General features: G+C 49.6%; 2 protein-coding genes and 1 long non-coding RNA gene across 5 annotated transcripts in view; 2 read left to right on the top strand and 1 right to left on the bottom strand.

The window, feature by feature from the left end:
• ANO2 (anoctamin 2) overlaps positions 1-15,320 on the top strand; it is a 333,147-nt gene extending 317,827 nt beyond the window's left edge. For all 3 annotated transcript variants that reach the window (XM_027093346.1, XM_027093345.1, XM_027093344.1), the window contains 5 exons: positions 195-347; positions 720-772; positions 2,750-2,931; positions 13,013-13,118; positions 14,388-15,320. In XM_027093346.1, coding sequence (XP_026949147.1) covers positions 195-347; positions 720-772; positions 2,750-2,931; positions 13,013-13,118; positions 14,388-14,660 — 767 coding nt within the window. In that variant the 3' untranslated portion in view covers positions 14,661-15,320. The remainder of the gene's footprint in view (positions 1-194; positions 348-719; positions 773-2,749; positions 2,932-13,012; positions 13,119-14,387) is intronic.
• A 31,937-nt stretch (positions 15,321-47,257) lies between these two features.
• NTF3 (neurotrophin 3) lies at positions 47,258-112,587 on the bottom strand. The gene is made up of 2 exons (XM_027093112.1): positions 112,362-112,587; positions 47,258-48,337 (listed from the first exon to the last, which is right to left on the bottom strand). Exons 1-2 carry the CDS (start codon positions 112,377-112,379, stop codon positions 47,558-47,560), a joined length of 798 nt encoding a protein of 265 aa, XP_026948913.1. The 5' UTR covers positions 112,380-112,587; the 3' UTR covers positions 47,258-47,557.
• On the top strand, positions 111,439-112,814 carry LOC113612870 (uncharacterized). The gene is made up of 2 exons (XR_003430002.1): positions 111,439-111,709; positions 112,403-112,814. It is a non-coding gene; the product is annotated as an uncharacterized LOC113612870 (long non-coding RNA).
• Positions 112,815-143,709: the final 30,895 nt, after the last annotated feature.

The following is a 143,709-nucleotide window of genomic DNA, read 5'->3' as shown; positions in this document are numbered from 1 at the left end:
TTGCACCTAAGTGATGGCACTGACTGCCAGGCCTGTGGGTGCTGAGAAAGAAATGCCCCTACCGTGGGGCAGGACGGAAAGGGAGCCTGAGCCCAAGGTGGACAAGAGTCCCCGGTCAGAAAAGACAGGGGCTAGAGCTGCAAGGCAAACATATGTCTAAATCCTTCTGCCTCTTGTGCTCTTCTTTCTCTTAGTCATCCAGTTTGGTTTTGTCACCCTCTTTGTGGCCTCCTTTCCTCTGGCGCCGGTGTTCGCCCTCCTCAACAACGTCATTGAAGTGCGGCTGGATGCGAAGAAGTTCGTTACGGAGCTGAGGCGGCCAGATGCTGTGCGAACCAAAGATATCGGTCTGTCCCCTGCATCCCTCAGAGGCGACGCAGCCCATCCCCATCCCCTCCCTCCGACCCTCCCCCTGTCTCCCTGGCCGCCCCCCTCACACTATGTCGGGCATCCGGAGGGCTGGAGCATTCCTTATCACCCCTTCGAGCCCCTCATCCTTATCTCCTCGGTGCTGGAGGCCACGGTACCCCCACCCCCCGCTAGCCCCCTGCTTTGCAGACAGGGGTGCACCTAAGCCTCTCCAGACAAGCCTATCCCTGGGGGGCCCGGCAGAGCTCCACTGGTAACTTGCCTGCAAGGCGGCACTCTGACTGAAGCCTTGTCATCACTGGGCTGAGGGTGGGAATGAGGCAGACGCCCTTTTTTTCCCTGTCTTACAGGGATTTGGTTTGACATCCTCTCGGGCATCGGCAAGTTCTCTGTTATCATCAACGTAAGTGCTTGCATTCATGACACCCTCGCTCTGTGGGAGGGGCTTTCCAGGGGAGCTGAGTCCTCAGGGCAGGAAACCTGTCCTGTTACCTCCCAGCTTCTTCCATTTGGAGCTCTGTTTAAGACAGCGCCCGGCGCCCACCCACTCCCCAGCCCTCGTTAATATCACGTATCACGTACGCGCCTTCTAAGTCATCAGGCTGTTGCCGGAGGTGTGCAGCTTTGTCGTTCATTTCGCTAAGAGCAAGAAAGGCAATTACCCACCAGAATGTGTACCTTGGCCTTAAGAGTCCAGATCAGATCTTTCCTCGGAGCCAAGAATCATGAGGAAAGAATTGCACATATCTAGCCATCTCTTTCCTTTCTTTTTCTACCCTGGAGCTGAACAATACCTGGACCATCGCCCAGGCTGCAGTTCCTAATTACCGTTTCTCCAAGCTGTCAATGTAAAGTCTTAATTATCCCTGGCGCTGCTTGGTTAAGATAGGACATGGAAGAAGAGGGGTCCTGTCTGCTCTGACCTCCTTAACTGCCTTGCCAGATGTGTCCACGTTTCGGAGGAAATCCTGCTGGGCCCAAGCCAGCAGCTCCTTTGGCGTCTGCGTTCCATACGGATGGTGGTCAGGCAGGGCCTCCTCTTCCGTCTCCCGGGACAGTATCTACCAGCTCAGCGCACATCAAGAAAGCCACAGCCCCCTTTCCCTTGGGAGAGAAACGCTGATTCCGGCCGTGACCTGGCTACCGAATAAAAACACATGAGACGGCACGAGGTGTGCAGAGAGGCAGAGGGGATCCGCCCGTCACACGTGGGATGTTTGATGTAGGAAGTGCACGTCTCAAGGCTGAGAAATGAGGTGCAGTTTGATCAGTAGCTGCTTTGGAGTTGTGTCTTCTAGAAAAGAGCCCCTGAGTACCAAGCGCTTTTCATCTACAACAGAATGACAGGACGTTTTACTTCCTTGGCTGTTCTAAGACTTCTTAACTGTAAGAAATGGGAGAGAATAAGAGTCTCACCAAGTAGGATCAGTCTGCAAATTAAATGGGGTGATGAAAGGACGTATGGCCCGTGCTCCATTAATTACAGCTGTGATTATTAGAAGTCCGTTACTCACTCTCAAATATGGTTATGGCCATGCACACTCGTATATACATTTAGAAAACAATACCTAAACTGCATTTTTTAAAAGGGCTTTAATTGTTGGTGCCGAGGACAGTATAAACACCTGCCAAAAAGATTTAAGATTTTCTTTGCAGAAACTCCCTCCTCATCCGAACAGGCAGTCGTTCCTTTGTCGTTTGGTTTGCTCCATAGACCCTCATAGAGAACTTAGATACGCCAGGCGCTACGTCGGGTGTGTGCGTTTCATCCAGCAGGACCTCCTCCTTCCCTCTCTGTGTCTCACTTTTTCTAAGCAAAATGGATGAAAGAGCGACTTTCATTGTATGATGGGCTAAAAAGCGCTGAGAGATGATGGTCAAACTGAGGTTCACCGTGGAACCATATCCTTGGTGTTCCTGGCTTTCTCGTGTCCCTCAGGGGCAGATGTGTTCAATATGTGGCCATTTGGTATCCTTGCCTGTCACACTTCAGTGGCCGTCTCACCACTCTCAGTCATTTTCTCAGAAAATCTCCCACTCTACCTTGGCATGGCCAATGCCAGCATCAATTCAGGTATCTCAGAGATGATTCACGCCCTCCCTCACCCAATGGTCCAAACTGGCGTAGCATCCTTTGCTTCGGTGGTTGTAATTCACTCTCTTGACGGCCACTGACTTGTGGGTTTCCTTACATGTATCAAAGATGGAAAAGCCAGGTAAGTCAGTGTTGTGAGCTCAGGGGCAAGGACTCTGTATCAATCAGAGCAGTGCCCCCGGATGGAGAGCCCAGGAGGGGACAGTCTCTTGGGCAGATGGACCTGCGTCACCCGCATGGTGTCCATGCTGACGGTTCCTCAGGTGCTTGTGGTTCTATCCCCAGGCTTTTGTCATCGCGATCACCTCTGACTTCATTCCCCGCCTGGTGTATCAGTACTCCTACAGTCACAACGGGACTCTGCATGGCTTTGTCAACCACACCCTCTCCTTCTTCAACGTCAGCCAGCTGAAGGAGGGAACGCAGCCCGAGAACTCACAGTTTCACCAGGAGGTTCAGTTCTGCAGGTAAAGTAATCGGGTGCAGGAGGGCAGCGAAGGACTAGAAGCAGCAGGTCCAAGGAATTATCTGGACGACTTAGAATTACATCATTATTCTCCTTCGCTTCTGTCTCCTACCCCCAAAGCCCAGATCCCTACGAGTCAGTTTCAGTGAATTGACCAATATGTATTGAGTGCCTTTTGCTAGACACCATGGAGCAGGTAAAAGACGTATATAGGTTCGTCCTTACCGTCAAGGGAAGGTCTGGTCTATGGTCTGTTTGGGAAGAAAACAGAACTGGTAGGACACTGCAGGTTATTCAGGGAGTATGTCTAGTATGGGCCACGAGCCTTACGAGTGTTTGAAGGAGAAGGAGAACAGTGAGGGCCGGAATGGAAAGGGTAGGCTTCTTGGAGGGGCCATGAGGAGTTGTAGGGCAAAACGAGAGAGTATCCTGGGTATGGAGTCAGCCTGGGCCAGGTCATGGGGACAAATCTGAGGTGTTAAACACTTAGGGGCTAGCTGCTGGAGTTGGCAAGGAGAGTGCTTGGGAGATAATAATAGGGAATACTATAGGAAATACAATATAGAGAGCAACTCCTAGGGTAGTATAAGCCAAAGCGTTGTTGAATTTGAATCGGTAGGATGAAGTAGATAATGGGAAATCTCGAAATCTTACAGGAATTTTTTTTTTTTTTTGGCGGTACGCGGGCCTCTCACTGTGTGGCCTCTCCCGTTGCAGAGCACAGGCTCCGGACGCGCAGGCTCAGCGGCCATGGCTCACGGGCCCAGCCGCTCCGCGGCATGTGGGATCTTCCCGGACCGGGGCACGAACCCGTGTCCCCTGCATCGGCAGGCGGACTCTCAACCACTGCGCCACGAGGGAAGCTCCCTTACAGGAATTTTAATGTGATGCAATAGGAAGTTACGGACCTTTTTAGGGCCAGGGAATTATAGGCTGAAGTGTGGGCTTAGGAAAACTAATCCGGTCTCAGAGAGGAAGATGGGCTAGAATTGGGCTAACTCAAGGAGGGCAGCTGAGGTGCTGCATCATTCAGACGTGACCGGTGGTAGGCATGGACCAGAGAGGTGGAAGTAATTCAGAGGGAGGGAGAAGATGAGCTACTTAATGTCATACGTTACAAAGCTGGGTACCAGAGACACTGGAGAGAGCGTGAATCAAGGATAACTCCAAAGTCTGGGCTGAAGCCAGAGGACTGGGAAATTGTGGGTCCATTGACAGGGATGGGGAAGATGCCAAGAGAATCTAATTTATCATAAATTAGATGAATTTGATTCCGATCATGTTGCATTTAAAATGATGGTCGGAAATCTAAGGGGCAGTTTCCATCTAACACCTAGAGGGAATAGCTGGAACTCCTGAGAGGACCAACTTAGAGTCATGATGGTAATTTGTCATCACAGGGATCATTGAAGCCGAGAAACAGAAAACTCTCCACTACTTACCAGAGAAGGACAAAGAAAGAGAAAAAGAGCAGAGGGGAATAAGTTCTTTCAGACTCAGTCTGAACCACAAAAGGGAGAAAACAAATTGGTCTTCCCAACCCAGAGGACTGAGTTAAACAACCTTCCCAATGTGTGATTTAAATAGAAGGGTATTCTGGTCCCAGGAGCAATAACTTTAGGGCTTCACACTAGCCAACCAGAAAGGCTCAAAGTCAGGGACCAGATCTAAGAATAGAGAAGTCCATTTATTCACAGATACTGATTCACGTAGCCTAGATGTTTCTAGCATTTTCGCATCTGGGACTATAACAAGTCGTCACTCGAGTAGGCAGATTTGGCTACTACCCTGCGTTGCCCAGGGGCCACTGCTGGCTGGCCAGGCTGTCTGTCCATGGTGCTGGATTTGGGTCTGCAGATCCGCTGTACAGTGGGGTCTGGACCAGCTGGTGGCCTTTTCTGGTAGCATTTAGATTTGCTCCAGCAGGGTAGGTGAAGTCAGTCAGCACCTTCACATTAAACGAACGGGCACTGAAAAGTGAGGACAAAATCATTTTTGTAACTGGAAGGTACAGAAATCATCTTGTTGAAACTCTCATTCTACATAAAAAGAAACCGAGGCTTAGAAAGTTGAAGAGTTTTCCAAGATCACAGAGGTTTCTAGCAACAGACCCGGAAGCAAGACTCACGTCTCTCCAGGAACACAAGCTTCGACGCCCACGCTCGGGGGATTGCAGCACGAGTGTGACTTGTCACGTGGGGAAGCAAGGCTAACGCTGTTCCTTTAGTTGGTCTAGAAGCACAAGTCTCACCAGAGCACCAAGGGACTCTGACCTTGTCCTTGACCGTCACATCTTCCCGTGACACTATGAATGTGCTTTCCAGATATATCAGTGGCTTACCCTGGCTTAAACACAAGGGGACTTTAATGCCTCTCTGTTGAGTCGAGGGTAGTTCTAGTTGGGTAGATTTGATTCAATCTGCCCAAACCAAATCTTTCTCCATCTTCCAACCCTACTGTAGTCAGTGATGACTGTAGTTTCAAACACTGGATGACTGCCAGCAGCTCCAGGCCAGTATCATACTGTGTCCGAGTCCAGCGGGAACAAAAGCCTATACTTCTTTCCCAACAATCTCAACAAAAGTCCTGCTGCCGCTTGTTGGCTGGCATTAGTACGCACTTCCTACCCAGAGCCGATCGCTGTGGCCAGAAGAATGCGACGCTTTCCATGGTCTTTGGGGCCGTGGGGTTAGGGGTAGGAAGTGAAATTATCTCCATCTGAAGCACGTGATCTCAGACTAGTGGGTAGTTCCCTCCTCCTCTGAGATCTGAAGTCAAGATGAACGGATGCATCTCAACCAAAACAACGGGTGCCCAGGAGACCAGGTGTTATTAGCACACGTGGGTCACATCGAGCTTTGCTGTATCTACCGTCAGAGTCACTGGACTTTCCAGCCAGATGTAAAGCCCTGATAACTCTTCCCTCCATTGTTTCCAGGGAAGTAGATGGGATCGTGGCTCATCTGTGGCCTGCTAAGTGGCGGAATTAACACTGGGTGCGTGTGCAGGAAATGCATGCTGTATTTCTGTCAAGAAAAATGTACTGCAGAAAATAGATCATTCAGGAATCAAACCAAAAGCATTTCTGGCATGTCCACCGTTGTTTCTTTACTCCGTACCAGTGGGGATTGTAGGTTCATTGTGCATCTATTTTTGAGGCGTTACTATAGGCTTGGCATCGGTTATATAAGAGGGAACAAGACGCAGTGCCTCCCGCGAGGAGTCTAGCTGGACAGGCGAGACGAGCATGCGCACAGCGATGAGAACAGAGCTTCCGTACGTGCAGTCGGGCAACTGCAGGGAGCTCTCCGAGCCTTGAAGGAGGAGGCCACGCACCTGACCCAGACCTAAGTGTCCAGTGCCAGAGTGGCCAGAAGGAGAACCTGTTGAAACTGCTCACTCACGGGACCAAGCCGGCCTGGGTGGGAGGGGGCTGTCAGGTGGTGACAGAGGTCCAGGGAGAACAGGGTGTCCCAGGTAGAGGGGCTAGGTCATGCTCAGTGGTCAGAGCTGGAACGAGAGGTGTGAGCTAAGAGAGGTGAGGCGGGGAGAAACACAGAAGCCAGACCAGGAAGAGCATGTTGGTCATGGGGGTGGGGGGGTGTGGACTCACCTTAGGGCACTGGGAGCCGTGGTAGGGGTTGGAAGGGACTTCTCACTGGTATCATCTCTGACTTCGCTGTGGAGACCAGTGGGTTACATTGAAAATAAAGAGCTGCCTGGGCTTCCCTGGTGGCGCAGTGGTTGAGAATCTGCCTGCCGGTGCAGGGGACACGGGTTCGAGCCCTGGTCTGGGAGGATCCCACATGCCGCGGAGCAACTGGGCCCGTGAGCCACAACTACTGAGCCTGCGCGTCCGGAGCCTGTGCTCCGCAACGGGAGAGGTCGCGACAGTGAGAGGCCCGCGCACCGCGATGAAGAGTGGGCCCCGCTCACCGCAACTAGAGAAAGCCCTCGCACAGAAACAAAGACCCAACACAGCAAAAAGAAATAAATTAATTAATAAACTCCTACCCCCAACATCTAAAAAAACAAAAAAGCTGCCCTAGTTTGAAATGTAAGCAGATGTCTGGGGAGCGGGGTCCTCGAATCATCTAGATATGCCGTCTCAAGTGGGTATACCTTGGGGGCTACCTATCCTAGGTGGATGAGGATTGCTGATGAAAATCTCTACCTACCCCAGGTAGGTTCTCCTCACAGCATGCCGTGTGGACCTGTCTGGCTCGCCGTAGTCTCTGGAGGTTGATGAAGTGGGGGCATAAACTACGGATGTCTTTGTAAGCCAGGATTCGTCAGCAGCTGTCAGAAATAGAAGTGAAGGGGGTGGGGGATGGAGGGGGCTGGGGGGAGAGAGAGATTGATTCTGAGAAACACAGACAACGCTAGAACTAGCCCCGAAGCCCACGTCTAGAACCGCTCCCGTGATGGGAAATGCAAAGTTTGTCCTTGTTTCCTGGCAAATAGCGTTGGGAACTCGATGACCCTTCTTATTCTTAGCTCTCCGTGACCCCCGGAGATAAATGTGGTCAAATAAAACTGAGGTCTCCGGCTCCAGTCCGGCCTCGCCAGGGATAGAGGTATCTTAAAAATAGCAATAAAATTTAGGACAAGTCTCCGGCTGCCCATTTGAGATGCATTCCCAGCATTTTTGGAGCAACGTCTGCCTTAGCCATCTGACTGCCCCGGCCGGGCTGCTCCGTAAACAGCCCCGTGACGTCAGTCTGCAGGCTTGATTAGTGGTCATTTGACAGGGTCAAGGGACCACTGTATCCTACAGGCTGGATGGTGACTCGAGCTCCTGGCTCAGCGGAGTGGAGCAGAGAGGTCAGTAGGGCAGAACCTGGCCAGGGACCTGGGTCTGAGAGCTCAAGGAGCCCACCTGGGCTTGGGCAACCCAGTGGGTCTGTTTAGAGATGCTGAGCGTCCCGAAACAGCATCCTTGGATGGCTCCCGCAGGTTTTTCTGCAGGACCCAAGTTCTTCCCTATCCCAGGGTCCCGGGAGTTCCCTTCCAGGGTTTGCCTGCCTCTCATCTGTTTCTGGTCGAGACCGGAGGGAGAGCCAGCTTTCTGTGGTGGTGCCTTTCCTCACCTTTATCAACACTGCATCACCCCAGGCCTGATGAGTCCGTAATGGCCTGTGCTGTTTTCCCTTGTTCAAAGTCAATTACAGAAGACGCTTTTAAGCAGCTCAGATGGTACAGAAATATCGTATGCCATTGTGTTCAGCACTAATGTGACATTACTTTCCATTGGGAGTGTTAAATTTTGTTTTTTACATACCACTGTTTAGAGTTGAGAAATGCATCTACTAATTGATTTATAACTAAAACATGCATTTTTAACTAAAACATCATTTTTTTAAAAAAAGCCATTTCTGAATGTCAGTGACCAACCCCTCAGTTTGTTACGTTGGCACCCTTCCTGCCCTCAGTGATTCTGTTCTGTGATGAATTGTGGCCAGTTTCACTGTCGCTGGTCACCCCTGCAAGTGAGGATGGGAAGGGATGTCTGAGCCAGGAGTCTCTCTTCCCACTGTGCACCTCAGTTTCCCCATCTGTAAAAGTGGGGACTTGGAATAAATGATCTCCAAAGCTTCTTTTATACTTAGTGTAAAAATATAATCGTGGATGACACATGTAATACGTTACTTTATTCCTGCAAACATTCTAAACATTACAGGCAACCTCTCCAGCTCTGTCCCACCTCCACTCGGCCCTGCCCAGCCCTCGGCATCTTCCCAGCGGTAGCCACGGCGACGCATTTATATGAATCTTTCTCAGACATTGTTCCATGGATTAACATAAAAATGAATTTATAGAACCTTTAAGATGTTTCACGGACTCGTTCTATAATAATGACATATATTTTGAGTTAATAGGAACCTTGTTTCTTTAGGTAGTGTATAAATTCAGCTCAATGTGACTATTTCATAGGGTTAGAACAATCTAGGTAAAATACGAATGCAGTTTTAAAGCTGAGAAGATGTTGATTTTTGTACCGCTTTCACTTATCGTATGTGAGTCTGCCTGACTTAATACTATAACTTTGCTCCTGGAAGCTTAGTATATATATTGGAGTCAGCCGAATGGTACCATTAATTGCATCCTTCTTTGATGATGAACTTTTTATTATAAAAGTAATTCTATATAATGTATATATGTGTGTATATACATATAAAAGGAAAAGCCCCTCTTCTCAGCCCCTAGCCCAGTCATTCTCTCCCAGAAGAAACCATGGTGTCCATTTCTGCCACCAGAAATTACACTCACGTGTGCCGTCTTCTTTACTGCTCACTGTTTCCCTTTAACATTCAGTGCACACACACGTACACACACGCGCGTGTGCTCGTTTGCTCATGGTGGGCTGAGAGGGCTCGCGTGCGTGCACCTACCGTACACTCGGCACAGAGATGCACGTTTTGTTGCCTCCGTGTGAATTAGAACGCTGAGGTCCAGGGATGTGGAATAACTTTCTCGGCTTCCTACAGTTAGTAAGTGGCCCAGCCACTCCAGCGCAGACATGCTTTTTAGACCCTCTAGTCGTTTCTTTATTGGAAGACTCTCCTTATTACAAGACTACAGGGAACTCTCAAACTCAATGTTAAGGCTCAAAGAAAATAAAGGAAGACTGAGGGATGAGGGTGAGATCTGGGAACCATGCCTAAAATTATATCCCTGAGCTTCAGTCCCAGCCAGCAGATGCAGGAAGTGACCAGATGTGGGGTTCGCCCAGTGCTTGACCACGCAGTGGGACTTTGGGAGAGCCAGAGCTCTCAAAACCGGGGGAAAGGGTATGCTTTGGAAAGCATTGGAGCTATGGGAATGGAGCAGAAGTTCTCCTTCCCATCAGCCTGAGGCTTCCCTGCTTTGTGCCATTTACCTGGACCCGGAGCCTGAGAGAAGCCCCCTGCAGTTGGGCGTTGGCTTTCTCTTCTTTATTCATCTCAGCATCATGGGAAATTCGGAGCGTCCGAGCTTGAGTGCTCAGAAATCCTCCTGGAAAGCCAGGGGAACAGGGATGCTCCCTGGGAGCAGGGATGTGTATGCTCCATCTTCTTTTAACAGAAGACGCGTATTTCTTAAGTCACCTTCGGTTAAAGGAGGAAGAACATTTATTGAGTCCTCTGATATGTCTGGTAGTATGCTGAGTGGTCTTCGTTCCAGCTTTGTGAGATGCAAAGTCCACATTTCATGGACAAGGATCCTGGCCATCAGATCTTTGGGTAACTGTCTAGAGGATGGAGAACTGAAATAGTGGGGGTGGGATCAGGCCTTCACCTGCTGACTCCAAAGCCCACGCTTTTGCCAATGCTGTTCTCTGCTCTAGGCTTGGAAGCGAAATAGACAGACAGCTGTCACCAGGCTGGCCACAATTAAGTCCACTAGCCACCCTGTCTTTTCTGGACATTTCTAGTCTTAAAACTAATGATCTCTTTGTTTAATGAGTGTCTTCTGATTACTCAGAAACATTTGATACGCTTGACTTCTTAGGATGAATTTTTTTTTTAAATTCTGAAATCAGAGCTTATATTGGAACGTAAATAAGCCATCATTTACCTGGTGGCAGAGGCTTACTGGAATCAGTGTTTCTCAAACTATGAATTCATCAGTGAGTTAGGAAACCACTTCAGTGGGTCATGACCAGCATTTTAAAGACTAGGAGAGTAGAGGATAGCAGAGAACAAGAAACTATCCGTGCACAGCGCACAGCAAGGATGAGTATGTTTTGTGTGTGTGTGTGATTTTTATTTCTGTGATATATACGTACGTGTGCACTAATGTAAAATGCATTGCTTACTCCAGGTCACAGTTTTTTAAAAAAGTGAGCTTTGAAAAGAGAAATGTGAACAGATGTATAGTTCGTTAAATTGCGTGTTGCTGCTTTCTGGGCATAGCTTGCCCTGTAGTTACTGACAAAGCACCCTTAGGCCATTGGCACAGACGGATTGCAAGCTGAGCTTTCTGGACGTATCTGTGTGTTAATCTCTCCCCAGATCCTTGATTAGATGGGTGTGCCTGCCAGATTCAAAACATGTTGTGGACACTCGGGGAGGGCAGAGTGACGTTTCCAAAAGCTGTAGTGAGTTAGTAGCAGAAGTGGGACCAGAATTAGATTATTTATGGATTCTTTGCAGACTGGAAAAAAAAAAAGAGAGCTGAGCAATGGCTGTCATACTGAGGTCAGTGAGCAGCTGTTCCTTCATTGATGGAGCTAGAAAACAAGGGAGATGGACTCTGATTGCAGCAGCAGGGATTGGGCTAGACCTGGGGAGGGATTTCCTCACCATGAAAAGTAGGGGTGTGTGTGTATCACCCCTCCTCCAGAGGTCTTGAGAAAAGCAAGATAAATTCCCTTCTGCCGTGGGGTTTTGGGGGGACAGCAGGAGGGTGGGTGAGCCTGAGTACTTTTCCCAACCAAATGTCCTTATTCCCTTGGCCACACCCTCCCTCCTTCCCATGAGCGGGCGTGGTCTGGAGCTGGCTGTGTTTCTGTCCTCAGCCGGGGATGGCGAGGATAAGCCCCACGGTGTTCAGCTGGGTTGTAGTTAGCTTTGCATTTCATCCGGATGACAAACCAGGCCTGCAGCAGCTGCGATCAGCTGTTGGAAGAGAGGGACCGGGTGAGGAGGGGGCAGCTCCTGGCCTCTTGCCCAGCCCTAGTCCAGCGCTCAGCACCCACCTCTCCGCCTGCCTCTTTCTGCGGCTGGCTCTCCCCACTGTGATTTCTTCTGCCTTTTGCCCTGCATCTCTTCATCTTCCTGTGTTTTTTTTCTCTTCTCCCCTTTATGTCTTCTTGGGCCATCGGAAGCCACTGTGCTTCTATGTGGTAGAGCAGCGGGTTCATTCGGCACAGGGGAAGGTGCAGAGAGCCCCCACTGCTGAACCCCCTTCCCCAAACAGCAGCTAGTAGTCAGGAGCTTTTCGACAATAGGAGAAAAGCCCAGATTCAGGCAGACTTGGATTCTCACCTTGACTCCACCCCTTGCTGGCCAATCATTGAACTTCTCTGAGCCTCGGTTTCCTCCTGGGTTATTCAGGGATATCCATGCCTTCCTGAGGATCTTGTTGTGAAATGAGGAGACCTCCAGAAAAGCCCCTTGCTTGGGGATGGACGCACGCTGCGCGTTCAGTCTATGCTTGTTCTCCCCTGGGCCCCTCCTGGGACAGAGCTCCCTCCCCGCCTTCCTCGGCAGCCGTGCGCCCCGCCTGGTGGCCTGGTGCCACCCCACCTCTGCTTCAGCCCAGGGCTTGTTTGGCTTTTACTGAGCCTCGAAGATTTGTTGAATTCCATGGAGAAAACTGTTCCATGAAGGGGCATAATTCTTCTGTACCAACTCTTGTTATTTTTCCAGGCTTAGAAAAAAAGGGAGTCTGAGAAAATAAGCCGTTTTTAACATGAGTCATCCCAAGATGGGGGGAAAAGGCAACAGCTCGGACGAGCCCTAGACGTCACCACCGTCTGAGCTTACGTCAGGCACTGACATTTTATTTCTTAAACCACTTGGGCAGGTGATAAAGATGGTTAGTGAAAGGGGATATTGCCCAACCGAGACTCTGAACCACTGCCCTCCTCCCAGAATTCACTCGGCCTTCAGCTTGCTCTGAATCAGCCATCAGGCGAGGCTGGCCCCTCTCCTAGGCAACCGGCTGGGGAGGACACCCTTGACCGTCTGCTGGCACCTGCGTTTTCACTGAGCCCTGGGCTGCGGAGCAATGTACGTGGTGTCCGGGGGTCTCCCCACCCCCTCAGAGCCCACAGGCTAGTGGAGCCAGGATGGCCTCATAGTCCTGGGTTCCTCTTGTGATTCCTGGGCTCCTCTGGAAGGAGAATCCAGAGGAAGCTTCTGGGGATGTTGGAGAGAGTAAGAAAGCCACTTCTAGGCTGATGTTGGCTTTTTTGGACTCTGGCCCTTTTTTGGACGTTGTTGGCTGGGCCGTGGACTCCTCACCTCTGCCTCCTACGCCCCCGAGTCTGAGAGTCAGGGCTTTGCCTTCTGCCTTGACCTTTGAGGCTGCACCAGAGAAGTAGCTCCTTCCCTGCATTTCCTCCCAGTCTTCACATGGCCTTTCTCTCTGCACAGGTTTAAGGATTACCGGGAGCCGCCCTGGGCCCCAAACCCCTATGAGTTTTCCAAGCAGTACTGGTCCGTTCTGTCTGCCCGTCTGGCTTTTGTCATAATCTTCCAGGTGAGTTGTTCAGATAAGGCACAGCAGGTCAGGATCCGGGCTGCAGGGGTACAGGTGGCCCCGTCTCCGGGTTTTCAGGGCGCTCTGTGACTCGGGGGCCTTTGCGTGCGGCGGGCAGCCCTGAGACCCTTCCCTGGGTGAGGGCTTTCATTAACGGATGGATTTGCAGAAGGAGGATAAAGCAGAGTAAGGTTACAGGACAGATGTGGAGTAAGGTGCAGGGTGGAGACTGAGTCCCATGTACACCTAAGACCAGGAAGTGGGCAACAGCGTGGGAGAGCAGAGCCTCACCTCGGGACTCGGTTTAAAAGGCCAGCATCTGACTTGACCAAGCGGCTCCAGATCACTTATGGCAGCCTCTGGGAGCAGCCCTTGGTTCCCAAGCCTTCCCTGGGCCCTGGGAGCACGCAGGGTTCAAGGTCGAGCTGGGGGTGGGTTCAGAGCGTGGAAGACAGATGGCAGGGCTCCGACATCTCTTGGGCTGTCACTGTCCTCCAGGTCTAAGGAGAGGGGGCGTGCGAGCATAAGATGGGCAGGCAGAGGAAACTACAGCTGGAGGGTGAGGGGCAGCCCGCGGCAGGCCTGGGAGCCAGAGCGTACGGGGAGCTGCCCTTTAGCGGGCGGTGCTGGCACTGCAGAACGTATTCACCCACTTAAATAGAAACCGCTCCCAGGAAGGGAGGGTCTTATCCTACACTACGGGAGGGGAGGTGGCTTACTGGGGGGAAGGAAGGCACTTACGGATGTGCACAAAACCTCAGAACCGATGCAGGCCCTCTGAGGCAGGGCCCAGGCAGGCCGTGAGACCAGAACGTGGGGTTGGCTGAGGTCGGAAGTCAGTGCAGAACCCAAGGGTCCCCCTCCGGTTTGGGGACGGAGGGACAGCTGGGAAGCAGAGAGGGGCGGTTGGGTCAGGGAGAGCCCTGCAGGGCCGTTGGGCTCTGGAGCCCGGATCCTGGAGGCAAGAACAGGACACGTGGGGGCAGGGGGGCGGAGGGGAAGAAGCCAGTTCACACTGTCTGGCCGTGCATGGGAGGGGCGCTCTGGGAGATGGGTGCTGTCCCTACTCCACTTTCACCCGGGGACCCCAAGGGACAGTGAAGCTCGTTGGCTGAGTCGGCCGAGGAGCCAGAGGAGCCCAGAGGCCCCCTGCTCCCCCTCCCCGGGTCTGGGGTCTGTGCCCTCACCGCTGCCCAGCCCGCCTTCCCCGGGGCGGTGGAGCCCTCCCGCCCAGCCTCTCCTCTCACCACCCGCTTCCGGCTCTCCAAGAACCTGGTGATGTTCCTGAGCGTCCTTGTGGATTGGGTGATCCCTGACATCCCCACCGACATCAGTGACCAGATCAAGAGGGAGAAGAGCCTGTTTGTGGACTTCTTCCTGAAAGAGGAGCAGGAGACGCTCAGGCCGACGGAGGAGCCTGCCTGGAGGAGCCAGCGCGCCGGCCGTCGCAGTGGGGGCAGCCCGGCAGCCAGCCTGGTGCCCTCGGGCCGGAGCCAGCCGGGCAGCAGCTCGTCCCCGGGGTCCCAGCACACCAGTGTGTGAGCAGCTGAGACCAGCCCGGGGCTGCGCACCCGCATGGGTGCGGTGTCCGTCCTTCCGCAGGATCTGGCCTGAGGGGCTCTTGAAAAGGGCGTGTGTGTGCGTGTGTGTGTGCGCGCGTGTGGACAGAGGTTAGAGACAGGAGGCAGAGGATGGGCGCGGGAGGGAAGAGAATGACGCTGCTTCTCAGAAACTTCAAGCTTGGGTTTCTTTTAGGTCCTCTTTTGAGCTGTATCCTTTGGGCGATTGGTACCCCCTTTTGCATCCATTGGTGAAAGAATTGGGTCTCTCCAGCCCAGAGTCCCAGGCACCGCGAGCCCTGCCCTGTGCCCCCTCGGATACCGTCCCCGAATTTCGGTGGCCGCGGGCCATGAGAAGCACAGTCCGGGCCCTGTTTCAGCCCCATCATAAGTGATCACCACCCCCGCTTCCTACCATCACCCTGAGAAAACCCTCTGCATCACTGTCACAGCCTCAGTGGATGCAAATTAAGTTCCGTGGCTGATTGCTGTGGCCTCTGGACCTAATGGTGAGCAAAGGTCCAGACCTGGGCTTGTCTCCCGTTCATGTCATGGGGATGCTTTGAGCTGAATGCAGCTAGCCATCATTTTATGCAGGTTCAGGTTTAAAATAATAAATGGAAACATTCTTTAAAAAGATGCATCTCCTTGTCTTCGGTTCTCTCTCTCCTGCTTCCTACTGATATTTTTGGAGCCCCTGCTGGGTGCCAGGCATTGTCCTCAGACCAGAGATGCAGCAGAGGACAAAGGGCAGAATCCCACTGCGCCGAGTTATGTTCTGGGGACGGTTACATCAGACAGCTGACGAATGCACAGCATTTCAGGCGATCATAAGAAATATAAACTAGGATAAGGGAGACAGGAAATGTGAGGGCATGGGAGGAGGGGTTTGCCATTTTGTACATGAATTAATGACAAACCCAGGATGGTTCGGAGATCACCTCTTGCAAAGCTAACGTCATTGATCGGTAGCGGCCTCCCGAGCTCTGCGGGGAGATTTTCTAGTTGGAAGCAAAGGCCAGACGTCATTTATCATTGCCTTTCACACACCTCCACCCACCTGCTGACAAGAACCAGTGCACTGGCCCTTCCCTGGGGACCTGGCCCCAGTTCCCTGCAGGTCAGTCTGACTAGCGTACAACTTGGTCACAGTGGAAGCTGCCAGGAAGGCCACACCCCAGAGGAGGTGTTGGTTACTTTAAGGACATGCTGAAGTTTTAGGTGGGTTTTCCAGTTTTTGATTTTCACGCCCACCACCTTTTCTCAACATTTTCCCTCCTTGTCCAAATCCTTTATACTTTAGGAACATGCTCTTCCCGAATAATACGTTACTCTCCCCCCACCCCTCCATCCATTTATAATCTACGGTGTTTGAATCCAGCAGCTTCTAAACTCTTATGTGAATCTGTCACGGATCATCTGGAAGAGAGGTGAAGGCTCCCACCAGTCCCCTGTAACCTTACTCTCTCGAATTTCCTGTGCTGCTGAAGGCTGTACCTTTTCCTGTAGTGTGTGTTTTCTGAGATAAATTTCTTGCTGGTAAATGAGGTTGGACTGGGTTTTCTGGGATACATTTTTTGCTAGTAACTGAGGTTGGACTCGTCCATTCCTCCCCTGACAAGTACAGTTCTGCAGCTCCCAACAGCACGGCACAAATGAAGGGTATGGCTCAGTGTGGATGACTGAGCTTACCTTCCACGGATCCATTCTACTCACCTTTTGCACGGTTGGCCCTGGGCAACCGCGTCTCGGATCTCCTAAACCCCTTCAGCCCAGGTAAGCTGTGTCCACATTTCCACTCCTGCCCTGACCCACGGGGGTATCCGCTCTGCTCCGCCACAGCAGAGGGCGCCAGAGAGCAGAGCCCACCCTTCAAGGCTGAGCCACGCGTTCTGGAAAACAAAGCAGATGTTTCTTACACACGCAGCCCTGTGTGCACATCTGGCTCCCCTCCTACTCCCCTCCCTCCTCTGCCCTGTCCCCTGCACAGCAGCAGATGGCAGTGCCCGCAAAGCCACCTCCCTTCAGGACCAGCCGAGAAGACGTTCTGCCCAGGACTCTCACCCAGACACAGTGGATCCCACCGACCCTTCTGGCCTCTCCGGGGCTCCTGCAGTTTTATCTGCAGAAAGGAAGTGCAAGGCGAAAGCCAGATGGGAATTCCAAAAGACAGCTCCGCATACGAGTTCAGGAACCTTCATGTTTCATGAAGCTTCTTTCTCTCCCTTCCTCACGGAGGCCCGAGGCTTCCCAGCCAGGATGTCTTCCTCAATTAGGGGGATGAAGCCACAGGCCGTAAGGGAAAGAGGCAGAGTTTTGACACGGGTCCCACATCATAACCTGCTCTTCGTTTTCCCCCAGCACAGTGGACGCTGGTTGGCCTGTCTCAGGTTCCTCAGAGAGTATGTGTCATCTTCTATCAAGAACCACATCTGCCTGGTCTGAGTGAGGCTGCGTGTTGGGGAACAGGTGAGGCCCCTGAAATAGGCCTTGTCAGCCCTGTCCCCCGGGCCACCTTCCTGCTACGCTCTCAAGAACTTTCCTGGGGGTCTCCCTTATCAACTTCAAACTTGGTTTTCTCAGCTGTCAGCCCCAGGCTTTCCTCCACCTGCCTCTTCTGATTCTTTTCTTCTTGCTTCCATTAATGGCCCACTGTCTTTTCACGGGGCTGAGTTTTTCCATTTTATCTGTCTTCTCAGTGGCCCCTGCCTCTTTTCAGAAACCCCTCGGAAGCTCCTCTCCACGTAGCTGGGCCACATACGTGCAGTACTTTTCCATATCATTATGTCAAAAGCAGGTGGTGTTATTAACATGGGCAGATCCTGGCTTTGTGGGACCAGGAGCTTCTACAATTTTAGGGACCCTTTTTAAGAAAAAAGTACCCCAGATTATGAAAGAAACTTAGGTACAAAGGTGACTATGTATCTAGCATGAAGAGAGAAATCATTAAAAAATTATACATTTTAGGCTAACACGAGAAACACCACAAAAGGGACTTCCCTGGGAGCCCAGTGGTTGAGACTTCGCCTTCCAGTGCAGGGTGTACGGGTTGGATCCCTGGTCGGGAGCTAAGATCCCACATGCCTCGTGGCCAGAAAACCAAAACATAAAACAGAAGCAACATTGTAACAAATTCAATAAAGACTTTAAAAATGGTCCACATCAAAGAATCTTTAAAAAAAAAATCTTAAAAAAAACCCCAAACACCACAAAAGCTGTAACAAATAACTTCATTTTTTATTAATTAACCAACTCGCTCACCCTTATAATAATACTGCTCCCTCCACACCATTGGCTGCAGGTTCTTTAATTGCCTTTTCATACCAATATTTCCAATAAGGAGAAGAGAAAGGAATCCCGTCTTTTCCTCTAGCAAGTTTGATCTATATTTACTTTCTATTTTGGTTAGAAACTTAAAATTTTTTCTTTCAGTTCCACAACTCACTGTTGGTCATTTCATGTGAATTTTAAGATTACGGTCAAATTTGGGAAAGCGTCTATCAAGTTCCTTTCATCGATAAGGTCTAAGATTGAAAAAATGTTCCAGACATTTTGAAAGCAATTCACCTCTATTCTCTGTACATCCTTCTAGTGCTGGGCACCCGTGGAAGGGGCCTTGGAGCTAAAATTGCATTAGCTTTAATGTCAGTGTGCCTCTTCATCATTAGCCCTGTTTTGATAGCCACTGAAACTGAAGCCTGCAGTTCACACAGCTGTAAGGACTTCAGCACCAGGGTACAGGCTTCTGTTTCTTGGATATCATGACCACTCGCTCAGAGGCCCACTGCCCCTGGGTGCTCTCCCGGCGGCCCATGGCCTAAGGCCAGTGACAGGACCAGTACTAGTAATGATATAAGGACAGTCACCACCCACAGAGCAATTACTAGGAGCTAGTTCTTCTGCTAAGAACTGAACGCTCTTCACAGTCTTTAATCCGCACAACCTCCTGCGAAGTGTCTTTAGTGCCTGTCTTACTAAAGAGCCCTACCACCAGCTTGGATTGCAGGCCCTCCTTTTTCTGTGAATGACTGGAGCACCCACATGCTGATCAAGGAAGCTGGACCAAGATGCCATCGGCGTCTCCTTCTTGAGGCCTCCTGCCTTGGGTTCCCCCAAGTTCTCCAGGGCCTACCCATCCCAAGGGGGCTTCCAGAGACCCCCTGAGGAGACAGCGGGGGGTATTCCGTGCTCTTTGGCGAGTGTCACACGTGTGCTAGAGGGGTCATCTGCCACTGCACCTGGACACCCTCGCTGACCTGACTTGTGACCCCAGCAAAGTCGTGTGTCCCACACGTGGGCTCCACGATGATTCCCCAGGGATCTCGGCCTCACCACACAAGTACCAAATTCAGCCCCTCCTTGGAACTCCCAGATCTTTGTATCAAGCCAGTTTCCCCAGCCTGAACCCAGCTTCCAGGTGGGGACCTCCGTTCTGAGGCCTGGGGGTCTCTCCCGTCACACTGACCCACTCGCATAGATACTGATTTGGGATTATGAGCTGGGGGTCTCCGAGTGTCGAGAAGAATCGGTCCACTCCCTTCCCTCCAGACCAAGCTGAATCTAAGCGTTTGCCTCCCAAGCTGCAGAAGCTTCCGTGCTTACTCCACTCTGGGCAATCCCTCATTTACCCAGAAGGAAAGCTCTGTGTCAATCTTCCCTGAGCCCAGCGCCTCTAACCTCACTGCGCAGAGCTGGCGAGAGCAGTGGGGCAAGGGGTGCTAACACCAGCACACACAGGAACACGGGGCTCCAAGAAGCTCTGTCTCTGCTCAGCTAGGAGGAGGCTGCACCTGCCTCGCCCCCGAGCCTGTGCCTTCACCTCTCACTGGAGAAAAGGAAAGGGCACATTCCTGAGCTGTCTGTTTGGGTACAGCCTCATGGGACAGTGACCCCCACTGTTTGGACAGGAGTGTTGCTCGAGGCTGGCTGCGGCTCCCAGCTGCCCAGCACCAGCCCGACCCTTCTCCTCGCCTTCTCCTTCATTGCCACTCCGCAGTTCCCTCTTCTCAGTTCTCATGCCCAGGACTCCTCCTGCAAGCTTCCATCAGCCTGGCCCCTTGTCCCTGGGCATGCCCTTCTGTGATGCTTGTCAGGACAGAGAGGGAGACTCCTGGCCCACCGGGGTCATGCCCCCTGGGCTCAGGCTTAGAGATCTACCAGCTCCCTCCCAGTTCCCTCTTTTGTTCCGCAAGGGGAACCGCATATACATTGTGAGTCTGGGCTTGGAAGGGGTGTGGAGAGGAGGGACATGGACATGTAGGCATGTAACGGCCGCTCATGGGGACCTGTTTCAGACCAGACGCATCATCTTCGTTATTTGTGATCCTTACAATGACCTGTAACAATGAGCCCATTTCCTGTATGAAAACTTGGTGCTTTAAGATAGTCTCCAAGCTGCTCAAGGACACCTAGCAAATCCATTCACGAGCCAAAGGTGAAACCTCGCTCTGTCCCGGAGGCCATGCTGTTTCCTCTATGCCAGCCTGCCATCCATCTTCCCCCCAGCCTTTCCTCCCGTGACTAAGTTATATAAACTCTCTACTTCTCCAGACTTATTCGTTGTCATCTCTTCTGTATTCCCGTGTTCCTTTCCTGGGCTTTTGCTACATCAGGATGCTCGTTTCTGGTTTGCTACCAGAAAACCCATGGTCTTACCCTTGCCCTCTGGTTCCTGCTCAAGGCGACACACCTTGACCAGCCAGCCTTTTCTTCCTGCTGTATTTCATGGATGCAATCCTCTCTCCCACACCCAGGTCCTCACTCTTCCATCACCAAACCCCTGCAGCTCTGCTGGAGACTGGCAGACTTAATGTTTGAGGACCCACCCCACGGAAAGGTACGCACGCTCGCCCACAAGGACACACCAGCGAGGGCCAGGCCAGAGATGAAAATATTAAAATAACTTTTTTTGTTTGTTTTTTAACGAAAAAGAAACTAATATAAGTGACAGTAGCATTGCTATTTTCCAGAAAAATATCAAGGCCAAAGATATAAACAGACAACTGATAGAAAGAGACTAAAAACATACAAAGGAGTAAAGCTCACTTTTGCTGGTATTTGTAACAAACTTGAGGCATTGACACCATTTAGTTTGGCAAAATATTTTACAGTGTGGCTAAAACTGTTGTATAAACCTTTTTTTCTATGATATATCAGCTTTATTAAAATATATATATATATATATATATGTATGTATATCTGTTCTTTGCCCCCAGTTCCTGGGGAAAAAAAATTGAAGTGTAGTTGACTTACAATGTTGTGTTAGTTTCAGATATACAGCAAAGTGATTCAGTTATACATATATGTATATATATATTCTTTTTCAGATTCTTTTCCCTTATAGGTTATTACAAAATATTGAGTATAGTTCCCTGTGCTGTAATATTGAAATAACTTTGGACTCGATTATTAATAACAACTGCTCCCCCCAAGTTCCCCAGGTGTACTTTCAGGCCACCCCAGTACTTCCTCCAGGCCCCCTGGTCTTTACGGTGATCCTGGAAGTAAATAAAAGAGTGACGCTTGTCACAGCAGGGCACCTGGGGACCCTGTAATCGGTAGGCATCCAGGCTGTACCGTGTGGAAAACGTCCAAATATGTCTGCATAAAATCACCAATTCCTGAATGCCTAATCCTGGAAGTCTCTTCAGTTCCTGCTCGCCTGCCATCCTACCCACCCAGAGATTCCCCTTCAGCAGCTTAGAATCCTTGGATTTGCTCAGAGCCTCTGACTGAAGGTTGCCCTCTCTTGTCTCAAGGCTCTTAAGCCACAGCGGGCGGCCAACATAAACAAACCCAAGAGCAACTGGCTGAGTTCACACCAAAGGAGACAAGCTGGGTAGCTGCCTACCCTTGCCTTGATTCCAGGACACAATCTAGATTCAAGATGGGAAAAGCTTTGGCGTCCGTCACTTTGGCTTCTCTGTGGAAATCTCATCACAAATTTTTGGACCTTCCAGATTTCCTGACAAGTCTGTAGCAAAGGCAAAGATGTGCATGTCTCCAGTTCCCTAGGTACCCCCTTCTTCCTCCTCCCCACCTCCCCCAATCCTAGTCTCTTCCTGAAGGAGAGGTGATTATCATTTCTAATCTGATCCCGAGGGAATATATTAATCACAGCCAACCCTTTTCCACATCCCCAAAGCCCTGGAGATCCTCTGCCTTTATTATGTTCTGGTGAATATACTCTGAGCCATTTTGGGGGCCTTTCCAGTTGGCTCAGAGTGTGGGGTCTAAGACCCATCTTCACTAAGGTAGCTTATGTTTTCTCAACAACATTATGATGGGCTAAAGTACCAAGAAGCCCATGTTCATGAACACCTACTGTCTTCTCCCTGCGACACATCTTTTCCAGGAGAGAGGGAACAGTGCTCACTATTTTCCCTGCCTACATTTAATTCAAGTTCATCCCCTCTCTCCCTCCTGCTGAAAAAGGACTCCAAGATGCAAAAACGTACCAAACTCTGGTCCCGATGGTGGTGACATGACTCAGAGACACACTGATAACCCCTGTGGCTTGCGGGTCCCTCCAGAGGTCACCTCACTCATCCCACTGCCTCCAGGCCAGGAACCATATCAAACTCATCCCAGACTGTATGCCAAAGACCAAATGGGCAAATGAGCCCGGGTCCTGGAATCAGTCGGAGATGAAAGGAAACCATGTTCCGGGAAAAAGAGAGAATGGCAACTGGGGCAGTCATGCAGACCAGCCTTCCAATGCCATATTGCCCATGGTCAGAGGTGGCCACAGGCCAGTATCTTTGCAGCCTAGGTCACCATTGATTGGCGTACGGAACACGCAAGAGGGGGCAATGGATTAATTAAGGAGGAATTAAATGTGGAATTTATCTAATTCAAAGTTGCTTTTAGGGAGTGGAATTGCACAGTCACTGGGAAGGATGCCCCAGTGACCTGGGGTGGCTTTGGTGGGAATTTTGAGGAGTGAGTTCCTGGGGGTGGGGGGCAGCCCCACAGCTTCAATCTTTTCTCACCCGAGGCCTCTGTGCTTGAGGTTCCTTTGCCTGAGGTTCTCATATCATTAGTTCCCTCTCTTTGAGTCTCTGCTCAAATATTACTTCTTCAGAGTGGCCTTCCCTCACCATCTCCCAGGGGTGCCTCTGGACTTGGGGTGGGCACACCCATGTGGTGTGGTCTGCTGTTGGGAGGACAGACCCAGGAAAGGACACACCCAGCTCTGGGAATGGCCTTGGGCCACTTGGTCAGAAAACTCTGGGGTCCCAACATCTGCAAGGTGGTCTAGAGGGGGTGCTCCTCACTGAATGGGGAGGGGCGAGGCTGGGAGACCACGGAGCAGACCCAAGTCTCCTCCTGACAGATGGAGAGGATGGCATTGCTTCTCTCCTCAAGGCCACAGAGCTGCAAGATGGCCTCTGCTCCAGCCATCACTTCGTTCTAGGGCAAAAGGAGGGAGGGGAGGTAACAAAGACCCAGCAACATAGCCTCCCTGTACCTGCAGTGTGCACATTGCTGCCTGGCACTTACTCACATGCCACCCTATCTGAAGGGGAGCCTGGGAGATGTGGTTTTCTTTGCTGGCACATTGCCCACCTCCCACCAGAGTCAGGGTTCCACTGGTCATGGAAAAGAGGAAAGTATTTCTGCACAGGTTATTAGTACTCTCTGCCCCGCCCTTCCACATGCTCCTCCTGGGCCTTTGAATAAGGAAGGAGAAGGTCTAGCTTGAAGCTGAGAGTGACCCATGGACCCTCATCCGGGTCTCCCACCCCCCACCTTCCCTTCCTCTCCCCTCTCCTCCCATTTCTATGGGGTGAGGTCGGGAGGGTATGGCTGAGGATAGCTCTATGTTGACATCATCCCAATTTTGTGACCGTGGAGTCATTTTCCTGGCATTTATACATGAAAACCAGGGGAAAACTCTGGTTGGGTGACAAGCCTATCCCTGGGCCACTGCCAGCCATCATGGGCATGATTTTCTATATTAGTCAAGTCTGGTCACAGAGGGATTCAGTCTGGCCCACAGGAAGGTGGCATGTGGTCCCCAAGCGTTGCATTTCTTCCAGGTGGCCTGAGGGTCCTCATGTAAGCTTGGTTCCTGGTGGCCGTTCCTGACAGCCCCAAGTTCCACAGGCAGAGATGCACCACGGCCCTCTGCAACCCCAGCCCATGACCCCACGTGCTCAGAAATGAGATGTGCTTCATCTAGAAAATGAGGAGGTGGTTCCAGATTGACCTTTCAGGTGCCTCCTGACATTCACAATCTGTGGATTCAGGATGCTGAAATCTTGGGGAGAGTAGGTTACAATAATCCCAGGTATTAGCTTGGAATATGCTTAGTATAAAGCCCCTTGCTGGCAAGCCTGATCACTGCATCCTGGAAGCAGCTGCCCTCCAGGCTTCTCTGGATCCAGTGGTGGCAGAAAGTCGTCATCTCCATTTTATAGATGAGGTGCAGAGACTAACTTCGTTCTAGTAGGTGGGAAGTTGGCCCCCTAGACCAGCACGTCCAGTGTTTTCTCCTCTCCAGCACATGGGCTCATGCTCTTAGCCAGGTGGCTACAGCATCCAGCAAAGGGCTCTTGCTGACTAGCTAAGATCCCTGGAGAAGGGGGTCAGCCCTCTCCCCAACCTCAGAGACACCCATCCTGGGGTCAGCTGGTTTCCTCTGACACTTAAGATTGGGTGTAGCATGAGGGCTCTTTCCTCAGATCTCTCCCATTTATACACACACACACACACACACACACACACACACACACACACACACGAGCTCATGCTGTGGGGATCATAAATTCCTTCTTCCCAATGTTCTCTCTGCTCCTGTTCTTTCCTGGGTTGTACTTGTAATGACAAGAGGGAGATAAAGGGAGTGCGATGGAGATAAAATTACCTTCTAATCTTGTTGTCTGTGCTGCCTGGATGTGTCAGAAGAGTTGCACTTTTGTTGAGTTCCCTGCTGATGCAGGCATGTAGGGGATCACTGGTCCGGGGGATACTTTTTCACGAGTGTTGGAATCTCATCTTGCTAACCTATTAGTTGATAAGTCTGCACTGAGCATCTGCTCTGTGCGTGGTTTGGAAGAAAGTGTTAAGGGGGTACAGAGGCATGAAGGTACTGGAATTTAGATGGGCAGTTAGACAGATGCATTTGAGATGGCAACATTATCAGGGAGCAACACCAAGTGCTCAATTTGTGAATAAGAAAAATCTTGGTGGGCAAGGAAAGTTTAGCTCTTGAGGTGCCGTTTGAACTGAGCCAAGGAGGGCGACTGGATTCTCTACAGATGGAAAAGTGGTGGGAAGTTTCCAGCTGCCCATCCAGCTAGCTGGGCCGGGTGGGGCAGTAACTGTGGAGGCAGAGAGGGAGCTGTAGATAGACAATGAATAAGATATGAATTAGGGCTTGGTGCTTTGTAAAACTCTAGAAATCTCCGAGAAAGGGCTGTAAATCAACCAACCAATCAGTTGGCATTTACAGAGTCCCACCATGTGCTAGTTGCTGGTGGTTGAGAAATGTGTAAGACGTGATCTGGGCTCTGATATGAAAAATAGAGTCGTTGGAGAGGACATTTGGCATAATGAAGCGAATCTGGATAAATCAAATGGGAAGCTGGGAGCCTTGGTGTTGAAATGTCTGTGGTAGACCAAGCCATGCTCCCCCCTTACCCCACTTGCAGTCAGGTGAGGCTAAATAACAAATTTTCCTTAGTGGATTAACGTGAGTGACTCCCAGGTCAAGGTTTTAAAAGGAGGGTGTGCCTTCTCCACTTGGACAGAGGGCCACAAGCAGAAGGAGGCTGACTCCCCGAGTTGGAGTCCCGCTGTAACCAGGAGCGCCTTTGCTGGACTGTTACGAGACTCAGAGATATGGTTCTATTGTGTCCAGCTACTGAAGTCTTAGGGTTGATTTATTAGAGCAGCTAGTACTTTCTTAGCACTTTTCATTACGCACCACCTGCAAGGAGATCAGACAATCCCTTCGCAGCATTTTCTGGGACCCTGTTCTAGGGCTGAGGACACACAAATGGGCTGACGTGACAAGTGTGTGGAGAATCGGAGCTTAGGTTGAAATGACTGCATCTGTCTCTCAGGGCGTTCTGACTCTTCCCTGCTCCCTCCCATGTGCCCAGGGGGGAACGCACGCTCCTGCCCATTTCTTCCCCCTTAGCGCTCAGAATAACCCAGACAGATCACGTGTTCCTCCTCCTGTTTCCCACACACCTGCTCATGGGAGAGTCTGGTCGATTACAGAAGGAGAGTCTCTAATCTTTTATTTTCTGCCAGTTGACTATTAGAAGATCCTTGATTATGTATAAATTTACTCCCGGGTCATAAATACATTGAATACAGTTTCATAATTTAAGATGCTACTTGCACTATGCAGCTTTCCGAAACGATTTGCGCCATTTCCCAAAAAGGGCATAATGAATGAATTATGATGATTAATTATTACTAATTATTCATAATTAATGAACCAGAAGTAGACCACAAGGAGAAGGGAAATAAAGGATGTGAGTGAGTGAGTAGAGGGTGAGTGTGCTCAGGCTTGAAGGGCCTTCCCTACCCCACAGGCAGAGGGTCTGCGGGCCTCTCTGCGGGGCCAGCCTTGGTGGAATGGGGCAGCGTGTCTCTGGTACCCTTTCCCTTCCCCATCCCAAGCAACCCTCTGGACCATCCCTGGTCCAGCTGCTCCCCACTGCCACCCAGAGCCCACAATATCCTATTCCTGGTCCCAGGTAAGTATGCTGACGATGGTAACTGTCCCAGGCTTAAATTATTTCTTTTCTCAAGATGAAAAAAGTTGTGTATAAAAGGGCCTTGTGAATTCTGAAAAATAGGTAAGGCTCAAAAGAAGGAATTACTGTATAATTCAACAGTGTGATTTAATACAACATAAAATGGTATAACCACTTTAGAAAATTGTGCGCTGTTGGTTCAAAAGCTAAAATACACATTCCCTAGGGGTCACTCCTAAGAGTCCACTCCTCAGAATATACCCAACAGATATGCGTATATTTGTGCAACAAAAGACAGTTAAAAGAACACTCATACCAGCATGATTCATAATAACCCTGAACTGGAAACAAACCTCGTGTCCATCAACAGTACATGGATAAATAAACTGTGGTAAAGTCGCCAATGGAATACTATACAGCAAAGAAAAATACAAACTCTGATACATGCAACAACAGGGATGAATCCCTTGGGTCTGACACTGAGCAAAACAAGACAGACATGCTAGATATTTACAGTTTAATTCCATTTACAACAAGATCAAAGATGGTAAAAAAAAAAGTATTTTTATGAAAAACAAGAGTACTGGCTATTTTTGGAGGTCAGTGACTGGGAGAGCAGGAGGGATGCTTCTGAGGGCAAGAAGGTGTATTCTCGGGGCCCAGAATGTTCTATGCCCCTGACTTGGGGGGTGGTTTCATGTGCTTCAGATTAATGTACCTTATTGTATGTATGTTGCATGTACTATAATTTTTCAATGTTAAGATAAAAGAAAGCTTTGATAGTAGGGTTGCAGTCACTGTGACGGGGGCGGCTGAGGGATCTCAGGGCTGGGGGTCATCAGTGGAGCAGCAGACACTGGTCTGCACGCTGAGCTCTGGGCCCATGCAGCAGCCGGGGGCTCCATCATCCTAGTCTTCAAGGAGCTTTGGACACCACGTGAGAAGCTCTTTGCTTTACCCTCTGTTCCTTCTGTGTGAGAACTCACCACATCTCCAAAGGAACCAGATGTGTGAAGACTTGGACCACTCCATCCCGGACAGGGTGGCTGTGCTCTTTGCCTGATGTATTCTCCTGGTTCATTCACTCTCCCACTTTGCTGAGTAACTATTTTATTTTCTCTTTTTTCCCCTCAAACCTTCAGTGGCTGCTCCCTCATCCTCACCCTCCTTCACTGAGAAGGTAGGAGCCATTGGAGGACAACCTCTACCCCACTCCTGCCCCACATCCTCCAGCCCCGGGCCTCCAGCACTCTCCCAGCTGGTCACACCCCTTCATACTAGACCCCACCCTCTCTTCTGCTCAAGTGGGCAATTGCTTAGATGAAAAGCGTTTCCTTGTCTCCACCCTCAAGTGCCTTTCTCAGTCCAAAGAGTCCGTCTTTTATCCAAATGCTGGGCAAAGACTGAAAGGCCACCCACAGCCTTTCTCATCTCTGCTGATGGAAACACCATCTTCCCAGTTACTCAGATCAAAAACTTTGGCCTCGTCCTTACCTCCTCTCTTTCTTTCATGATCCACATTTGCACCATCAGCAAATACCGTCAGCTCTACTTTCCAGAACCTGCTCGCTTCTTGCCAGCTCTGCCACTTCTAAACCGCTGTCCCCTCTGCAGGATTATGACAACAGCCTCCCAGGCTCCCTGCTTTGGTGCATTCTCCCCCTCGCAGCTGGATCAGGCATTTAAACCTGGAAACTGTCCATGCCTTTCCTCTGCTCAGAACTTCCAAGGGGCCTCCCTTCTCATTCAAAGTGAAGAACAAAGTCCTTACCGCCGGATCTGGAACCTGCTTCCTCTCTGACGTTTTCTGCTGCACAGGGTGATGTTCAGAATGTTAAATAGCATAAAAGATACCACGTGGGCACTAACTAACCTGACCAGGTGCCCACCACAGGGCTGGAGGAAGGACCAGAGGCTGTCCTGCTCTGCCAGCCCCCATAGCGGCTGGATATGGGCATTCCAAGGGGGAGGGCTTTGTTTCTAAGGTCGTGGTGGGTGGTGTTTAAGAGTTTGGAAAAGCGGCCATTTAACCAACCAGTTTGGAAGGTTTTCAATATTTGAATGATCAGGACTCCTGTATATAGGTGCACGCTGGCTGAATATCAGCTTTGCGGCTCCCATTGTCTTCTCTTGGCTGTGCTCCTGCCCCGCTGGCCTCCTTCCTGCCATGTGCCAAGCATCTGTGTGTGGGATGCTCTTCTCCACGTGTGTCTCCCCTCAGTCCTGCAGACCTCTGCTCAAATTTCATCTCCCTGGTCAGTATCGTTCTCCAGGGTTTTCTCCACAACCTGATCTGCCCTCTATCTACTTGCTTATTTTTTATTTTCTGTCTTCTGCACTGGAATGTGGATTTCTGGAGAGAAGGAGCTTTGTCTTTCTGCTGCAGCTCTAGTGCCTGCTCCATAGGAGGTACTCAATAAAATTGTTGAAGAATGAATAAACGATCACTCTGTCATTAAATAAAACGAATCATCAGTACGAACTGCCCCTCTTGCTAGGTAGGCTAAAGCTCGGAACAAGGAAGAACTTCTTGAGAATCGGAGCTACCCACAGGTGGCATGAGCAGTTTCAAAGAGATGGTGTGCTTACAGTTTTGGGAATCTGTGCGTTAAGTTGGGAAATCGGGCTTCACCCATCTGGGCTTCAAGTGATGCAGCTTAAACTCTCGGGGCCTCTGTGGCCACATCTGCAAGATGGGGGAATAACCCCTGTCAAAGGGTTGCGGTGACGGGGTGTGCTAAGTCCATATCATAATGTCGCACACGTATTAGATGTATACAGTTTGTTCCTTTTCTCTTCCTTCTCCAATCCTTGCAGGGGTGTGGTGGTCCTCGGGTGGACATATCCTTGCTTCAAGGATGCGAGGGTAGGTGGGGGAAGTGGAGTCAGGCAGGGGCTGGAGACGGGGGTGGGAGCAGGGGTTGGTACCATGACTCCTGCTGGGATGGCTTCCAGGCCTGCTGAGTTGGAGGACACAGAGCCTTCTGTGATGATCTGGGAGAAGTGACAAGCACGACCTCAGATCACGCACATTCAAAGCCCGGTCTGGTTCCCTGGCACAACAGGGCAGAACAACCCAGCAGGTAACAGTTTGGGTCCTTGAGTCAAGCACAGAGTAACTGGGTCGTTTAAGTCTGAAATGATAGGGATCCCAAACACTACATCTTTTCTTTGAATTCAGGTGAACTGTCTCTAAACAAAGGGCTCTTATCCAGGGTTCCATGACTCCCAAGGTATGTTTGAATAGAACTCACCGAAGAACTTGGATGGGAAAAATACTTCTTTCTTTTACTAACCTCTAGCTGAATTGGAGCACATCCTTCTATTTTGAGTCCAGGCAACAATCCACATTACTGTTAGTGGTACTGGTGACTATGTCACCAACAGAATTCAGTTTCATGTCACACTCTAGTTGTTGCAACTGTCACAAAATATCAACATACTCATCATTACTTTGAAACAATGATAGTTTTTAGAACTGTTATTTAATGCATTACTAAAGACATTGTTTATCATATTTTTTTTTATGGTACGTGGCCCTCTCACAGTTGTGGCCTCTCCCGTTGCGGAGCACAGGCTCTGGACACGCAGGCTCAGCGGCCATGGCTCACGGGCTCAGCCGCTCCGCGGCATGTGGGATCTTCCCGGACCGGGGCACGAACCCGCGTCCCCTGCATCGGCAGGCGGACTCTCAACCACTGCACCACCAGGGAAGCCCCAGATATTGGTTTTTAAGAGACCCTGAAAAATAAAATTACATCATGTAGGCACTTGCATGTGTGCCTTGATGTATACTTACAGGAGGGAGGTTGTATTTTTAAGAAATAACTAGGCAGTGCAGAATTAGGAAGGGCAGGCCATGGGCAAGGGTGCTCCAGGGTGCAAGATAAGGGAGGGCTGGGATGCCATGGGGGAAGATGCAGGGAATTTCATCAGCCAGCTACTGCTGTGTAACAAGCAGCCCAGGAACAACCACTTAGCATCCCTCACAAGTTTGTGGGGCGATGCACTGTTCTGCTGGTCTGATCCAGGCTTGACTGATCGTGGCTGAGCTGTTGGCTGATCTAGAATGGTCTTGGCTGGCCCGCTCACACTGTGCCATGTGTCCCATCCTCCAACAGGCTAGCCTAGGGTTACCTTCATGTCAGTGACAGGGACCTAAGAAGGAGAAAGGATTGTGCAAGGCCTTTTGTAACCCGGGCTCCAGATCCACACATTGATACTTCGAGAGCATCCTTTTGACCAAAGGCACCACCAAGCCGGTCCAAATTTAAGGAGTAGGAGGCTAGGCTCCACCTCGTGAAATAGGTGTGTGAATTTACAGTACATTGCAAAGGACTTGGATACAGGATTGGGTGAACTGGGGCTGTTTTTGCAGTCAATCTACCTTGGGCGGTAACTCTGTTTTTCCTCACTTGTCAAACAGGGTCCTCATGATGTGTTGTAGCAACAGGGGATGGACTAGCCCCAGGGGACAAGCAGGGGCCTGGACACCAGGAAGAAGGCCCTCTGCTTCCTGTAATTCCTGAGGGTGCTGGGTCCTGGGGCTTCTCCTCCCTGTGTGGATGTTCCCTGGGCGTGGGCATGAGAAACTCACAGCCCTCTGGATGGACCCTGGACACCAGCCAGCAGCGTCTCCTCGCTTTACAGAAAACTGAGGCCCAGAGAAGGGAAGTGAGTTGATCAAGGTCACACAGCTACTGTTCCCTGCAGGAGAATCTAGAGATTTTTGGAGGGATGGGAAGTCCCTTCTTTTTGACTTTTTTTTGTTTTGTTTTTTTTGCTGTATGCAGGCCTCTCACTGCTGTGGCCTCTCCCGTTGCAGAGCACAGGCTCCGGACGCGCAGGCTCAGCGGCCATGGCTCACGGGCCCAGCCGCTTCGCGGCATGTGGGATCTTCCCGGACCGGGGCACGAACCCGTGTCCCCTGCATCGGCAGGCGGACTCTCAACCACTGCGCACCAGGGAAACCCTCTTTTTGACTTGTAAAATGACACCCCCTTACAAAGTGAGGAAGGAAGTCAAACTTACTAGGTTGTTGGAAAACATTTTAGAAATGAGGCACAGATTTCAGGACTGCATAGGGTACGGATGTGATTTACAAAGGGAGAGAAAACTAAGGTCACGGATGTTGGGAGCCCATCCCAATGTCCCCGAGCTGCCTGCCTGGCAGGAACCCTAATGGCATCTGATCTCAAAGTACTTATTTTTCAGCAGGTTATACTTGAAGGAAAAAAATGGCATGATTTTTCTTTCCTGATTCAGGTCCCTTCCTTAAGGCCCCACTCCACTCCACCATGTTACATTTTCTCCATCTCTTCCTCAAAGAAAATACACAGCCCAGGTCTTCAACATCATTCATTTGTTCAACATAATAAAACGTATTTATTGAACGCCTGCGATGTGCTGGACAGTCTTCGAGGTGCTGGTAATAATGCGGCCAAAAGAGCACAGTCCCTGTTCCCAAAGTGCCTGCATTGTCACCGGCAGAAAGATATCGGAAGGGGGAACAGCGGGATGGTGGCAGTGACATTGGGTGGTCAGGGAAGCCCCCAGGGGAAGGTGACCTTGAAAGGTGCAATCTGAAAGACAGGAAGGAGATGGCTCCGTGGAAATCCGAGGAGAGAGATTCCAGGTGGACAGACCAGCCAGCGCGCGCCTCCCTAACAAACCCAGGAGGGGAAGATTCCATCCGCATCTCAGCCTAACCTGTCACCTCTAACACGGAGCAGGTTTTGCTCTCCAAACAAAGAGGTGTTTTTTTTTTTTTTTCAACTTTGCCCTATATGAAAACAGACTGTCAGAATTGGCTTCGAAACCATTTGCTAGGCTCATGGGCATTAAATAGAAGGTCCCGGTGTCCTGATGGCCGTGAGTGGGGCCAGCGCCCTGGTGTGTGGGGCAAGAAAGAGTTGGGACCTGGGACCGCATCTAATTTCCCCTCCACCCCAGTAACAAGATCTCAACTACTTGACAAGCGGTCCCTCTCCCTGCCCCATCGTCCCTGCCCCATGGAATTCTTGGGCAGAACAGCTGCGCTGGGGTCTCAGTTTTCAATGAAACCATAAAATACTCCTGCGGGTCCTTAAGAGGATGGCATTTATGACTGGGGTGGGCCAGCTTCCCTGCTCAGACACCCCCTCCCCAATTCCCAGGCTCACCAGACGCCCACGTGTCCCCCAGCCTGCTCTTAAACCTCTGGGAACGGCAGCATGGGTGCCTCAGAAAGTCCGAGCCCAGAGCACGCTGGTGGAGGAAAATGACAGGCTGATCCAGGGAATAGGGGGACCTTTGCCAAGAAGCACAAGAAGCCATCCAGCAGGGCACCCGCTTTTGTCCTGCACCTCAACTAGAACGCCCACCACCTACCCCAGGCACACAGCTGCCTCGGGGAGGCTGCTCTCTGGCTTGAGGACAGGAAAGTCCTCACTGGCTCTGAGAGGGGGAGCGGGTGTGACCCATGTTCCTCTCACCCTCCCTGCCCCTGCCCTGGGCTCTTCTTTTAACGGAGCCTTCAACCTTGGCCAGGGCTGATTTACCAGGAAGCTAAGACGCTTCAAATCCCCTCACTTGCTCCAGCCCCTTCCAAAGGTTGAGAGGGGCCTTAGCAAATGATTGACGTTACATGGTTTCAAAAACCTTGTAAAAGTAAGATGAAAATTATTCGGATATTAAGAAACAAAGAGTAACAAAAAATTTCAGATCACACTAAAGTATTAATTCATTAAGAGGAAGAAATAAATTTCCAATAGAAATGATACATTTCCTATAGAAGTGATGAGTAGGCTCTTAGATTGTTATATAATCCAATTAAAGGAAAGGAATTAATTATATGTTCATATTGGAAAAAGGATTTTCCTTCTTTTGCTGATTCAACATAAACTGCTATCACTGATAAAGATAACATAATCTTACAGTAGGAACAACGATGGCAGACTGGTTAATGAGCATTCAAGATTAATCACCACATTAAAAAAAAAAAAAGAGACATCCTGACATTTTTCAGCTGCTATGTGGAAGAACCTTAAGAGAGGTTTTCCTAAATTTGGTAACAATTCTGGAAATGTACTGTTATTACCAAGGATACAACCTGAAAAGAACTTTCCTGAAATATTAATATTAAAAAACAAATTTTGATCAGTCATGTTACAGGAGAAGCTCAATTCTCTTTCTCTCTCTCTATAGAAAAGAATATTATAAAACTATTGTCAGATATGAAGAATATGCAGACAAAAAATAGGGGAAATAAAGTATTATAGACGTATTGCCAGGCAGTTAATGAAACTCTTAGTATTTGGTTTTCTATATTTTCTGATTTTTAATTGTACCTGTAAAATTTTAACATTTATAATTTCTCTGATTTATTTTTCTTCTTTAAGTACCTGTATTCATTTGCTAAGGCTGCCATAACAAAGGGCTTGACTTGGGGGCTTAATTTAGGGAATGTATTGTTTTACAATCCTGGAGGCTAGAAGCCCAAGATCAACGTGTTGACTGGGTTGGTTTCTTCTAAGGGCCATGAGGGAAGGATGAGGCCTTTCTCCTTGGCTTGCAGACGGCTGCTTTCCCCCCATGTCTTTAAATGGTTCATTCCCTCTCTCTCTCTCTCTCTTAACTTCCTCTTCTTATAAGGGTACCAGTCAGATTGGATTAGGCCCCACCCTAATAACCTCATTTTAACTAAATCACTTCTTTAAAGACCCTATGTCCAAATACAGTCTCATCCTGAAGTACAGGGTGTTAGGACTTCAACACTTGAAATAGAGGAGGGGGCACAGTTCAGTCCAGAACAGTAATCCCATCTTGTGTTATTTATTCAGGGGAATCCACATATTTTTCTAAAGTTTTAAGCACCAGAAAAATCTGGATCCAGACACATGGGTGTCTCTTTTGTTCTTAGAATCACCTCTTCTGAAGTTCATAACCTCTTGCATATGAGAAGTCTTTGCAATTCAACAGATATGAGGACCTACTGTGTGCCGAACACTGCTCACACAGTGACCTCAGCAAGGATGGCCACGCCCTGTTTCCCCAATGCCCAGGTGTGCTGAGTGCAGGAGCAGGGTCAGCTTCACAGGAGCGGGACGTGGGCGGTGACACCGGGCCCTGCATGCAGGAGGGCTCTGCACTTGGGGTTTAAGGTTTGCTGTCACCATCTTGAAATTCTTAATTATTTGCCTTTTGCATGGGTCCCTGCAAATTCTGCAGCCAATCCTGGGGCAGGAAACTTATGCAGCTTCTGGTTACAGCCAGGTTAGCTCTAGAAGGCTGGTTAGGGTTTTCCCTTGGAGATGAGCACCCTAGGAAGGAGAATCAGCGTGTGCCAAGATGTGGGCGAGAGCCAGAGAGCACTGCGTGTGTAATCTAGAATCCTCCCTCCTCGTGGGTCAGAGGAAACGAGCTGTGTGTGGAGAGCGTTCTGGTTTGAGTGCCTGCGTTCACTCTCCCCAGGGTTCAGCATCTTCCTCTGCCAAAGGGGGAAATTCACAAATCCAAGAGTCCAGGCGTCACACACACGCCTCCTCTTCTTTTCTGGCATCACTTTCGCGTCAGAGCAGGGAGAGAGCCTGTGTGTGATGAAGGTTGTGGTCAGGGAAGGATCCAGAAGGGCAGGGGAGCAGAAGTACCACGCCAGGGCGTGGAGGTGAGCAGGTCTGAGAAATAGGAATTCAATCAGTGGGGCCGCCCTCAGCGTTCCCGAGAGAGGGACGTGGCCAGAAAAGGGGTTGTGGGACACTGTCAATGACCCCAAGTACCCAGCCAGAGGGCTTGGGACTCTGAACAGTGGGGGCTCCTGGAAGCATCTGGGTGGGACCTGATGAAAGTGGCATCTGATGAAAATTCGTGTCTGGGAGAACTCCCACACAGCTCCTTTCAAGGCTGGATCACAGAGAGGAAAGCCAGCTCTGCTGAGGGCTCCTTAGGGTGGGGTGAGACCCTGCCTCATCTGCCCCTGAGCACAGGACACACCATGCAGAGGAATCCACGGGGAGCCAGGAGCCTCATGCTCCCAAGGCCACCAGAGCCGAGCTCTGTCTTCTTCCCCCTACCCTCCGGAGGAACTGCAGCCCGGCTGCCCTGGGATGAGAAGGGAAGCCGAGGTTGCCAGCCCGGAACAGGGCCTGTGGGTTCCAGAGGCTGAGCGAGGTTGCACAGCCCACCCCAAGGAGGCTGACTCCACTGTGCTGACAGTCACACTGACACACACGAAGCAGGGTTATGTCAAAAGTTCAGGAGGAAGGATGACAGGATGAGGGGGAGAGGAAGCAATGCGGACAGCACAGCTACCCCTGGACTGAGACCCAGCATCGGACTTCCAGCTGCAGGAAACCAGGAAGGGTAGTGACTAGAGCTGGCCCTCCCACCCAGCCAAGGGGACCAGGGAGTGGGCAGAGTGATGCTGAGTGATGGGTCAAGCCCAGATGAGCGATGCAGTGGCCCCACTGCGTCCTGAGTCTCTCATCTTCCTTCTCCAAACCTGCCAGGATGCCCCCACCCCACGTCTTCCCCTTCACTGTGACTCCAAGCAAGTCCATCCTCCAGAGAGGATGTAACAGAGCATCCTCGGATCTGCGGTGGGACCACCGCAGGGCTGTTCCCACTCCAGGCAGGCCTGGGTCTGCACAGATGCAGCGGGGCAGCCAGTGCCAGTGGTCCAGGGCAGCAGGGCACCAAAGCGTGGAGAGACGAAGCTTGGAGTCCTTGCTGACAGATGAGGCACATCTGTTGAAGGCCCTTCTCCTGATTTAACTCCCACAGGACACAGGTACTCCTCTTCTGTAGGACTAGGTCCAAGCTGCCATGGCTTGGCCCTTGATGTCCTCAATCTTTATATCCCAACAACACAAACCTATCAGTTGGCTTGAGGCAAAGAGTCCTTTATCTGTGCCCTAATGCCAAGCTGTCATGGAAGCTGTTGGAACCCTGATCACATTGCACCACGGCTGTATGTGTCCATCTCTCCAGGAGGCTGCGCTGCATCTGTATCCCCAGGCGGGGGTCCAATATGGAGCTGGTGCTGGGGAGGAGGGAAGGGACATAGCCCATCTGAGGCTGCGCAGTGGGACTGGGGCTCCAGGGGTCATACCCGCAGCTCCTGACGGGCATGCTGGGCTCTGCTTTTCTGCTCTCCGTCTGTCTCGCCTCTTGCTAAACTGAAAGCACCAGGCTGGGGTAGTTCCTCGCCAGCAGCTGGAGCACGGGCAGAGGAAAGGGGATGCAGCAAAGGAAGGCCTGGGACATCAGGACTCCTCCGCTTCACGACCTCCCTACCCATCCCATTGGACTGCGCTTTCAGAGCCTAGGGTATTTATTTATTTATTTTTTTTGCGGTACGCGGGCCGCTCACTGTTGTGGCCTCTCTCGTTGCGGAGCACAGGCTCCGGACGCGCAGGCTCAGCGGCCATGGCTCACGGGCCCAGCCGCTCCGCGGCATGTGGGATCTTCCCGGACCGGGGCACGAACCCGTGTCCCAAACCCGTGTCCCCTGCATCGGCAGGCGGACTCTCAGCCACTGCGCCACCAGGGAAGCCCCCTAGGGTATTTTTATAAGGCTTTAGTAAGCTTCCAGATTCGGTCTGTACTTAAAAATCAAACGTGCTAGAAGATTGACTTCGACTGCAGCGTGAGGGATTTGGGCAAGAAAAAGAGACTTTTCCCTCAAATGGGGTTGGTGGTGAGCAGCCAGGCATGTGCGTCTGTGTGTTGGGGCCAGCTGGCTGGGTCCCATCTCTCCGGGGGTTGGGACGGGGGGAGCCAGTGTCAGGGGAGCTTCCGGGATGCCACGTGGGCTGCCAAGTGCCTTTCGTGTGTGTTTGCCTTCCACCCTGATGACACCCCGTGAGGTGAGCAGAGCAGGTGTCGGGCTCAAAGGTTTTATGAAAATACCCAACAACTGCTGTGCCGGTTACTAATAACTGCGGTCCCAAGCCCCCGAGGGATCTCCCACTACCCATTCCGTTCCCTGGGGGTCTGCAGGAACTCTCTATTCTCAGACTCTCAAAGAAGGCCCAGCGGATGCCCCCACGACCCTGCTCTAGCCGATCGCTCTCCACTGGCCCACGCTGCTGGTTCCAGCTACAATTTTCACTATCACCCTGAGAGGTAGTTCCTATCATCAGCATCATTTTATAGGAAACTGGAGACTGAATGAAATCAGGACACTCGCCCACATGATGACGGGTCACATGATTATGAAGGAAGGTGGAGCAAAGGAGGATGCTCTCGACTGGATGACAGAAGATCTGGTTCTCATCCCCATTCTGCCCTACATATTAGCTGTGTGTCGTTGGCGGGCTTGCCTAACCTCTCTGAATCTAGCTGGTTTTAGTAGGTTGGGGTGGGAAGCGGTTCTAATGGCCTTTTTGGAGCTTCTCAGAGACCACTCTGCTTGCCTCTCCTTCCATACTATTTCAAAGCTGGCCCCCCTTCCACATCTATAAGGTAGGCTGGGTCTGCTCCCACGACACTGTGTAACTGATTAGGAATGTTTTTAGACCCACTTTTCAGGAAGCAAAACTGAGGGTTGTGCAGTACAAATGACTCAACTATAGTCCCAAGAAAAATCACTGTGATGGGATCTCAGGGTTAGTTTTCTTGAAGCACGTCTTAGATGAAAAGAAAGTTCTTTTAGAGTATCAGAACCAGAAATCTAGCCTTGGGGTGGGCAAACCTCCCCACCTACCCTGGTTGGGGAGCTGCCAGCAGGAGCCAGAGGCACAGGAATTCAGGGGGAGTGGCCCTGACCTTGCTGCCCACCTTGCGCCCACCTTTCAGCATCTGGAGGGCACCAGGGCAGCAGGAGGGAGGGACCAGTCTTGTTTCTCTGGAATGAAACAGGTTTGACAGGGAGAAAAGTCCCTCTGAGGGCGGGGTCGCTGGTGAAGCAACACTGCAACATGCTGGTCTCTTAGGGGAGAAGGGGGGACTGAGGTCCCGAGAGAAAGCTTCACCCTGAGAAACACAGGGATGGTTCATGGACTGGGCCCTGTTTGTGCTTCTGCTGCCAAAGCTTGACTTATGATTTTTTGTTAAAGATCCTTTGCTTTAATGAGGGCCGTTCATTGCTCAGGGTATACGAACATGTGCTTGACTTCCCTCAGGCGCACTGACATTTCACATCTTGAATGTCACAGCAGCAACCATTTTAATCATGAAAATATATAGTGTCTCACCCCCTCCCCCATCGCCCTGCCCCCAACTGCCTGTCTACCCCACGTTCCTTCTCTACCCTTTTCACTGTTTTCCATCAATGTCTGCTGAGTGGTTAGCGTTCCCTGAAATTATTTTATATGCAGATTTGCTTGTGTCTTTCTAATTGTTTTCTGTTACACCCTCTAGACAAGAAGCTGCATGAAGGTGCGAGCCTCACCTGCCGGCTTGTCACTATACTGACCGATGTCTAGGATGAGAGCGGGCACTTAGTAGGTCTCTATCGACATTGGCTGAATGAACGTGAGCTTGAATGGATGGCAAATGCTCAACCAGTACATGGTGTTCTTTATCTAAGAGGCGTAAACACAGCCCTGACTCCTGGCCTTGTGTTTCGTTTCCCTTTACTCATGTGTAAAAGCTGTTTTCTTCCAAGTCGAGTCCTCCCCCCAACAGTTCATCAGTGTAATAACGGTGTCTCGAATGTTTGCACTGAAAAGGACGTTATGATTCTGGATTGTTGAGCTTCCTGTCTCCCAGAAATACTCATCCACCTCGTCATGCCCATCCACATAACTAGAGAGCCAGGCAACCTTCCATCCTGACCCGTTCTCCCTGAGGGTGGCCCAAACCCTTCCTGTGGTAGCTCCAGTTTATTAAGGGGATTCATTCATCTGTTTGTATCACAGATACTGACTGCCTACTGAGAGCTTAGCACCCAGCATCCGGGATACGATTCTGACAAAAGCACCACGATAGCTCCCTAGGGATGTCAAAGCCAAATGGGGTGACATATCAGACAAGGACTTACACCAATACCCAGACACCTGTCATTTCAGTCGTGTTATGTGATAGAAATGTTGTGCGCCAGGACGACATAAAAGGATGGGGAAGGCTAGACTCTAATGAACTCAGGAAGAGATGTCAGGAAAGGACCCCCACGGAAAAGGGACGGATGAACTGAGGTCTGAATTTACAAACTGAGGACTTTGTAAACTGAGCAGGGGGCAGCCAGACAAAGGGAGCGGGGGACAGAGGACCAGCACCCAGGCATGTCTGGAAGCCCCGGAGCAGAGTGGGGCGTGGCTCCTTCCAGGATTCTCCGAAGAGAGAAGGATCTTTTCTTCTCCTGATGGACCAATAAGCTTTCAAGGAGCCCGCCAACAACTGGCAAAGGTCCTAGCCCGGAAAATAGAACCCCACTGGGTCCTTTTGGGTCAGAATCTTCAGAGTTTGGCTTCCCAACATCTGATTTTTCCTTTAAAATGTAACCTGACGTGTCTCCAACAGCCACATCCTAGAGCTGACCACTGAGCCACACCGCCATGGAGTGACGCTGGCGATGCGTATTATTTCAGTCTTCCGTGTCATCTCCAGTGGAGGGCTGACCGCAAATCCCTAGAGGAGTCCGGATTCCACAACCCGATTTGCTTCCACTAAGCTTAGGCTAGACCCATTTGTAACTGGAGAGGGCTCACCTGTGCTGGGGTATTTCGAGATGAGTAAGAGACGTTCTTTGATAATTTCAAGCATGCTTCTGTCTTGACAATGAGTTGCCTATTGGATATCTCTACTTTACTATCCCATGGGTACCTCAAACTCCTTACCTATCATTCCTGTCCTCAAACCCACTCGTCTTGCAGTCTTCCTGACTTTGATCTAGAATCATCACGCCTCCAGAACACAGTGGCCATCCTCCTTCTGTCTTCCCCTCTCATCTTCCACGTCCAACTGGTTACCAAATCCGATTGATGCCATCTGAAAAGTGCTCCTCTTATCCCGAGTTCCTCCCTGCTCCCTCTGCCTTATCCTAGTCTGGATCCTCCCTTTTATAATTTTTTTTTTTTTTTTTTTTTTTTTTTTGCAGTACGCGGGCCTCTTACTGTTGTGGTCTCTCCCATTGCAGAGCACAGGCTCCGGACGCACAGGCTCAGCGGCCATGGCTCATGGGCCCAGCCGCTCCACAGCATGTGGGATCTTCCTGGACCGGGGCACGAACCCGTGTCCCCTGCATCGGCAGGCGGACTCCCAACCACTGCGCCACCAGGGAAGCCCCCTCCCTTTTACAATTTATTGCTGATCTTCCAGCTCTCACTCCATCAATCTGCCTCCAGTCCATCCGTCAGTTATTCTACCACCAAAATCATCTTAAAAAATCAAGGAAAAAACCCTTGTTGATTCCTCATTACTTAATAAACTAGTGATTCTCAAAGTGCACAAAAGCATCGCCATTGTTAGAAATGCAAAATCTCAGGCCCCACCCAAACCTAATCAGTCAGAGGCTCAGGTGGTGGACCCTTCAGGTGATTCTGATGCTAAAGTCGAGGGTCCTCAAGGAATCAAATCCAAACTTTATAGCCTTTCACACATGGCCTTGAATTATTTGGTCCCAGCTTCTCTCTCCAGCTTCCTGCCGTCATAAAATTCTCCTTACCCCAAACCTTTTACTTTTTTATGCATGTGTTAGACCCCTTCACCACCCTGCACTTTTGAAGGCTGTTCCTCCATCTGGAATATCTTTCCCCTCAATCATCCCTGTCAGACTCCTACTCATCCCTAAGAGCCAGCTCAGAGTTGCCTCCTCAGGGAAGTCTTCCGCGACTGTTCCCAGCAGCATTTAGTTGCTCATTTTGTGGGTTCCTGGAGCCCTTTTGCTGACAACCTAGTTATATCTGTTTTATCTGTAGATTTGGATTCACCATAGGGAGTGGATTTCTATCAGATAATTACAGCTGTTATAAAATAGCAACAACTCCTTGTGAGCAGGTGCTTATGGAGAGGACGTCAACGTTATCAAGGGTACTCTCAGCGGTACACCCGAAGGTCGCATCTTTTCTACTCATTGTTCTTCCAGGAGGGATGACATCTCTCGTGCTGAGTCCATACAGTTGAGCTGGGTGCCAGACACCTAATAGGCATTCAACGGATTAAAGAATGTATTGAATGGATAAAAGATGGATCTCTGATTGTAAGGGAGGATGAAAAGTTCCGTCCAAATTTGAAGTTCCTGTCTTCTATCCTTTTGCAAAAGCCCCCAAAGGATATTATAGCCATGTTGATCTTTATGTTTCAGGGCAAAGCTACAAGCACCAATCCAGCTAGTACAGCAGTTGATAAGTTACTGGGTGGGGGATGGGTTTGGGGGGTTTGCGTGGGAGACCCGCTCCTCTTTCCCACCTACTGAAAGTCTCTGCTGCAGGGAGCCTCCGTGCTGGTGAGTCTGGCATCTCCCCCAGGTAGATCGATTGCTGTGAGTCCCTGCTGTGTTGACCCTTTAATTGTTCCTTGTGCCACATGCCTGCCACCCTCCTCACTCCCCCTCCTGACTGAAATTCAGGTCAAGGTCCCCTGAGGCACTCAGCATTCTCCCCATTGCTGTCTTCCTCAAAGAGTGCAGAGCATGTGCTTCCAGACCACCCAGACCTCCCAGGCTCCCATCTGGACACGTCGCCTTACCAGCTGTACCACCTTGGGTACGTTACTTAACTTTCCTTGGCCAATGTCCTCAACGGCACAAAAGAGTTAGAACTACTGGGGTGTGCGCGGAGCCTTACAGGGAAGAAGCAGCCAGGACATGATAACCGTTACTACGATCATTTATTCTTCAGTCTGACCTTACCTTTCCACCCCTAACCCCAGCACCAGCTTCCAGCATTTTCCTCCCCAGTCAGAAGGCCCACACCTTCAGCCCCTTCTGTTTTGGCTGCCGGAATCTGCCTGATGCCTTTTCTGCCTGTAAATCCTCAACCCCGACCAGCCTGTTTTCCAGCCCCTAGAGTGTTTGTGTTCCATATGCTCCCCAGCTGGCTACCAACTCAGTCTCCTAAAGGTTAAACTCGTGTTCTAGAACATTCTTTTCAAGCATGACCTTTCCTTAAAAAAAGGCAATACATCAATGGCTGGGAAATCAAAGCAGCTACACACACACACACACACACACACACACACACACACACACACGCACGACTACGTGCAAACATGCTCATGGGCGCCCACCCACCTCCCTACAACTCCGCGTGAAAAGCCATCTAACTCATTAAGCTCTGTTTCACCATTTCCCAGTAAACTTTTCTGTTTTCTTGCCACAGAGGTTTCTGTCACAGCACACGCAATGTCATTACTGACCCCTGCACCAGTTCAACTCAGCCAAACTCCTCAGCGGTAGCCCGCCTCTAGAAAATTCTCTCGATATCTTTGGGCCTTCGCTTCTCCACCTCGTGGGCCTTCCCCACCCCTGGCCCCCACCCCAGCCCTTCTCTGCTCATTTTGTCGGCCTTTCGTACAAAATACAGGTCCAGGATGGAAGGAAACAAACCCGTGGTCCTTCAGAGGGCCTGCGTCCTCGCCATGGTTCAGCTCGTCCGAGCCGGGCCACCCTCCATCTGGAACCAAACAAAAGCCCCGGGCGTCCCCGTCAACCCAGAGGCGCTTGCCTTTCAGCCTGTGGTGAAACATTTGTGCCTCGTGAGCAGCCCACTGGCCTGCTGTAACTTGAGAAGCGAGTGCAAGGAGTTTGGGAGGTCTCCTTAGATCTGGGGCTGGGAACCTGGAGGACGAGGGTTAGGCTGGAGAAGAAGGGTCCGGGTCAGACAATCAGTCCTCGGGGGCTGCGGCTCTTCCTGGGTTTGTGGAAGCAGAGCAAGGCCAGACCTCACGGGGCAGCCGGCATGGCTTTGCACGGCCGGGGCCATCTGAGTTCGAAGCCTGGGGGATGCGTCTTCCTGGTGAAGTCAGACCTATCTCCAGGTAGCTGGGAGGTGACGACACGAATTTCATTCCTGCACACATGTTCGGAGGTGATAACATACACGCATATGTTTTCTCCAAGCCCTGCTGGAGGGTTTCCACGCCGACTAAATGAACTAAAAAGCAGACGTACACACACAGACGTGCTCGTGCATGGATGGGGGAGGGGAAAACAACCAAGATCTTCAAAAATGCCAAACCCTAAACACCAACCTGGAGAAAGCATTGCTGGACGTGAGAGACAGACAGACAGAAAGATTATAATACAAGAACAAAGCTGCCCCGTAAATTTGCAAGAAGGAACAAACCCCGTAGCCACCCCCACACACACTCTTCAGAAAATCACGTGCGTTGCCAGTAGTTCTGCTGAGAAGGGTTCAAGAGATCTGTGGAAGGGAAGTGGGTGAACTGGGGACTGCCTCCCATGGGGTAGGTGATTAAGACTCTTTAATTAGGATCAATCCTCCACCGTGAAGTTGGGAAATTCCTACCGGAATTCCAGAGTGAAGGCTCCTGAAAATTTCCCCAAACCTAACCACCAGAGGTAACCCTAAAGGGGCCAGGAACTGGATATTTTCATTACATTGCAAAATGATCTTATGCAGTAGGCACTATCCTCATTTTATAGACAAGGAAACAAAGGCTCAGAGAGGTTAAGTAACTTGGTCAAGTTCACACAGCCTGTAGAGGGGAGCATCCTTATGAAAGGGCAGAGAGAAGCCCGCACCAATGGCCAACAGAGCTTCTGAACGTGGCATCCATCCAGGAAGAGAGGACTGGCAGCCTGGACACTGCCCCTCTCTGCAGTTGGAGCTCGGGATGCTGAAATGCCCACTCTGGGACAGGTGACTTAGCTAAGGTCATGCCGCCACTGGCAACAAAGTCGGGCCAGAACCTGCCTTCCCTCCAGCCAGGCTCCTTACCCGGCAACACACCTCTCTGTTTAGCGAAGGTCCAGCAAGAAGCCAGGCGACAAGGGAAGGTGATGGAGAGCAAGTACGTCTCCAGGAGCCAGACACCTGCCCTCCAGGGCCCTCCTGCCCCAGAGATGAGTCGAACTGCCAATCATCTCAATGGCAAATGTGTGCAGCAGATGCAAAAGGCCTCCTGCGGGCCTTGTGGAAGGCTCTGCCCTGGCCCGTGAGTCTAACACGTTGGCTTTGGCAGACCTTGGATGCCCTCTTATGCCAGTATAGCTGCTGAAAGGGAACTGTGTTCCCCAGCACGGGGACGGAAACAGAGCTGCCCCACAGCCTGAAGCCCGGAGCTCCTTTCAGGCCTGTTTTCATCATCCCTGGGTTCAGCTCTCCCCTGAGCTGCACTTACCCCGGAAGCAAGGTGCTCCAGACTTGCTCTCGACATGTAGGGAAACGCCTTCCATCCCAGGTGGGGTCCAGGACTCAGCCCTGCTGTTTAGGAACTATGTCTTCCCAGGCTGGACTCTGGGGTCTCCGTCACCCAAGCCCGTCTCCCCAGGCAGCCAGACCGTCCAGACAGGCCCTAAACTCATTTGGAGTAAAAGTTCCAGAAGAGGAACATGAAGGTTCCTTAAGTCCAACCTGAGAACGGGGCTTGGGTCCATCATAAGACTCCCAGTATCCTCCTGGCAGGTTTACTGTGTTCTTGACATAGGCTCATGAAGCAGGAGCTTCCAAAGGTTTCCACACAGAGAACGAAGCTTTCCATTTCCCTAGGCCTGTGTGGTTCATTCTGAAATGCGAGGCTGCAGGAAGGGGATGGGAAGGTACTAGAGAGGAGGAGACAGGACAGCGTCAGCACTCAAACGGGGATTTCCACCCTCCTTCTGCCACTTACCTGCTCAGTGGCCACGGGCAGGTTAAATCCTCAACCCTCAGTTTCGCCACCTGTAAACCGGAGATGACAATTGCTACCTCAAAGGATCTGTGACAACTTACGGTGGGTGGCAGCATTTGAAAGTGCCCAGCATGGGGTGGGTACGTGGTAAATTCCTCATTTCCTGCCCTCGTGTTTTGGGCGTGCCGAACCGAGTGCGATCTGACTATATGCTCATCGCCAAAGCCACGGCTGTTTGCTGAGCCTGTTTCGAAAGGGTCACATCCCATAAGGGACACAGACACTATTAGGCATGTGTGTCCTTTACGGGGGGCCAGATCGCGGGCACAGGCTGCTCCAGATATCGAGGGCACACACGGGCCTCGGATGGAGGCAGGGCAATCCAGAGAAGCCAACAGACAGGGTTTCAGGGCAGTAATGCAGGGTCCATAGTGATATGGTGGGTACCTCGCGTCTCCGACCAGATGGGAGATGGGAGTCCTTAGGCTCCAGACCCTGGAGGGTGAACTGCTTCCCAGGGGAAAAACACTTGGAGGGCATCACTGGGGTCTGCCTTGGCAGGACAGGTGTGGCCATCATCAAGTGACCCTTCGGCAGTGGTGGACCCCTCCTGGGATCAGTAGGCGCCCGGAAATTTCCCTCCAATTGGGGTTTTTACATCTAGGGGGATGAATCAACCAAACATGATACAGAGCTCATGTATAGTAGACTCTAAAAGAGCTGAAGCAAAGAGTAGAACTCTGGTTGCCAGGCGCTGGGGATGGGGGAAGAGGAGATGCTGTACAAAGAGTACAAATTTCAAATTTTAAGAGGAATAGGTTTGGGGGAGCTAATGTACAGCAGGGGGGCTATAGACAACAATACTGTACCGTACACTTGAAAGTTGCCTTGAGGGTAGCTTCTAAATGTTCTCATAAGAACAACAATGGCACGTGTGTGAGGTGAAGGATGTGCTAACTAACCTTATTGCGGTAAACATTTCGCAATATATATGCGTGTCAAATCATCACACTGTACACCTTGAACTTATGCAATGCTATACGTCAATTATATCTTAATAAAGCTGGGGGGCGGGAGAACAAAAAAACCCACCAAAACCCCAAAATGATACAGGGGAACACAATACCTAAGTAAGGAGAGGGAGGGAAGGGATGAGGAACTTCCATTCCTGAATGTCTACCCTCTGTTGGGACGCCTACTGCAGTAATATAGCTGAATCATGTCAACCTGTGGGGTAGGCAAGACCCATACCCACATCTGAATCTCTGACTCCAGGAAACCTGGGCTCAGGGAGCCTTCGAAACCCTGCCCACAGTCACAGGGGGTAGCTGGAATTGGAACCTAGGTCTGACTCCAAAGCACCAGCTTTTTTCAGTTCCCCCTGTAGCACCAAGAGGGACCAGCAGAGGAAGGGGAGGCGGGGCTCCAAGAGAATCTCTTAGGAGCACATTTCTCTTCTGTGTGCGGGTGACTCATGATCCGTTTCTGCTTCCGGGCACCCATACAATTATTTCTTTTTTGTTGTTGTTTTTTGCTTTTTGTTTTTGCGGTACGCGGGCCTCTCACTGTCGTGGCCTCTCCCGTTGCGGAGCACAGGCTCTGGACGCGCAGGCTCAGCGGCCGTGGCTCACGGGCCCAGCCGCTCCGCGGCATGTGGGATCTTCCCGGACCGGGGCACGAACCCGCGTCCCCTGCATCGGCAGGCGGACTCTCAACCACTGCGCCACCAGGGAAGCCCCCATACAATTATTTCTGTTAAAAATAGTTAAAAAATGTTTCCTATGTGCCTCAGAAAACCACTTACAAAAAACAAAACAAAAACCGAAGCCAAAAAAAAAAAAAAAAAAAATTCAACAAACAATCTCAAATCCCCAAACAAATGTGCTGAAAAGAAACTTCCCAAACGAAAATTGCCAGGTTCACTGTTATTGTTTCAGGACTGTAACATTGTAACTCTAATTGGCAAAACTGACAGCAGAGAAAGGCAAGTAGGTTCTGGGCAGTGAGCTTGTTGGTCAGAATGAAGGGTGCAGCTCCAAGCTGCCCAGCATCACTGCAACGGAGGCGGTAACAGTTCTTTTAGGTAATGAATCAACCATGAGGCATCCGGGAAGGGGAGATATAACTGTGTCTACACACAACTCTGACATCAGCCGATTTTAACAAGTTTACTAAAACGACAGTCATGGCCTTGACAATACTGAATGCAAAATACTGGTGTACACAGATTTTACAAGAGCCAACTTACAAGGATCAGGTTTAACAGATGGGAGAGGCCTGAGGGAAGGCAAGCACACGGATTTTATTGAGAAAAAAAGCTTATATACTGTAGGGTTGCTGAAGTTTAATAAATAAAGGTCAACTTATAATATATAAAAACAATATAAACATTTATATGCTACGTGCATATCGTATAATTTAAAGTAATAATTTATATATGGGGAGAGATGCCAATTTATGTTCTTCCGATCTTTCTCGACAAGGCACACACACAGGATGTGTCTATCCGTATCCACCGCCAGCCGACCAGCTTGTTGTTTTCTGACGTCAGTGCCCGGACGTAGGTTTGGGAGGTTTTGCACTGAGAGTTCCAGTGTTTGTCATCAATGCCTCTGCAACCGTTCTTGACAGGCCTGGCCTCTTTACATCTCGTCTCATAAAAATATTGTTTGACGGGAGAGTTGCCGGTTTTGATCTCCCCCAGCACCGTGACCTGGTGTCCCCGAATGTCGATGGCCGATGACTTGTCGGTCACCCACAGGCTCTCGCTGTCACACACGGAGTACTCCCCTCGGTGACTCTTGTGTTCCGCGTACCTCTTCCTCCGCGCCGTTCTGTTGGTCGCCACGGGGTTGCCCATGTAATCCTCCATGAGGTACAGGGGAGGGGGCTCCAAGGGGGTGCTGTCACTCAGCAGGACCCGGGGGGAGTTGTAGCGTCTCTGATGCCGCAGCAGTTCGGGGCCCATGGCCGTCATGGGCTGGAATTCCGACTTGGCAGGCTCCCGGGGGGCCTCTGCTTTGGGCAGCGTGCTCTGGTAGTTTTCCTTAACGTCCACCATCTGCTTGGAGAGCTTGTTTTTTAAAATATCTGCCTGGATCAGCTTAATAATCAGGGAATTGAGCGAGTCTTCCGGCAAACTCCTTTGATCCATGCTGTTACCTTGGATGCCACGGAGATAAGCGAGAAATATCACATAAAACAAGATGGACATCACCTTGTTCACCTGTAAGATCTGAAAAGGAAACATAGGTGTTAACAGGAGGTGGTGGCCGCTGGGTCTTTGTCATCCTGAACCAGAGGCTGAGGATCCCTGTGAGGCAAAAGAGACAGCAGGGTACCACCATCCTAGGGGAGCATCAAAACGCCCCTGTACTGGCCAGATACAGAGGCTGTCTATTTCTCTCCCCTTCCCCTGGGAAATACTGCCTTTTACGAGCCCTCCTTTCTCTCCTAGATGTCCAAGTGCCTTCACCACTACAATCTTTCCTCCAGCATCGTGGCTGTGTGAGAGGGAAAGAGGTTTGTGTGTGTGTGTGTGTGTGTGTGTGTATGTGTGTGTGTCTGTGTGTGTAAGAGAGAGAGGGCAAGATCATCTTTTTCACAAGGAAACCAAGAACATCAATGGAAGGACTACAGCCTAGAAGAGTCAGGTCTTTCCCGAAGACCCAGGTCGCAAAGAGGCAGGTGTGCTTGACTCCAGGCTTTCAACCTCCATCTCTTTCCTGGACAGATAGCACCTGTCACCTTTGCACCTGACGTCTACCATCTGCAGCCCTTCTGCTGTGTGTAGATGACGTCCTGCCACTTCTTTATTTTATTTACTTATTCAATTTCTTTTCTTGACTGTGCCATGCGGCATGTGGAATCCTAGCTCCCCAAGCAGAGATGGAACCCGTGTCCCCTGCAGTGGAAGCGTGGAGTCTTAACCACTGGACGGCCAGGGACGTCTCCAGCCACTCCTTTAAGGGTCCCTTAAGCCTGAAAAGATCACATCCCGCTCCACCTCGGCAAAATGTGAAGAAATGGAACCTGAAAATTATAAATGCGCACATACATTTTTAATTAAAAAAATATCAGCGGCAGTAGCTCTGCAATTGCCTCAAGAATCATAGCTCTCTTGCCCCCTCCACTGCAGCCCCTGAGATCTCTCAAAGGAACAGATACCCCAAGGCTGGGGGTTGGGCCAGTTGCTTCTATATCCATAGCATCAACGATGGCTCGTTCTTGGCCAGCCTGGCAGAGCCGTTCTCTTGCCCTTGTAAATGACCATGTGGGCTGCGACCTGTGCTGTGAGAGGGCCTGAGTGTCAGGTGCTCTGCCGACCTCTCCAATCGACATGCTCGCCAAGGTGCCCACCTGATCCCCAGAGACCCTCTTCACAAGACAGCAGGGCCCCCAAAGCACCACCTGTAGAAGATGGAGACACAGCTCAAAGCAATGGGCTACACTTGCCCTGAAGTGCAAGATTCCCTGTTAATTTTTCATGTTTGACTCTTTAAGTTTCCACTAGGAAACGTTCCTTTTAATGGTTCTGTTTCTAACTCTGCTGTCTCCTTGTTTCAATGGCATCTTCACCTATCAACGCTCTCATTCTGTTGCCATAGTAGAGCCTCGACCTGGGGTTTCCGCTGAGTCCTTGGGGAATTAGAGGGCTGATCCTGATATACCTTCATTGCTGGTCTCTCCCTCACTAGAGCACAGCCCTGATTTTCCGAGGGTTGGCACGGGACGGAGATTTTTCCGGTGGGGAGGGCTGGCTGCACTAATGACCCCTCCTGTGCTCCGCGCTTCCCACCACTTGCCTCGAGGTGCTCGTTCTGTAATCACCACTGAAGCCACCTTACGGTCCCCAGGCCTTTCTCGTTTCCTCTTTAAAGCTCTAAGCATGGAAAATAAAATCCTTCCCTTGGTTCACCTTTGGTATTTCGAGAAACCCAGGGGGAGAAGAGAAGGGAAATAAACAAATGCGGCACAAGACATAGAAAGTCAGCCCTGCTTACCAAGTACCCGTGTCTGAGCCTGCCCGAGCTAACTCGCTCCCGGGACTCAGAGGCATCCCTTTCCCCATCTCGGTGGACGAACTGCGCTCTTGTCCCCAAAGGCCAACAGCACTGCTGTCACTTTATTCCAACTTCCTCCTCCTGGCGCCCAGCCTGTCTCTCTGATAAGGGGACCGTCTTCCTTGCATGGGAACCACTCTCTGGACAACTGACTCCTTCAAGGTCAGGGCTGAGAGAAGGATTCTAGCTGTGCTGCCCACCTCTAGAGATTGCCTCCAGGAATTGTATTATCCTGGGAAAAATGTTCCCACAGGATAACTGATCTCCCCCCCAACTCTGCGTAAGAGTGACATTCCCTTCAATCTTGCAGGCCCAACAAAATCAACCATGAACACAAAAAGTGTGGTGTACATGCAACTAGAATTACACCCCCTTCTCCCTTCCAAAACAGAGTACAGCTGCAATAAAATAATTTGGGATGGAGAGGCTATTGGAAAACAATTTATGAAACCCCCCAAAAGCCCAGCCACTATCAACTAAGAATAAGCAGGCTACCTGCTCACAGGGAGATCAATCAAGTGTGGTGAGTGGAGAGAGGTCCCAGGTCCAGTAAGAGTCACACCTAGATTAGTAAGGTCATCGCAAGGGTGAGTCGGTAGGGAGAACGTTGATGGATTGAGCTGCTATATGGGAGGTGGCCTGTATGTGGAACCAAAGGATGGAAGAAGGAGAAGGGTATTTAATCCAAGTCCTTCATTTTATAGATGAGGAAAACCCAAACTGCAGTTTAAAGAAGAGGAGAGGCACACAAGGGCAGAGAGGGGGGCTCCACACTCCGGGTCCAGCATTCCTTTTCATCACATCATGATCGGGCTCCCACGCCCCACCCTTAAGCCCTGTTCACTGTTCGCGAACCGCTTGAATAAGCTTTACGGCCCATGTGACCCTTCACCTTGCACACTTCCATAGCCTCCTCTCCTGTTGAAATTTTGCTCATTCTTCAGTGCCTGGTTCGGAAGCTAACTTTTCCACGATGCTCCCCCGAGAGCGGCATCCCGGCCTCCTTTGCATCTCCATGGCACGCCGGCAGGTGTCACAGCCCTCATGGCACGACGTGGTTTACTCCCTAGACTCTCTCCCCCAAGGCCAGGAGCCCCTTCCTTCCTGTTTGTGTCTGCCTCTCCCCTGAGTCCACACCACAGTGAATACAAAGTGGGTGCAGGGAGTCAGAGATGGACCGAGGGTGGCTGGAATGCCTACCCTCCACGCACAGAACTGGCTTCCTAGGCTGCAGGGCCCAGGGCAAACATTTCTCACAGGCGGGATGGCGGCAGGAGGCGTGACCACGTTTGAGGCAATGCTCGGAGCCCCCAGGTGCCTGCTCCATGGTCCTATGGGACCTCACTTAGAAAACCCACAGTCAAAAATAAAATTCTTCCGAATTTCAAGATGGTAACCACAGAGCGTTACACCTTGAGTTTGAGGTCCCCTCCCTGAGCGCCAGACTCTGTGTGATGCCCCGGCTAGCAGGAACGAAGACAGTTCGTCCTGGTGAAATTGTTTGAAAGTAAGGGTGGAAAGTTATCATTGGTCAAACGGGATGTGCAAAGCCCACAGGGCGCTGCGAGGAAGGGTGCAGCGTGCAGGGCCGTGGACGGGAGCTGTGACTTTAGTGCAACCCGGCAGGGAGGGCCCGGGGTTGTGGACAATGAGAAAGGCTCCTGAGACCGCCTTCCTTGCTCCCCTGGGTAGGGTTGGGGCAGAGGTCAGGATTGTCAGAGAGGAAGGCTTCATCACTGATATTGCAAAGAATCGCCAAAGCGCAGTGATCAGATCGTACAAAGCAGACTGACTTGTAGTTGATTTATTATTGCTTTTCAATTCTCTACAGAGAAGTGTAGAGGTTGGACTGTTCCTACCCTCCCATCTACCTGTGGGAGCCCCAAGGCAAACCCCAGTAACCCCTCGGGTCCCAAGCACGCGAGTTCAGCACAGAGGCATCCGGCCAGCACTGCTGGTGGTGCGGTGGGACGAATGAACAAAATGAAGTATATCAAAATTCCCAGGGCTCCCCCAGTGGCGCGGTGGTTGGGAGTCCGCCTGCCGATGCGGGGGACGCGGGTTCGTGCCCCGGTCCGGGAAGATCCCACGTGCTGCGGAGCGGCTGGGCCCGTGAGCCATGGCCGCTGAGCCTGTGCGTCCGGAGCCTGTGCTCCGCAACGGGAGGGGTCACAGCAGTGAGAGGCCCGCGTACCGCAAAAAAAAAAAAAAAAATTCCCAAATGCCCCTTAGCCTGGGTCCTACTCATTTCTGGATCTGGATGGTTGCTTACCATCAAGTCCAAAAACTCGTCATGATACTTTGGAATAAGTCCTGGGAGTAAATCATCTGCGGGCTGGTAAGAGTTTCTCGATATCTGCAAGGCTGCGATAAAACCCAGCAGGCTTCCTGCGGACTCCACTTCGATAATCTGCTTTCAGGTTTTCCGAGCAAGCCCAAGAATGTCGCTAATAAAATTCGCCCAAACGCAGATGTTGAAGTTGGAAGGGGCCATAGGGAACCACCTCATTTTTACCACTAAGGGCACTGAGACCCGGAGCAGAGTAAAGTGATATCATTATGAAAGCACTTAGCACCGTGTCTGGCACACTGTGATCCGCTGGACGGGTTAGATGAACATGAACCTCAGTTATCTGTGGCAGCAGAAGACACTGCACGCCTGCCCTCCGTGCACACACGCCAGGTAGCAGAGGACTAGTTCCCTGGAGTGGGGTGTGGAAGAGGAAAGGCGGTACCAGGAAGGCGCATCAGTGAACGTTTCAATTTCGAGAGACTTCTATGCTCCTTCGCTGGTGGTGACTGCAGTTTATAGAGACCCCCGTTTAAGCAACGATCCTACCGAGTTAGCATTGTCTGAATGGCTCCTCCCGCACGACCAGGCCACGTCTTTCTCATCCCCCCATCTCTGACGTCCGGCACAGGGCTGCGCTGTTGTCGAGTCTCCAGGTCCGTTTACTGAATGAGCACCTACTACAAGCAAGACCGACCGAGACTCAGCTTCCTGGCCTCGGATTCTGTCTGGGTTTCTGCCAAGCCTGGTTTGGAAGCCAATCAACTCTGCCTCTTCTCCCAAAGGAAATACAGGCCTGGCTCTGAAGCAGGCCAGGGTCCCCAGGCTCTTCTCGGCTATAATTGGAAAAAGACCTGTTAAAGACCTCCGTTGGACCCCGTCCTGCACTCTCCCCAGTGCCCGCTTTCCCCGCTCAGAGTTGTCCAAGATCCTGACCAGCTTGCAGATGCTACTTTGCTCGCTTAGAAATGCTTTCCCACATATGGTGCTTTCCCAGTCCCTGGAGCAACATTCCTACAAGGTTTCACCATCCCTCAAAATACTCAAAAGAGAGCAATTTCTGATTCCTCCTTTTTGGCTCAGTGTACAATCCACACAGAGGGTTTGGGGTCTGGGAGGAACAGCTGAAATGGAAGAGAAGCCGGTGAGGACGGTGGTACAGGGTCTGAGGCCACAGCAACCAGGGTCTGTCCTGCCGCACGCAGGAGACGGGGGCCGTCACCGCTGAGTTCCACAAGTCACCTCTCTAGGACTAGCTCCCTGGCACGTGCGAGCCACCGCCTGGCCACGAACCCCCAGCCCTTTCTTCTTGCACGTGTCCCGAGTGAATTTTGTAGCCTGGGCAGAGTGGGGTCGCCAAGCACAAAAATGTTCTTGCCGGGAAATGACACACATTGCGTCTTTCATCTTGGTAACAACACCTCGAAGGTAGGTAGTTACAGTTCCCATTTCAGATGAGGAAACCAAGGCATGGGGAGGTTTAATAATTAGCTAACAAGCAGCAGAGCCCAGACTGGATGGCCGTCTGCCTCTGGAGCAGATGTCCTGTGCTGTCTCTCTGTCCCGGCTCTCACACCATCCAGAGGAAACTCAGGTTCTAAGCCTGGAGCCGGGACAGCTGAAGCCGGCCGGCTGAGCATCTCCCCAAGAAGCCTCTAGGCACCTCTCAGCAGTTTCCAGGGGCTTGAGGTCACCACTCCTGTTTCCTCCTCTCAGACCCCCCATGAAAGGAAACACAATTCCGTTTCCTCCCGTCCTTCCTGGGCCTGATGCCCTCCAAGGTCAGGCCCCTGCAGGTGCCTGTCCTACGCGTTGCTTCATACAGAGCACAGAATGTACCACCTCAGACCCTGGGTTTGGCCCCAGCGCTGGAGAATGGGGTGAATAGCACAGAGGGCGTAAAGGCTCTGTTCTAGCTTTCCTAGGGGAGGAGGTGTGAGAGCAAAGGTGGAAGCACTTTTTAATTTGCCAAGTGTTGAATATGCAAATTCTAGAGATTTCATTATGTCCAGGGCAGCCACATCCGCCGGGGGCAAGTGCACTCGAGGACACTGGCCAGTTGTAGCCATAAGGACCTAATTCTTTGGAGAATTTCTGCAGCGATGACCTGGTCTCTGATGAATGCTAAGATGTCCAAAGACCACGTCCTGCCAGATAACCCTAATATCTTGTTCAGGGAATGGAAAGAGTGAGAGGTGGGGAGGCAAAAGAGTTAAAGCAGAATGACCAAAAGGAGAGGAATGTGGTGGAAACCAAGGCCATATAAAAGGACTGGCCAGGCTTGTTCTCCTGTCTTAATTGCAAAATTAATTCAAATTGGCTTTGTTCTGAATATGGGTCCTGAGGCCTCAGAATGAGTCCGTTGGGGCCACATGAAGATGTTCTGACCCCTGACAAGGCTGGGGGCTGGGAGAGACAGGTCCCGGTGGAGCCGCCGCTGGGGACTGCTCTGGTTTTGGTTAATCTCTTTAATAATGATCCGGAAGCAGGAGAGAGGAAAAAGTGGCAGGTTAATTGAAACGCACAGATGACGCTTGAAGGGAAGGCGCTACAAACACCGATGAGGACAAACCAATTATTCCCCAGCCCCCGTGTGGGCGGGCAGCCTGGAAGAAGCAGGGTGAGATTAGACTGGAAACACGTAGGTTAACTCACTGGTGGATCCAAAACCAACAAGGGAGGGAAACGCTTGTGAAAGGATGGAGGGAAGGAGCGACTTGGCGTGTCTGGAAGGAGCGGATTAGAAATGAACTCACCAGAACTGGGCTGTGTGGGTGTTCATGGCGCCCTTCCCCCGACGGCCCTGCATGCATCCCTCAAACACACCTCACTCACTCTCATTGCACCTCTGAGGGTGGCCACTCTTCCCTGTCTTAGGCAGAACGAGAACACATACATTGAGCTTTAGAGAGGGTAAGAAATCGAGCTGAGATCAGAGAACTAGTCAACGACTGTCATCAAAGATGCCGGTGAGCATGGTCTCAATTCCCCCCCAACCAAAAAGCATCACCTCGCTGCTGTACTTGGTGAGACCTCATCTGAGACCCCTGATCCCTGGGCAGGTCTGCATCACATAGAGTCCATACAGGTGACAGCAGAGGCAGGGAGATGGATTCCTTCCCTGTTCTCTGAAAGCCCCTCATTCTGCATAGTTCCTCTTAGTGAAACTTACTTAACTCAGGGGTCTGAAACCGACTGACACAGACCGCTTGGCCCAAGATCTGAAATAGGACAAGGTCCTCGGTTTTCAGGGGATGCTGGCTTCCCAGTGAAAACAAGACAACCTATCAACAAGGAAGGTGTGTTCTAGGATGAAACAAAATGAAATAGAGACCTCAGAAGGGTGACTCACCTCCCTCAGAAAGGAACTGCTGAAACTGGTTCCTCTTGGAGGCCAGAAAATGAAGACAAGAGACCCCTGAAAAGACAAGGAGCCGGTCTCCCCAAAGCAAGCTAAACACCCTGAGCTGGAAGTAAAAAGCTGGGAGTTTCTTTTTCACAGCTGTTGGAAGAGGAATTTTACATCGTTCAAAGCATCCACTCATCGGGCCCTAAGGTAGTGAGAGACAGAAGGTACGGCACATGTCAAAACAACGTGCACCACAGCTCCCAGAAGAAGGTAGCGCAGTTATTCCCCAGGCCAGGGAACCCTCTGGCTTGGCCCCATCTTGGCAGAGAGATCTGAAAGGAGCTTGGTATGCCGACACAAGCCCCAGGAAACCCAGATTTACTTTATCCTTTACGTACTATCAACTCTCATTTCATGGCCAGAGGGTAGACAAGGAAGGATCTGCAGAGAGAATCTGAGTCAATCCAGCTACTGGCCATAACCGTGTTTATCTAGGAAATTCCGTTTTCTTTGTTCTGGGCACCGATGCTCATTCACCACTGTGCTTGAAGATGTACATGTATGGGTTTGTGGTGGGCTTGTGTGTGCGTGCGTGCACGCACACACACACCTCACACACACTGTAGCCTCCCCAAATGAGGATGGGTTACGGTCGAGTTATTTCCAAATTATTATAGCATTTAATATTCTGAGATGTCTTGATTTTGGTTTCATTTCCTGCATCTGGATTAACTCCATTTTTCCAAGTGTGGAAACACACAAGGGAAGGCTGCTTCCATTACACAGACAGTTGCGGGTATGGCTGGCGTTCAACTCTTAGCGTCAGAGAATAACCTTCCCAAGCAAATGAAACTTCTTGTCCTAGATGTACTCCTAGTGTTTGATGGGTTGATGGGTCAAGCATATGTATTACCCGTAAAGTGCTACCCAGCTGTAAGCTAACTGTATCAGAAGGCTGCTGACCTTCCATCTTTAATAATTATAATAAATAATGATGAGGACGATCAATTATCTACTTTGTCCACCCAGCCAAGGATGGCTCTCAAAATGGCAGAATAAGGAAGCTGGCTTTATCTTGAGAGCTGGGAGCGAAGGGAAATCCCAAATCAGGACTCCCATTCACTCTGCAGATGCCTCTTCCAAACCCAGACCACAGCTGGCTTGGCAACGCCCAGACCTGGGACTGCACCTCCAGGGCAGCGGCAGCGAGGCGGGGTCAACCCAAACCACTCTGGTTTGGCCCCACGAGGACTTGGCCACGGTGAATGTGGTCAGGTGGTAGCCTTTCTCCTCCAGGCTTGGCGATGGGGCCTGTGTCTCCCGCTCACTCTTCCCCCAGCCCACAGCCAGCCTCCTTCCACGAGGATGAGGGACTAGCAGATGGTCCATGGCTGCCTTTGGTCTGGACACCCTCTCCAGGAAACCATGCTGTCTGGGGACTCGGAGGGCCAAAGCCTCCTTCCACGGCTCACCCAGCCACCGTCCTTCACCTGAATCCCCTGCCACACCGGGAAAGCAAGGCAGGAGAGACGTCTGCACGGGAGATTCCTGAGCCTCTTTGCGCCCCCTTGCAAAGGGAGCCTGGAATGGACACACAGGAAGAAAATCCATCTTCCACCCGAACCCAGGTGTGTGGAAGACACTTCATAAACATTATGATCCAATCCCAAACCATCTACCGACTCTCGCTCCGGGCAGCTGGGCAAGACGAGAAACCAACCCAGAGTCTGTCCTCTGAACTTTGGCACCAACACTGTGGACCCAAAGCTGTCATTCATCACAGATACAGTCATCCTAACCGCTTGTAATAACATTGAGTATTTACTGAGCCGCACCATATGCTGAGCACTTCTCCAGACTTTCCATGGATTGTCTCAATTAATCTTCACGGATGCGATTATCATGCCCACTTGTCAGCTCAGGAAACTGAGGCTCAGAGGGATGAAGTTCTTTTGTCCGAGATCACGCATCATTTGAGAGGTGGAGCCAGGATGCAGACCCCTGTGTGGCCCCCAGGCTGTACTTTTAGCCAGTACTGCAGACCACCTCCCAACTCGTTCCAGAGAGCTGAAGGCACCTCTGACTTGCTTGTAGGGAGCGAGGCACCAAGCCCCACATTGATACGTTAATGCTTCTTTCCTTGTTCTGAGAAAAAGATCTCCAAGACAGGTGCTCTGAAGTGCAAAGGGAACATTTCCCCGTCCAAGGCTGGGCATCGCCAATTCACAGTGGCTGAGAAGCATATCTATGCAACACGGGGCTGACGGGCTCACTTATCTATGCCTTAGTTTCCCCAAATGTCACACATTCCTTTCCTCTGTCCTTATTGGATGGTAAAGAAGACCAAGAACCCAGGGATCCTTTTTGAAATTTGTTGGAATTTTGAAGGCGAGACAGATTTCTGATTCTTTGGTTTTCATAGATTTTTAGCGTATTGACAAGGAGAAATAAAATAATGCGGACTCTCGGCACATCTCCCTCTTTGATTTATGAATGAAAAGCATCTCTGCCACTGATCAGTTTTGCGGCTACGGGAGAATCACTGCTCATCCTGGGGTCTCAATTCCTAACGGGCTTTCTCCATAGGGCTGATGCTGGTATTTTGGGCAGGAGAGTTAGTTCTTCATTATTCAGTTTTGTCTCCCACACATGAAGCTCTGCCCCCAACCTACTAAATGTCAATCATGTCCCCAGTCACGGTGACGACCAAAAAAAGGCACTCACACTTTTCCAAATACCATCTGGGGAGCCCTTATCCCTCCTGGTTAAGAATCACATAACATAATGCTGGTGGACTAAAGTGGTTCTCAGCCGTTTTTGACCCTTTTTAGAATGTGATAAAAAACTAAAGAAAGTTTCCCCTAAAAAAACGCACGTGCACATATCGGAAACAGTTTGCAAAAAAATTCGAGGCAGTTCACCAGCTCCCCAAAGCCTCACCCAGAGACCCATAGATCCTCGGTGAAGAACTCTTGAACTAAACAGTTTTTCACAGCTTCTTCCCAGCTTTAATATCCTGTGCTTCTATGACCCTCTGCTAACCCTGGGCCATTTCTTCACCAGACAGATGATCCTCAATACTGGTCTCGTTTTCTGGTCCTTCCTACTTTTCTGTGTCCTATTTTTTTTTTTTTTTTTTTGCGGTCGCGGGCCTCTCACCACCGTGGCCTCTCCCGCTGCGGAGCACAGGCTCCGGACGCGCAGGCTCAGCGGCCATGGCTCACGGGCCCAGCCGCTCCGCGGCACGTGGGATCCTCCTGGAACGGGGCGCGAACCCATGTCCCCTGCATCGGCAGGCGGACTCTCAACCGCTGCACCACCAGGGAAGCCCTTCCGTGTCCTTTTGAAGCTACAGAGCCAGGCACTGGCATTCTCATCACCTAGAATTCTCAGACAATGGGAAGGTTACAGCAGGAAAGTGACCTCTGCCTCAAATGCAACAATCAATTAACGAAACAGCCAGAACCAGAAGCCGGCTCTCCAGAGGCGCAGAGCTGTGCTGCCCATCTGGAACCAACGCAGAGCCATAAATATAAGGACACCCAGAGGGAAACCTGCCCACAAGGTTGCAGAAGGGCTTCTCCGGGAGGTGCAGCGGAATCAGGACCGGCACGGCATGTGGAACGCTACGCTGTGAGAGGGCTGGAGCCCTCGCAGCCTGACTCGGCTCAAACGGTAGCCCATGAGGCAGAACCCTTCCCTTCCTTTTACAAATATTTGTGTGGCGTCAGCACCATTGTCTAGTGACATCTGCACTCCTCAAGAGCTTTGGAATGTCATGCCTTTTCTCTTCCATCTCTGGTCCTGCCACCACGCTGGATGACTCCACCTCCAACCTGATGGCTTTTCCATCCCTTTGGTTTCCCTTTCCCCAGCGTACTCAAGACCAATGCTCTCCCTTGTCTTTGAAAACCTTGCCGTTTCTGAAGAGCTTCTCTGCGTTCCAGCCGACTGGCGTGATGAGTGTGGGCGTGGCTGCACGCTGTCTCAGGAGGAGAAGCTGGAGGAGGGAGGGGTGCAGGACAGTCACAGAACATGGCCCAGGGGGACACCCCGGAAGCCTGAGAGAGGAGGTTTAAGCACCAGTAGAGGCTCTCTTTTATATCAGAGGGCAAAAGTGCCTAAGTTCATTGCTCTGGAAGAGACTGTAGCCAGAAGATACACTGGGATCAGATACTGTGCACAGGCAGGTTGCTAGTTTAAAACACGCTGATTTCTGACACGCCTCCCACGTAGTGGTGGGTCCATGTGCCCTTCTCTTGTAGGTGGGTGGCCTGTGCCCATTTTGATCAATGCAGTATAGAGGAAGTAACATTATGCGACTTCCAAGGCTAGGCTGTAAGCGGCCGTGTGGCTTCTGCCTGTTCTTGGGGCCCCAAGCTGCCATGGGAGGCACTGACATTCAAGGCCACCATGTTGGAGACCCCCCTCACCATGGCCTTCCAGCCAGTGCTGCCAAGGCACTCGTCTTGCGGGTGAACTGGCCTGGGTGACCCATGCCAGCCCGTCAGTCAACTGAAAACCACCAAGGACCTCTGTCAAGGCCACCTGACCCACCCAGCTCGACTCGATTCCCTGAGCCATGGCGTCATGAGAAATGAGAAAACAGTGGTTTTTTTTTACGCCACCAAGTTTGGGGGAGCTTGTTACACAGTGAAAGATGGACAAACACCCAGAGCTGGAAAAAGTACAGAGGATGAGAGGGGTCACCTTTCAGTGCCAGTGATGACGTCTCACTAAGTTTGCTCGAAGAGTCTGAGTACATTCCCGGAGGATGGTCTAAAATGGACCTCGGGAACCACGAAGAATAGGACCGTCCCCACGGAAGAGGCGAGCCATCAGGCACCTGAGGGCCTGCAGCCGAGGGTCTGACTACAAAGGGGCGACACAGAGCCACCTCTGCTCCTGGGGACCTCAGGGCAAGTGATTGTGGGGGGTGGGGAGGAGGAGGGAGGGAGGGAGACACAGAGAGAAAGAGAGGACGGAGGGAGGAAGGCAGACAAGGCTTTTTTTTTTTTTTTTTTTTTGCGGTACGCGGGCCTCTCACTGCTGTGGCCTCTCCCGTTGCGGAGCACAGGCTCCGGACGCGCAGGCTCAGCGGCCATGGCTCACGGGCTCAGCTGCTCAGATCCTCCCGGAACAGGGCACGAACCCGTGTCCCCTACATCAGCAGGCGGACTCTCAACCACTGCACCACCAGGGAAGCCCTGACAAGGCTTTCTTGAACAGGGTTTCAGCTGAGTCCAAGGCCCCTGCATGGTGGCTTTTGGAAAAACGGCTAGGGAAAAACGGGGGAGGAGAGACTGTCCCCCCAAACCACCATGACTGCCGCCCAGAGGGTGTCTGCATCTAGATCCACCCGTGTTAGGAGCCACTCCACCGCGCCAGCAGCCAGAGCTGGCTAACCCCACCCCAGCTGACATTTTCTTCCTAGCAGCCAGGGACACGGACACAAGAACGGGGGTGTGAGCACTCAGGGTCAAAGAGGGCTTCCTGGTGGTGACACAGAATAGGCCACGCCCCTGCGGCCACTGGGACCGTGTCGCAGAGTGGGCGGGGCAGTGCCTACGGCTCTCTGCCATCCGAGCAGAGCAGAAGGAGGAGGAATTCCAACCTGGACACGAGCTGCTGGGAAACAGGCCAGCAGAGCGTGTGAGTGTGAGGATGTCTGTGAGTGTGCCTGTGTGTGTGTCCGTGTGAGCATGTGTGTACGTGTGCATGTATGTCTGTGTCTGAGTGTGTGTGTGTGAGAGTATAACGTGTTTATTTGTGTGTGTGTTGTGTGTGTGAATATCTGTGAATGTGCCTGTGTGTGAATGTGTATGTCTGTGTGTGAATGAGTATATTTCTGTGTCTGTATGTATGTCTGTGTGTGCAAGTGTATATAGCTGTGTCTGTGTGTATATGTATGTCTGTGTATGACTGTGTGTGTCTGTGTGTGTGTATGTCTGGGTCTGTATGTCTGTGTCTGAGTGTGTGTCTATGCGTGTGTCCATGTTTATCTGTGTGTGTGTGTCTGTATGTATGTATGTCTGAGTGCGTGTGTGTGTCTGAGTGCGTCTTAGTGTGTGTGTCTGTGCGTGTGTCTATGTGTATCTGTGTGTGTATGTGAGTGTGTACGTCTGAGTGTGTGTGTGTGTATGTCTGTGTGTCTGCGTCTTAGTGTGTGTGTCTGTATCTATGTGTATCTGTGTGTGTGTCTATATGTGTGTATGTCTGAGTGTGTGTGTGTATGTCTGCATCTTAGTGTGTGTGTCTGTGCGTGTATCTATGTGTATCTGTGTGTGTCTGTATGTATGTCTGAGTGTGTATGTGTATGTCTGTGTGTCTGCATCTTAGTGTGTGTGTCTGTGTGTGTCTGTGCGTGTATCTATGTGTATCTGTGTGTGTGCCTGTGTGTATGTCTGAGTGTGTGTATGTCTGTGTGTCTGCGTCTTAGTGTGTGTGTCTGTGCGTGTGTCCATGTTTATCTGTGTGTGTCTGTATGTGTGTATGTCTGAGTGTGTGTGTGTATGTCTGTGTGCCTGCATCTTAGTGTGTGTGTCTGTGTGTGTCCATGTTTATCTGTGTGTGTGTCTGTATGTGATTGTGTATGTCTGAGTGTGTGTGTATGTCTGTGTGTCTGCATCTTACTGTGTGTGTCTGTGCGTGTGTCCATGTTTATCTGTGTGTGTGTCTGTATGTGAGTGTGTATGTCTGAGTGTGTGTCTGCGTCTTAGTGTGTGTGTCTGTGTATCTGTGTGTGTGTATCTGTGTGCACGTGTGTGCAGTGTGTTGGGAGAGGGGTGCCGAGGAGGGGAGGTAGCCCTAGGGTTGGAGGAGCGCAGGCTGGGTGCGCCTTGCAGCTTTCCCGGTCAGTCTCCACGGGACCTCGGACAAGCCTTGTTTCTACCTCCCAGGCATCAGTTTGCTCTTCTACAAAGTGAGGGAATCCGGGTAAATCATCCTAAGATCTTCGCAGTGTCTGCAGTCTGCCTACCCACAGAGGGGCAGAGACAAGGCTCTGGGCTCCCTGCTCTCTCTCTCTCTCTGGTCCCCAGGGACAAGGGGGGTGGGGTGGGAGCCGGCTCTGGGGTCCTGCTGACCCCGTTCCCATCCCCCGCCAGCTCTGCCCATGTAAGGAGGGAGGCACATGGCCCCAGTGGCCCTCTCGGGTCCCCAGGAATTGGAAACATGTAAGGACAGGCCGGGGAGAAGCCCGGGAGATAGAAAGAGAAACTCTGGGTCAAGTTTGCATTTCTCATTATTCCTCCAACCCTTCTCAAATTCCTTTTGTTTAGAAACCTCCTTGGGTTTCTGAAGGCTGTCCCCTCCCCCATCCCACCCCTGGAAAAGTCTAGGAGCTCCTCCAGCCTGTAACCCTTCCGGATAACATGTTCCATATGTCGGTCACTCTCTGCATGCGATGTGAGCACTCCCTTTCCTGGTCACCTCCTCTGTGGTCTCCCCACAAGCCTCCCTAGAACAAGAGGTAGCGAGGGTTTCCAGCAGGTCGGAGCCCGCTGAACCTGGGGATTCCTGCAGCTTTGCCTCCAAGTGCCTGGAGGGGGCCTGCCTTGGCCCCAGCCTGCCCACCACCGCTGACAGCTGCACCAGACCCTCCTTTAAGCTCTGGGGCCAACTGAGCAGCGCTGACCCAGCTTGCCACGTTACTTGGTGAGAGCGCGCTTCTGCAGCAAAGCACACAGCCCTCTATTGTTTTCCTTTCCCACCCAGCTCCCCCTCTCCCGTGGCTACCCACCGTGGTAAATAAAAGCTGAGGATTTTTCCAACACAACTTCCAATGCTTTTTGGGGGGGATGCGAGCACACCCTCCATACCTCCTCCCCTGACCTCTACCCCGCACCCCCCGGCCCCTCTGATGCATCTTTTGGTGATTGAGTTTGACTCTTGAAAAATGCAATGCATGGCTTCACACTAGTCCTGGTGGATTTCCCAAAAGACAGAAGAAGGTGGGTCTTCACCCCTCTGGAGGGGTTGAGTTGGAAAGGCTGAAGATGACCTCAAATAAGCACCAGGGAGCCTGAGAACCGTGTGGAGCTCCTCTTCCTCAAAAGTACAATTGTACTTAAAGGCTCCAGGCCCCCATGGGTGTCCTGGAGAGCAAGCAGCGGCTACCTTGAGACAGGCAGTGAGGCAACCCTTTAATCTAACAAACACAGCCAGGAGAAGTGGGCAAAGCATCCAACAAGAGGCTCGAAGCTTTCACAGACACAGGGCGCGGGCAGAAAACATCTGGGGACATGGCAGAACCCCCTGATCTCTTAATGGAAGGAAGGATGCTACACTAAGCACCTACTATATGCCAAGGACTGCAACTTAAAACTTGCATCCTACTGTCTTTAGCTTTTTGAGTGGACATGAAGTTAGGAAAATTATAGAGAGAGGGTATTGCTATTTTAAAGCTGAGAAATATAGGGCATAGCGTGAGTGATGGGCTCAAAGCTGTCACAGCCAGAACCAGAACCGTGCTTCCTGACTCCTGATCCAGCACTCTTCCTAAAAGATAACCTCTCTATTCTCAAAGCCCTGAAGGGCTTCCCTGGTGGCGCGGAGCGGCTGGGCCCGTGAGCCATGGCTGCTGAGCATGCGCGTCCGGAGCCTGTGCTCCGCAACGGGAGAGGCCACAACAGTGAGAGGCCTGCGTACCGCAAAAAAAAAAAAAAAAAAAGCCCTGAAGAATCCAGAGGACAGACCATATGCCTGGGACTGCCCAGGACGTACAGATCCCCCAGCTCTCTGTGAATTTTGGGAGAGTCCCTACAGCTCCAAAATGCAGACGGCACTTTTCTCCAGGCCCACTGCCTCTCTGATGCGCCAATGTATACAAGTGGACCGTTTCCAAAGGTGGGCCACCTCTGGCTGTGCAGGGAGACGGGTGGGGCCCGTCCTCGGCTCAGGTTCTGCACCTGCTTCTTTCTAAGCCTCCCCCCGTCGCCCCTCCCCCATTCCTGGCTCTATTTCGTCTGAAGATTTATTGTATTCTGCAGATCAAACAACCGGTTAAGCAAAAGCCTGTGTTCAAAACAATCTTTCTCAACAATACCTGTTTTAAGAAAACGACAACAATCGTGAAGGAAAATGTGTTTGATGACGGGCATGAGACTAAAGAGACAACTGAACTAATATAATTGGGGGATCTCACTTCAGAAGCTCCAATTACGCTTGAAGGGCTTTGGCAAGGAACCCTGCAATTGGGTGCTAATGAATGCATTAACATAGAGGGTAAGTTGGAACCCAAGAATGTGCAGGAATGTGTCCTGACACTGTGCTGGGCACGCAGTAGGAGGGCCACCGAGGACCTGATGAGCTGAAGTGGAAAAGGGTTGGAGACCTTAGGACAGGCCGTCATTTCTAGCCAAAAGACCAGCTCTTCTGCCTCTGGACCAATTTGCAGAGTTTGAGCCGTCTACTTCAGGGAGATCTATCTTGGTTTACTAGAAAGAAGGCTCTGGTGAGTTTCCAGGCATGCCGTCGAAATGGCCAGATTCACTGGATTGAATAGAGAGGATTGCAAAACAGTTCTTTCCAGACCTGAGGCTCTGTGATTCTATGTAAAGGCGAAACGTTCCACCATGGGGACGTTGATGGGGCCATAGCGATGTGTGGGAACAGTCAATGACCTCCACCCTGAAGTGGATGAGTCACATGGTGGAGAGGAGGGGATGGCTGCAGACTGTAGTCAAACTGAAGGGTCTGGAAATATACTGGCATTGATTCAGAATGTGGAACTTTTGATCCTATAACATTTTACGTTTTAATTCCCCTTGGTGATGTTAATAACGCAGTTGGCTAGTGCCACACTGACAGAATTTATGAGGCAAAACTCATCCAAGAACAGGAAGGAATGACCTCAGTTTATGCCCTACTTATGCCTCTGAAAACGTTGAGTGCAAATCACATTTCTGTGAATTGATTTGTGTTTTAAAGATACTAGGAGGGTTTGCAACAAAAAATCTTACTGTGAATTCCTATGGAAAGCAGTAAATAACCACTCTTCCATTGAAATATATATATATCAGACTAGTTTTAGCTTAAAGCAAAGTACATCTTTCAATGTAGAGCAACGATGCTGTGAATGTAGCACGATTCCACAATGAACACATGTGCTTTGACATTAAATGCTTCACCAAGAGGATAAGACTTAATCCTTTGATGAGCTCTTCAACTATCTGGGTGCCCTGTTAACACGCATTATTCCTTATGGCTTATTCTTCAGGAAACTAGGAACTGGGAAGAAGGAAGGAGGCAGGAGAATTTTCTGCTGGAAGTTCCCATTTTTTCCACTCCCGTGTCCTAAACAATGTCAACCTAAGTGCCCATAAAAAATGACACGTCTGTCTTCTTCTCAAAGATGCCAATAAGGAAAGGAACGGAAGGAAGAGAAAGCAAGCAGAAATCAAGCATTCTGTACGTAGCGAAGGCTCAAGAATAATTATGATATCAATCATGATGATAGCATTTGCTCCTGCCTGGAACTTCGCTAAGATTTAATTCGGCAACAACCCTCTGAGGCAGGTCCCACAGTCGACAGTCACTTATCTGAAACCCTGTGTATTACTGTACATTACCTGACACTCTCCATGGGTCTGGAGCAGCTCCCGTGATTACACAAGGTAATATTTCTACTGCAAAATTATAAATACTCACTTAAGAGAGATAAAGATTATGCCAATTCAGGTCATATTTTGTGGCCAAATAAATCTGCTGAAACTTTAAGAAGGGACTCTGGGTTTTCAGAGCTTTGTGGGTTTTGGAATTGTACAGAAGAGACTGCGGGAGTGCGTTATTCTCTCTACTTCGTAAATAAAGAAATAGGGCCCCAGAGGAAACAACTTGCCTCAGATCACACCACTGCTATGCTAGAGCTGGGGTTCAAACCCAGGTGTGTCTGACACCAAAACTCATTTCTCAAACACCATGCTATCTGGGTGATGCTGCCCATCTAAGAGATCAAGAGAATACGGATTAACCCGTGGTTGCATACACCCTTTTTATGTTTAAAGAATTTTAAATAAATTTCTCTAGAGATTCTTCTTCCGTGTTATAAAAGTAATAAGAGCATATTGGAGAGCATTCTAAAAATACAAAAATACATAAAGAAATCTATCAACTCCCACAGTACCCAGCCTTTTCTAAACACATGCAAAGTTTTTCTATGCATTACAAAGTTGAGATTGTTGAATACACATCCTTCTTCGACGGACTTACTTAATCTTATAATCTGAGCATTCTCCCATCATATTAAAATTGTACATAAACAAAGTTTTGATGGCTACATAATTAATATTCCATCCCAGAAAGTGCCGTAATTTACTGGATTATACCCCCTTTGTAGGAAATGTATTATTTCCAATTCTCCATTCTCATAAATAATGCTGCAATAGACATCTTCCTGTGCAGAGGTGACTGTAGGTCTGAGTTGTTCCCACGGTCCTTTGCTTCAGCCCTTCTTCTACCCCACCCACCCCCGCCCTGGTCACAGCTGCCCTGCACCTCCCCAGCCTCAGGTCAATCAAGCACCCATTTCTCTGGCTGATACTCGGGCTGTGGAGACGGGGAAGGGCGGCATGGGCACTGTTAGGTGCCAAGCAAATCTATGTTCTCAAGTTTGTCTCAGCCCTTGCTGTCGATCAAGTTTTTGCTATTCTTCCTATGTCAGGTCTTTCTTCTGTTCCTCACAACAGCTCTCTCAAAACCACATTTATCTCCTGAAGTCTCAGAGCACAGAAAGCTTGCCTCCTACTTCAGAGAAAAAAAAAAGAGAGGGTCCCCCAGGTAAGAACTCCTCACTCTGTACACACATCTCCTTGAATCCACACAGCTGAAGTGGCCAGATGCTTTATCACCCTAACCAGTAAACTTGTGAAAGTGAAAGGGGGTGCTATTGATCATTTGGTTGGGGTAATGGTTACACAGCAGGCCTGCCCTGGATCAACCAGGACTCCACACTCACACTGAGTCCAGCCATAATTTCCTCTGAGTGTCTGGGTTGTCCTGGTCACATCGTCTCTCCAATAGCATCTACAGTGACACGCTGGCCCCACCGCCTCCCATTCACTCAGAAGCCTCCTTCCATCAGGACCTCCATCCCAATCCTGTCTTTAACCTGCCCCTCTCTGCAGGTTTCCTTTCCTCAGTAGACACAGGCAGAACTCAGAGATTGCTTGCCCTGCGGGTCCAATTCCAGACCACTTGCAATAAAGCAAATACCATGATAAAACAAGTCACATGATTCTTTTGCCTTCCCAGTACATATAAAATCTACGTGTACACTATACTGTAGCCCATGAAATACGCAGTAGCATTGTGTCTAAAAAAAATGTACATGCTTTAATTAGAAAATACCTTCTTGCTAAAAAATGCTAAGCATCATCTGAGCCTTCAGCGAGTTGTAATCTTTTTGCAATCGTCAAATCAAACATCACTGATCACAGATCTCCATCACAAATAATAATGAGAAAGTTTGAAATACTACCAGAATTACCCACATGTGACACAGAGACGTGAACAAACGTGGATAGAAAAATGGCACCGATGGACTTGCTCCAGGCCGGGTTGCCACAAACCTTCAAATGTAAAAAAGGCAATGTCTGGGAAGTGCGATAAAGCGAAGCCCGATAAAACGAGGTGTGCCCGTAATGTTCGCATGTTACCAACCCTAAACAAGGAAAAGAAAATAGTTCTCCCCTAAGGACGACTAGCTGGTCCCAGTCCAGCTTCATATAAAAGCACCTGCACTGGTTACTTCCCCTTCCTCCACCCCCTCGAAAAGGGCAGAATTCCGTCCATCCATCCTCACCACCAGCACCGGGCCCTCCCGAAGCAACCCTCCCAGAAGAGCCCTGGGTCCCTCATTTGAAAATCAGGTAGATGCCTTGCAGCCCTTCCTTCCTTAGCCTCCTGGCCCGCCTCCTTCAGCTTCTGTGGCTCTCCCACAATTTTCGTCTAGCCGTTACTACATGGGATCTTAGCTCCCAGACCAGGGATTGAACCTGTGCCCCCTGCAGTGGAAGCACGGAGTCTTAACCACTGGACCACCAGGGAAGTCCCATTAAATTCCAGTTGATTCTGTCTCCTACTTCTCACAATGAACGCCCCTTTTCCCTACGGCCCGTACTACCTCTCCTGCCGGGATTACTCCTGGGGACCCTTAGGTGGTCTCTGAGACCCCACTTTCACCCTCTCCCAGACTCCCTCTCATTTCCTCTCCACACGGGAACGGAAGGATCTTCTAAAGTGGAGCCTAACTTCATCGCTCCCCAGCTGGAGAAATTTCTGTTCTTTTCTAAAACCTTCGAGGTGAAGCCCAAATTCCTCAGCCTGGCATGAGGCCCTTCCCAGTCTGGTCCTGGGTGCGTGTCTCACCAGGAAGGGCTGCAGTTCTGCAAACCCGCCAAGTGCTCTCACCTCTTCAAGGATCTCTGATGACCCCCTTTGCCGGCAGTATCCCTCCCACCCCCGCCCTTTACCTGGTTGATTCCTGCGTGTCCCTCCGACCCTGCTCCTACACCACCTTCCTAAAGACACTGCCTTTCAGCACATTCTTTTATAACTCTCCTCTTCCTTGTCTTTCTCCCGCACCGGACTGTAAGCTCTCCTTCTAAGTCTGATGTCCTGAGTATCTATAATGGTGCCAGGCTCACAGTCGGTGTTCAGTAAAAGATTCCAAGAAACATAGTCAGTGGATCAAAGGGATGGACCTTTTAAGAAGTGTGATCGTTGATGATTTTGTCCCGGTATAATTATTATTAGTTCTCCCTTTCATGCTCACTTGTCTCCAAAGGCCCTTAACATGGACTAATTGCATCCTCTAAAGATACTTATTGAGTCAAGAGCAACAGAGTGGCCAGTACGACTCAGCTGAGGATGCTGTGAGGGTAGTGAGAAGGAGTTCCTGGGCGTCCTGGGAGCTGACGACACGGGTGATCTCTCACACTACCTGTGTGCCAGCCGCTGCAAAGGAAGGATTCGGATGCCGAAGAGGAAAATCAGTTTCATTTCCAGCAGTCCCGGCCCCCTGCCCGGAAGCAGCACTGCAGCCTCTCTTTAGGAAGGAGAGGTGAGCAGGAAGGTACAGAGAAGGGCTCCTGCACCGAGACGGGAAGGGACGCAAGTCCGAAGCCCCTCTGGACCTGCGTCTCCTCTCTCACACTCCACCTACATTTCTGGCAGGATCAGGATTAGATCGGGAATTCCCGGGGCTTGGAGAGAATGCACGAGACTGGAGAACCTGCAAATAAAAACACGTGGGAACCAGCACCCAACAGGACTCACGAAGGTGAGACTAGGGCTGGCCCCAAGTGCCCCTAGGCTGCTGCCACGGAGGCCAAGTCCCGGCTGGGGCAAGGCTCTGGGAGGCCCCCGTGGGGCTCTGCATGACCACTGGCTTGCACTGTGCCGGAGGGCAGGGCCCACCTCATTCAGCTCTGCAGCTCCACCCCTAACACAGTGCCTGGAACAATGGGGGCTACAGGATGCCATGCGTGGATCAGAAAGAACTTACTCCCAAAAGACACATAAGGATCTGGGGAGAGCTGGCCAAGCAAAAGGGAAAGAGGAAGCAGGCTTGACTCCGTCACGGTGACAAAAAGAAGGTTCAGGGTCATGTCTTTAGCAAGAGCTCTGAGGGGAGGGGAGACCGTTTTTGAACTAAGCAGGACAGGAACTCTGCTGGACCCTCCCAGGAATACATACACCTGATAAGTGAACCTCAGAGAGGGTGCTCTCACCGCCCAGAGAAAAACAAGGCTGGAGAACTTTTGTTTTAAGTTCACTGAATAACAGCTCCGGGGGTAAATTAACACAGGCATCAACATAGAAACCTGAGGTCACTGATCCTCTAGAACAGAAAGCAAAAGCCTGCTTCTGAGACCAACTCCTGGTCTCTGATGCCGCCCCTTCCCACTGCCATGGCTTTCTCCCTCAACATCAGCCTCCCAGGAACCCTGGGACCAGCGGGGAAAAGACAGGTACAAATGGGAAAAGAGACCAGCCATGATGGTCACGCTGGCCTTGAAAAACTGCCCAGTCGCCAGGCATCATGGGAGAGCGGCACCTCCCCTCCCCAACCCCAGGCAGGTTCAAATGATAGTAACGGAAGAACGGACCAGAAAGAGGGGCAGAGAGTAAGTAACCACAAAAGGGAAAAAGTGAGGGCGTTGGCATTGGTGCCTCCAGATGTCACAATAACAATTCCGAACATATACACTGTTCTGTAGTAGCTCAATGAGATATAAGGAGCAATACTTTCTTTATTTGCCGTTGAAGAAAACTGAATCTTAGGAAGATGAAATGATTTGTCCAATGGCAAACAGCCACTAAGTGACAGAGCTAGGCCTCCATCCGCATCCTCTGACACTTATTCTTTTTCCTAAATACTTACACACACTCTGTGCCCGATCGTGTGTGGCCTTCAGACCACACCAACCCCCAGCTCTCTTTCCGTCAACACAGTCCTGGGATTCTTACCTATTACATGATATTAAAAAATACTTTCGGGCTTCCCTGGTGGCGCAGTGGTTGGGAGTCCGCCTGCCGATGCAGGGGACGTGGGTTCGTGCCCCAGTCCGGGAAGATCCCACATGCCGCGGAGCGGTTGGGCCCGTGAGCCATGGCCGCTGAGCCTGCGCGTCCGGAGCCTGTGCTCCGCAAGGGGAGAGGCACCAACAATGAGAGGCCCGCGTACCGCAAAAAAAATAAAATAAAATAAAATAATCAGTCTAATTTAAAAAAAAAAATACTTTCAAGTTATTCCCTCTTTAGAGCCTGATTACGTATAGAGGGCAACCTGACCCTTAGGTAATCACATACCTCTTGCGAGGTGATGCTTTCTGGACAGGATCTCAGAGATCACATTTATCAAACTGATACCAGGTGAACATTGACAATATGCAGACAAAGCTCCCGGCCCCCAGCTCGGTTTTCTGCCTTGTACATAACGCTTTCTTGCACCAGACTTGCAGGGTTCGTGCGCTGCACTGGGGAGAGGGTTTCCCCATCTCTCCGACCCTGCAGGATGCCTAATGCTCACTTTTTTCTTTCCACTAGGAGGCAGAGACTTTCCCACCAGGTGATCCATCCTGGAATTCTATAGAGATCCAGAGATCTATCCCCAGGGAGCAAATCCAAGTCTCATGCAACACTATTCCCCTCTCTACAACGCCTCTCTGGGCAGACTTCCTACCCTCTCCACCAGCCTCCCTCAGACGCTCTTCCGTATCTCCAAGAAGAGCTCCCAAGGAGTCCGGCCACAGAAGGAAACACACGTAATGAACAGCCGATACCGAAGCTGACTCTTCTGAAAGGCCTCTGGAAAGGGCCACGGCTACCATCCGCCATCCATGCCCCTGTGCACCGAGGTTTCCCCCATCCTCTATCCCAAATCTTCCGACTGCAACTTTTAGTCCCTTTTCTTTGGGTACGGTCTTGGTGGGAAAAGAGTGCCCACACGATCATGCTTCTGTATTTCAGCGTTAGTTTCTAATCTCAATACACGATTTCATGAGCTTCCCAAACTCACATAGGTCCTCTGGGCGAGAGATGAGGAAGCCCAATGAGAAAGTGACCCATTTAAGGTCCCTCCCGAGCTGATGAATCCAGGTGTCCTGAACCCTTGTGAATTGCTGTTTCCGAAGGCTGTCTGCTCCACATTAATAGCCTGTGAAACAGTCTATAAAAACCAGAGGAAGTTTTAGTGCCTTCAAGTCAGGGAGTCTCGACACAGACTATACCAGTGGCTGAATAACTAATTGTCGATTGCAGGACACAGTCACAGGGTGGTGAGGAGCCTGGGGATGGAGGAAATGAACTGCAACTCACGTTGCCAGAAGGAAGGGTGGGGACGGAAGCGGCTCCAGGCAGGTGTTGACAACACGCCCGGCTCCCGTGAACCCCAGCAGCCAGAGACTGCGCACTCTGCACTTCAAAATAACAGCCTTTATCAGAAGTCATCTGGGCGACACGCTCATCTTACAGCCAGACTTGCGGGGGCAGAGGCCTCCAGGCTGGGTGGCGTGCTCGCAGGATGTCTGGGGCTTCGCCTGGGAGGGGAAGATGAGGCTTCTGGTCTCACAGCGCGGCTGGTCGGGTGGGGGTGGGCAGAGGCAGGGGAAGGAGGGACGGTGTCGAGATGAATCTCTGGCCCCCGGCTCCCCCTTCTCCAGCCATTGCACCGGGGACCCTGGAGAAGGCAGGGCGTGCTCTCCAGGACAGGAGTAAAGAGGAGAGCACAGCCCCTGCCCTGCAGCTAAGGGAGGGTGGGTGGTGATGGAGGTTCATCCGCTGCGCAAATGGCCACTCAGTCTCCAGGAACCTCATGCCCCAGGATCAAGGATGACCCTGCTTCCACCTGGGCATCCAGATGTGACACAGGATTCAGCAATTCAACTGCAGGCTGAGGGGGTGTTTTCCGGCTGCAAAACTGGAATGTACCAGCTGCTCACTCTTGGAGCCCGTGGCCGTTAATCCAGTTTCCTGCTCACAGTAGAGATAAGAAAGAGCTCTTGTCCCCGTATCAGAGGAGAGGAAGAATCCCAGCCATGTGATTCTCCCCCATGAAAACCTCTACAAGTCTCCCCTTAAAATGAACTTGTGAACAAGTAACAGCACCAAAGGGAAATGGGGCTCCTCTCATTCTGGTTTTTAAATACGGGGGGGGGGTCTCAATAAATCAAAGCCAGGGATAATTAAAAAAACAATCGATGTTATCTCAACATTTAAAAAGAAATTAATTGCACAGTTCCAAAATTATTTTTATATTATTTTGGAGCGTGAAAGAGACACACATTCAGCAAGTTCTGTGACCTTCAAGGTGAGTCTGGCCAATGTCTCTACATGTTGCCTTGTTGGTCAGGGTTAGTTCTAGATTAATTGTAGAATCCCACTCTATGTTCATGCCTAAGCCAGAGAAGAAGTGCAAGCTTCCCCTTTGTCCTGCGCACTCTAAGATGATCGCTGCACCCGGAAGCATCCCTGACTCCACCACAGTGAAGCCTCCCCCTCCCTAGGCCTCTGAAGACCCCAGCCTCTCCCCGTCTAAGCCTTGCCCCTTCCCCTCCACACCCTCCCCTCCCAGCCTGCTGTCTGGGAAAGTGGCTCTGACGTCCTTATGCTCTGAATCTTCTAAACTGTGGCTCTAAGAGGGTACAGTTAAATTTTCAGTATTCACAGAAACTTTTCTCCCTTGAGTAGCCGCTACTCTGGCAATGAAAAGCCATGGCTTGCCATTATTGTCACGGATTTACGACATTGGTTCAGCGATTCAATAGACTTCTCTTTTCTAGGTGGCCTCCACCCTCCTCTCTGAGGTTGATGACCCAATAGGTTTTGTTTTGTTTTGTTCTGGGGAGGGGGGCTTCACCAGGACCCAGACTAGTGTCCCGTTTCATTACCTCCTGGAATTCACAGGGCAGTGTAATTAGCAGGCTAGCAGAAGTCAGTATGTGAGGGGTGTCGAGCTTCTACCCCTGAGCTGCGAGTTCTGAGCTCCTATCTGTGTTGTTTCCTATGGTCTCCGTGCGTCACGCCTTCCCAGGACCTCCTCACCTCTCTTCCTCCACATACAGAAAGGACTTATTACAGAAACACGAATGAAGACTTAGGAGAAAATGCTCCGTGGTATCGGGGAGGCGTGTGTCAAACGGATGAGCACATCTCCCACCTCCCTCTTCACGACTCCGTTATGCGGATGGGATTTACACCGGCAGATAGAAGAAGTCTGCCCTCGGGTTGTAACTCGTTTGTGACCCAGGTTTACAGAGCTGTTCTTAAAAAATAAAAAAGAGCCCCTACCGTTCTCACAATGAGTCCAGTTGAGGTGACGTGCATTAAGATATTGACTTGGAGAAGGATGAAAAGAAATTACAGGCCTGATGGAAAATGTATCCCTCTTTCAATACACGATATCCATACATTATACGTAATATATACATATATATATGCCTTTGAGTGTGTGTATATAAAACAGCCTGAGGGGTGGAGGCCAGAGCGTGAATTACATGAGCAGATCGAGGCAGAGTTGATATCCCCGAACAGACTGTGATTATGTTGATTGAAACCAGATTTAAAGAACCAGGGGAATTTGTTTGGGAACAGAGAACGGGACCAAACTATTCCCTCAGAGAGGAAATCTCATCAGAGGAAACCGTGGTTGGGGGCTGGGGAGCAGGCTTGGGAGGAGGGGGCAGTGGCTTCACGGCAGAGTTTGGGAAAGTGGAAAGGAAAGGGCGCACGCATCTCTCCACTTTCACGGTGTACAGCATACCCGGCATGCTGGAGCCAGCAGAGAGGGTGGCGGACAAAGAGGATCTGGGCAGGGAGGGAGGGGGAGGGGAGGAAAGGCAGCCAAGAAGGACCCGCCAGTCTATCCCTCTGCAGCCGCGGGCTGGGAAATAAATTCACTCCAATTGGGTGATTGAACAGTGAAACATACCTCATCTCAAACTGTCAGAATTTAAGGATGGACATTCATCACATGCAGGTTTGAAAGAAGCGAGATTAATGGACAGGTCTAGCAGGAAGGATCAAAAGAATCTTTTTCGGAGGAGGGGTGAGAGAGGGAAGAGTCTGGCATCTGGCCAGTCCCTTGAAGAATTCAGAATTCTACCTTCTGAATGAGCCCAGGCCCCCGTAGCAGCAGGTGACCACAGCCGGACCGAATGACAACCCCCTTCAGATACAACACAAGGCCATGCTCACCTGGGGGACCTCCCCAAATACATGCTTTGAAATGATGGTGACACTTAAACAAAGTCCTCAGGAGCAGGATTTTAGCATTCAGAGGAACTTGGAAATCATCTAAGCCCTCAGGCTTCATTTCACGGATGAAAAAGCCAAGGCCGAGGAGTTACGAGCTGCCCAAGGCTACACAGCCAGTTAATGGTAGAGCCAGAACTGGGGTTTGTGCCCCCAATTATAAGATTCTACGTTTTTTTAAAGTTTTTTCCCCAAATTTTGTGCTGCTCTTGTGACAACTTTGCAACCCCCAATAGATCGATTAAACCATGGAAGACACTCAAGGGAATACGGCCTAAGAATAGGGGAGGAGAATATGGAGGAGGACCCCCCAGCACATGAAAGGCTTCTTCCTTCCAGGCACTAGGATGCTGACACTTGGAGAACAAAACTCTTCTCTTTGGCTACAATGCTCTTATCCCCATCACAGGGAAGGACAAGTGACATGATCTGAGGAAGATCACAGACCCCAAACCCAGGACCAACTCTTCCTAACACTTCCCAATGCTCCAAAAAGGCAGCCTGGTGGACAGCACCCCACGCCTGGCCCCCGTCCCATTCAAGGGCACAGAGGAAAAGTGCAGTCATGCTGCTCTCTCCCCTCCCCCATGCTTCCCATGAACAAAACAAACAAGTACAGAGAGTTCAAGTTCCCTGTTCTGTCCCAGGGCAGACAGCCGCCAGTCCTCCTGGGAAATCCCAACCTGCAGGCTTTCTCCCCTGTTCATTTTGAAGTGGAGGAATTCCACGTTCAAGTCTGAACAAGAGACTACTCCAAGAACAAAAAAAGGCAAATAACATTCCGGTGAGCAGTCAGCACTCTCTGGATAGGTTTCCCTACCACATTTGAGCAGATTTGGAGTCCCTGTTTCTCCTCTTATCCCCTTTCCTGGATCCCCCTCAAGCATGTGTGCACACACGTCACTTCTGGAATGAACTGATGGCTAAAAAAGTCTGGATCAAAAGGAGCATTTGTCAGAAGAATTACGAGGGAACCAGAAGTTGTTGTAAAAGGCCCTCCTGGGGCTGGCAGTACATTCTTCTGGCATTATCCTTGCAGGCTGGGTTTTGAAGCACAGGGAGGGCAGCGGGAAAGATTACCCAGAGCTGGCCTCACCACGTGCATCTCACCACTGGCCAGGACAGAGCTGGGCGGGCCTTTCGGAAGAACTCACTTCAAGACGTATAAAGCTCTAGTATCAACCCCTGCCTGGGGAAGGCTAGAGGCAGCTCAGCCTGGAGACTGGGGCACGGTCCCCGTGATGCCCACAGATCCCCACCAGGCCCTGCTTCTGGCTACCTTGGCTGGGAGACGGCCTGCCACGCTCAGCATCCTTTAGGCAGACCGAGCTGCATACGATGGGCCAACCGCTGAGTCAGGGACCTGCCTTTGAATCCCAGCCGTGCCACTTACAAGTCAGATGGTCTTGAGCAACTCCTGTCACCTCAACAGGGAGCTAAGTTTCCAGCAGCCCCACCTGGTGCACAGCTCCTAATGGATAAGCAGGGACGCTGGCCTGAGCGACACGGCCGGCGTACCACGAGGGTTCCCTTGATGGAGAAGTTCAGTGGGGCCACTGGTCCAAGACTCAGCTCAGTTCCACTAGGTGAGTGGTACAGAGGGGACTCTGGGGCAAGCGGGTGGTCTGGGAGGTCAGACAGACCCTCACTCAGAGCCTGGCTCTGCCATCTCCCTGCCGTCTGACAGTGAGTAATTCACACACTTTCTGTAAAAGCCTCAGTTTTTCCAACCGTAAAATCAGGCTGACGATGCCTATCCCACAGAGCAGTTACGGGAATCGATGAGGCATCGCATGACATGCGCCCAGAGGGCACATGGTAGGCGTTCGATAAATAGTCTTTCCATTCATTTAGGAAAATGTCTGTCTTCAACCTAAACTTTCCCACTGGTACGGGGTAACAGGCCCTGCCTTCTTTCTGCCTCACATGAATTCTGCGCAGATGAAATAACATAAACATACGTTGTCACGGTGTTATTGCCTTACAAGGCGGATGGAAAGAGCTGCCACTCTCAGCAGCCTGGACCATCCCAGATCGAAGCTGTGTCAACCCCCCTGCTCCCGGGACAGGCTCCAGCCAGAGTCCTCCGCCACCTTGAATCCAGCTCTCCCTGAACCTTTCCCCAGCCATCCCAGCCCACGCTGGCCTCCCCCAGCTCCAGGATCCAGTGCTCTGGGGGGAGAGGATATAGTTCTCAGTGGGGAGTGGGGAGCGGCAGTGAACTGAGGGAGGAGTTTCGCTTTGCATCCTGGGTCTTACACTTGCTACTTCTGTGAGTCTGGATATATCGATTCACCTCTCAGAGCCTTGGTCTCCATATTGAAAAGAAAGAGATAAAACACCTAACCTGTCCACCCTAGGGGGGCTCTTTCCAATCTCAACTGATTAATCTCATGAGTTTTATACGAATACTCAAGAGAATGGTGAGGATGGGAATGATGACATCACTTCATGTGAATGAGCTGCCTTCCTAATGAGGTCGTCAGCTGGGTAGGAGCTCAGAAGTGGAGGTCTCACAATAGTCTAACTTAGAGTGTCCTTCTACACCCCCCACCTCTGGGGATGTGGAGGTCCGTATCAAGTACATAGGAAAAAATCAACAAATACTCAATAAATACAAGTACGGTAGAGCATGGTCATTCTGGGTAGCAACAGCTGAGCATCTTCCTTGGACTGGAGCTCCCTAAACTTGGTCCAGCATCACAGTCACCTGGAAGCAGCTAATATTACAGATTCTCAGGCCCTACCCCAGGCTTGCTGAGGCAATACCATTAGTGAATGGGCCCAAGAATCTACGCTTAAGAAAACTCCTCCATGGTGACTCTGATAAGCATGAGGTCTGGGACCCACTGCTCCCTCCAGGCTGACCTGTCTGCCTTGAGATCGGCAGGAATCTCTATCCCACGCAACTCCACACAACGCCTAGCATGGGTACTGCTCAGAAAGTGTCTGCTGAACTGAGCAGAAATTCCAAGTTGGTGGACCTGCCATAGAGACCCCACTGGGACCTCCCATGGGGAAGAAGTAGCTGTGCTGACTACCTGTGTCAGAGCAGGAAAAAACCAAGCCCAGCTCAGACCAAGCCCAGACCTGGACCCCTGACTTCCTTGTGGGATCGAATGTCACTTTGTTCCCACTCCCATCTCAAAGAGGCATGACTGACAAAGAAAGAAGGGTAGAAAGGGAGAAGAGAAGGAAGGAAGGGAGGAGGAAAGGAAGGAAAGAGGGAGGGAAGGAAGGAAGGAAAGCAGGAAGGCAGGAAGGAAGGAAGGGAGGAGGAAAGAAGGAAAAGATGCTCCCATCACCTTTTCATTATCGTCACAACATCATACATGTCAGATCTAGAATCGGCTAAATCAATCTCCTGATTTTACGGGTGTGGAAACTGAAGCCCAGAGAAAGGCAGTAGCCTGACAAGTCCTCACAGCAAGTTGGTTCCCTGGGAGCACGGTATAATGGAAAAGGGACTAAGCCAGCTCTGCAATTATCCAAGCATCTGCAGACCTGCCAAGATCCCACACAGGACTTGTCCTAGAGCCATACATACGTATGCTTCTGAAAGCATGTGTACCGACTGCTGCTTCTGAAACCCGACCTCAGCAAAAGAAAGAGTCCCGTCTCTTAGGCCACGCCCCTTACGTAAACCCTTCCTCACTACAACCTGCACCCTTCAGGGCTCTTATGGCCGCATCCTCATGCTGGTGCCTTCTCCTGCCTCTCAGGTCTACTGCCCCACCCCTGCCCCATCCCAGCCCATTCATCTAGAGCTGCTGCAAGACTGATCTCAAGGGCTACAATTGCCGCCTCCTCCATGAAGCCTTTGGGGATCTGCCTCCTTCAAACTCCCAGGACATTCTGACGATCTTCTATTTTGCCACACCCTTTGTGTATTTCTTTATCCCTCATGACAGTTTTTAAGCTGTATAGGGGCAGGGACTACGTTTTGCACTTTTCAATGCCTCCCATATTGTCCGGCATACACGCAGGTAATCAGTATCTATTTGTTTAATTACAATGAATCTTGCCTTGATGCAGGGATCTGGATCCTGGCCCTTTCATTCCAGAAAAAGAAGGACCTGATGGCCTTGACTAATCCTTGGTATGAACTGTTCACATTTGAGTGGAAAGATAAACAAGGAAAAGTCCAAAGAGAATCTGAAGCCACATGGAAGAGCTCTATTCCACTCGCCTTTTTCATTGCAAATCAGTAGGATGGGAAGTAAAATGCACTACGTATAATATATATAATGCGAAAGGCATTTGGAAGTCACTGACATCTCAGGATGTGTGAATTTATGACCCTAAGGGTTCAATTTGCTCAAAGAATGTCCCCTGAGGTTGCTGCTCTGAAAATAACGCCTCCCCAGTCTGAAGGCGGCATCCAGTGCCAGTCTGACATCACGTTGGAAAAGGCAGTCCTTGGGATGCCCTACACACCTCTCTGCAGTCTTCTGACCTTGGAATTGTTGAAGTACAGTGAAACCTCTTCCAAAAAAGCCTGTCCTACCACCTCCACGGGTCCCTTGTTCTCCGTCACCACCACCAGCCAGAACACTAGGACAATGAGTTGTACAAATATCTCAACCACGATCTCTTCCAGGGCTTTCCTTAGTCACAGCGAGGAGGCCCTGCACAGCCAAGGTCTAAAGCAGACCTGGCGTCGGCACACAGCTACACGTGCAGCATGGCAGGTCCTGACACCGGGTGTGAACTCTGTCCTCCCAGGGTATCAAGGGACCATTATATTAGTTCTCGAAAGAGAGATTTAATAGGAGTCTTGACGATGTGAAGCTAAAGGGGGCAGACAGAGCCCCGGCTGTTCCCCATCTGCCTTCACCAAGGACACTCAAAGTAGCAGCAAGGGTGGGAGAAGTACTATCTATTGTCCTCCACATGGGAGAGGGGGCATGTCCCACTGCAAACTCATATTTGGTCATCTCTTGTTGAGCTGTTACAATGTGCCAGGCTCTGTCCTAGACACAACCACATACATTATCTTGTAAGTTACATGTTACCTTAATTAACCCTTATCTCAGACCTCTGTGATAACCACTGTTTTCTTACTAGAGAGGAAGAAACTAAAATTAGATAATCATTACTAATAATTACCAACAAGTAGTAGGTTGCAAAGTAGAATTCAGATATTCTGACTCTAAGCCTAATGTTCTTTCCATTAAATGAGAGGTGCCAAATGGGTTTCAGTCTAAGTTCCAAATCCAACTGATTGATATATGGCTCCCTGGAGACCTGTGCTGAGGATTAAAAGGCCTTGGGAAGCTCAGTGGGAATGAGTGTAATGATTGATTAGTGATGTCTGCTATGGGGAAAGAACTGACAGTGGAAAGGAGTGCTGTGATTGATTAGTGATGTCTGCTCTGGGCAAAGTGTAGAATGGTAGTACATGTGCTGAATTTGTCACCCTCGCATTAAAGCACACTTCGGTGAAAGAACAGGTTACTCTGTTACAAAGTTTTACCACAAATCTAATTCTCCACCACAGCCTTTAAGGTGTTCCCATGCACATACACCTCAAACATTTTCAACATTCTCTCAATTTTTTTCCCCCAGGTCTTCTGAGTTCTCCACATGTCTCTTTAAGTGACTTGCCCAAAAAATAAGTTTTGGATCAGCATGGCTTATGGACACAGATTTCCCTTCTCCAGGCTTCTTCCTGTAGGCTGCCCCAGTTCGACCTTCCTCATTATCCAGAAAGGCCCTTCGGGGATGGAAAACTTTCTCAAAACACAGAGGGGGGGATGTTTTACATGACCCTTGACAACTATTCCCTGGGATGACCATTACTGATGCAGGGCTGCAGCTGCCAGGACACGAGGAATGGAGGCTGGGAGAGTGGGTGTGCCGACAGGGGAGGCGGGTGATGAGAAGGCAGGACCAGCCTTGGGGGTCAAAAGGCTGAATGTGGGCAGCTGAGAAGTAGCTTTCAGAGCTTAGGCAAAGCGGCACTGCCTGTTTTGAGCGGGGAGCTGATGAAGGCAGAGGGAAAGTTTAATGATCAATAGCCTACAGCCTAGAAGTGAGGCAGTGCCTTGTGCAGCCAACCATGAAAAAAATCAGCAGGAAAAGAGAGGGAGAAAACGCCTCTTCTTCATTTTAACTCCTTTGTCTTAATCGTCAAAGTCATGTGGACATCACGCTGCAGGCAGAACTGACCGCAGTAGAGAACTGGGAGAAACCAGATCCCACCCTGGGCCCCCTTTAAAATGATTAAACTTCTATCAGACCAGGCCGGACACCCTGACAGCAACGACGTCATGCCTGGAGCAGCAACCCTGGGAAAGCTCACTGGGCAAATCAAGACCTTAAAAAACAATTACGGTTCACACATCCTGAAGCAATAATGACTTCAAAACTGCCTTCACGTGTGATTTATATATAAGCATATTTCCCCCTTGAACCTTCCCCACCCCCCTTCCCCTTCTGCTCACTCCACCCAAAGCCAAGTGGTTAGAAAGTCAATATTCTTAGGTCCTGCTAAAAAGTCCAGATGGAAAAACCCTGGTCATATCAGGAGGAAAAGAACTGCTCACACCACCTGCCATTAAAATTCTTCTACACCCAATTGTGCATGAATGTGAGTATGTGTGTGTATTCCAAGAGGTTCAAAGGGAAAAATTAATTAAGCCTCCCCGTCTCTGCCAAGGAATCAAATGCTCTCTGGGGCCTGGTTTTGAGGCAAAGAAATGTACTTCTACAGGGCTGTTGGTTCTGGTCCAGTTTATTGTAGAAAGGGGGAATGAGGTTAAATCAGGGGCGGGGCACTGGAATCGACCTTGCCCTCTTTTGTCGTCCTTGGGAAGGTGGCCCCAGTCGTGGGAGGGGATGATCACTAAATGTGCCTCTGTTATCTGCCGGGCACTGGCCCACGGGGAGGTAGACAGGAACACGTAAAGATGGAGAAATCCCTGGGATCATAGGCCTTGTGGGTGACAAAAGAACAAAACGGAGACCAGTTCTGTTTTCAGGAGGCCCCAAAGGGGAACTGACAGGTGGGGTCAGGAAAAGGCAAAAAGCCAGAGGATAAGCTGGCCCCTCAGGACAAACTGCAACTTGAAATGAGCATCTGGAACAGCGAATCAAATATCTTTTCAACATCAGCCTTAAAGACGGAAACCAAGAGCTCATGCCTGGGCAGGAAGAAGAATTAGAGGCCAAGACCCCAAAGGGAAAAAAGGTGGCCCTGCAAGCGCCCTGCTGATGAAATCAGCTCTCAGACCGCAGCCCCTTCTGGGAAACAACCACCAAAGCACCTTGATTTTAAAAAAAAAAGCACCTTGTCTGGGACATCAGCTGGGCTCTGTCTTCTCATGCTGCAACTGCAGGTGTAAAGAAATGGAAATGAAATTTCACAGCCAGGCAAAGATCCCAGACATACGCTCCTCCCTGAAGATAACTGAACTACGAAACAGCTCCAAAGAGGATGGAATCACTTCTAGGAGGTCCGGGAAATAGCCACTTGCTGGAGTGTGTACAGGCAAGAGCCAGTGCCCACGTGCCACAGCAAGGATAACAGCAAGGTCTTTGAGAATGAAGGACAGACCCATCCTTAACAGGGCCTGGGGGCTTCCCAAGGCCTCTTGTCAGATGCTCCTTCCCCAGCAGGAACTGGCTGCCTCTGGGGAGCCTCCAAGAAATTTTATGGGGGTTGAAGAGGAAGGGCGTGGCCAGTCTCCATCCTCTGATTTCATCCCATCTGAGAATCCAGAAGAGGACGCGAAGATGAATTCTAAGCACAGAGAGCCAGTTTTGGGGGCGCCAAATCAGGTGCTAACTCTGGGGGGAAGGACAGTGTAACAGCAGCGCTCACCAAATGAGAAGTGGGGGGCATAAAGGGAACCAGCAAACCTGACCTCCAGCCTCACTGCCATGGTCACAGCTGCTTCCCCGGCTTGCGGGCTGATGGGATGTTCCCTGGCATGCCAAGAGCCCAGACAGAAGAGTGAGTACTGTCTCATCAAGGAGAGGAAGGGCTTGGGCATGCACACATGTGTGGGCACGATGGCTGTGTGCGTCTGTGTGCGTCTGCGTGTGTGTGTGCCGCACACTCCCTTTTTCTCCATCACTGGTCACAGAGAAAGAAGGAACCAGTCCGTCTACTGCCAAAATCATTTCAGAGCTTGTTTTCAGAGGTTTTCAAAAAAAGGAATAAGCTCCTTGTGGGCAGAGATTAAACCTCATTCAACATTGTACTTGGCTGTGTGACATGGACGGACTGTTGCTAAATGAATGGGGTCAGTCACCTGTGCTGGGAATGCCTAATGCCACGCTGAGGAAGTTGGTTTCTTAATCCCAGGTCTGATCTCTGATCCCATTCCAGGTTTCTGCCGGGCAACCCTTTTGTTCATTCACCCTTTCATTCGACAACTGTGTATTGACTGTTTATTTGAAGCCAAGCCCTGTGTTCAGTGCAGACGGAAATGATCTTACGAAGAGTTCCTGCCCTCAAGGAGTCTATAGGAAGAATGATGTGGAACCAGGAGTTAGAATAGGAAACATGGGGTGTTGGGAAAAGTCGAGGGTGCTTTGGGAGCACGTGGCCGGGAGCCCTTGTGAAAGACAGGGGATTAGGGACACCCTCTCAGAGGAGGTGGTGCTGAAGCTGACACCGGAAGGGTGACAAGAGTAGGCAAGAGGCATGGTGGGCAGAGGGATTGTTCCAGGTGGCAGGAACCAATACCTAAGTCCTGAGGCTCAGAGGCAAGACGGCACATGGTGTATCCTCAGAAACCACTACAAAATCCAGTAAGGCTCAAGGAGAGACAGGGAGAAGGAGAGAGGGGAAGGGAGGGGAGAGGGCTGGAGAGGGAGAGAAGGCAGTACAAAGAGGATGGAGGTCATGTCAAGGGGACCCATGATAAGATTCCGATAGGAAAAAATGACCCAATTAGCTTTGCAAAGTGTGGGGAATTGGCAAGAGGTGAAGACGGTTTGGATTGGGGTTGTGGTGTGGAGATGAATTCAGATGGCGTGGAGGCTGCCTGATCGTGGGAATCAGCAGCGAGACGAGCTGAGGACGGTGCCCAGGCTCTGACTCGACCAAACGCAGCAGGAGGCGGTTTCACTGACTAAGCTGGGAAACACGGATAACATTCCCTGGAGGTAGAGCGGTTTGTAGCACAGAGGGACCCCATGTGGAGTTTGGGACATACCGAGCTTTCGGTACCCGCAAGACATCTGGGTGGCGTATCTACCAGGCAGCAGGGTATATGGGTCTGTAGCTTACAAGAAAACCCCTGTATGTTTGCAGATGTGAGAGACCAGTGGCATGCTTGAGAGAGACCATTGCCTATGGAGAGCACGCAGAGGGCAGAGCCCAAGGCAGAGGAGAAAAAGTCAGCTAAGAAAAGTGGGAAGAGACTGCCAGAGGCAGGGTGTAAAGCAGGACCGTGTGGGAGATCCAGGGAAGAGAGAATTTCAAGAAGGTGACAACACGGAAAGGTGCTCGGAGGCCCAGCAGGAGGAGGCCAGCCTCTCTGGCTTTAGAGACGAGGCCATGGGCCGTGGAGGCTCTGGGGCATGTGGGTGGTAAGAGCGAGGTTGCAGGGCGCCTGAGCATCACGGAGATGACACCTTTGTGAAAGAGGTTTGGTCGTGAAGAGGACAGAGGCAGGAGCGGGAAGGGAGGCCTCCCAGGGTGGCGAGAGGGGCACCGGGTTCGCAGACCCCTGGATCTTCCTGGCAATGACACTCACGACTGGATTAGGTTCATTTCCACCTTCTGACCGTGCCTACGTCACATCCTAATATGCCATGGATGGGTGCAGTGCCTGTTCTCTCTGGAGTTCAAAACGCTTCATAAATACTTCCCCTTTGCCCCCATTCCATGCCTGTGTAGCAAAAGTGGCAAGACGACCATCTTCCCCATTCTGCAGGTGAGCAAACCCAGGCAGAGGCAGTGCTGTGCCCCATGGGTGGGTGGCAGGGCTGGATGGCAGCTCAGTGCCCTCTTCCCGCAGCACCCATCTCTCCGACTAGCAGCTGCGGGGTGCTCGGCACACGGGGCCACCAGCAGGGTCATTCGGGGACTCTGGGGAACTTGGGTCCAAATCACTTGACCTCAAGGAACTCACTCTGTTTCCCTGTCTGTTCCGGGAAGCCTGGTAAGAAGGCTGGGGAGTATCAGAAACTGAATCTGGTCCTCGCCAAGCCATCTGTGCGGAGCTGTTGAGAGGGAATCTTACACAAACCTCTCTTCCAATAGCCAGACACTTAGCAGAATAATGCTGGGGCTCCTACCCCGAATCACCGTTCCAAGAGGGAGGGGTGGAGGTGGAGGTGGGTCCCCAGAGCTCCCAGCTGGACCGAAGCAGAAGTAGGGCCACCTCTGCCCAGCGAGCGAGCTATCTGCTGAGCACGCACAGCCCTGCCTGGGGTGGTGGGGTGCAGTTGGCCCCAGCAGCGGGGAGATAGATTCAGTAATGGTGGCGAGGCTCCACCTGGGGCAGAGGAAGCTGGAGTCTGCTGCAAAATCACAAAAGGAGGATATCATTCGTTCCTTCTCGACTAGCTTAATCCACGTGGGTCTACGTGATTCTCAGAAACGGCTGGTACTGCCTCTCCTAAAGGGCATTTGGAAATCGGGGGAGGCGTTGCTGGTTTTCATGGTGATTGATGGGGGAAGAGGCTACTAGAAGTTAATGCCTGCGGGGCATCCCGAGCCCCCGAGAAAACCATCCTGTGCAAGTGATCACAGTATCCCTGCTAAGAAAAACACAGCACCCCCTGAACACCTGAGACCGCCCACTGACTGCAGGATTCCCAGGATACTTGAAGGAAGACGTCATCGATAAGCAAACAGCTTGCCTGCCCTGTGCCACCCTCTTTTTCTCCACTGGACCCTGCAGCACTGAGCCTTATCCAGTGGGCCACTATGACCCCCAGCTTGCCACAGATGGTGCTTGCCTAGACTTTGTGGACCGTGTGATTCTTACCATTGACCTTTATGCCTGAACCTTCTCCCAGGGTACCCTTCACCCTCTCTGTCAATCATGGAAAGGACTTCAGTAGAAGGATGAACAGAGACAGCCTCCTGCCCATCAACATCTCTGAGTCAGCAGAGTTCCCAGCTCAGCTGCTGCGTGCTCTGAGTAAGACTTCACCTCCCTGAGCCACACCTACCATCCCCTTCCACATCACCCATTTAAACAGGATGCAGCCCTGGGCCTCCGCTGCCCAGGGTGCCGGCAGACTAAACCGGAGGGCATGAGCAGGGCTCGGGCTCCTCTGAATACAGGGGAGGGTGTGTGTGTGTGTGTGTGTGTATGTGTGTGTGTTTGGTGAGTCTGTGTGTGTGTTCGGTATTGAGGTGATCGCAGGCGATCAGGACCCAAAGGTTCATTTAATCTGTTAAGGCAGCACTTGTAGAGTCAGAGCCCAGGCCCTCGGCCCCCTGCCCCAGCTGCAGGCATCTTCCTCCCTGCTCCCAGCTCACTCACGGGGTCCAGCCCAGGTCGGCATGGGCTGTGTACCAGAAGCTTGTAATAGCCTCCCAGGGCTGACAACGATGGAAGGCAGAAGTGTGCAGCCCAAGAGTAATAGGAATCATGAAAAGGAGTAGCCGGCTTCCATGTGGGAAGAGACGGGGGTTGGACGGGGCGTGAGGGGGGTGTGTGTGGAGCGGGAATTAGGAGCCAGATGTGTGCCGGGTGACCCTGGGCCGGGGTCCCACGCAGAAGATATTTCCACAGGAAGATGGGTTGCTCTCCCTGCAGGGGCCCGGCCCCAGAGCTCCCATCTGCTCCACACATCAGGCTCTAGCTAATTCTGTTCTGGAGGGAAAGGTGGCCTAGAGAGCAGTCATCGGCCTCCCAGCCTCACCCGTGGAGGTGCTGAGGTCCAGAGAAGCTACATGCCCAGGTCACGGGCACACAGCCGAGGGGCAGAGCTGGGGCATGACTCGCGGCTGTGGAGGAAGCTCTTGTAGCCTCCCCACCACCCTGGTGCTCTATCACATCCCTTCCTGATTCTACCACCCCTTCCACTCTGCCCTCCCAGACGCCATCCCTTTCCTCCGTTCCTGACCAGCTGGCCTCCGGCTGGGCTGCTTTCTCTCCGGATCCCAGGACCCCAGAAATTCCCAATGTGTTGGGAGACAGAGGCAGAGGTCACGTGGGATATACAAATGTCTGGGTTGAGACAAGGAAGGCAAGACATCGTCCTCCTTGGCCATCACTGCTGCTACAGAGACCCCACTCAAAGTCTTGGCCCCATTCATCTTAATCATGAAAAGAGCTGACTGCATGTTTGCACACAGCCTGCACTGCCCAGGGTGAGTGCACAGAGGGGTTACAGACCCCCAGTGTCTTGCCTTCCTGCCCTGGGTTGCACTGTGTCTCCCAAAAAAAGACATGTTGATGTCCTGACCATCCCCGCCCTGCCAAGGACCTCAGAATGTGAGCTTACTTGGAAATAGAGTCTTTACAGAGATAATCAAGTTAAAATGAGGTCATTAATGTGAGTCCCAATCCAGTACGGCTGGTGACCTTATGCAAAGGGGAAACCTGGGCCAAGACAGGCGCTCAGAAGACAATGTGGAAACACTCAGGGAGGGAGGCAGGTGAGGCGGCAGGTTCCAGGGATTTGTCTACAAGCCAAGGAGCACCTCAAGCTGCCAGAAGCCGGGAGGAAAGCATGACACGGCTTCTTCCCTAGAGCCTTCTGATGGAGTGTGGCCCTGCCAACACCTTGATCTTGGATGTCTGGCCTCCTGAACCGTGAGACAATAAATTCCCCATGTTTTTACCCACCCAGGGTGTTATGGAAGCCCCAGCAAACTCACATGCTTCCCCACCCTTGTGGTCTTCCTGGGCTGCCTGCCATACCCGAAGCTTCGTGTCCACAGCAGATGACGGAAGGTTGAGTTTTGTTAACAAGACACAGAGGATGAGCTGAGTCATGTATCTTCTGCATCGAAAATGCTCCCGGACCGTGTCTAGGAACTCAAACTGGACCCTGCAGGGTCCCCAGCAGCCCCCCCAACTCCTCCTGCCAAGAAGGCTCCCCAGAAAATCTCAGTCGTCATGCAACTCTCAGTGTTGCCCGGCAAGGGAGACCTTCTGGACAGATGTCCCTGGTCTGTGGTCAGCCGGGTAAAGATTCCAAACAAGCAGGGCAGCTTGAAGCGGCAGGAGGCTTCCTCCAACCACCCCAAACATTTGTTAGGAGAACAAACACCAGCTCAACAAGGATCGAAGAGATTGCTAAGTCACGGAGAGAACAGTTTGACAACGCAGCACACTGATAAAGCCAACTGGAAAGCTGAGGCCGGGCTCCAATTCCTCCTAAATGGAATAAATAAACTGACAAGGAGGGAAAGTCCAAATGGGATGGGAGAGCAAAGCAAACACGTGTGGGCAGATCGGGGAGGCTGAGAAAAGCCACACTGTAAAACAACAGTGTCTCAGGGAAGCGGAGAGGGAAGGATAGAAGGACAGGAAAGGAGAGAGAGCTGTCCTGGGACTGGAGGAAACGTCTGGCCAGTAAGTCCACACGTGCCAGAGTGCTGACAACCTTGCGACACTTTAGACATCAAAACAATATGAATATAAATAGGAATCATAATAATCTGTTGTCGATTTATCCAGCTTAAAATTTATTTCCTTAAAGCTGCCTTTTATTAAAGGTTTCCCCTGTGCCACGCACTGTTTAAAGCATTCTGCATGATATGATCATTTCATCCTGTACAATTCGATGAATTAGATTTTTACTCCCATTCCACAGGAATCTGAGGATGATAGGTGACTTGCTCAAGGTCACCCCACTAGTAAGTGAGGGAGCTGGGATTCAAAGCCAAGCTGGCCTGGTTCCCACACCCAAGCGCTTTCCCACTGCACCACGTGACACATGCGCTTTGCTGAAACGTACCTTCTAGAAATCTCCTCTAAGAAAGTAACCACATCTGTGCATAAACATTTACGTCAAAGGATGCCTAACTGTAGTATAAAAACAGTGGCCGAAAGGCAAACGTGCCACAGTCATGAAACAGCTAAAGGGTGGCCCATGACGGAATATTACGCAGTGAAAATGATCTTCTGTAAGTAAACTTAAAGACACGGAAGAAAACATCCAAAGCGACATTAAGTGGAAAATTCCAGTTAAAAACTGTTCATCAAGTATGATGAGCCCCCTTATTTCAAAAAGGGAACACACACACAGAGTCACATACACATGAAAACACACTCAAACACACACACACGGGAAAGAACTTCAGGGGATATATCCTAAAATGTTGATGGGATTTCTGGTAACTGTCTTCCTCTATTCTAATAGTTTCCTAATTCTCTAAAATGGACATATTTTAGAACAGCTACTTATTTCATAATCGTACAACAATGTCGTACGTTATAACTACTTCTGAAAGGACCCCCGAAGCTTCAGCTGTCATCTTTTCTGTTTCCCACTGACCAGACGCAGGAAAGAGCAGACTTTGAGTAACCCCAGCCAGCAATGTGGTACTTCTTTGGCCCTGATCTTAACCTAGGAAAAGCCCAAACTCTTGAATTAAGGAGACGAATGGTTTGCATTTCTGATTAGATAAAATGACCAGATATGTGAACTAAGCCTGGTGATTTAAGAGAGGATGAAACAAGGACCATGTTTAGAAGCAGAGGGGGATGAGGACACCAGGCAGAGGGGGACTGCCACTTACTGCGTCTCGTAAATGACAACTGTGCTGTTCATTTCCAGCAAGAAAGGTGAAAAGCACTGAAAAGAGGGGTAGAGGGGGAGAAGGGGAATTGTTTATAAATAAACAAGAAGGCAGTGTGGAGTAGTGGTTAGGAACACAGACTCCAGAACCAGAAGAGAGTGATTGCAAGCTCGGCCACCACTTCCTAGCCATTTAACCTTTGGGCACCTTAGGTGGTCATTCCACAGGTACTAACCGAGCAAGTACCACGTGCTGCAGAGCATCTCAGGTGCTAGAGATACGGCCCTGCAGCAAGGATACAGAAAAGCCCTACACTCCATGGGATCTGTTAATACTAGGGAGAGTAAGAAAACACATTAGAAAAACAAGTGAAATATACAGTTTCTCAGATGATCTTAGGAGCAATGTAGGAAAACCTGTCCGAGCCTCAGCTGCCTTGTCTGCAAAATGGAATGGAAGTAAAGCAGCTATTTCCTGAACTTGGGAGATTTCCTGAGATCGCGCGTAAAGTACTGAGCGTGGTTCCCAGTTCAATCAACATTAACGGTCCCCATTCTTTTGAGATTAAGAGTCAAATCTACTCTTCTACTCTGAGTGAAGACACAAGAGTATCATGAGAAATGATTGCTACCATTCAGAAATTGCAGAAGCAAAGGGGATTCAACCCCATGTGACGAGGGAAAATTAAACCAACCACATGGTGGTACTGGGTTTCCTAATGGCTAAAACAAAGAGCAAAATTCTCCTTGCCTTTGGTTGTATCCAACCTCGTAAGAAGTCAGAGGAATCCCTGACCTTCTTTTGATAAAGGTAATATCTGTTCTTTGGTTTCTCCTACTTCAGGATAGAGTTTAACGAAAGACACAAGATCTGGGGAGTTTCACCTGCTCCTGTGTCTCCTAAGGATGCTACATAGCAAACTGTTCTTGCAGAGGCCAGGACGAAAGGAGGCTGTTTGCTCCTCTAAGCGCACACATTCCCAGGGCCATTTGGGAGTCATGAGATCATTAAAGACTCAAATGGGGTTCTCCAAAAGCCAGGTGGAGGCCTTCCCTGGTGGCGCAGTCGTTGAGAGTCCACCTGCCGATGCAGGGGACACGTGTTCGTGCCCCGGTCCGGGAAGATCCCACATGCCGCGGAGCGGCTGCGCCCGTGAGCCATGGCCACTGAGCCTGCGCGTCTGGAGCCTGTGCTCCGCAACGCGAGAGGCCACAACAGTGAGAGGCCCGCGTACCGCAAAAAACAAACAAACAAACAAACAAAAAAAACAAAAGCCAGGTGGAGCCAGATGACAGAGCACAATGCAGCCTCCCACCCAGGTGTTAGGGATGAACCCCCAGAAATCAAGGGTGCTTCTGATCCATGCCCTGACCACTGTCCAATGGCCAATGATTCCCCAGGAGAAGAAGGAAAGAGATGCCATCTTGGTTAGGCAGAAGGAAAAGATTTCCAGAAGTCACGCTTTAGAAGCCGTGGACTCCAGCCTCCTGGAGAGGAAAGAAGTCATCAGAGGCCAGAAAAGGGCGCGAAGAGATAGATGTGTGAATCTGTACGTGCACATGCCAGCCAATGCTTGTGCGAGAATGTTTTAAGTAATGGGATGCAAGGCTTTAATCAGATGGATTATCCTGGGGCTTCACAAACCAGTGGTTTATTTTTTGTGCCCCTCAGAGGGGCTCAGGGCTTTGTTTGCACTTGACACCAAAGAAGGTAACTTGCGATGCTTTTCCTCATCTGTACGAAACCAGGTTTGGCACAGCCCTGTAAACTCAGGAGCTGGAAGTGTTAGGTTTTTCTCGGAAGCCCTGCTCCTATACCGAAGGGAGTCCTTCCTTTCCTGAGTAATGGGATGGCAAGAAAACAGCAGAACAGGTACCCGATGCTAATTCAGAGAAACACTTCAGGAAGGCAGCATCTCAAACACTACAACCTACAAAGCAGGACCCATGAGATGGAGCAAAGGCTTAAACTGGGAACAGATGAGGAGACCGCCAAGGGGAGTTTCCAGAAAGTTCAAAGAATGCTCTGAAGGGGAAATAACATAAACCAAAAACAGCAAAAGGGAAGAGGAGCCATGAGGGGACATAATAGAGCCTTTCCCCCGAACCACGATGCCCTGGGGTGGGGGAGGAAGCTGCTGAGTTGCAGCTTCTGTTACTGCTCTGCATAGACTTTCTCCCTCCCAGGCATCAGTCAAGCCCCCAAGGCTCCGTGCCTTTCCCACCTCTGTGCCTCCGTCTGTGCCATCCAGAGCTACCTGCTAACTCTCTTGCCCAATCCAGGGGGTTTCCTCATCACCCACCAGCAGTCTTTGGGACTCCAACTGCCCTCTGTGGGTAACAGTCCCATGGCCTTAATCATTTCTAGCTTGAGTTGTGTTTAGTTGGGGATGTCTTATCTCCCCAGATATAACATGAGTTCATGGAGGTGAGGAACCGTGAATTTCTGTATTTCCCATCAGCAAGGACATGATGCCTTACGACATCAGGTGCTCACGAGCTACGGCTGGATGAGTGGTCTTTTCAGCACCGGAGTTTATGCCCATTTAGGTCACCGACCTGAGTTCGTTTTTCAGCTTAGATAAAAGAAGCATAGTGAACATTCTAGTTTTCTTTCTCTTGTGCTCTTGGCCACAGCATACACAGAGTTCAGGCTGGAAAGTCAGCTCTTTCTGAGGGTCTTAGGAACCCAACAAGGTCAATGGCATGTCTCCCTTCCCGGGTCTTAGGAACCCAACAAGGTCAATGGCGTGTCTCCCTTCCCGGACTTGGATTGTTCCTTCTATTGACAGGTTTCTTTTTCTTACACTCTCTTCTCTCACTTGTCCATCAATTCTTTCCAGTCCTACTTCCAAAACAGATCCCAAATCTTCTGGCTCCTTAGCACCCCCTCACGACCACAGAATCTAGGCCTCCATTCTCTCTTGCCCGCTGTATTGGCAACCGACTTGTCTCACTGTCTTTGCAGCCTGCCCCCGACAAAGCACGCAGAGCAGCCTTTTACAAATGTTGAGCAGATGACACTATTCCCTGCTCCAAAACGTCCAATGGCTTCCCAATACTCTCGCAGGGGAAAAGCTCTGGCTTCCCACCGTATTTGGAGGGGGGCGTGGCTTCTAATTACACACCTCAACTCATCACAGGAATAAATTCTGTAAGTGGTCTACCAGGCCTTACACGATCTAGCTGGCCTCTCTCACTCTCTGTCCCAGCCACACGAGCCTTCTGCTGTGTCATGAACATAACGATCTAAAACACCCTCTCCCAAAAGAATTTGAAAAATAATAGATACATGTACGTGTATGACTGAGTCATTTTGCTGTACCCTGAAACTAATGCAACATTGTTGATCAGCTATGCTCCAATATAAAATAAAAAGGTAAAAAGAAAATACCCTCTCCCACTGTCTATCACATCACATGATTTTATTATCCATCCTGGCACTAATCCCCATAGGAAAATTTCATTTGCATATCTATCATCTATCTATCTATCTATCTATCTATCATCTATCTATCCATCCACCCACTTGTTTGTTTCTGCATTGAAGACTGTTTCCAGTGGAATCGAAGCTCCTTGAGAGCAGAGGGTTGACCTTTCTCGTTCTGTGCTCTGTCTCCTGCACCAACAACAGTGTCCTAGCACATAGCAGGAGCTAACTAAATATTTCTGGATAGAATGCTCTTTTTGGACACTGATGTAAGAATCACCTGCCGGCAGAGCCAAGACTTTATAGTTCTGGCCAGGAATGAAGCAGCTGCTTTTTCAAGTTACCCAGCTGAAATTTCCCATGGAAAAAAAAACGCAGCTTTAAAGATACACTCAACCGAGACAGATCCATCAGTGCTGGAAAAGCCTTGCCAAATTCTGGGACCCCTCATGCCGCTGGAGTTCAGCTCAGTGTAACCAACATTTCTTATGCACTGTATTAGTTCCTGGTGGATACAGTTAGAATCTTTCAAGGAAAGATAAATGGCACCTGGGCAGACGAGGAAAGGTGGTGTCCGTGGGCAACATGTGAGTTGTAGAGTTAGGGAGCTCTGGCTGCTGATCAAGGCTCTGTTGGGCAAGCGGCTGAACTTCCCTGAGCCTCAGTTTCCTCATCTGTGAAATGGGGGAAATTATGTCTATCCTTCCGAGTGGCTAAGGGGATGGGATTGTGCACTAAAGCACGAAGCACAGTATAATACCCAGTGTCACGACCCCACATGCAAACAAACAAGCCAATAAATCCTGAACAAATCTTTAAAAATCATCACATTAAGAACCTCCTCTTGGATCAGAAACTTGTTCTCTATCTGCCTAGGATTTAAGGATCTGAATCTTCACCATTTCAGATATTCCTAAGGCCTTCATTGTTTAAACTTGGGTTCAGCTTGGAAAAGGCAGAGAATTAAAGGGAAAAAGCTCACACAAACCAGGACCTGCATGTGTACCATGAGGATCTCACCTTCTGAATGTAAGAGGCACAGCTTGGGGGGTGCGTTCTTAGAGAAGAGCCTCAGATCTGCACTTGGGGAAAAGAGCTGAGCCAGGGATGGTGGCCTTTCCACGGCAGGCATGCTCCGGGCTCCCTGAGCTACGCAGGGCATGTGGGGAAGGTGAGAGTACCCCAACCAGACCTCACCATGCTTCCCCAAACTGCGTGCAGAATTCATCTCATGCCCGTCTACCCTGGTGAAGACCCTCACTGGATTGTTACCCAAAGACAAAGACCAGGGATGGTGCCGAACGTGCCCTAAACTCAGCAAGACACAGAGTCTCGTGGGGACACGTAAACCTGTCCTCTTCATCCTAAGGGGGTGCTCCGTGAGGCCTGCTTATTTGTCACTCATGAGTCTGCCCTTTGATCACTGCTTCTCTACCACCCCGCCACACACACACTCACAGAAGCTCGATAATTTGGGGCTGAATGCTCAGCCCACAGGCCTGTGCTCTGAGAAGAGCCGCACCTTTGTTGAAAGCGTAGTGCTCTGAAGTTACGTGCCGCATGACATGACCATACTCAACGGTCCCCAACTAATGAACTAGCATGAACTTCTGACTCCAGTTGGGCCAATCAGATCTCACCCTAAGGAATCTGAAACGGGAGCCCTGGGAGAGTCCGTTGGTAGGCCTAGAATGAGAAGTGGGGAAGCGGGGTTCAGAGGCAGAGAGAACAGGGCCATGTGGTCCTGTAGACAGAGGAGTGCCTCCAGGCTCCTGGGTTAGTCTCTTATGAAGCGTGGCTACAGCTCCTGCCCTTGGATTTCCTAAGATGGCACAGTATCTGGTTATTTCCCCCTTTGGGTTAATTAATAATATCATGATAGTATCAGCTAACATGTATTGAACCTTGACCATGTTCCAGACTCTCTGAGTCTACATGCTGTAACTTATTTAGTCTTTCCAAACAATGTAATATCTTTTTACACTTAAGGGAACTGACTGAATCTTAGCAATACTGTCGAGATCTCACAGCTAAGACGGAGCGGAGATGGGATTTAAAACCAGGCTGAGGCCCTATTTTAATTACAATAATATGCAGCTAACAGAACAGTTCTATCTACAATAAGCCCTTGCTATGGGGCAGGCACTGTGCGAAGTGGTCTGAGTTATATTACCATTATCTCTACCGAGGCTTAAATGTTTCACTTGGATTCTTAAGAACTTTGAAGGGATTCCCATTTCAGGACGGCGGACTGAGTACCCACTTCAATTCTCCTCCTCCTCCTGTATCAAGTCCATCCATACGACAGAAAACACATTAAAACTCCCTTCCTGTTTTCCAGCCTAGGCAGTTATACATTGCCTAGGCTGGAAAACAGGAAGAGAGGCTTTCATTGGCTAGGAACTGTAAGGAATCCCTAAAAGAAGGTACACGTTCACAAAGCCACAGATAATTTAAGAAGCTGAAGCCAAGCACTGAATCCACGTGCAAGGAACGTAGAAGAATCTGCCCGGGAAGATAACCTGGCAGTAAGAATAACCAACCACCCTCCAAGGAAAACCAGCACCACGGAAAGAAACAGCAAACTCTACTACCGGAACAACTCAGCCCCCAGGAGGCAGTTAAGAGAGTGAAGAGAAAAGGACCTTGAACATTGCATAATCTCAAAGATATAAGGCGATGCATCCACACAACAAGAATAGGGGTGTTTCAAGGGTATTTGCATAATGATGAGACAGTAAACGATAAGGCAGGGGAGGTCATCTATGAGCTCTGCAACCAGATCCACGACGCTGCTGGGAGCGAAGTTCCGTTTCGCAGATGCACATATAATGGTGCAGACAGAGGATAATGAGAGCAAGTAGCTGGAGGCAAACTCGGGGGATGGCCTCGCAGAAGGGATGAGGAACCCACATCAACGTAACCTCAAGTTTCCTGTACCACATCTTGAATGCCTCATGCCTGTCCGCTCCCAGCATGCTGTCCCATCCGCCCCTCACGTGAGCTTACACCCCAGACGACGTCATCAGAAACAGGTAAAGGAACACACTGATGCTTCCAAGCCAAGCTGTAACATTTCTTCCCACGGTGCCCCTGAAGGCTCCCTCCCCAACTCTCAGTGCTGTAGCATGTCTTTTTTTTTTTTTTTTGTAGCATGTCTTCTAAGGAACATTTTCCCAGACTGACTTGGAGGAGAGCTGCCTACCAAAAAGGACAATGTGCTATTAGCATCAGAATATACCAGCTTCAAACCTAACACATAGAAAAGAAACTTACAGTTACCAAAGGAGAAGGGGGAGGAGGGATAAATTAGGAGTTTGGGATTAAAATATACACACTATTATATATAAAATAGATAAGCAACAAGGACCTACTGAACAGCACAGGGAACTATACTCAATATTTTGTAATAACCTATAAGGGAAAAGAATCTGAAATTGAATATATATATATACATATTTATATATGTATAACTGAATCACTTTGTTGTATACCTGAAACTAACACAACACTGTAAATCAACTGTATTTCAATAAAAAATTTAAAAAAGAACCCAGATATAAATGTTTCAGCTCATCTCTTGCCCCCCTCCTTGAAATACTACGGTCCCTTGAGTTAAAAGCAGAAGCCATTGCTGAGGGTGACGGCTGTGTGATGCAGGGTCGGGGGATGGGGGATGGAGCCTACCTGTTGTCAGGAATGACTTCAGTTCCACCTGTAGGATATGAACAGAGAGCCCTGTGGGTTTCTGCTTCCACTGCTTTTTGCAGGGCTTGTCTCTGTCTCCGATGGGGAATCCCCAGCAGTGACTCGTGCAGAACGAGACCCCTCCCACATCTGCCCGCACCACCATCCAGCCCCCCCCCCACACACCCCGCCCCGGGGAACCACCATCCCGGGCCCTACATCTGGTCGGCACGGCACTCTCCATCATAGCTTCCAACTGCACTCAGGGCACTCAGCAGTCCGGAGAATCCCAAATCCAAAGGCTTAGAGACACACGCACTTAGCCACGGGCACTGGACATCCAGCCCCAGCACGACTGCCAGCATCCACAGGGATAACTTCTTGTAACGAGAAACCCAGGGATTGCGACCGTTCCACATGGTCCACTTTACGATTTGGGAACATGTGGTTGGCAATACAACTGTTTCAGACCTCACTAGTTTTTTCAGACCTTGATTTTCAGCTTCCTTCTCTGACCCCCACTCCTCTGCCCTCCTGCAAGCCCTGGCTCCCTAACAGGAAAACAGCAAGGAAACAATTGCCTTCTGCCAAGGAGGCCCATTGGTTGAAGCGGGTCCTCAGGGTGGGCCTCTTGGGAGCACTGTCGTCCTAAGCCTGGCGCTTGGGTGGATCTCCCGGACCCGAGAGGGAAGAAAGGTGCTGACTTTCCCATTGAGCCATCGGTGCTGGACATCAACGGCAGACCTGCTCCGTAACTGCACCAAGAGCAGGGCCTCTTACTGGTACGCAAGTTCCCAGGGAGACCCAGGGCAGGAAATCTGATCACGCATAGACCACAAACACTTCCGCACTCTGCAAGCACTGTGGACGCCATGCCCTGCAGCCTGGGATGGAGCTGTCTCTCGGGGGCAGTTGGGGGGGGAATTCATGAGATGACCTGTACAAAGGTACCTGCACAGGGACTTCCCTGCCAGTCCAGTGGTTAGGACTCCGCACTTCCACTGCAGGGGGTGAGGGTTCGATCCCTGGTCGGGGAACTAAGATCCCACATGCCACACGGTGTGGCCAAAATAAAACAAAAAATTAAAAGGTACCTGCACAGCATTCAGGCCCTAGGAATACTGGTCTCTGTCCCTCTCTCTCTGCCCTGCTCCCTGCCCTCACCCTCAACACCGCCTTCAGGAGACGGAGTTGAGCTGCACCTAGGAATCTGCTGAGCACCTGTGATCTGCCTTCCTGGTCTCCACTTTCCGAGGCAGAGGCCGGATGAGTAGGGAGAAGGAGATTCAGCTCAGAGCAGCCCTCAGAGCAAGGGCCGACAGCCCCCGCCTCATGACAGTTAGACTTCCTGGACTCTACGATGATGTGAAAGTGATACGCGTTCAGTAGAAACCGTACTTGGCGGATCTCGAACTTTGATCGTTTTCCCTGGCCTGGCTGTGTGCGTAGAGCCTCTCTCGTGATGCCGCCCGCAATCACGATACGCTTTCAGCCATTCTGTGCCCAGATGGCCATTCGGTTTTTCACTTGCGGTACAGTATTCAATGCATTACATGAGATATTCGACACTTTATTATAAAGCAGGCTTTGTGTGAGAGAATTCTGCTCCCCTGCAGGCTGATGGAAGTGTTCTGAGCACATTTCAGGTAGGCGGGGCTAAGCTGCGATGTTTGCTAGGTGAGGTGTATTCAATGCATTTTCGACCAACAATATTTTCAACTTATGATGGGTTTATGGGGACCTCACTGAATGGGACAGATGCCACGGCAAAGCCACAGAGGGGCAGGGACAGTGCAGAGGGGGTTTCCGCAGTGAGGTCTTTGTTGAGCAGAGACCTTCGAGATGACACAGAATGTTCTCTTTGGTTCCCTTGCCTCCACCAAGGGGGATTCCTGCATTCTACCAGGCCAAGTCGCTGGAGGGCATGCCAGGTGTCTGTCTAGGTCACTGTCACACACACTCTTCTTATCTGTGCTAACCTACGTGACCTTGCAAGTGACGCTCTATAGGGATCCACTACAAGCAAAAGAGGGTCTGTGGAATTTGGTAATTTTCAGGAGACTTTGAAATACACACATACACACACACACACACACACACACACACACACACAAACACACACAATCCATAGGAATCATCAATAGATGGATCTGATGCCCAGAATCTGGGACCCGCCTGATGCCTCAGAAAACTCACCATCTATCCACATCCCACTTTGAGCCGATGAAAAGGTCTGTGAGCAAGCAGCCCCCTCTGGAGAAAGTCACCATCACAGCTTTAAATTTTCTGGGGTACAACTCCAAAAGCCACTTTCATTTTTGATCCGGAATGAAATCAAGTTTGGATGGAAATGTATAGAAAATTCAAACAGGTTGGGAGATCCTCCCACGGCCAACTGATCTCTCAGCATTGTTGCTATGCTGGTCCCTGTTTCCCTACAGCCAGAGCCACGCTAATCCATGACCTGTCACCTATCCCCCCAGCCTGTCCTGTCCTTCATCTCCCCTGGAGCCAGCACTGGTCAGAGTAACCAGTGACCAAGTCTGGCTTGATCAAGTCCCCCCTGCATTTCATTCATTTATTCGCTCATTAATTCATTCTTCCATCCATCCAACCAACAGTCTTTTTCCCATTGAACAACTATTTCAGAAAAGCCACCTCCCATACTGAACCAGAGTGATCTTTTTTTTTTTTTTTTTTTTGCGGTACGTGGGCCTCTCACTGTTGTGGCCCCTCCCGTTACAGAGCACAGGCTCCGGACGTGCAGGCCCAGTGGCCATGGCTCATGGGCCCAGCCGCTCCGCGGCATGTGGGATCTTCCCGGACCGGGGCAGGAACCCACGTCCCCTGCATCAGCAGGCGGACTCTCAACCACTGCGCCACCAGGGAAGCCCCAGAGTGATCTTTTTTTAAAACAAAAGACTGACTGTACCCTCCCCTGTGCCATCTCCACTGGCTCCTGCTGCCCTTGAGGTTGGGAGGGGGATCAGTGTGGGCCCTCCTTCCTCCCATCTCCCTGGACACATCACCCCACACGGCTCCCCGTGAACCACAACCTGGGCGGCTTTCGGTTCTTTTACCCCCGGTTTCCCTCACCTGGGACCCTCTTTCCATCTGCACCTTCACCTGGAACTCTCTTCCCCCCATCTCCTCCTACTTTCACCCACGATTACAAATCACGTCACAGGCCATCAGAAAACCTCCCACAAAACTGCTGGGAACTGAGTCTCTCCCTCCACATTGGCTGCTCTTGGAAGAATTTCCCTTTCCATCTCTGTCCCAGCCTCTGCTCGCTCTCTCTCTTTAGGCAGGAGTCACAGACATCACTGTGCCACAGGAAAACACATGATAAACAACCCCTAACCCTTTTAGTAAAAGGGTTTAGTTCCCCCTCATAGTAAAAAATCAGACCTTCTCTTATGGCTCCATCCTTGACTGTGCCTCTGTTGAGAGGTCCCCCAAGAATTCAGGAGACTTTCTGCAGACAGACGGTAACTTAATACAGCAGCCCCAAAAGGAGATGTAAACACGGAAGGGGGACTGGGAAGAGACATTCCTGATTCGTACAAGAGCCAAAAAGTAAAAGGGAAATGTCAGAGGTTTAGAGTGACAATCTGAGGTCTCTCTACCAGTAACCCAACTCCAATTCAACTTCATTTCCTAGACTCGCTAATAGACCACAGTCTACAATAGCTTTCTCTCTTGTTCTTGCTGTCTCTCTTTCTTCTTCTCTCTCTTTTCCCCTCCCTCTCTCTCTCTTTCTCTCTCTCTCTCTCTCACACACACACACACACACACATACACATGCACCATAAGACAAGTACATGGAATAAATACACTGAAGGTTTCCTTGATGGTCATTTAAATGCTAAGAAAGAAAGAGAAAAAGAAAGAATGGGAGTGAGTTATGAAAAGCAACGTTTCCCCCATTTTAATCCCCAGTCATCAAAAGTCTTAGATACTTTTTTAAAAAGCTCCACAAAAGCAATGGTAGAATGAATTCGACCATGAAGGCATCCTAGACCTGAGCTATAATCTACACTAGGATACTAATGCAGTTCCTTTTGGAAAAACTATCCTCGACTCAAGCACTATGCATATGTATTTTGGAAGGAAGGTCCAGGGGGAGATACGGAGAGAAGCAGCAGGCAGACACCTCCTCATAGCTGTACAGCACCTGAGGTTACTCTGGGGACATTCCCTCCCTCCCACCGTGTGTGGGGTTGTCAGGACAGGACACACCTTGAGATGCCCTCCCTGCAGTGGATGCAAGAGGGACTCCGGCTCTACTGGTCCTTGACAAGATGGAAACAAGGAACCACCTCCCTCTGCATGCAGATGTGGGATGCGATGCCGGGTCAGGGATGGATGGGCCCTAGGACGTTGAAACCAGCCCCCCTGGGTCACAGGGACCTTCTAGGTCCCCGAACTCCCAGCTCAGAGCCTGTTCCACAATACCACACAGCGATTTTAGGAGGTGCTCACCAAACCCTGGGGCTGCTAAAAGCAGACCCAGTCAAGCTGCCCATACTTGTCTTTCCCAATCACTCTGTCTACAAGGACTCCTCCTTCCCCAAACCCCCAAAGCCTCTGGGGTCCCTGCCACTCACCTGCCACATACCAAACATATCTTGCCACATCCTATGGTCTATTTCCTTGCAGGTCTGTCCCGACTTCCAACTGCAAGGCTCTTGAAGACAGGACTGAGCCTTCTTGGTCTTTGCACTCTACACGGTACCCGGGTACCCAGCATGGTAATTAAGAAGAGTCAAGAGAGGCACGAGGCCCCCTTCAAATAACACTTTCATTAAGCAGATAAGAAAAACATCTAACAGATGTGTTATGTTTTTTAAAGGCCCCCTTCCAAATTCCAACGAAGTTACTTAACAAGGACCTGATGTCTATTCTCTTTCTGCTGGTATCTGGACCCATTAAAAACAGGATGTGAAAAAAATGCCGAGGAGCTCACTGAGCAGGAGGGACTCATAGAGGACAAGAGTGGACAGTAGATGGCAGTCTGTCCCTGTGTCAGGAGTGGTCACAGACACAACACACAGTGCAGCGGGGAGAAGCAGCGCTTAAAAGCCTCGGGCAGACGCACCTCCCCCCTTTGGGCTGACTACAGCCAAGAGCAGGGCTACTTCTGGAAAGCACACACACACCTACACGTCCGCCCAGACCTAACACCTGTACATCACGCCCCTTTCCCAAACTCTCTCTGGGAAGAGCCAATGGCTCCCATCACAACGGGCTCTGAGCATCCTTCACAAGAGGCTTGGTCAGGCCTTAGGAACTCAGGGATGAGGAAAAGTGAAGGCAGTTCACGGACCCTCCAGCCTGCTACTGGTCCAGAGGATTCCCCAGCATTATTCACACCAACACACAACATTCCATCCAGGAACCCTGTGCTTGAACTTCCGTGCTCACACGGCCCCTCCCTAGAGCACAATGATGGAACTGGCCCATTGCCCTCACCAGCTCCTAGACCCTGGAGCTCAGAGCTCAGTGTTCATCTCTGCATCTTCTCCAGCATCGAGCACAGGGCCTGAGACTTGGCAGCACCAATAGGATGCTTAATGAACAATCTTTAAACATGTGTTTTCTGAATGTCTAGAGATAGGTGGCCCTAATTCATGTGCAGTGACACCCAATTTTCCCATGACCAAAACCCACATTTGCAGAAGGACCTGACAGACTAAGACACAGGGGAGAAGGGGGTCTCTAAAAAGATCAAGAATAGGCTTTCCTAGTGGGCCGGCAGTGAGCTTCATGACATCAGCCTCGGGACAGGCCGAAATGGGACACAGAGAACACGTATGGCTCTGGACCCTTGGGAAGGAGTATCACTTCTCTGAGCCCAGCCTCTCACCGCTGGACTCCCTGATAACTCACCTGTCATGCATTCACTCACCCAACACATATCAAGGTGTTGAGGACACAGAGATGAAAAGACCAGGTCCCTTTCTCTGCAGAGCCCATCTTCTAGTGAGAAGACAGAATACCCGGTGGTGTAACACAGGGATACCGAGAGGGAGCCCCAGGCTCCCTGGAGGATGCAGAGAGGCTTCCAGGAGAAGGTAATGGTGAAGCAAAGATGTGAAGGATGCTTTCAATATCCCTGGTGAAGAAGGGAGAGCTTTCTAAGCCCAATTTACACACAGAATAAGCCCTCCGTGACCATCTCAAATTCAAGAACAGATGTATATTTCTGCTAGTCCTACCCTCTTGCAATCAGAGGACGTTGCCCTCTACATTCAAGCCCCTTATCAATCCATCCATCCAGGCTTTTCTACTAGCCCTCGATTCCCATAATTCCTGATGAGTCAGGAAATTACTGATGGGGGATCATCTAAGCCAGGAGCCTTTCACTCTCCATGGAGCAGAGACTCCCCCAATTGCACAGTGAGACTCTGGGACAGTTTGGGGTGGAGCCTGGTATCTCTGTTCATAGTTCAGGGTCCTTCTGATTTCGCTCACCAAATTCAGCTACCCAAAGGGAATTTTATCCCACATAAACCTTTCCCTGTGCTTTCAACTCCCAATCCAAGACCTGCCACCGATCTGGCAAGCTTGCTTCTTCAGCACTTTATGAACATGTACTCCTCCATGTGTTCAAGAACTTATCTGGCATCATGTAACCTCATTTCCTCCTCCACCCCCTCCACATCTCTGCACATAAGTCCTCCAGAGGAGCAGGGATACCCAGAAATGCCAGGCATGGGCCACGGTGAGGCTCAGGGAGCAGCAGAGTCATGGAATATGTGAACTGGCAGGGTCCTTTTGACTTTCCAGTGAATCCCATTCCCTCTTTTTCCGGAAGAGGAAACAGAGGCCCGTGGAGGGAGAATGCTTTGCTCAAGGTCGCACGGCTAGTTTGAGTCCTTTGCAAAGAGTGGTGAGGTGAGCAGTTTGGGGAGCAAACGCTGGGTGTCAGGAGAGCTGGGCTCCTTCCCAATTACAGGACGCACATATTGGGAAACAGGTGATTTCCAGAGCTGCACTTTCCCTCTTGGACCCAGTGGAAGCAGGGGATGGATGTCCCCCATGATCCATCAGGAGTAGATCTGCTAGACACAGAATGGAAATAATCCCAGACTGAGATCTTGAACTATATTCCCTGAGGGATGGTTTGGAGCCAGAGGGGGAGGATATTTTTAAATGCCAGGGGCTCAGACCTAAAAACAGAGGGGGGGCAGGGCAAGACCGGTCTATCATAAAAAAAAAAATGATAATAATAGGGCTATGTCCTCTTACAAAGAAGGAAAGCATCACCCTACACATGGAATGTTGTTTTAAACAAAGCAAACACATATCTTTTGAGCACCCACAATTTCACAGGCATGAGGTTAATGCTGTCCATTTATTAGCACATTGCAAATACTTTCCAGCCACAGAACCAAGTCATTCTCATTCATTGCTTTGAAGATGTATGTGTGGTAGTGGTGACGGGAAAGTCAGTGGAGGGAGAAAAAACAAGAGCCTTCAGTCACACGCTTCAGAGATGGTGGCAACATGCACCCGAGAACACCTCTGGCTTCCCTACTTCTGGTATTGCCCAGAAGGGCATGCAGCTAGCAAGTGCCAGGGCTGGAAGACTCTAAAACTGCTCTGCTCTGCATCAAACAGAGCCTGGGGACCCCAGTCCTTGGTAGCAACTCCTGCCTTCAACCTCTCAGCAAGAAATACATGGCCCCTGTATACATGGAGGGAGTTCCCTACCTTTCAAGGAAAGCCATTTTCCAAATTCTGAAGAGCCCTCACATTCTCCATTCTCTTTTACTTTGATTCTGTGCAACCCTCACCACAGGACTCAAGAACCCTGGGACCCACCACCTCTCGTGGGCAAGTGCATCAAAACCAGACGTCCAGCTCCAATCTTACAGAGTTTACAAGGAGGCAATTGTGACTTAAATCAACACCCCCATTCTGGAAGGGCAGATTCCCTTGTCAACAGGACGGGAAGTAAAGGGGGAGGGCGTTGGGAGCTAACACAGATCTGACACATGCTTTCCAGCAGGTGGCCAGAAAGCCTCAGCATTTGTCTTGCACGTGAAAATGAACCTTCCGGTGGAGCAGGTTACCCTGTGGGGTGACAGACTTTGGAGAGGGCTATCAAGCAATCTCCCATCTGGATGACATCACAGAATGCAGAAACAGAACCTGATTGGCAGGTGATGGACTTGGGATGGTCACAGGCTTCAGGCTAGAATGTCAGCACATCGAGATCTAGCTGTGTACCCGTAAACATCCCCCTTAACCTCACATAACCTCAGTCTCCCCACCTGCAAAAGAGATTATTTGGGGCACTGGGATAACACCATGTGATATTTACAGTAATGCCTGGCGCCCAGTAAGTACTCAAATATTAACTAACATCATCATCAGTCATCTTCAAGGGGGGTCCTTCTCTTAGTCAGAAACACTAATAGGCGTTCATGTGGAAGCTGGATGACTAGCATCGGGTCTACCAGAAAGCCAAACCCCACCCCTTAGAACTCTGTACACACTCTGCAGGCGAAGCCAACTTCAAGAGTATTCTTGGCCAAAAACAAAACTCTATGGCAAATTCTTTGCATGCCTTTCTGCCTTTGACTCAGCCATTCCCCAAAGATAAAAACAGGAGCTCATTGAGGGTGTGCCAAGATGCACTCCAAGCAAAGCATATTAGCGCTGAGCGAGTAGGAGGATGGGGCTACTGGAGAATCCTCAGATGGCGCAGTTGGAATGGAACTTTGAGATTCTCTAGTTCAAGGTCTTCATTTACAGATGGGTACGTCAGGGCCTGGAGAGACCATCCAGGGTCACACAACAGCAACCTATTAGTGACAGAACTCAGGGGCAAGCTTGGTGCCCCACCTCTAAGTCAGCAGGCTTTCTGCTGCCCCAGGCTGTTGAAGATGACCTGGGCCTGGGATCTTTTGAGATCAGTAAGCTGCCATGTACGCCTACAGCTCTGGTCTTGAATGAGAAAGAAGCTCAACCCTTTCAAAAAATCTCTGACTGAACAAAATCCATAGAAGACCGGGGGCTCAACCGAAGTCTCTCCTGGAGACGCTGCTGAAAAGCGAGCAATCACAACAGACCACACCAAAGCTCGCGTCAAAATCCTTCTCCAGCGAAACCACACGGACAGGCAGAGGTTAGTCCTGCAGGGATGCCCAGAGCCACAGACAGCCTCTGGTGGTTCCCAGTTAGGACTGCTTGAGAAGGACCATGGCGCAGATGTGGACACGAAACAGCCAACGCATCCTCACCACCCAGAGGTGCGTGCACACTTAGCCCCTTGGTATTTTTAGGTAGAAGGAAAGGCTGACTTACGGAAAACTGTCAACAACACGAGAAGACTTTAAAGATCTTGGTCCCTCTACATGTGCGTTCATAGGTTCTAAAATGAGTCCTCTGAAAAGCTGCCTTTGCCCAGCCTTGATTTTAATAGAAATCTGCTCAGGCAAGAATGAGGTTCTATCTGCACTGGCCTCAGACTTCCTAAAAGCTCACACATCCTCCATCCCCAAACACAAATGGTCTGAAAAAAAGCTGCTCCCAATTTCTTCCACAGGCTGGCTCTTCCTCAAGACACAATACGGCGGCGGTCCAGTCTGAACCAGGTGCCCATATACCTGCCGCCCACAACACAAGCTCTAGGAATGCCTCCTGCCCAGCCAGGGCCCCTCCTGTGCTCTTGTGTCCCCCAGCACACACACAGCCCTGCTCTCCTCTCTCTCTGCACACACCTATCCACGCACAAAGTGCATCCACAGAGCTTATCAACAGCACCACACGGGTCTTAGGCTGGTCTCCGGTAGATTTGGTCCTTCTCCAACAAACTCAATTTTAAAGAAAACTAAATGGAAAACCCTAGCAAGGGTCATGAGTTCAGCATCCCCCCCCCACCAGAAACTGCCTCATTAAAGAGCAGCTGGTGGGGTTGGGAAGCAGGGTGGGGGGTTTGAAGGATCTTCTGTGTCGGCCCGACTCCCCACTCTCATCCCCGCCAACACTGGATTTACATTCCTCACAGTTGGGGTGGGAGTACTGGAACTGCTCAGGAAACAGTCTGGAGAAGCTCGAAGCAGGGGCTGCCTGCTGCATTTGCCGTCCTGGATGGAGGGGGAGGCCTGCACATCTGATCTGTCTGGGAGGGGAGCTGCGGAGATGGGAAATGTTATGTAATTAAACTCTGCTGGCCTGTCCCGCCTGGGGAATGTGAGAGCCATCAACAGTGACCTCTTCCAATCAACTTAATTGGCCCAATCTCGCCAAGAAAAGCAGCAGAATTGGTTTAGTGCCTCATGGAAATAGCTTAGCGCCTGACTATTTATGGCCACTGAACTCAAGGATGGATGGGAGCCTGACTCTGAGCCAGCAGTTCACAGCATGTGCTGACTTCTGGGAGGACTCGGAGGCTTGGGTGGGTTTCCTGGTCCCTCTTTTTTGTTTGGTCTCCACTTTTGTCTCTGGGGAAGCGGCTGCACCCACTTGCTGCATTGGGTGTCTGCAAAGACCCAAAGCCCATGCCCTCTTCTCACGGGCAGGCTCTTGCCTGCCAAGGACGCGTGGCCCAGAGAAAAACAGACCCTCGTAGTAACCCGGGCTGGCTGGACTTTGCTCTTCTTTTATTCTAACACGCCGAAGACATGACTATTTTCTCTGTCCTCAAATCACATTTCTTTAGGCGTTGTGGCCTGCAGAAAAGGGAAACGTCTGCGTCGGATAGTTACTAATATTGATTTGTGGACCGCCTTTCTTCTGAATGGTTCAAAGACCTGTTAGGAAAACAGGTTGCCATCAACAGTAATCCAGGCTTGGCTGCCTCCATTTTATGGGTGAGTAAACTGAGGCAGTTCTAGAAAGTTCTGTTTGCACCACGGGTGAGCAGTAGACACTCAGCGGGCATCCAGACTGTTTTCCCAACTTGCCCTGTAAAGAGAAGGAGGTCCAGGACCCATTTCTACAACGGTTCACATCCATGCTAGCGCCTGTGTTCAACTTGGCGTCACCTTCGAGTAAAGCTTTGTACCCCTAAACACACCAAGCTTTGAAGGGGAGGGAAGCAGAGTGAATTTTCCTTCTCATTGAGTCATGGCAGACAACGCCATTTTACACAGAGAAACAATGGAGGATCAGAGAGATTAAAAAATTTTCCTGAGGTCACCCTGCTCCAAAGTGGCAGAACTGGACTAGAACCGAGCCATTCCCAATGGGAAACCTTCCATCTCCACCACGCCATCCTCTGAAATACCGCCGCAAGATCCTCTGACCGAGGGTCAGACCCTCTATCAACACTCTTACACAGATGGATTTCCCCTACAAATAAGGCAGAACCTCAAAATGGCACAGACATCATTTCAGGAAATCAAAAGTGTCATGGGTCAAACAGATGAGGTTTCTTCCCCCCAAACATACGCCCTCACACGAACAGACCTAATAAAGGAGGTTCCTGGTCAGCAGGTGTGTGTGGCCAAAATATAACCCTCCCCCGCTCTGTCCCAGTTACCTCCCCAGCTCTTGCTGGTATGAACCCAACCAACATCACATGCCCCTCCCTCCCCAAATGCTTCCTAATAAACCTGCAACCCTTCTTTTATCTGTACCTTTTAAACTTTGATACACATCTGAGCATCCAAGATGATTTTCATCCTTCCTCGGCCACAAAGAATTCCTGCAAAAACATACATTCCACTTCCTGTCCTCCAAGCTAGAGACAGCATACACACCCTTCCAGTCCTCCAAGCTAGCCTCCCCCCAGTCACTTCACTCCAGACCCACGGCGTGTCTGCATGCATACACGCACGCGCACGCACACACGTTAGCTTTAAACTCACAGCCCAGAAGTCATCAAAGATTAACAAACACTCCCAACCTGCATCTTCCTGGCATCTTCCTGATCACTGCCTTGCCCCTTCTCCAGCTCCACGTATGAAGCCGTGTCCCTGCCATGCTCTCAGAAACTCGAGCCTCTAGTGTATGCGCACCTGCATTCTGACCTGGCTTGCTGCACCCCCCATTCCCAGCCCACACCCCCTACAAGAAACAGGAACAGCCCTCAGCTCCCTTCCCAACACACAAAACTACCCATCACCCCTATCTTTCTGCGCCCTTTTTACAAAACCACAGGTACATTTCAAATCAGCTTCCCTTTGGCCTCCGAGATCCATAAACATCTCTAGAAACTGAATTATAGTTCTTGAAAAAACCTCGACTAGCACCGAGCTCTCCTCGTTTCTCCTGGCAAAACTGCGGCAGTCCGCTGAGCCCTGGGAAGAAATTGTTCCAGGGCACCATGCCACGCCCCAGTACCCAGCAATGGGCTGAGCGTCCAGTGGGCATTCCAGTTCTTATTTCTTAAATAAGAAACCCATTATACAATATAATACTATGCGCATCCCTGCCACTTGGCATGCAAAACACATTTCTCCACTCACTCAGATCTCACTCGCACACATCCCCAGCCGGTACCAACACACAGAGGACTTTTCCCCTTAAATGTACATCCCTCATCCTAAGCCTTCTCCAATTCCCTCCCCTCTGGTGAGGGGCCGGGGTGGGGCGGGGGGAGGGGGGAGTATCCTTCTCTGCAGATGCCCCATCTCTCTGTAATGCGTCTGAGCCCACACTTTTCTGTTCCCCACGTACCCCAATGCCCTCCTGGCCAAATTTCCTAGCACTCACTCATAAAGTTCACACTCTGCTCTTTGCAGATAATCTTCCCTCCCCATCCCTTCGGTAATCCGCAGGCGCCTAGGCTAACCTTCCACTCACGTCCCCCACACGGGCGCCCTCCCATGCCACACCCACTCCGTGTGTCTGTGCAGGCGCGCACAAGCCATCTGCTGCAACACACCGTACCTCTCCCGCTCCGACACCCTTCGCAGGCACAGATTTCTCATCAGCTACACCTCTGTTCCCACATGCTCTCACCTGCTGCCCATGCTAGAGAGCCTCAGAAACACACACCTCCACCTGCCCACAGAGCAGGGGGCGCTCCCGCACTCTGGCCGTCCCCCTTGCACACCCTCATGCAGACACTTACCAAAAAACCTCTTTCCCTGACCAAACAGAGCGCCCAGGGGTCCTGATCGCCCTCCTCAGGCCGGCAGACCCGTTCACACAGAGCCACAGCCTCCACTTCCAGCTACAAAACAGTCCACACCAGCACAGAGCCCTACACGCTCCTTCCTGCAACCCCGCAGACTTCCTACTCTCCCCCAACACCGTTCAGAGCTTGGTTTCTTTTCATCTCCTCCTCTCCCAACGCCAAACCCAGGTCTGAGCATTTGAGCCCAAGGCAGAGGCGGTTGGATTTGATCCCCTGAATCCCACCCTTCCACCTTCTTTGTGTCGGGGGCGGGAGGGGGGCAGGCTGAGGACACGGGAGAACTTCTCAGTGCCGGGAAAACAGAACCGATTGCAAAGTTCCTTCCCGTTCCAACTTTCTCCATCCTGACATTGGGGGCAGAGGGTTTAGATGTGTCCCTGGCTCTCCGTTCTGCAGAGCGGGAGAGGACATCTCCTCATTAAAGAGCACTTGCCCAGCACAGCCCTTAAGCGACTAGGGTCTCGGGGTGACACCCACCCCCTTTTAGCCCGCCCTCCCCCCCGCCAGCTCCCGCCCCCTGCTCCTCGGCGCACATAAACAAGTCCAAGACGTGTAGTCGCCAGCTCTCCAGCTCCGAGCTCAGCGCTAGGGCTGCGTCCAGGCAGCTGCCTGCACTGAGACTCTGAACGTGCCGCCCGCCGCCAGAGGTCGAGACCGGGCTGTCTAGTTCGGTGTTTCCTCCACCTGGAAGCCCCCGGCCACGGATCCAACGAGACGGATCCTTACTAGTCAGCAGCCCTCACCCGGTGCGGCTCGGGGGTCTCAGTGCTGTACCTTTGAGGAACGCAGCAGCCAAAGTCCCCCAAAGAAGCAGCGTCTCCTCGCCGCGCACCCACTCGCGCCCGAAAGCCACAAGCAGAGTCCCCTCCCCCACCCCAGGCCCGCCTTTCCCGAACCTTCAACTCCCAGGCGTTCCAAATTCCCTTGGCAGTGTGAGTCAACTACCCCGAGCTCTAGCTCAGGGGCCACGGAGAAATTGGGTCCTTGAGGGTCCTCTGAAGTCCGACCTAGCTACGCCGGGCCCCGGGCCTCCCAGCCTCCCGGTACCTCCGATTCCTAGAGCTGGCCCGGAGGAACCGCGAGGAGCTCCCCAGGGACCGCTCGGCCCCCGTGTCCGCCGCTCCCGGCGGCGACCCAGACGCGCGGGCCGCGCGCACGGCTCCAGCATCTGCGCAGAGACCCAGGGTGGGGTGGCCGCCGGCCAGGATGAGCCCGGGGTGCGGGGCTGCTTCCGAGAAAGCTTTGAGCGGAGGCAGGGGGACTCCAGCAGGTAGCCACTCCACGCACGGAGTTGAGACTCCCGAAACTGGGAAGCGACTCTCCGCGGGGGCCGGAGCTCTGCGTCCCCTCCCCCCGCAGCTCCCGCCCGGCCCGGGAGGGGGAGGAGAGCGGAGAGCTTGGCGAGGTGGCGAGCGGGGCGCGGGGGGCGCGTGCGGGGAACGGCGGCGGCACCCTCGCTTCCCCGCCGCCCCGGATACGACTGCCACCCCCTTTTGTTACGGGATGCGCGAGGAGCCTTCTCTGCGGGAGTAGACGGCTGCGTTGGTGAGGGGCCGGCGGTTTTCCGAAGCCCTTTCCTGCCCTTCCGTCGTCCTCCTTCCCCCTCTCCTCCGCGCCCCCCCCCCCCGCCCATTTCCAATCCCGGTCCCTTAAACCTGATCACTTTCCCAGATATTGGGCGGTTTCTCCAGCAGCCGAGGCACGGGAGGGAGGAGGTGGGGAGGAGTGTCCGTTCGCGGGGGCGGGCGGGTGGCTGTGATCGCACCTCGGCCTGGGCAGATCCGGGCGCAAACTTCGGGAAGGCACGAGCGGGGGAAGAGTGCGGGAGCGCGGCGCGATGGGGTGAGGGCGGGGTGCGGACCGGGCTGCGCGCAGGTCCCCGGCCCCGAACCTGCCCGCCCAGCGTGCCCGCCTCCGCTTACCGTGGCAGAAGTGACCATGGCATCCGTGTGACTGTTTCCAGGGACGTCGACATGAAGAGAAAGGTGGACGCGAGCTCGGTCATTCAAAGTCTCTCCCACCCCGCCGCCGCCGCCAGCCCCCAGCAGGGGACAGAAAGAGAAGGAGAAAGGAGAGGGAAGAAAGTAGTTGCGCCGGGCTCTCTCGGGGGCCTCGCGCGGAGCTGCTACGGTGGGGAGAGGAGCGTTCAACTCTGAGTCCCGTGAACAGAATCTGCGCGGTTATAACCAGCCAACCCGGCCAGATGGCTCCGCGCTCAGCGCCTTAACCCCTTCGGCGCCGCGCCGCCCGCCCCCGCGCCCGGCCGGCCGCGCAAGCCTGCGCCCCAGCGCCCCTCCGGCTGGGGCCGGGGGCCACTGGGGGCACCGGGTCATTTCCCCTGTCCTTTCTTAAATAAAAATATCCCCAACCTCCAAGTTGGTAGTATGCTTCAGTTTGCCCCTCCATCTCCGATTTTTCCATCTCCAAGAAAAAACGAAATGTTTAACTTTTCACTGCGCTTTACACATTCATGCCTTTAGTCTGTCTTATTTGTTCTTCTCCTTGAAAAATCTCTTTTTGATCTTCTTTTTGCTTTTCATTTAAGGTTTTTCTTTACAAAGAAGAAGGGCCTTTCTTGCCCCTTGCCTCGGGAGGCTTGGGTCGAATGTGCAAACTCCTCCGAACCTTCGACCCTTTCACCTCCAGATCTCTCCCCACCCGCCGCTACCAAGAGCACCCGTCCGTCCTCCCCTCTCCCCACCACCGGAGCACGCCCCGGGACACCGTTCCCAGGCTGCCCGCCGCTCCGGGACCAGCACCCAAGGCGCTGCTGGCGGTCCAGGCGGATCAAGCCAGAGAGGTATGGGGTGGGGGGGGGGACGGGGGGGGGGGGGGGGGAGGGCGGGTGTGTGTGCGCGCTTGTGTGTGAGCTGGAAGGGAGAGGAGGGTGATGAATCGGAGCCTCCCACCCCACGCAGCCTTCAACTTCTCCTAAGCCCCTTCCTTCCAAATGAGGGTCGGGCCCTGCAGCCGAGCTCCCGCCCAGCACCCACCAGTCTGCACGCGGGGACAGCGCGGGAAGCAGAAAGGCAAGCGACAGACCAATCTTTCTAAGCGCTCCGAAAGGAGTGACGCCCACTTCCCCACCCTTAGATTATTCGAGGAAAGGACGGGGGAGTGCAGGGGGCATAATCTCTTATTTCGAGATAACTTTAGCCGCCCATTAGACCCCGCTTGTGGTGAGCTCGGTCTCTCTAAATTTACCCTAGTTAACGCATTTTGCTTTCGCCCATTTGCCGTCAAGAGAAGTGGGGGGGGGGGGGGGGGGGGGGGGGGGGGGGAATGTCACTGAGGGGTCAATGAGAAATCCAGAGCCTCGGAACGGAGTTTTGCCCTCCTGTCCTCCTCCTACCCGCTCCCCGGGTCGTGGCGTGGGGGGATCTCATCTCCGATCCCCCTCCCCCCCCACTTCTTCCTCGCTGCCACCTCAGTCACCCCTAACCCCATCTCTTTCCAGGACCTTTGGACGTGCGCGCGCTTGGGGGAGGGGAGTGAGTAGGTATCGCTTCTCCCCGCGGCCCTGCCGTTCCGGGCGTCTAATAAGCCGTTCAGTTGGTGGCGTCCAAGTACAAAAACATCCAAATTCCTTTGACTTGTTTGAGAATTTAGTCAAACACCAAGAAATAAGGGCACCGCACCTACCAGATCAGGCCGAACGCGACGCAGAGAGGAGGCTGCCGGTCCGAGGGGAGGTGGGAAGGGATGGGGAGGCTGGGGGCTGCGTACTAGGTAGATTGTACCTGCCTCATCATTATCCTGGCTGCTGGAGATTGCCACATGGAAAACGGCCAGAAGCGCCTACTGAGGCCCAGGGGCGGCACCTCCCGTGGTCCCTGGGGAGAGTAGGGTCCTCCTTCCGTGCTGCCCTCGCGCCAAAAGGTTCAGGTCCTCCTCCGGGCCAGATTAGGCTGCGGAGATGTCCCCTCCACCCGGAGCACGGCACCATGAAGGTCTGGATTGGGCGTGCTCTGCTGGGTCCCGGTTTTCTCGCTCTGCTCTGGCCCGCCCCCCTGCCCTCCCCCACTGCCCGCACTTGCGCCCCAAACCCCCCACCCCACCCCCGCTGCCGCGCAGTCAAAGGCGGGATTCAGGCCCACTGGCCACGTTCTAGGGGCTCTTCTCTGGAGCTCCAGGTCCTCCGGTAACCCAAAGACTGCAAGGAAAGAGGGGGTTGGCTCCCGCTGCAGCGAGGAATGGGTTAAAAACCTGTCCCGGCTGATCTGTCTGCAGCTTTTCGGTCACCAGCAGGATGGAGGGAGGCGGGGAAGGGAGAGGGGCAAACTTAAATGTGAAAAAAGTCAGAAGGAAAAAAAAAAAAAGACGAGGCAGCGTGGAGTTTAAGACCGATTTGTTCTGCAGATGCCAGGCGCTGACTGTCTGTCTCGTTTTGCCAGGACCTAGGCGACCCCAGGAAAAGTTTGTGCCTTTCCCAACTCGAGGGGGTTTTGTCCTGAGCTGGTGGGTCTGTCTTTGCGTGCAATCAACACGCCTTGTAATATGAGAGGTGACACCTTAATCTTGCCAAATATGCGTGGTGCCTTGTGGGGGAGGGGGAGGGAAGGGAGGAAGGGGCTGAGGGAGGAGAGAGGAAGAGGAGAGAACTGGCAGAGGCCGAAAGATGCCCTTTGCTCACTTTTTCCCAAATGGAGAGCCACTTCCTTTGTGGAAGGCCCTTTTCAAACAATCTTCCTGGAGCAGGCAAACTGCCTTTTCCTTACTGCTATCCTTTCTAGTTCAGAGCTAAGTGTCCTCTTCCCCCGCTCTAAAGACTGATATCCAGGTCCTCCCTCTGGCTTCCAAGAGAGTGACCAGGTGATGGAGAAATAGGGTGGCCAGAAAAAGGAGTAGAAAGGTGTATTTTTTTAAAAGATAGAGTAAAAGATTATTGCATATAATATGGAATCGTGTTAGAACTGCGGAGCATTGTGACTTCTAAGCAAATCCATTTTTCGAAATAGAGACAGATCTGAGTGTTGCAGACAGCTAAGCAGAAAACAGAGCTAGGAAGTAAGCTGGGGAGTTCGTGCCCCAAAGGCGGTGCTGGGTCCAGGGCAGTCCATCCAGAACTAGGTCTTTTTGGATCCCTTTCTCCGAGTTGAGCCTGTGGTCGCAGCCCGGGCCTTGGCTGTCCATCTGTTGACTGTATTTTTAGGTTGCTGAACTTTCTTTTTCTCCTGGCTGCATCTGGGTGTCAGGCCCTCCTCCTGAAAGCGGTTTGTGAGAGTGGGGACTGGATCTGGTGTTGGGAGGTCGTTTTAAAACTCTCTCCTAAAGCAAATTTCTAGAGCCAGGCTCCTGCCCACTCTTCTCTTTTGCAACAGCACCACTCTGTGGTTGAAACACTGAATAGAAACAGAATGAAAACGTTGGCCTGAAGTGTGCCTTTCCCCTGTAAAAAGCAGCACTTATGGCCTTGATGTTTGAGTCAAGCAGACTGTGTGTTGGGGGGGGTGGGATGCCCAGCGTGTGGTCTTGCGCTCTAGCTGCCTGTGGTTAATTCACTGTGACATGTTGACCCAGGAAATAAGAGAATTGGGCTGAGTGGCCTCCAAGGACCCGTTCCTCTGTGACCCTTCGTGGCAAAGACAAGCAGGGTGATTTTCCCCACGATCAGCCAGCCTTGAGCATTTGTCTCCTCTCATTGTTTTTTGTTTTATTTTGTTTTGTTTGTTTGTTTTGCGTCCTGCCTTGGAGCTCCCTCCCCCACACCTCATCTGATCCTCAGCTATTTGCAGGTTGTATGGTCTGTGGCTGGAGGGCACTGCGGAGAATTTGGCAGGATGCCTGTGACTCCTTTCTTGGGCCCTACCCTGTCCCTCCCCACCCGGACTCACTCAGACTGCTTTGCCAAGGGAGCCTGAAAGTCTCTGTTTGTGAAACAATTAAGTGAATGCAAAAGGTGCTTGCACAGGGACTGGGAATTTAAGGGTCAGGGAAGACCGTGCGCTCCCTTGGCTCCTGGCACTCAGAAGATTCCCCGTGGGCTTCCCTGGTGGCGCAGTGGTTGGGAGTCCGCCTGCCGATGCAGGGGACACGGGTTCGTGCCCCGGTCCGGGAAGATCCCACATGCCGCGGAGCGGCTGGGCCCGTGAGCCGTGGCCGCTGAGCCTGTGCGTCCGGAGCCTGTGCTCTGCAACGGGAGAGGCCGCAACAGTGAGAGGCCCGCTTACCGCAAAAAAAAAAAAAAAGATTCCCCGCTGCCCAACCATTACGGCACAGGTCCTAACCACAGCGTTGTTAACATCACACCCATATGAACATCACGCCCATTAGCAACCCTGCCCAAAGGCCCTGAAGAGTCCTGTGTGAGGCGTTACTCTTTTGTGAAGTAGGTGCAGCTGTCCACAGGAGCCGTGTGCCCAGGTCTTCCCTCAAATTTCTATCTCGAGAGAGTGCGGCTCTGCTGTTATCAGTCTGGCGGAGCAGGGATCCCAGAGGTCATGTTCGCTGAGCCTCTGTGTGTCCTCACCCCGCATTGAATAGTTGAGGAAACTGAGGCTCCAACCTGACAATGACTCTCCCCAGGGAAATAGAAAAAGCCTGGTGACAGATCAGGAGCTACGACTCATCGGAAGAGGGGATTTTGGACGCATCCAAACCCAGGTCTCATGCGTCCTTCTTCACTTCACAGCTGTGTGTCTTTGGGCGGGTGCTGAGCGTCTCAGTGCCAGCCTCACTGGAGTGTTATGAGGATCAAATGAACTTATTTATTTAAAACACTAAGCACAGTGCCTGGTACCATGTAAGCCCCAACTCCCAATCTAATGGTGCTTGCACTGAAATCCTGCCACCCCACTGGTGGCGGATCAGCCTTTAGAAAGACCGTCCTGTTTTTCGTAAGCTGTCTTTAAACATTTCATTAACGTAACTCCATGGGTATATATTCTCCCCTTTGTACGAAGACAGAAAGAAATCAGCAGAACGAAGTAGCGGACATATTTAGAATTTTAATGGCTTCTTAATATGGACCTCAATGAGCAGGGAAGACATAGCTGAAGAATTTAAAAATCTCATCTTTTCATTCTTTGCCTCTAAAACAGAATCACCTCATTTTAAAGGCAATTCCACAGTGTCCTTTAACTCTCAACAGCTTGCCTAGTGTGTTCTCGGTTTGTCGTTCTTGCTAATTGTGTTCTAGAGCTCACGCTGAACAATATAATGAGTTACACTGAACCATAATGGATCAACTCATTTTGTGAAATAGCATGCAGATTCATAATTATGCTTCAAAAGATTACCCAGAATAATAGAGGGAAGGTATGGATTCCTACTACACAGGTGGATATAGAAATCATAATAAAGTCTCCTGTTTCACCGGTCATGACATGAATCCCTCACCACCCTATAAATTACCTTTATGTTGCACCAAACTCCATGCATAAAAAAAATTGACACGAAGGTTTCCTAGGTAACTAATGCACTTCCAGAGGGCATAGGCCTCAGGAGACAAAGGGGGCAGGGAAGGGGGCGGGGGCAGGGAAGCGAAGAAAGAGAAAAGAAACCCTTCGATTAGACCCATGTGACATAAACAAAATATTTCCTGGGTAAGAACTCATAAGGTTTTATTAGCTGGGTTTGACATAGCTGTGGCACTGCCATGAATTCCATCTTCAGACAATAAAATACTCGCTAGACTATCCCCTCATTATGTGAGCCAGCATCTTCTGGTCCAGGTACAGAGTTACAGATTCTGAGAGTAATTATGCATCTGCTGAGCTATGTCCACTCACCAGCCCGCTGTTTCTTGAGCCCTCCAAGGGGTATTTAGACATCACCAAATGCTGGAAGTGAAAACCAGGGTCAATGTGGATGTTTCAAGAGATGGAGACGCATATGTGACAGTATAGACTCTGAGCCCCTTGGAGCAGGGCTGTGAGCCTCAGGGGAAGGCTGGGGTCCACGGGTTGAATGGACAGCGTCCACGTCCGATTTCCAAACCTCCAGCCTGGTGGTCTTTTCACTGCTGCTGCATCTGGGGAAGGCTCTGGATGCTAAAGATCCCTTGAACGCTTAGGAGGACATGGAAGGTTGTAGGAGGAGCTTAGGTTTCCATTTCTGCTGAAAGAATGTTGGTTCATCCTGAAAGACATCCAATCCAGGGACAACAGGGAGAGAGCAACACTGTCACTGACTTTGTGAGCTCAGGGAATTCACTGAACTTTTCAGCTCCTTGGTTTTACCGTGTATGCGAGGGACTTGGCCTCACTTTCTTGTATAGTGGGGAATAGAAATAAGAAAATTAAAAAAACACACTGACTGGGGTACAGTGGAAGTTTTGTATTATCTGCTCTCCTCCACCTTCAGTAATTCGAGTGACAGTGAGACTCCGGCTGGTTCCAAGCCACAGCCAGGTGACTCCTCTCTGCAAAGCTCGGCGAGTTGCTGATTCCTGTGGCTGCAGTGTTCCTGCCCATTACTACAGTGTAGAGTGAAGCTTGCGTTTTGCACTTTCCGTGGCTTGCTGACCAAAGGGCACAAAATGCAGGTTCTTGTCTAGAAAGACGGCTAGAAAACCAGAGCCCTTTCCATCACACGATCCCTTCCACCGGGTGTTGAAGTCATTTGGAGATATACCTCTGGCTGGGGACTGGAATGGGATTAGGAATTAGACAAGTCTTCTGGCCACACCCTTCGTTTACTATGCTTACTGGGTAGTCAGGGGCGGGGAAAGTCTAGGAGGCAAATCTATAGCAATCCAAAGGTACAGCTTTCCCAAGGATTTAAGGCTAAGTAGGGCAGGAACCCAGGTCTCCTTACTCCTAATTAGGAGCCCCGTCCGGACCAGCCATGAGTATGACAGCGACATACAATAAAATGTCCTATGAGTACTCTCTTCCTGTACGTCTCTCCTCAGAATTCCAGGCTGGGTGACCCGGGAAAGGTCACCTCATCCATTTTCCCACCCCCAAGGCCAATCCTCATTCACCACCGAAAGGACAGGCTCAAACTGTGCAGGATGGGGTGGGGGGCAAGGAAGGTTCATCCTGCTGTCCACGTCTCCTTGAAAACATTCTTCTCTCCAGCAGTCTACAAAACCAAGGACAGGGAACTAATCACTGAGCCCTTTCCTTTAAAGACCTTGTGCCCAGACTTCCCACGAAACACTCAGAAGGGATGTTAGCAGTTCTTGGGGGCCAAGGAAAGCCAAGTTCGAGTTAAAATAAGCTTACAAACCACTTCTCTCGTCAACACACACAAATATATACAGACACACCCCTGCAGGCACGCCTCCGATGCTTTGCTATATTTACCAGTCCATTCACCGTAAGGTCTGCCCCTGTTCCCACCCTGAGAGCAGGCTGTCCTCAGGCCCCCATTCAGAATGCAAGGAACGCTCCAGCCACAAAGAATGCCCAAGCTGGGGTCCCATAGAGCCAATAAGCTCCCAGCGCAGGGAGAAATGTAGCAGGTGGGAACCTTCTTTACAGATTGTCATCAACATCATCATCATCATCTTATTATTATTATTAACAATAGGTTATTGAGTGCTTAATGGGTACCAGGTACTGTTAATAATATTAGCATTATATACCAGGTACTTTTTTTTTTTTTTTGCAGTACGCGGGCCTCTCACCGCTGCGGCCTCTCCCGTTGTGGAGCACAGGCTCCGGACGCGCAGGTTCAGCGGCCATGGCTCACGGGCCCAGCTGCTCCGCGGCATGTGGGATCTTCCTGGACCGGGGCACGAACTCGCGTCCCCTGCATCGGCAGGCGGACTCTCAACAACTGCGCCACCAGGGAAGCCCCCAGGTACTTTTTTAAGCACTGTGGGTGTGTATGTGTGTGTGTGTATATATGTACATATACGTGTGTGTACCTGTACCAGCATATATTCATATGTTATAGATATATGTATATCACATGTCCTGGAACTGGACAAGGAGACAGAAAACCTGGTTCATGTCTGAGCTCCTGTGTGATCTTAGGCAAGTTACTTATCCCTTCCTACTCCTCATTTGTAAAAGATCTGTTAAGTGGAGATAATAATCGTGCCAACCTGTAGGGTTTTTCTAAGGATTAAATAATATATAAGTAGGTACGATTATTATCTCCATTTTATTGATCTAAAATATTCAGGTGTAAAGAATAACCTGCCCAAGTATACCTGGGTAGTGAAAGAGTTACAAAACAGAAGTTTGAACCCTAACCGCTCGTCACCTCTACACCATCCGACCTTGAGAGGGTGGTGTTTTTACAGATGAGGAAACAGGCCTAGAAGAAGACGAGCAACTTCCCTATAGGGTCATCCAGAGGAGCTCAGATGTGAGTGAGGTATCCTGCCTCTGGTCCAGGGCCTAGACCAGCAGTATCAGGGTTGCAATATCTGTAGGGTTAATTCTCCTGGGCTCAAGGTCATCCTAGGGCAGCGAGAGAAGGAAGGAGACGGATGATAGGGTACAGTAGGGTCAAGTCCATCCATGGCCCGGCCCTTCGTGAGCCTTTGTAGATGGAGAGAACTCATTCCAGAACAGTGACTTGGTACCTGGAAGAAAGACTGATTTCAGCACCCTCCCAGCTCCTCAGCAGGTCTCTTTGCCAGGACACAGCCTAGATAACAACATGCCAGCCTTGGGTAAGAGAAATCCCCCAAGTAAGCAGGACAAACCCACGCAGTGCCGGGTTACTATGAAATTCTTCCAAGGGGGCAGGGCATTGGCTTTGCTCCAAAGATTAAAAGGCCTCTAATCCAAACTACTAGCGCTGACAGCATCAAGACATACAGGAAAAAAGTTGAGCCTTGAGTGTCTAATAAGTACTAAGTCTGTAAATTCCCACTCCAAAACCATAGAATGCTGGATTAGAACATTATGGACAACTGATGTATTGTTACATATGTTTCCTTTGAATCCCATCCAGTCACAAGTACACTCATGCAAACATCTCCTCCTTTAGTTTAGACCCAGGCTTGAATGCCACTCAGAGCTCAGACACAGCAGGCAAGCCAGCAGTCAAAACCTGCCTGTGAATGAGCTTTAAAGTCTGGAGCTGCTGCCAACAAAGGAATCATGAGGCATCAGATTTGTATTTTACTGCTCCACCATGTCCAGCCTCTCTGCCTCCAAACAAGGATAAGAGAATTCCACTGGTCCTTCTCCCACTGCTTCAAAGGTCCTCTGCCAAAAGTTTTCAACGATGAGTCCAAAAGTTAGAAAGTAGTTCCTGTGGCGCAAAGAGAAAGAATAACTTTGCAAATGATGACTGTGATTATCTTTCCACCTGTAGCGATCTCCCCCCACTGACTTTATGGACAGTTTAAAAATAAAGTTAACTAAAGAGATATATGACAAAGTTGGAAATAGCCTTCTTTCTATACATGAATATTAATAAACCTCAAACCATGGATTTTTCCCAGGGTAAGCAGGGAATCCATGGTTAAGATAGGAATGGACTCATAACTGGCAGGAGATTTACAGTATGAATCACTGGTCCACACTCTGTATCTCAAACTGGAAAACAGACTGGCTGCAGTGTAGCATCAATGCACGAATGACTTAAGTTCTTTCAGAGTTGCGAGGTGCCTGAGATTCCCCTAGTGCAATTGCTCATTTTACAGAGAACATTATCAAGACTCAGGATAATGAAGGGACCAGCCAGAGAGCACACAAAAAATGAGACTTGTCAGTGAGAGTGTGGAACCCAAACTCATGACTGCTAGGAGGCTGTTCTCCATCTGCTCTGTCTATACAACCCCCAGGAAATAGACACAACTCCTGCTTTCCTTCTGAAAATGCCCCTTTCCCCTCTAATTCCTTACCTTTACTTCTTTCCTCTATTTCATTATTTACTTCCACTTATTCTAACATTTCATTGTCTTTGTTTTGTTCCCATTGTGCACTACTGGCAAGACAAGAGAAAATTAACTTAACATGCAGCAGGCAAGGTTTCAGTAGGAAATGGAAAGAGTTTTAATCACATAGAGGTTAAAAGACAGCTTCAGACACTTTCCTATTTTTGATGACATAAGGTCAGTCCTTTCTGAAGAAAGGATTAACTAGACCAACTCTATTTTTCAATAACATTATAAATAACCTTTTAAGATTCTCACCTGAATGAATCTTTTTAAAAAATCTTCTTTCCTTTGTATGAATGACAGCAAAAGTATCTATCTTTGCTAAGGGAATGTTTCTTTGGTAGAATTCTTAATTTTATTTTTTTCTTGCAATAAAGCTATCAGTAAAATGTAGGATCAAGTTCTTTGCTCTCCTATTTACATCCTAATTCCTTCTTTGTAAAAGAGCTGACACCAATATCTGTTATTGGCATTACGGACCTCAGGAGCTTAGGGCTATCCAAAAACCAGGAGTTGCAAAGACCCCAATATCTAGAAGGTCATGATGTAAATTTTAAAAATGTGTCTGTTGTGGAAGGCCCCAAAGGATAGAACTAGGATGGATGAATGGAATTTGCAGGGGTGCAAATTTTAAGTCAAGAGAAAGTGATAGTCCTGACACACAGAATTTCCAGAATTAGAATCAACTGCCTCCATAGCTATAAGTCACTGGACAAATTCAGGCATAAGACTACCTTGAAACAATGTTGTGGAGGATGTAAGAACATATGATACACAGAGAAAAGATCTAATACACATATGATTAGTGTCCCATAAAGAGAGGAAATAGAAAATGGTGCAGTAGCAATGTCTGAAGATTTAAGGGTCCAGAATTTTTGAAAATTGATGAAAGACACCAACCCACATATTCAAGAAGTTCAGTGTACCTGAACAAGATAAATAGAAAGGAAACCACACTTGGCACACTGCAATAAATCTGTGGAAATCGAAGACAAACAGAAAAAAAGTAAAAGTACCAGAGGGAGAAAAGACACATTACCTTCGATTGCAATGAGACTTATCAATGACTTTTTAACAGAAACTGTGGGACTCAGAAGACAAGAGAATATCAAAGTACAGAAGGAAAGAACAGTCAATCTTGAATTCCTTAGCTAGTAAAAGCATCCTTGAAAAATATGTGAAGTTATTTTCAGATAATGAAAATTTGAGATAATTCATTACTGGAAGATCTGCACTAAAGGAAATATTAAAGAGACTTATTCATGAATGAGGAAGAAGACTGCATATGAAAGTGAGGAAATATAGGAAAAGTTAAATGTGTGGCAAATGTGAATGAATACTAACACTATGGAACCACAAAATATCTTGTAGAATTAAAGTCATGGCAGAAACAGCACAAAAGGCAGGACATTGTAACTAGGTATAAGTTCCAAGGTTCTTGTGTTCTTTGGAAAGCCATATTAGTACTAATGTACATTAAACTTTAATAAGTCAGAGTGACCTGTTGTAGTTTCTATGATAACCACACAATGAATATAGCAAATGAAGAGGCTAATGTGGTGTTTGGGAAAAACATTAATTCCAAAAAAGGCCAGAAAAGAGAAAAAAAAGGAACATGGCACAGGTGAGAGAGAACTAATAGTAAGGTAGTAGGGTATTAGACCCAAATATGTCTATTTATATATTTATGAATGAATATATTGAAATAAAGTAATCTAACTACCTCAATTAAAGAGAACAAACTGGATTAAAAAAAAAACAGTACATGGCAATTACACCAAGAAACTTTAAAAGCAAGATGATTATAAAACATATACCATGAAAATATTTTCAGAATGAAAGTAGTGTAACTCTATTAATATCAGGTAAAATAGAGAATAAGGTAAGACATGACTGGAAATAAAGAGGGACATCTAAAAATACTAAGTTTCCATACACTAAAATCTAAACTTCCACGCACCTAGTAACATGTATATATTATACATGTATAATAGAGCACACACACACATGCACACACACAAGGGAGAAGTAGACATATCCACAATCATAGTGAGAGATTTTAATACGTCTTTCTCCATAAGTGGTAGATCAAATAGACAAAAAAATTATTAAGGTTATATAAGATTTGTGCAACATGGTAAACAAACTTGAACTTACTGACAACAAATATTGAAAACTCTGCACCCATAAATTTTTCCCAAGTGCACGTGTAGTAATTAACAGGATTAACAACATGCCGATTCGTAAAGTAAGTCTCCAAAAGTCTGTGAGGTTTAAAATCATACAGAATAGTTTCCCTAACTACAGCCCAGTAAAGCTAAGAAATCAGTAACAGTGAGAAAACACCTAAATATTTGGGTATTAAGGAACATACTTTTATATAACTCATAAATTAAATAATTGCAAGGTCTACAAAATATTTTGAACTGAATGACAGTGAAATATGATATGACAAAACTTGTAAGATACAGCTAAAGCCATGATTAAAGGAAAATATATGTAGCATCGAATGCACATATTAGAAAAGAATTAAAGCTAGAAATCATATAACTATCATCTCAAGAAGTTAGAAAATGAAGAGCTAATTGTATGCAAGTAACATAGAAGAAAACAATACTCATAAGACCTGAAATTAGTGAAACAGAAAATAAGATTACTATTGATGGAATAAATTTTGAAGTTGTTCCTTTCAAATGTCTTTATAAATGACTAATCTAATTAATAGTAGATTATAATTAATCCTAGTACAGCTGATCAATAAAATTATAGAAGGCACAAAATACTGACATCAAGAATGAAAAGAATCATAGATTCTAAGAATTTAAATAAAAATATTTAAGGAAAGAACATTATGAACAAATTATATCGATGCATTTGGAAATTTCTATAAAGTTTACAAATTCCTAGAAAAAGCACTCATTCCCCAAAATGATATAAGAATAAATAGAAAATGTGAATATTCCTGTATCTCTTAAAGCATTTGAATCTGAAATTTAAAACCTTCTTGAAAGAACTCGCTTGGCTCAGATGGCTTCACTAATAAACACTTGTAAGTATTTAATGAAGAAATAACATCGTTTTTACACACAATCTATCAGTGACTAAAATGAAGGAATACTTCCTAAATTGTTTTATGAGGCTAAAACCTGAAAAGGACACTACAAGAAGAAAAAAAAGTATAAGTCAGTCTCTCTTACCAATATAGATGCAAAAACTTTGAAATATTAGAAAGTAAAATCCTGGATATTTTAAAAGTATAAAATCATTTCCAATTTTTGTTTATTCCAGGAATGCAAAATTACCTTAATATTGAAAACCAAACAATGCAATTTACCACGTGAAGAGAACAAAAAAGAAAAACCATACGATCATCTTAATAGATGCAGAAAAATTGTTTGATAAAATTCAAATCTCATTCATGATGAAACCAGCAAATGTAGCAAACTAGGAATAGAAGGAAATCTCTTGAATCTGATAAAAGGCATCTACACACACACACACACACACACACACACACACACACACACACACACCTACCTACAAACCTACAGCAGACAACATATTTAATGGTGAAAACTTGAAAGATTTTGCCTTGAGAACATTAACAAGACAAGGCTATCTGCTTAGTTGGAAGTCATACTCAGGATGATAAACAAATAAATAAACAAATAAATAAAAATAAGGGTTGAAAAGGAAGAAATAAACTTGTCATTATTCATGGATAACATTACTGTGTATGTATAAATTTCAAAAGAAAATCCTGATAATCTATTTAAATTCAAAAGTGAATTTAGTAAGATCAGTAGTTATAAGGTTGCCACACACACACAAAATCTAATTATTTATAAGCAGCAAATGATTAGAATATGAAATCTAAAAAATACCTTTTCAATAGAATAAAAACATTTGTATCCAAGAATAATTCTAGTAACTCTATGCAACATAAATAGGTACAATCATTTTAGAAAACTATTATATAAGTATTTATTGAAGTTGAACATATAATTACCTTTGGCCCAGCAATTGCACTTTAAAGTATATACTCAACAGAATCATGTTGCACTTTGGCCCCCAAAACATGTGCAAAAATGCAGTAGCAATATTTTAGAAACAACCTAAGTGCCCCTCAAATGTAGAAATAAATCAACTGTAGTGTATTTATACAACGAATTACTCTATAGCAAATGAAACTGATGAATTAATGCTGCATGCAAAAACAGAAAAATCTGGCTACCAAAATGTTGAACAAACAAAAAAGATACGGAAGATTGCATAATATCTAATTTCATCTTCAATAAGTTTCTAAAAGAAGCCAGACTAATTTGTGGTTTTTGAAGTTAAGATAGTGATTACCTCTGAGGACAAAAACATGTCGTGCTTAGAAAGAGGCAGAATGAGGGCTTCTGGAGTGTTAGTGATCACTTCTTGGTTTGGGTGATAATTACATGAGTGTTTAGTTTTCAAAAGTTTATTGTCATGTATTTATCATCGGGGCACTTCTCTGCATAAATATTACAGTTCAATATTATTTTGTAAAAAAGGAAACATCCATTTAATTAAATAAAACAAATTAATCAATTTAAAGAAAAATTAAGTTTATAATAGTTTCAGCGATATGCATATATGGGAAAATCATTATGTGGTTTGCAAAAGACAGACTTTGGGAAATATTGAACTTGTGGCGACTTATGTTCTGCATTTCTCATCTTTTTTTTTGTTATCTTTTTGGTGTCTGATTAGGCTGAGGACAAAAGACAGTCTGTCCTGACTCTAGGTATTTCCAACCCCTCACTCTTCTGCTGCCTGCATGGCCACATTACACTTTAGAGATCGTCTTGTTTGATTCCTCTAATTTTGAGGGCAAATGTATTAAGAAACAGGGGAAGTTGTAAATTATATAACATCTCCAGTTGCTAGTCTAGCCTTCATTCTACTCAAATTTCAATAACGCTTGGTGAATCTGACATATACCTCCGTCCTCCTTCTGTGATATCCCTTCAGCCATCCATCTTGGATGACCTCCATCCTAAAATGGGCTAATATGTGTGAGAGAGCTTAGGATAATTCAAGAGAGAAAAAAAGAAGAGAGGAAGAAGGGAAGAAAAAGAGGAAGGGAGGGAGGAAGGGAGGAAGGAAGGAAGGGGAAAAAAAGAAAAGAAGAAAGAAAAGGAAAAAGAAAGCAAGAGCTTTAGAAGCAAACTTGTTTCGAATCCCAACTTTCTTAGCCACTTTCTAGCTGGAGAACTTTGGCAAGATCATTAACATGTAATTGCTTCTCTGAGCCAATGTTTCCTCATCTGTAATGACTATTAAGCAGGATAACATATGCGAGGCCCTTGGCACAGTGCTTAGGATGCAGGTACCACAAAGTTATGGGTTCTGATGCTTCAGTAAGGGGTTAAGAAGGAAGAAGTGATCTCGAGGTTTTGTGTGTCTCAGACACAGGGTGTTGTTATTCATCACACACCAGGGTGATGAGGGGAAGGGCAAGATTAAACTCTCCTGAGAAAATCTTTAATCGATCCCTCACGGGGTCCATACTCCAAAAGGGCTTGTCGAAGTAAGTTCGTGCAAAGACATCATCTCCAGAAGGGCCCTTGTCCAAAAGTACAAATTGAGAGGGGCGATTTGGGCTCATTTGGGCTCATTGGCGCTTAGTGTATCAGATCAGCTGAGTCAGTAAGGAAGGTCCAGTCTGCTGGAAAGAAGCAGTTACGCCTTTAGTGGGGCAGCGTGGTTGGTGTACCCCTAGGAGCCATAGGTGAGCAGGAGAGATAGTTTTGTCCGATGGCTAAGAACACAAATTCTGTAACCACTCTGTTTGGATTCAAATCCCTTAGCAGTTCTGCAGGTTTAGAGAAATGCCTGAACTTTTTCCCTGCCTCAGTTTCATAAAAGGGAGATGCTGGGTGGGTGCAGAGGGTGATGGGGAGTAGAGTACAAGGACCATTCTAAGGAATTTCTACAAGAGTCGTGTTTGCTTCTATTTCCGGTTCCTTACTTACAATGTCCTTCCATAAACTTGCTTAAAGTTCCATTACTGATTTGCCAAAATAATTTGCGCCATTGATAACCGTTTCCTCCAAAAAGCCACTTAGAATTTAGAAAAGTGATCCTGGAAATGGAAAGAGCATGAGATTAGGAGTCAGAAGACAGGTTTTAAGCTTGTCTCCATCATGAACACACCATGTAGTACTCATTAGGCCACTCCCTACCCCCCACTGTGAGTTTCATTTTTTATCTGCAAGATGAGGGGCTGTGTTAGAGAATCCCCAGATTCCTCCCAGTTCTAAAATTTTATGACCCTTTTTAATTTGCCAATCAGTTTCAGGCTCTGAGGCGATGGATGGGTTTCAAACATGTCATGATCAGATGGTGCGGCCAGCTGACCTCATGGAACATTTTTCCCATTCCCCATCCTGAGTCTTGCGTGAATAACGAGAGTTTTCTCTTCTCCTTGGTAAACAGATAACGGGAGAGGTTTTCATGTGTGTATATATGGGAGAAGTAAATAGATTCCAAATCTATTTGCAGCCTCTGTGGGGGAAGAGGCAAAGACACACAAAGAGGACACTTGGTCACTTTAAAGTCAAATCTTCTGGCTTCACTAAACTACATATTAACATATGAAGTGAATCAGCATTTATGATCTTAGACAATTGTTTATAACATTTGAGATTCATGGAAAAAGGGACTAGATGCTGGAAGCGGGCAAATGTGTTTATTTTCAAAATAGGTTAGAAGGATGGCTCAGGACACTATAGATGAAACTGAACATTCTAGAGATTATTAAATCGATGGCTTTGAGTTCTTAGGCTGGAAGGTGACAGTCTCTAGGATCTGGGAAGGATTCACTGAAAATGTGCTACAGAAGCTGGGCTGGTTATCAAGGAATTAGGCTGTCTCCGTGGGTTGAGGTCAAACTGCAGTCACGTCCCAGGAGGCATAAACAGAGGACTGTTGTCTGTGTTCCATATTTTCCATCAGTGACTTGGAAGAAGATAAACTTTCAAGCTTTCCAAATTTGTGTATTACTCCAATCTTGGAAATATTTCTTGATATTTCCAATGGCAGAAACAATAGTCCAAAGAATTTGGAGACCTGTAATGCTACGTGAAAACTGGCAATATCCAATTAAAAACGAAGGAAAAGGACAACAATTTCAAGTCCTGCATTTCGATGCATAGGAAATTCTACCAGGATAAGAGTTCAACGATTGGGCATGAGCATGAGTAGTTCCTGTGGACCAGAGTGGGAAGGTCAGTAGAATACAGACAGAACCAAGATGGTGATGCAACCATGGACTGCATCACATGAACTTTAGCTCCATTTCAAGGGGGCTAATCCCAGGGAAACAGGTCAGACTTCCTGGAGGTAGAGGGGAGATCGAATTGGCAGACGTGCTCAGGGTCCAAAGTCCCTCGCAAAGGGTAGTAGCAGAATCCCTGTGAGTCCCAGTGCAGTGTTTCATCTTGGTGCCTTCTGGCTCCGAGTGCAAGCAATTTCCTTTTCTCTCCACTGAATAGTTTATCTTGTACATGATTATGTCCAGAGCACCAGCCCATCAGCATGACAAACTCCACCGAAATTTCCCCTTTTATTGAATAGTTCCGTTTAAAAGCATTCTAGCAGCAGCTCAAAAGAACTTTTAGAGGCAAAGTGCTTTATCACTCAGAGAGTGTGCTCAAGGGTCTGTTTCACACCCGTGAGATGAAGCTGGATTCTGGCAGGCAGTCCTCGTCTGGAGTCTGAGACAACTTTGAGAAGGAAGGCAGAATCACAGCTCATCAAATAAGGGAGAGAGGCCAGTGGTTAAGGGCTGGGCTCTGCCAGTCAAGTCCAGGAATAGGGCCAAATCTCAGCTCAAGAACTTAAACAGCTGTGTGACCTTGGGCAAGTCACTTGATATTTCTGAGCTTTGATATTCTCATATGTTAAACTGGGTTGATAATGTTACCCACCTACAGAGCTGCTGTGAAGCTCAAGGGAGACGATGTACAGAGTTCTTATCATAGTGTCTGGCAGCTTGTATGAGCTCTAACCTTGATAGAGGTTCACCAGAGGAAACCGTACAGTTTCTCTAGTTCTTTGACACATAACCTATTCTAAAATGAGGACCCTGGTTTCATGCCAAGAAGCAAAAATGTCATCATACCCTACACACAATAGTGACTGCCTGTCTAGTATCCATTAACTGAGAATATTCATGATGACGGAAGGATATAAAGTCAACAGTTCTTTCAAAGGGATGTTTATTTTGACAATCCTAACATGCCCATGCCCCTGAAAAATAGTAGCACATAGGTGTGCAAAACACATGTCTTCAGCAGCCCGTAATGCTGACCCAGGAGGACCACAGGTGCAGCAGTGGAGGGTCCTATTTCCCCGTGTGCTTTGAGGCAGCCGGGAGTATGCTCTGCCCCTGCCCCGCTGGAAGAATCAGGCAGTGGTGGGCTTTGCAATGAGTGTCCCCTCCCACTCGGATACCAGGACTACTGCTTCATTTCACCTTAGGGCTTTTCTCTCTCCCCTTCCTTTCCTTATGAAACATACCCTGTGCACAGTTGTCAGAGTACCAGGGAGCGGTCAGTTGGACGTGGGCTTTGGAATGACAATGACAATGTCCCTTGCTGTCTTTGTGAACTTGAGCAACTCATGTCACCTGTATCTTGACCCGTACCATAGAGATAATAATATCTTTGTTTCAAAAATAAATAACGTACTATACGCCAAATATCCAGTATAATGCCTGGCCGTCACCAGAGGCTAACTCCCTCACTTGCTTCCCTCTCGCCCCTTTACATGCCTTTCCATCCCCCTGCGGTACCCAAATCCAGTACATTTTAGGTAAGAGATGGCTGATAAATGTCTGCGTGACTAATGGTCTGTCAATTATATGTCTTTCCATATCATTTGGGTGAATGGTTATCCTAAGTGATTGAGCTGAAATGGTAGGATATGATTAGAATAAAAACATTCTTGGATTTAAATAGGCCTTCACGCAAAGAATTAATGAATGAATGTAGGAATTCCTGGTACCCCTATAGGCCAGTGAACCATACATTTGCCTCCAGCGTCCTGGTAAATCATCACACCATGTACAACGTGGGGCGCTCTGCCTGAGGAGAGTAACCACTTGGTTGTGGCTCTTCTGTGGTCCCCTTAGCTCATAGTTAAGGTAGGGTGTATGTTATATGATGTTTTAAGTCATCCACTTGTATCTGCTTGGTCCCTATCAGATAGCACAAGACTTCTCTGGACCGGGTCGTAGTCATCTCTGTACCACCAGTGTCTGTCATGAGCCCAACATACACAAGGTACTTGACAAATGCTGAGGGAGGGAATGAAAAGATATAAAAAAAGCATCCAGTCATATGGCCCTCTTGAAACAGGAAAATGTTCCACTCGCAGAAGGCAAGGTTTTGATCCCAGCAGTGAAGAAACCTCATCTGGTCCAGCAGGCGGACCCACCTGACTCACTTCTCAGATGGAAGGTCTCCAGCACCTTACAGGGCTAGGCCTTGACATTTACAGCGGGACACACCAGGCAGCCAGCAGAAGGTGCAGGCCGCTCTTGCAAGAATACTATGATGGGAGAGAGGAGCTAGATCTCACTTTTCCAATAAGGAATTTAATTATCCAATAGCTGCCACGTCCATGGAGACTCCCCATAACTTTTGGGGACCTCTGATCTCATTCCTTTCTGCCCCCAGCATGGCTTTGGCTCAAGTACAAGGGAAATCAATGGCATTGTGCCTGTAGGCCAGTGACCTTCTCCCAAATCTAACCTCACTGGCACTTGTCTGTTCTGAGAGATTAAGGAAGTGTTGAACGGATCCCATATCTTTACAATGAGGGCAACCTGGGCTCCCACCCCAGTGCCTTCCTAATTTCCTAAAATGGCCTGAATCGCTGTGGTCACTTCCTAAGTGGGCTCTCCGTCTGCACCTCTCCCCACGCTGGTCCTTTGTCCCCACTGCTGTTTCAGGAACATGCTTAAAACAACAAAGATCATCAAGTCAGAATAGCTTCCCTTCTCCAAGCATCATTCCTGCTGTTGAGGCTGCAGGATGAAATCAGGATCCACAACACATGTACCCCAGCCTCTCTCTACCCTCTGGGCTCAACCTACCTTTTCTGTTCTATCTCCTAACCCTTCCCCATAAGACACTGTGTGCACACCCAACTGTTTCACTAGGACCTTGCCACGCTCGTGCATTTGCATCCTCTGTTCCTTCTGCCTGGAATTACGTTACATATTAGATCTCTCCTGGAATAAGAAACAGAGCCTGCAGCTGTGAGGATTTTCCCAGGTACTCAGAGGAGCTCATTTCAGCAAACTTGTAGGAAGGTCCTATTCTGGCCAGAAGATGCATTCAATCTGTTGGTCCTTTACAAAAATTGAAGTTTTTTTTTTTCATGTGAATTGGCTTATGAGATCTGTTTTACTATGAGTACAGGGAGCTGCTTTGCTATTATGAGCTGAATTGTGTCTCTCTCAGATTCATATGTTGAAGTCACAAGTCCCAATACTTCAGAATGTGACTATATTAAAAGATAGGACCTTTAAAGAGGTGATTTAGTTAAAATGAGGCTGCCAGGGTGGACCCTAATCCAATCCAACTGGTGTCCTTATAAGAAGAGGAAATTTGGACCCACACACAGATATCAGAGTTGCACGCACACAGAGGAAAGGCCGTGTGAGGACACAGCGAGAAGGTGGCCGTCTGCAAGAACAGGAGAGAGCCCTCAGGAGAAACCAGCCCTGCGGACACCTTGATCTAGAACTTCTAACCTCCAGAACTGTGAGAAAATAAATTTCGGTTGTTTAAACCCCCCAGTCTGTGGTAATTTGTTATGTGAGCCCTAGCAAACTAATACACTTGTAACAAGCACAATGTTCTTATTCATCTTTGAATTCTTTAAATTCTTAGTGCTTAGAGCTTCTTGGAACATAGCAGATAATCAATAAAGGTATATCAAATGGCAGAAAGAATCTGGGATTGGCATCACTGTACAGGGCTGGGATGTAAGCACCACATTCTGGGGGAAAGGGCATATCCAGCTGCAGAGAGATCTGGGATGTTCCCGGGAGTCTAGGGCAGTAATAAAAATGATAGGGGTCCAGGGCACTGCTGTCCGTTGCATATCACCATTCGGGCACATGCTCAGGGACCCTCTGAAGACATCTCTTCCCTCCTGAAGACCTTCATATCCCTTTGGGATGACAGTGAGTTTCCAGATTCTTGGCTTGGTTTTCCTTTATCATAAGGAAACAAGAGAAGGTCTTTTTTTTTCCACATCAGCACGTATTAGTATAACCTCCACCCCACATACTGCCTTCCACCTCTGAAAAATAGGACATTCCTGTTTAGTGAAATAACATGCCAGCCACAAAGACAAATGGAGAGCAGCAAGAAAAAGAAGCTGGGAGGCTGTGAATTGCTTTTCTTTCTTTCCCATATAAATATAGTAAGAGAATGTCCAATGCATAATTGAGCTTTGGCGAAAGATCTCAGCCCATTTGTGGGGAAGAGTGGAGACTTTTTACGGAGACAACTTCTTTTCTACTTAAGGAAAAATTGATGTTGGAGCCAAGTTATACCCAGCCTGACCTTTTCCCTCTCTTCCTCCTCCAATGATGACACTTCCAGACTGTTTTCTGGGATTAATGTTCCCGTTTCAACCTACCTATGGTAAAGTTCCTTTACCCATGTCCTCATAACACATTCCCTTGCATAGTCTTGTGAGTGCCTCCAATTTATACTTGTTAGTATATATATTTTTTTACCAAGTTCACAAAGCTTTTGCTTCAAGGTAGGACTGCCTGGCTTAGTGTCTGATGCCCATAGATGCTCTACAAATGTCTGTATGGAGGAATGAATGAGATGACCTTGTTTTCCCTACCTCTACCTTATGCCTAAACACACACACACACACACACACACACACACACACGTACACACATGCACAAATAATTCTCTATTCTACTCCCTTTTCTTTCTTTTTTTTTTTTGCGGTACGCGGGCCTCTCACTGTTGTGGCCTCTCCCGTTGCGGAGCACAGGCTCCGGATGCGCAGGCTCAGCGGCCATGGCTCACGGACCTAGCTGCTCCGCGGCATGTGGGATCTTCCCGGACCGGGGCACGAACCCGCGTCCCCTGCATCGGCAGGCGGGCTCTCAACCACTGCGCCACCAGGGAAGCCCCTCTACTCCCTTTTCTTGATAGCAGTTGTCAAGCTTGCACCTGCCTGGCAGGGTGTCTTCTCCCAAGCTTGCCTTTGAACAGGGTCTCAGGACTTCTCTGGCGGTCCAGTGGTTAAGACTCTGCGCTTCCCCTGCAGGGGGCACGGGTTCGCTCTCTGGTGGGAGAACTAAGATCCCGCATGCTGCACGGTGTTGCAAATAATCAAACAAACACACAAATAAATAAGTAAACAGGGTCTCATGCTCTGGGCTGCTAATTCTTTATCGATCCTACCAGAACTGCCCAATCTCAGCTCTTGTCATGTCAATTGCACCGATTCCAGAAAAAGAAATGTATTAGCCCAAAGAAATGAATGGTGGCATGCCAAGCCTTGCCAGAAGGCCAATGGGGAAGAGATTATTTTAAGGGGAAGGGGATTCCTTAGATGACGCCACAGGTGTTTCCTGTATTTTAAGCTGACTCTGCTTGGCACGTTGGGCTATAGACAGCTTGCTGCAGAATTTCTCCTTTGATAAGGGTTTGGCGAGAAGCCTTATTAGATTTAAGTCTTTAGTATAGTGAGGGGACATCTTATCTACTTCGGAAAACCTGTTCTCTTAGAGCTCTATGCAATGCTATAATTTACATATGGATCAATCTGACCATTATGTATCCAGTCGATAACTCATTTAGATTCTGATTCCCAGCACCTCAGTGTACAACTCTGCAAGAAAGCAACACTGCGTCTCTGCTCGTCTTTCGGTGCATGGAGACTAACAACCTCAAACCCATGTAAGCCATCCAGAGCTGAAGACAGCGGGTCCCCTATTGGACAATGCAGCTGATGAATGAGGTGACATTAATTAATAAGCCTAGAATGAATGGCTTATGGTCATTCATTCACTCAGCATATATTTATTCACAAAACAGCTTGGTTTTGAGTTTCTCAAGGAGCTTCTGACATCTTCTTGGAAGCATAGAAAAGTCCAAATCTGTTATTCTTAGACATAAATGGCTAGAGAAGAAAGAATCAAATTTAGGCTCCAATTTGAAGTCTCCTGGGTCAAAGCATGCCCTATGTCATGTAGGTCTTATACTCCACTTCTGTACTTCTTGCCACTTTCTTACCTGGGCTCAGGAAGCCCTGTTTGTGTTTTTTTGGGGGTTTTTTTTTTGCACAGCTAATACAAGGATCCTGCAGTTCCTCCAGATTCATGGGTCCCAAGCATTAGTGGTAGGACTGATTTTTAAAAACCTAGCATCCTATAGACGTGCAAAGAAAAAGGGCAATATTTTAAAGGGTCTCTCCCCAACTCAGGCAATTTGGAAACCACTGGTTTTGTGAAAAACTCAAGCTTCCGAATTAGTAAGACTTGGATTTCAGTGTTCTAATCTGAGTAAACTCCCTCACCTCTCTAAGGCCTGTTTCCCACCGTCTCTGAAATGGAGATAATTACACCTACTTCAAAGAGTTGGTGTGTACCTATGTGTGTTTTGTAAAAAAAGAGAAAATACCTATGAAGTGTTTATCACAGAACATAGTAGGTTTTCAGTAACTATCAGTTCCTGTATCTTCCACGTTTCAGTCCTGAGAATTGACTTAAGCCACACTGGCCTCTCCTTCTTTACATCATATCTGCCTCTTTGGGTTCTCAAAGGCCATTGCCAAGTGTGCCTATGCGGCCTCTAGCACGTACACTCTGAACTACTGATCGGTGCCCGGTGAACCTTGAGACATTGTTCAGATTTGCTTCTGTAGCTTTGTGTAATTCAAACGTGATTATGGAGTTGGAAAAAAAACGAGTCAAAGAGTCAGTGCACTTCCTTGCATCAAACAGTAAAAGAGCCCTTAGTTGAGAAGCATTTTCTGTCAAGGGAAGCTTCAGGCTTGTTCTCTCCATAGCTGGACTTCTTTACTTCATGCTTAATCACAACTCAGAGAACATTCCGGAGGGCTGCAGAATCCAGTCAAGGGTGATGATGGGCTCATCATCTTGGAAATGCACTTGGAAATCTCCCCCATCAGTTTCCCTCCAGTGAGGGCTGCACGGCCTCACTAATTTAACGAGCCAGGCGGGGGGAACAGAGGTGTTGCATTGGGCTCTGGGGGTCTTCATTGTGCCGTGTCATGAGAAGGGAATAAACACTACTTTATGGAATAGTCGGGGACAGACTAGGGCAACATCGGACCGAGGAGAGTCACTGGTGACAATCCAGTTCAACCCTAGTCTTTAAAGAAGGGGAAACGAAGGCTCGGAGAGGGCAGGCTCTTTGCTCAAAGTGACACGGATACTGCAGCTGGTGATGGATCTCAGGCAACAGCTCCCATTTCTAGTTTGTGCTGCTGCCTGTTATGCTCCTGGCACAACCATTCTGTGGTCTTTGGAATTCCATAGGGTGAGGTTTGTCTTCATTGTTTATTTTCAAACTTTGGTGATTCTCCTCATGACCCTTATCTCAGCTACCATTGCTTAAAGGTCACATTGAAAAGCAGGGAGAAGTGAATGAATGAGTCAGCGAATGCAGCTCTCAGCCCTCTGTCTGGCTGCTGCCAGCTCCGCCCTAAATTAACTACACGGTGCACACTATTTGGCTTCATTGGGTGCCAGACAGATAGTGTTCCTCCCAGCTCAAGACTTAGGACAGCAGGCAGTTCTGTCTTTCTGGTCTCCATAGTGCCCCTCCTGGAGCAGGGGTTCGGTGACATCTTGCTGAAAGAAGGAATAAAGGAGCAAAGGAACCAATTGATTCCTACCTGTTGGAGTTCCTCTCTCTTCACCCTCACTCCCTGGTGTCCTTGTCCTTTGGTCCACAGTGCTTAGAATCACAGATTTTGAGAAAGGACTTTTCAGAAAGGCAATGCTGGATAACCAGATCCAACCCAGTCCCTTTCCAGAACGGATGATGTGCCCAAGGAAGGGTCACAGAGTGACTCCGTGTCGGGGCTGGGACTGAATCCCAGCTTTTGTGATGCCTGGTGCAGGAGCTAAACTTTCCCTGCCCCTCTGTTCCTTCTATTCGCTTGTCCTCCCCAGGAACATCTCAGACCTTGGCTCTTAACCTGGAAGATGTGTTCCAGGAGCCGCTTTACATGCTCATCGTACGATGCACTCCGAGACGACATCCTCATTAAGAAAGCTGGCATAACAGTAAGTGTGCAAAGCATGGCTTATCCCCTACACTGAAGGATAAACATTGCCTTTCCTCTATCCTGAAGGACCACCCAGCTCAGCTGAGACTGGTTTAGAAACATGGGGCTCCACAAGCGTCTCTGAGGACTGGGGCCAAGGACTGGGTGACAAGTGTCGCATCATGCCTCACACTTGGTACGTCTCAGTTTACTGTTCTCATATGACGCTCGTACATCTCCCGTTATCTAAGAATATACTGCACACTCTTAAAGATGTGCAGACAGAGGCTCAGAAATTGGACGACTTGGCCCAGGTCTTGCAGTGGCTATGATGGAGTGAGGACTCCGGTACCTGGTGATGGATCGATGAGAGGATATTAAAGTGGATAGATATTCGTTAGGCCGACCTCAGCAGGAACATCGCCTGCCTTCCACGTCAGTCACCACAATTGGAGAGTGAGAATTAGGTTGACAGAATTGTGAGTCTCAGCACTGATGTTCTTAGCTCTCTTCCTAAGACTCCAATAACAATACGTTAGGACATTTGCTATCACAAGGCAACCTGAAAATACAGTCTCTTAAATGAGATAGAAGTTTGTTCTCTCTTCCCTAACAGTCTGAGGTGAGCAGCTCAGACAGGCAGGAAGCCTTGCTCTTAGAGGTTGTACAGGGACCTAGATTCCCTTCATGCTGTGGCTCTATTCCCTAGGGTGTGAGAAGAAAGCAATTGCCTTTAAGCAAGTGACATGAAATTCACAACCTGTCACTTTTTCTTACTGGCAAGAATGTAAGTCATAAGGCTCCTTCGATCTGTGAAATCCTGAGAAATATAGTTTGTAAATGAGTGGGCGTGCGTGTAGTTAATTTTGTTTGCGAGTTGAGAAGTGGTTCTATTATTAAAAGAAAGAAGGGAAAATAAATGCTGGGGACAGTTAGCAGTCTTGGGCACAAGGGCTAAAAAACCAGGTTCCACTCTGAGCCTTACTAAGAAGGAGAGAAATCAGAATAGTGCACCTTGATCGACTACATACTGAAGGGCAAAGTCTAGGCTAAGTCGTTGATGCCTATTGTCCTATTTCATGCTCGTAAGAACCCTACAGCATATGTCCTATTATTATTCCTGCATTCTGCATAAGGAAACAGGCTGGGATTACATTAGCTGGTAAGGGAGAGCCAAGACTGGTGCTCAAGTCTAGCTGACACTTAAAGTTCGTGATCTTAACTTTTATGCTATACTTCCTTCTTCCCTACCATTTGAATTCCAAGCTGGGAACTCCTATGTGACAGGACAGCCCAGGCAACCTAAAACACTCAGTCAAACAAGGAATAGATCCACTCCCCACCGTTCTGTTAATTATACTTAATGTACGAGCAATCCGAGGCGGCATTCACGGAGAGATTATTCAGTCATTCATTCACAAAGGAAAAAAAGATTGGACACCTTCTAGGGAGCAGGTTTGAGGTTACTCACTTGCTTATTTGATGCTGAGAGAATTGGACATAGTGTCTGATTTTTAAGGAGCTTATGAACTAGAGAAGGAGATGGTCCTTAACTCTGTAACGACAACCTATAATTCCACAACTAAAACTGGTAGTAAATATATACTATAAAGAAAATGCCATAAGAGAAAACGACGGGAGGAAGCACCTACGTTAGACACAGTGACCTGGGAAGACTTCTCAGAATAAGCATCACCTCAGCTGTGCTATGAAATGTGAACAGGAGGCATGAAAAGAGTGTGGGCTGAAGTCTCCAGGGAGAGGGACCAGCCTGGAAAGGCCTTGACGCAAGCGGGAACTTGGCATGTTCAAGGCACGGGCAGGGGACCAGCTTAGCTGGAGTTTGGCAGGTGGGGAAATCCCATAGGAGATAAGGATGCTCTGGAAGCCCCAGGTCAGACCAGGGGGAGCCTTGGAGACTGTGTTAAGGAGGTTGGAGCTCTATCTTACTCCACGGGGACATTGGCAGGAGTGAAATGAATTATTTGTATTTTACTAAGACCGCTGTTGTGGAAAATGGAGGGGAGAATCAAGAGAGAAAAAGGAAGGAAGGTTGAGAAGCTACTGTAATGGTTCAGGTGAGAAATGATGGTGGCTTGGATGACGGAGTGGGGAGTGGGGGTGGAGTGTTGTGGATTTGTGATCCATTTGGAGATGAGTGATGGCTTGGATTGGAGATGGAGGGGACGGGATCCTGAACTGAGTTAAGAAAGAAATGACTCTCCCAGGGTTCTGGTTGAGAGACTTGGTGGATGGTGGTACCTGCAACTGACATGGGAGAGACGGAGAGAAGGACTAGTTGAAGGCGATGAACTAAGGTGATCAGCAGAGCGGGCGAAGATTTTGAAACAAGTATGGTGGCCAAGGGGCAACAAAATTAGGTCAGACCCGCCCTGGGGTTCTGGGGGATCGTTCTACATGCAGGTTACACAGGCACATTGAGAATCCCTCGGTGAGGGGCTCTTTGGGGGTGAAAGTCTGTTCACCAGATCAATTCAGGGATACTGTGGGCAGAGCTGCTTAAATTATACTCATCAAGGAATGACCCTAAGTCCGGGGAGAGTGATAGGGTACCCCAGGGGACACATACAATAGGGAAAACAGGCTCGAAATTACTCTGTCCTCTGTTTTCTCATAAAAGCTAATGTGAATTTTTTTTCTATTCCATAATATATACCTGTATTTATGTGTAATATACATGTATGTGTATATAATGTCTATTGTAATGAGATTAATATTATTAATATTAAATTATGTCTCCAATTACTTATAATCAAGTGAAATTGACCATCCAGGAAAACGTGTCTCATTTATACCTTGGTTTCATTTACCTCCTGGCATAAAGCCAGGCACTTTCTGAGGTATGTGTCTCCCTTTCTGAGAAATATGACTGTCAATGAATAAAAATCAGAGTAGGAACATGTAGGTATGCCTTCACCATCATCTCCAGTCTTGGGTGAGATTGTTCCCATCCCTCGAACAATGATAATACTGTCCATATGCCCACCTGCAGTGGCCAACTTCACCGTGTCACGTGCACACAGGTCATTTTAGTCTTTATCTGAGCTGGACAAGAGGCACTGTGGCTTTCTGCCCCAAGACCTCGTGGTGTGTGAAGATCAAAGTAAGGTGATCAGGGACAGCAGAGCTCTGACGATACCCCATGCTCCTGGAACTGAGCCGGGGCACACACCGTGGACAGGCACACACGGCTTCTTGTCTGAGGACGAAGCTCTGTCCCCAGTCCTGGGCTCCTTGCATAGAAATGGGAGTGGGAGGCCTGCCTGAGAATGACCTTCATTAGCTCTGAACCAGCTTTTCCTCCTCTCCCTTTCCCCCCTCAGAGATTTATTTATTCATTTGCTTTGGCAGAGTTAATGGGGACTGAGGCTGGGATGGCGGGTAGCCAATAGTGGATGGAGAGTGTTATATATTGCTTCCTGCAGGGTGACACTGGGGGCGGGCAGGGCGGGAGGAAGGGAGGGAGGGAGGGATGGGGCTAGACGGGCGGCTGAGGTCTGCTCTAATTGAATACCTAGAGAACAAGATGGATGGTCCCCCCCAGGGAGCAATTAGACCTTGAGGTAGCAGGAAGAAAGAGGAAGGAAAAAGCTGGGTGGGGACCGAGAAAAGGAGTCAGGGAGAGAAAACCCCTGGTGGTGTTGGATCTCAGAATAAGGCAGATACACCAGGCAACAGAGACGGAGGTGAGGTGGGGGGAGTCCCTGTAGCACACACATCCCAACAGCAGGTCCAGCCCAGGGCAGAGGTGCTGGTGTCATTTAAGAAAGTCCTTCCAGTCTCCCCCTTGGACCTGGCATCTCCACGTTTGATGACGCGTGAAATTCATTCCTTAGGCTTAGGATTTTGAGTCCCTTGTGGGAAGCAATAATTTAAGCTGTGATCATTGTTTTACACCACGATGTGAATGAGCTGTGTGGTGGTGTGGTGGGTGGAGGGGAGGTGTTAAGAGTAAATTAATACCTGGAAAAAGCAAGTTAGGGGATATGAGTGGAGGATGATGAGGAACGAATGGGGTTGAGGACGCCAGAAGCTGATCACTGTTGTCTTCTCTATCACCCCAAGCTTAGTACTCTATGGCTGAATTTGAAGGGTTCAGTGCCCTGGCCCAGAAACACAGGAAGAGATGCAGGAAGGATGCTTGAGGGAGGGTGGGTGGAGCTGGCTTGGGGGAGGCATGGGTAGAGAGCGTGCATAAAGATTTGGGGAGTTAGGCAGAAGACTGCTTCAGGGAAAAGTTATTACCAAGAGTGGAGGTTTTTAGGGAGAATTTGATAGAAAAAAATGACTGGCAGGTGGGTGAGTAGCAGGCAACATGTGAAGAATCTTTATCATACGCTATGGAGTTTGGGCTTAATTTTACAGAACACCAGAAAGAACCACCAGCACTTTCTGAGCAGGGAGAAGAAGAGGTGGTTGAAGGGGAAGGTGCAGAAAACTAGCCCTCTGGACCTCTTCCTAACACTCCGGGAAGGGAGGTCTTACCCTCTGATTTCTGCGGCTGAGGACCTTGTGACCTGAGAGGTTATATACCTGCCCAAGACATTCAGCTGCAAAGCAGGAAAGCTGAGATTCAAATCCAGGTCTATCTGAAACCCAGATCTGTGCCATGACAGCATATAGGCATGTTGGCGGGTTTTAGTGAGACTGAAATTCTCCACCAATATGCCAGGTTTTGTTAGCATATTAGTTTCCTAGGGCCGCCATATGCACGACCACAGATTCAGTGGATTAAAAGAGCAGAAATGGATTCTCTTCTGGTTCTGGAAGCTAGAAGTCTGAAATCAAGGTTCTCTCTGAAGGTTCTAGGGGAGAATCCTTCCTTGCGTCTTCCAGCTTCCAGTGGCTCCAGGAATTCCATGGCTCGTGGCAGCCTCCCTGGGATCTCTGCCTCCGTCTTCACATGGCCATACCTCTGTGTCTCCACCCCTTCTCATCTCTTATAAGGACATATGTCATTGGAATTAGGGCCCATCCTAACCCAGGAAGACCTTGCCCTCAGATCTTCAACCTTATTGCATCTGTAGAAACCCTTTTTCCAAATAAGGTCACATTCACAGTTTCTGGGTGGACAGATCTTTGGAGCTACTCAGCCTACTCCAGGGAGCTTGAGGAAGGAGAACGGAGACCAGAAGCTCTGAGATACATCTCCTCCCCTTTCACCCCAGTCAATAGCTGTGTGGCTACGGCATCTCCTAGTGCTTTGCCATCCACTGTCTTATTTGCTTTTCACAACAGTCTGGCAAGGGGTCGAGAAGGAAGGGATGGTCCTTGTTCTTCATAGAGATGAAGGAAAAAGGCCCGAACCCTGAAAACTTACCCCATGGTTCCACCCTCTGGAACTAGACTTTTGGCCGGCTGGGGGGTGAGTGAGTGAGTGAGGGACCTATTTCTTTACCAATTGAAACAGTGTCTGGTTCCAGACTAACTGAAATAGTAGTGGCATCTCCGCTCCTGATTTTCAAGACCAGTTGCTGTCACCGCAGTTTGACCCAGTACCCTGTGTTCAGAAACCCTTAGCTGAAAGACCCTTAGCAGATGGCCATGGTCACATGTCTGTAAGTAAACGAAAAGTTTTAATAACCTTGGCCAAAAGAAAACTTTGGTTCCTGGCTTTCAGAGTGCTAAGGGTTCAAGTGTTCCTGGCTGGCTGGTGCAATGGCTGCTGGTGGCTGGAGCCCCTCCTTGCTGGCCACCTTCAGGGCTCACCGCCAATCCCTGCAGGTAGTGATGTCTTACATTTGTGATTGGCCTAAGCAGGCCCTGAGTCCTGTGCTCTGGTGCTGCCTTCCATGTGGCCATAGGGTGGGAGGTGTCCTGAAAGCCGCGGGCAGTGGTCACTGAGTGCACATGGGTAAGTGGACAAGAAGGCCTGCGTTAGCATAAGTGTGTTTCATGTGTCAGAAGAGGGATTCGGGGAATATTTCAGAGGCTCTGCAGTATCCAAGTGAGGTGTCCAGCCAGCCCCTCGCGGCTTGGAGGAGCTGCCTCTCTGTGCTGGGATGCAGATGTCTGACATGTGTTTGTGCGGAAAGGGTAGGGGGAGGGAAAGTGGAGCTGAGAAGGGAAGTGGAGGGGGAGGGGGGAGGCGGAAGAGGGAGAGGATGAAAGAGAAATTGGTGGGGGAGTAAGGGTCAACC

The sequence above is a fragment of the Aethalodelphis obliquidens genome, unplaced genomic scaffold (assembly GCF_003676395.1).
Source record: "Aethalodelphis obliquidens isolate GAN/ISIS:26980383/991018 unplaced genomic scaffold, ASM367639v1 scaffold83, whole genome shotgun sequence".
NCBI lineage: Eukaryota > Metazoa > Chordata > Mammalia > Artiodactyla > Delphinidae > Aethalodelphis > Aethalodelphis obliquidens.
Note: the sequence above shows the minus strand (reverse complement) of the source record. Positions and strands in the feature narration are given on the sequence as shown.